Source organism: Scyliorhinus torazame, chromosome 5 (assembly GCF_047496885.1).
Source record: "Scyliorhinus torazame isolate Kashiwa2021f chromosome 5, sScyTor2.1, whole genome shotgun sequence".
Lineage (NCBI taxonomy): Eukaryota > Metazoa > Chordata > Chondrichthyes > Carcharhiniformes > Scyliorhinidae > Scyliorhinus > Scyliorhinus torazame.
Window position 1 is genome coordinate 119,381,734 of NC_092711.1, and position 144,179 is coordinate 119,525,912.

General features: G+C 47.1%; 3 protein-coding genes, 1 long non-coding RNA gene and 1 other non-coding gene across 22 annotated transcripts in view; 3 read left to right on the forward strand and 2 right to left on the reverse strand.

The window, feature by feature from the left end:
• Positions 1–15,325: 15,325 nt before the first annotated feature.
• Positions 15,326–96,967, reverse strand: LOC140419627 (uncharacterized). Of its 14 annotated transcripts, none has more exons than XR_011945913.1 (4): positions 96,523–96,967; positions 93,154–93,259; positions 23,558–23,645; positions 15,326–16,425 (listed from the first exon to the last, which is right to left on the reverse strand). XR_011945913.1 is itself a non-coding variant. In XM_072503552.1 (4 exons), exons 1-4 carry the CDS (start codon positions 33,205–33,207, stop codon positions 16,318–16,320), a joined length of 270 nt encoding a protein of 89 aa, XP_072359653.1. In that variant the 5' UTR covers positions 33,208–33,548; the 3' UTR covers positions 15,326–16,317. The 14 variants fall into 14 exon arrangements, 4 of the variants coding, with proteins under 4 accessions (XP_072359653.1, XP_072359654.1, XP_072359651.1 ...); XR_011945917.1 differs by lacking the exon at positions 96,523–96,967 and adding an exon at positions 94,034–94,142; XR_011945920.1 differs by lacking the exon at positions 96,523–96,967 and adding an exon at positions 93,912–94,033.
• Positions 33,664–49,775, forward strand: LOC140419626 (uncharacterized). Of its 2 annotated transcripts, none has more exons than XM_072503548.1 (2): positions 33,664–33,820; positions 43,395–49,775. In XM_072503548.1, the coding sequence occupies exon 2, from the start codon at positions 43,848–43,850 to the stop codon at positions 45,216–45,218; it is 1,371 nt and encodes a 456-aa protein (XP_072359649.1). In that variant the 5' UTR covers positions 33,664–33,820; positions 43,395–43,847; the 3' UTR covers positions 45,219–49,775. The 2 variants fall into 2 exon arrangements, with proteins under 2 accessions (XP_072359649.1, XP_072359648.1); XM_072503547.1 differs by having other exon boundaries at positions 33,754–33,863.
• trnak-cuu (transfer RNA lysine (anticodon CUU)) lies at positions 95,359–95,429 on the forward strand. Its single transcript has one exon. It is a non-coding gene; the product is annotated as a tRNA-Lys (tRNA).
• Positions 96,968–116,541: 19,574 nt separating the features above from the next.
• Positions 116,542–127,947, reverse strand: LOC140419629 (uncharacterized). The gene is made up of 3 exons (XR_011945927.1): positions 127,792–127,947; positions 124,439–124,544; positions 116,542–120,491 (listed from the first exon to the last, which is right to left on the reverse strand). It is a non-coding gene; the product is annotated as an uncharacterized lncRNA (long non-coding RNA).
• Positions 127,948–139,673: 11,726 nt separating this feature from the next.
• The window catches only part of LOC140419633 (uncharacterized), a 20,761-nt gene continuing 16,255 nt past the window's right edge, over positions 139,674–144,179 (forward strand). For 3 of the 4 annotated variants that reach the window (XR_011945932.1, XR_011945931.1, XM_072503556.1), the window contains exon 1: positions 139,674–139,739. The gene's annotated coding sequence lies outside the window, so the exon portion shown is untranslated. Of the gene's footprint in view, positions 139,740–141,032; positions 141,154–144,179 lie in introns of those variants that run through there. The other variant, XM_072503557.1, reaches the window with a different exon arrangement.

Sequence of the window (144,179 nt, forward strand, 5' to 3'; positions counted from 1 at the left end):
AGGTCTCCGTGATTGCCAACGCCTAGGTGACCCCCCCCGTGCATGCGCGGGGATGACGTCAGCAGCCGTTGTCGCTCCCGCGCATGCGCGGACTCCCGCAAGCCGGCGGAGTCCCTTCAGCCCCGGCTGGCATGGCGCCAAAGGCGTTCCACGCCATCCGTCGGGACGGCAACTATTCCGGTGCAGGCCTAGCCCCTAAAGGTGAGGGCTTGGCCCCTAAAGGTGCGGAGAAATCCGCACCTTTGGAGCGGCCCAACGCCGGAGTGGTTCTCGCCACTCCATCCCGTCGGGACCCCCCGCCTCGCCAGGTAGGGGAGAATCCCGCCCCTGTTATGAAAATTTGCCTCAGAACTTTGAGGTTAACTCAAGACAGGTCAGTGCAGAATTTCTCTGGAACCTTCCGATCACAACGGTCAGGTGTAAACAAGTGAAGCTAATCCTTTGTGATGTCAGCAAACGTCAAAACTCCTTGGAAAATTAAAATATTTAAATTAGGATATGTAAATTCAGGAATTTTAAAATTGGGTCATCAAATTTAGAATAGTGGACATTAGTTTTTATCTGTTTTTAATTTGTCAAATCTGTTTGAAACCTAAATGTGAATGACAATTAAAAATAGTAAAAAACATTTAATGAATATATTTCCCAAAAAGTAACCTTCGTTAAATCACACACCCCATTGCCATCAAGCTCTCCAACCGTGTCCCCAGACCCAAAATATAATATATATATATATGCATATATACCCACATACTGTTACAACGATACAAATATGCATATATACATATGCACACATACAAGCAGTACACAGAGATAAAAAAAACTTTTGAAATTAAAAAATAATTAAAAACAAAATGAATGGGTTAATCTAGTTTATTATGATGTTTTGTATTCTATGTTGGAAAATCCTAAACAGGGGGACCGTCTGGTAACGGACCCCGGTGAAAATGGCAAGTGCGTTTTTTTTATTCAGAGTCTTAATACCAAAAGTGTATTTCGGGAAAAATGTGTTTAAAAGGGTCGGGTGTCGGACGATCCTGGTGAGTGAAAATATTAAATATAAAACCGTCTGTTCGAAACTGTGTGTTTAAAATGGCGGATCACGAACAGCAGTTGAGGTTGCCGAAAGAACCGGTGTTATGGAGTGAATTCTGTGTGTTCCAAGAAGACAAAACGAAAGAAACCCAAGTCTAGAAAATATGCCAGAGATTTAGGGTTATAGAACCACTAGTTGGGGGATCTTTAACCAGGAGCTGGTATACCGTATGGTCACAAAATGGAGGATTGCGTATTGTGAAGCAGTGATTTAAAAAGTCATGAGTTGGGATGCATCGTAACTGAGAGTCTGTGAATTTGTGTGTTGGATCACTAATTAGGAGACAGTGAAATATGGGATTGTCTTTGATATGAATTTGAATATGAAGTAAAAAGGTTGAATACTGTGTGGGGTAAATGACAATATTTTTATGATTTAAATATGTAAAAGAGAAGGGGGGGTTTTGTTAAAAAGGGGTGTCCGAGAGTAGGAGGAGGGTTTTGTTTTTATTAAAGGGTTGAAAATTCTATCAATATTCTGTTTTAAGATCTTTTCCTATATGGGAGTGAGTTTGAAAGTGTTCGGAATGCCCACTACTGTCCTGGCAAATTTAAATCTTTCTTTTTTGTAGGGTTCTATGCGTCACAATTTAAATGTTTTATCCAATTGTTAAGGATTGCACTGGATTTGGATTGGTTTATTGTCACGTGTCCCGAGGTACAGTGAAAAGTATTTTTCTGCGAGCAGCTCAACAGATCGTTAAGTACATGAGAAGAAAAGAAAGTAAAAATAAAATACATAATAGGGCAACACAAGGTACACAATGGAAATACATAGACACAGGCATCGGGTGAAGCATACAGGGGTGTAGTATTAATCAGGTCAGTCCATAAGAGGGTCATTTAGGAGTCTGGTAACAGTGGGAAAGAAGCTGTTTTTGAGTCTGTTCGTGCGTGTTCCCAGACTTTTGTATCTCCTGGGGGATGGAAGAGGTTGAAAGAGTGAGTAAGCCAGGTGGGAGGGGTCTTTGATTATGCTGCCCGCTTTCCCCAGGCAGCAGGAGGTGTAGATGGAGTCAGTGGATGGGAGGCAGGATTGTGTGATGGACTGGGCTGTGTTCACGACTCTCTGAAGTTTCTTGCGGTCCTGGGCCGAGCAGTTGCCATACCAGGCTGTGATGCAGCCAGATAGGATGTTTTCTATGGTGCATCTGTAAAAGTTGGTAAGAGTTAGTGTGGACATGCCGATTTTCCGTAGTTTCCTGAGGAAATATAGGCGCTGTTGTGCTTTCTTGGTGGTAGCGTCAATGTTGGTGGACCAGGACAGATTTTTGGTGATGTGCACTCCTACGAATTTGAAGCTGTTAACCATCTCCACTCGGCTTTGTTGATGCAGACAGAGGTGTGTACAGTACTTTGCTTCCTAAAGTCAGTGACTAGCTCTTTAGTTTTGCTGGCATTGAGGGAGAGATTGTTGTCGCTACACCACTCCACTAGGTTCTCTATCTCCCAACTGTATTCTGACTCGTCGTTAATAGAGATCCGGCCCACTATGGTCGTGTCATCAGCAAATTTGTCGATGGAGTTGGAACCAAATTTTGCCACGCAGTTGTGTGTGTACAGAGAGTATAGTAGGGGGCAAAGTACCCAGCCTTGTAGGGCCCCGGTATTGAGGACTATTGTGGAGGAGGTGTTGTTGTTTGGCGATATGTAGGTTCCGGTAATTCTGTGCAATATTCGGTATTGTTCAATTGTCAGTAAGTCTCAAAACGATATCGTTGTCGATCTATTAGAAGAATATTGTTGTTTTTATCCACTGATTTTATTATGATATTCAAATTTGATTTGAATTGTCTGATTGCCTGTTATTCCACTCGTGTGTGATTTTGTTTGTCTCGTATTTGTTTAATCTTACCAGTGTCTAAATCGATTGTTGGATAAAGTTCAGTATTTTTCGATCTATTCTCTTTTCGGGTGGAAGCTAATTCGATTGGGGTGTGAACGGTTCCTTGTTCGGTGTCTTATACTCAAAGAAACTCCAGTTTGATTATTCTGTAAAATTTATCGAGCTCCATTTGGATCTGTGTATTTTCTTGCTTTTGCACTGGGATAAATATCAAGCCCCTGTTTAAAACCCTTTCCTGAATGGGAGTGAGTTTAAAGGTAGTAGAGATGTTGACTATTGTCTCAGCTAATTTTAATGGCTCCTTTACTAGGGTTTCCATGTCTCTCCGTTTAAATAGTTCATGCAATTGTTCATAATAGATGTAGCCGTGTCATTTATCCAGTGTATGTTATCATGTTCCACTGGGAAAAATAGGCCTGGTATTGCCGGAATAAAAGTCTGTTGTTTGATGTATTGGTTTAAGTCAGAATTGTTTCCTTCTGGTCTTGTAAAAGACTTTCTTCATAATTTAGTTCAGCGACCCAGAGTTGGGCCTTTGGGAATTTATATTTGGCTGTTTTTAATATTTGAAGTTGTTTAATTGCAGTAAAAGGTTTTTGCGTACGATTATTTATTCCGATTGAGAATATTGCCATCTCCACATTCTGATGATGTTGCAATTTATTTAAGATGGCAGTGATGTGAATCTATTTTGCTCCAGGAAAACAGTCAAATTGAATTTTTGCATTGGGGGCAATTCTTAGTTTTTGAAAGGTTGGAATCTCCTATTCTGAGTGTACATTTTGTCTGGAAAAGTGACCGGTTTTTATTTTTCTGACTTGTATTGGGGTGTTGTGTCACCGTATTGTTTTTTTTATTCTGTATAGTGGGTCTTGTAATAAAAAATGGTAAAATGTGCCACGGGTGTTGTCCTGGGAGGACTTTGGTTCCCCAAACAAAAACCCATATTGGGCGAAGGGAGCGGATGACCAACTTGAGCTGGTGTCTTTAGAGGAATGGGATGTCACCAGGCAGTGCCTTGAAGCTCATCTGCCTGCTACTCAATTAAAAATCATGTCAAATGTTTGACCATGTTGTGGGGGAGAAAAAAAGATAGTTGGCCACTATTTTTAATCTGCGGGTGTGTGTGGAATCGACCCCAGTGGGAGTTTTTGTTGTTTATGAAAAAAAAAAATGTTTTCTATTGGAAAGGGGCGTGTGCTGGGACTCACGGGAGCCGTTGCTGTTTAAAGAGAGGTGGCAGTTGGCAGCGCATGCGGGAGGCACGCGCTGGTGCTCGCGGCAGCCGTAATTTTTAAAATTAACGGCAGTTAAGAGCAGTTGGGGCGGTTGACAGCAGTCAGTTGAACAAAGGCAGCCGGAGAGGAAGGCAGCCGACGACCGGAGCAGAAGAAAAAGGCCAATGGCATGCGGAAGCTGGGCGAACGGCTCCGCAAAGCGAATAAAGTGCCAAAGGTTATAAAGAACAAGGTCATAAAGAAATAAATAAAGAGCATGAGGAAGAAAGAAAAACCAAGCAACCCAGAAAATATATCGGAAGACCCAAGACTAAAAAATAATGATTGACACGGAAGACTGAAGGTCCAAAACATCGAAAGATAAAGATTGTTATATCCTTTAAAAAAAAAATAGTTTTAATCTTTTTATTTTGAAAATAAACTTTATTTAAGTAAATAACTTGAAAGAATTGGTATTAATTCCAATTGTATAGTTTTCTTATTCTACTTAAAAAAACCTGACCCGTGTGTAGAGATATTAAGTGATAGGTAAATGAAATCTTCTAGGCAGATATGGGTTATCCCGGTGATCAACTTGAAAAAATAGTTTGATCCGAATAGCACCCACTTAGGTCTGTCTCAGAGTCAGGGACACACGTGAGTCCCTGTGCACCACATAGAATTCCTCGACCCTTCGTGGTTTAGGGGGAGATTTATTTTTGGTGATATCTCAAATCTTTGTGGTTTGGGGGAGATTTCTTCGGGATTTCTCGATCCTTTGTGGTTTAAGGGGAGAATTCTTGGTGTAATTAACTTCATGGCGCCCAAGGTAAAGGCCTAGGATACTAGACATTCCTAGGTAAGTGGAGTGGAGGTTAGAAGGGAAGCTTCTAACCGGCATATATACTAAGATATTGGAAATTTTTGGTCTATGTGTGGGACGAACTTTACCAGCCACGTTTAGTTCAGAAAGTCATGGGTGATTGACTTTGGGAAGGATATTCTGTGGATCAGGGGGGACATAAAACTCAGTTGGGTGTGAGTGTTAGTAAATGGAAAATACTAACCCCGAGTAAAAGTCTGCAGGACATCTTCCTCCCAAGTGTTGAGTGTCCTGCATCCATTACTGGTAGAAGTTGGCCAAAGTATCATCCTTAAAGTAAGGCAGATTGTGAGGGAGAATCTGGGGAAATAGGGACGCCTATAAACCTTTGGAGACCAATCAATTGACCCTTAACTAAAACAGGAAGATCGTGCCTTAGGTACCTTTGTGATAACTGCCCACGACGGGTACTTATTCCTTAATTTCAGATTGCGACTGAAAGGGACCGCCAGGAACAGAAGATCAAAATCAAAAAACTGGCAATTAGGGTAGTCCTCTTGCCTTGGAATATGGGTAAGAGAGACAAAGCAGTAGGAGAATGGAAGAAATTAAGAGAGGAAGAAAAACTCCTGGATAAGAGAAACTTATCAAAATGGAGGGGGTCTCAATTTTTGTTAGAATACCTAAAGCCAGGGGCAGCACGGTGGCGCAGTGGGTTAGCACTGCGGCTTCACGGCGCCGAGGTCCCAGGTTCAATCCCGGCTCTGGGTCACTGTCCGTGTGGAGTTTGCACATTCTCCCCGTGTTTGCGTGGGTTTTGCCCCCACAACCCAAAGATGTGCAGGGTAGGTGGATTGGCCATGCTAAATTGCCCCTTAATTGCAAAAAAAAATGAATTGGATACACTAAATTTATTTTAAAAAAGAATACCTAAAGCCCTGTAACAAAGAGATCCACTTGAGATTCTTAAAGCACTGTGTGAATTTGCATTCAAAAATGAAGCTGAAGCATTAATCGTGTCTGGACACAGACAGAAGCGGCTGCTCAAATGGGCAAAGTCTGCTCTGGAATGGTAAAAATCTTAGATTGTGTAAATATGAAAGAGATAACACAGATTCCTGGTGAATACAAAAAGTCAAAAATAGCAAAAGATTATTGAAAACAGTTGCAAAACAATGAAACGTTAAAAATATAGGAGGACGAGGAATCAGTTTTAGAATCCAAAGACAACATAAAAACATCAGGACAAAGGCAGCAGTCTGAATGACAATTAGGACAAGTACAAGCATCCCTGTCAGAGACCGAAGAAATACATCCCAGTGCGCAGACAACAAAGAATATCAGAGTCCCTTTAAAACCTTTTCAGAAGGATACCAGCATCAATGCGCAGATTTAGCACAGTCTAGAGAGGATAATTGGCCTAGACAACCTAACACATGTGGAGAAGGAGTTTTCTTGGATTACTTTGATCCACTTGAAAGTGAGGAGGAACAAAGCAGAGATGGGATTGTTACGCTCTCTTTGATGGAACAGGATGAATCATCATCTTCCTCAGAGGATGAAGAAAAAAATAAAACCCAGAAAAGGAACCGGGAATAGAAGAAATTCTAAACAGTAGACATAGGGGATTATAGCGATTTCTGGAATCTTCAGCAGCCTCCCACATATGAACCAGTAAATAATGAATTACCGTATTATACATATAATCCGGCAGCAAAAAAGCAGCAGAGATCAGGAAGGATGGAGTAGAGAAGTTATATCGAGGGGACTTAATAGGAGAAATATTAGGAGAAAGTCAACAGATTGATTCTAAGCAATTACCAGGGTTACCATGCGTTACTCCCAAGGCACAATTATAGCAAATGAGCAAAGGATATGACACATTCGGAAAAGCCATGACTAGAGTGAGAAACAGGACAGAAACACAAGGCCAGATAATGGCAGCATTAAGACCACAAGAAAGGAGACAGAACCTCCCAACACCCAGAACAGCTGCCCCTACTCCCGTTAAGGGGAATAGCCAAGTACCAATTGCAAGTTCCAATAGATATAGGGAACCGGTAGAAGATTTTGTACAACACCATACCCCATATTTTGAAGAAGAACCAATACAACGACAAATTCGTTTTTCAGGAAGCCCGATAGAAGAGAGCCCCTTTAAGAACATCATTCTCTATGAGTGAGAAAGTAGTCCGGTTGTTTACACCAGGTCCAGAGGCAGGACAAGGAGGTATGGTACCATTTAAAATAGCAGCAGCAGTGATGAAGACAGCAGGCCCGAAGAGAGAAGGGGAGGCTAAAATTGAGTATTCACAGAGGGTTAAGCAATTAGCACGGAAAATGGGGGCATCCGAAGAATCCACCAAACTAATTGAGCTACATACAGTGGGAGACATTGTTACAGGAGAAGTATCGGATTTAATAGATGAGTTGGATTTGGGAAATGAAAGAGCCAAATTAATGCCAGAAATGACGGAAGCAGCATCTGCAGGGAACACCTCACCTCATATATTCATCAGATATATGAGGTTAATAAGGCAGAGGGGGCCGAAGTAGTCAGATTCCTGAGGGAATTGGGACCGAAACTTCCCAGAGGAAGTAATTTCTCTACGGTAATGCTAACAGCCTCGAAGAGAGTTTGGGAAATAATTGGTCAAATTTGATTTGGCAGGATAGGCAATAAAGGATAAACAAGTTAAAGGAGAACACAGACAAACAGCATCTGCCCAAACTGACGTTTCGACACGAGGCGTTCAAACCCAATTTCCTAATAGACAAGTATCGAATAGAGAGGAACACAACTTAGCCCAATCATCAATGCAACAACCTAGGTATAATCTGCGGTCACAAGGACCACCCCTGCCACAAAACCCAAATTACCTACCAAAGGAACAATTCCGAGCCCTCAGTCGGGAGGAAAGATTTAGATTTATGGAAGATAGGAGAAGAAGAGAAGCTAATCAGAGGAGGATTGAGCAAGGTAAATACCAACCACCAGAACGGTACTCGAGACCCTCGAGCGGGGGATTCTGAGGAAGAGGCAGAGGAGGTCCAAGTGCAAATTGAACAGATGCGGCTTCTCCCCTAAAACTGGCAATCCAAAACCAAACAAGAGAAACTGAAAAAGGGGAATTAGCGTATGGTGGAGAAAGATTTGTGGTGGACACAGGGGCTTGAGGTGTCAATGATCAGTGAAGAAGCTGGAAATCCAACAGGGAAAGATTACATAATTGAGGGAGTCTTAGGAAATAGAAATATTGGACCAGAAGTTAGATTGAAATGAAATGAAAATCGCTTATTGTCACAAGCAGGCTTCAATGAAGTTACTGTGAAAAGCCCCTAGTCGCCACATTCCGGCGCCTGTTTGGGGAGGCTGTTACGGGAATTGAACCGTGCCGCTGGCCTGCCTTGGTCTGCTTTCAAAGCCAGCGATTTAGCCCTGTGCTAAACAGCCCCTGTATGAAAATCGCTTATTGTCACAAGTAGGCTTCAAATGAAGTTACTGCGAAAAGCCCCCAGTCGCCACATTCAGACGCCTGTTCGGGGAGGCTGGTACGGGAAGTTTGGCTGAGTTGCTTGCAGTATCAGGAAAAGAGAATCTGATGGCAGGGAAACATTTAATAAAAATGGATACTAAAAAAATTAGGATATTAAAACCGATTGATAACATGGAAGAAATCAGGAAAGAGAAAGTATTCTGAGTGATGAGGCATGGAGGAAGATGGAAAAAGTATTAATGGGAGCAAACCTAGCGACAGGAAAAAAATGATACAGGGTTAATTGGCACAGAATTCCAACACACGATTGGAGGACAGCATAAACCGCAAAAACAATATCCTTTGACCCGAGGGGCAAAATACGAGCTGGAGATAACGATCAAGGAATTAGAATAGCATATTGGAAAAAACACTTAGCGACAGGAGAATTTGTGAACGATGTATGGCCTGTGGAGGCCAGAAAAAGAATAAAACTTATGGAAGTATAAAAACTGAAAGACCAATAGAGGAGTGGACGTTGGATTATGCAAGGCCGCTTTACCCTAGAAGCAGCAGGGGTAATCTATTTTTTTTAGTCAAAGCTGACAGCTGTAGGAGAAAATGGACCTTAGAGCTACCAGAAAAGCAAATGGAGCCACTACCAAAAGAGTATTAGCAGAAATGATGACCTCGGGAGGTAGGCCAAAGTCACTTTGAATGGACAATGCGTCGCACTTTAAAAATAATACCGTTATTAACTTTTGCGCAGACAGGGGAATAATGATCAATTGGGCAGTAAAATATGTGCCTGAGAGTAATGGAATGGCTGAGAGATCTGTAAGAAAAGTAAAAGATTGGATAATCAAAAATCAGAATGATAAAAGTTGGGATAAAGACATTGAAAGAATAGTATTTGATCTGAATAGTAATCTTGGAACCTCTATCTCTAAGGGACCAGAGGAACTGAGTGTATCAGGCCATTACCAAGTAGGAGAGGAAGTGTGGGTGAAGCTACCAACTAAAACCACAGGAAAAGTAATTTGTGAAACCGTAAAAGAGAAAGACATGATCATTCAGGATTTGGGGGGTTATACAGTTCAGTTAGAAAAGAATGGAATTTGGAGTAAAAGGAACTGTATTGGAACTAAGACATCTAACCCAGTCAAACAATAAAATAATTGTGATACTCCATAGAAAACTATGGACAGCGAGGGAAAGAAGAGGAGTTTGAGATTCTTCGAATCTAACTCAGGGGTACAATAATAGAAAGAAAAGGCTTAAACGACCTTAAATTATATTATGTACATACATGAGAAAAAAATCCAAGCCAGTAAAGAAAGAAAGAAAAATGAAGAGATGATGGCGAAGGAAATCTGGAAGTCCTGGAGAGGGCACCTCTGGAATATCCAGACAAGAATAGAAAACATAAATTAAGAATTGGGGCCCTCTCCAATCTTGACCTGTTTGCTTGATTTTCAGATGGAGAGAATGATACAAACCTATTTGTTTGAAGGGAGAGAACGGACTCCAATCAAGAGGGAAATTAGGATCAGGGTTGAAGAAGGAATGGAAGTAATTAGGACAGAGCGTAGACTAGATTGTTTAAAATGGAGGGCAACAATTTTAATGGGGATTACAGGAATTAGTTTGGGAATATCAGTATGGTTAATCACATTAGGCAAATCAGGTGAAGTAATGAGATATGGAAAGATAGACACCAGGTTGAATCATATAGAACATAATAACAATAAGAATAAACAAATTTTAAAATCATTAATTTTCAGGAGACAGAACTTAATTCTAAAGGATTAAGAGAGAGAGCGCCAGTTAACAACATGCTCAGTAAAATGTAGGGAGGACTTACAAACAGCCTGAGATACATACGGAATCTATCAGATAGATTGAAGATTGTAAACAGTATGCGGGGAAAACTGATGATACTCGATCGAACCCCGGGAAAGGGCAAGTTAAAATAGGAAATGCATTGCAAAGTAAAACCAATAGTAGGAAAATGAAAAATTTGGCTAAATATTTGAAGAGAAGTCAATAACAAAGCCAGAAAAAAAACTTCTCAATTTGGGAATAAACCTAAGCAGCAAATTACTTCTAAAGAATGAAACCTCCGATCACCCATCTTTGACATGTGTCCTAAATACCAACTGATGGATGATCTGTGGTCTCCATGGGACGTGTACAAAGTGATACATTAATTAAGGGTCTCGACAGACAGCAATCTCCGACGAGGAACCCCCACAGCTAAAAAGAAGAGTATTGAAGACATTTTTGTTGCTGGTTGTTGTTTAAACTTAATGTTGCGGCGTGAAATTTAAAAACAATGTATTAAACAAAGAAGCCTTGAGGCCGTATCAGTTCTTTTAAAAAAAAGTTATGTATCTTTTAAGAATTGTTATGTATGTACGGGAACGAACTTAACATGGCTTGATATAAGAGATGCCAATTGATTGATGCTGTTCATACTGTGTGTGATTTGTACATGTGGATTAATGATTATAAGTGCTGGCTCATAAAGCACTTTAGTAAGACCATGAAATAATGTGTAAATATTGTACTTATTTGTTGTTGAAGTTGTAAGGATTGATCGAAATGCGGAAAGCTGTAACACACAAGCTGTTTGTATAATTAACTACCAAGCAATGTATTAAGGAAAGATTTTTTTTTTCTTTTGACTTTGTATTTGTAATGGTTTAATGTGAAGACAATGAGTTCCATTGGGATAAACACCAAACAACTGGATGTGTTAAATATTTCAGGGATAGTGGTAGGAACGAATGCGAGTTGTAAATACATGACATAGTTATCTTTGAGACCAATAAATAAACCACTTTTATGGTCACTGTTGAGTTGAGTGGCTTACTGATCCTAAGGGATACGAGGAGGCTTCTCCGGTGCTGCTATCCTGAGGAATTAATATGCCTTGGAGATAGTGGAACAAGCGGCAAATGGCTGTTGTGTTACCTTTCTGGACAGCTGCCACTATGATTCAAGGTGATTGCAAATAAGGCATAAGAATCAAAATAAGATGTCATGTTTCAAATGCCAAGAGGGGTGGAATGGAAAATTGAGAAATGTGGCATTTGATCATGTAGCCTCAATATATTCAGTCACTTGCCCACTTATTTAACACGTGGTGTTGTTTTGGTTATTTTTATTAACCATAAGCAGTATTTTTCTTCATTTAAATCCTGGAGTTTTTAACCTTGTGGGAGAGAAAAAAGATGTTTGACCAATATTTTGTCTGTGGGTGTGTATGGGATCAACCCCAATAGCAGTTTTTTATGTTTATAAGATGAAAGTTTTGTGCTTGGAAAGGGACATGCGCTGGGACTCGCGGGGAGCCATTGTTCTTTAAAGAAAAACGTCAGCACCTGCAGGGGCAGTTATTTAAAAAAATAACGGCTGTTAAGGGCAGTTGAAGCTGCTGAGGAGATTCAATTGGAAGAAGGCAGCCGGAGGGGAAGGTAGCCAGCGACTGAAGGAGAGAAAAGCCAAAGGCAGGCGGAGGCTGAGTGAACGGCTCCACTGATTGAACGAGGTGCCACAGGCTAAGAAGAACAAAGTCGTGAAGAAACAAATAAAGTGCAGGAGGAAGAAAGGAGAAAAAACTGTGAGGCTGGCTTTAAAAAACAAGCAGCCCAGAAGATAAATCTTCTCCACACACCAGCTACAAGAGAAGTGAACAATTGGCATTTGATCTACAATGCTGCCAGCTCCTGTGCTGTGAAAAGTGAAATGCTACAGTTACTGAGTGAAAGTAAACCTTTCAGTGTGAATCACAATTTACTGGTGCTATTGGAAAAGGCACTAAAATGTTTGATTACCTGAAGATATATTTCAGCGTTTAAGTTATGTTTTGGAGTTATTTGTTTACAATTGGGAAAAACTAGGAAAAATACCAAAATCAATGGAAAAACAGATCAAAATGGTGTCTTGTTCATCTTTAATCTGGAAATAAAGGTATGTAAAGTGACACAATTGTGCCCATTTGTGAATGTTTGCGCCACCCTTTTACAATCAAGCAGCGTGGTGAGAATTTAATCTAAAGATTCTGGTTTTTAAAGATTTGGCTTCATCCCATTTGTTATAGTCCAAGACAAATTGCCTGAAAATGGGAGATGTGAGAGTTACCCCCAAACCGATCTGTACCTCTGTCTCTGATCTAAAAATACCGGACGATGTGAGTGTTTAATTGGACAGTAAAGATTCCGCAGACTCTTGTGGGAAACCCCGTTTTCAAAGAAAATAAATCACACCAGCGATTGGGAATTGGAATCATTCACTCTAGTTCAATGGAACAGACAAACTGGATATCCACGTACATGCTATAGGAAGTCAGAAAAGTGTAGAGGAGACAATAATTGATAGTTTTCTCTTGATAGAACATACAGTGCAGAAGGAGGCCATTCGGCCCATCGAATCTACACCAACCCAAATTAAGCCCTCACTTCCACCCTATCCCCGTAACCCAATAGCCCCATCTAACCTTTTTTGGACACGAAGGGCAATTTGGCATAGCCAATCCACCTAACCTCTATGTCTTTGGACTGTGACAGGAAACCGGAGCACCCGGAGGAAACCCATGCAGACACTGGGAGAACGTGCAGACTCCGCACAGACAGTGACCCAGCGGGGAATCGAACCTGGGACTCTGGCGCTGTGAAACAGTGCTAGCCACTTGTGCTACCGTGCTGCCCCTGATGTCTGTGACCTTCCTTCTGCACTTAAAAATAACGGAGTCTGACAGTCTGGTCACTACCTGACGGCATTGGAACCATAGAGAGACAGGCAAACATCTTCATGGAGACGCTACTGTCATCTTTTTAATAACGTGAAAATCCATGAGTGGGTTGTAACAGATGGTAGATGAAACATCTTTTAAAAAAAAAAAAAAAATTTAGAGTATCCAATTCATTTTTTCCAAGGGGCAATTTAGCGTGGCCAATCCACCTAACCTGCACATATTTGGGTTGTGGGGGCGAAACCCACACAAACACGGGGAGAATGTGCAAACTCCACACGGACAGTGACCCAGAGCTGGGATCAAACCTGGGACCTCTGCGCCGGTGAGGCAGCAGTGCTAACCATTGTGCCAACATGCTGCCCTGATGGAACATCCTTTTGGGATACAGATGTGAGTGTGCAGATGTGATATGTTACATGTCGTGTCAGTAATTTGTGGAAACACAAGGTGACCCTGCACTGGAGAACATGTCCCAGACATGAGAGAGCAAAAGAGGCATCGTGGCACAGTGGTTAGCAGCGCTGTCTCAATAAGCAGCACGATGGCATCGTGGTCAGCACAGCTGCCTCAATGAGCAGCATGGCGGCATAGTGGTTAGCCCTGCTGCCTCATGGCGCCAAGGACCCGGGTTCAATCCCGGCCCCGGGTTACTGTCCATATGGAGTTTGCACATTCTCCCCCTTTTCTGCGTGGGTCTCACCCCCACAACCCAAAGATGTGCAGGGAAAGTGGATTGGCCACGCTAAATTGCCCCTTAATTGGGAAAAAAGAATTGGGTACTCTAAATTTATTTTTAAAAATAATGTGAGAACATTTAAAGTTATCAAGAATTTGACGTATCTTGCACAGAGAATCTGCCTTTAAAACAATCAGGACAGAATTTAACTCACTGGAATCTATCAGAGGGAGTGAAATTGAAGTGAAGAGAGATCTCGAACCTGGATTTAGAAAATATCCACAGGGTGAATGAAGATGAAGATCTTTGAAGTTTGTGCCTGAACCTTTGTTTGAGCCAGATGTTTTTACGATGCCAATAATTTAGAATTGTGAGAGATGGAGTGCAGGTGGGGAGGATGAATCTAGTCAATAATGTTCACATTTTGCTGGAGAAGATTTTACATTTATTCTCAGTGGCAGCTCAAGGGTTTGTGTTGCTAATTCTGATCATTCCAGGAGCTTCAGAATATTATCTATGGAATGTAACAAGAATTTCAGAAAAGAAGCTTGTAGTTTAGAAATAGCTGGGTTAATCAGAAATCAGATTGTGAGACGTCAATAAGGATAATCTCTATTCAAGATGGGGAGATCTGTAAGAAATTACTAATAACCGAATAAAATCTTCAGAAATGTATTGATTATCGGAATAGCTGTGTGTGTGTCTCTCTCTTGCTTAGAAATAAAGATTCCTGGCTTGACAAACACAGGGAACTGTATCCCAGTATTAGCTCATAGGGATGGAGTTAGGGAATGGAATTTGCAGTAAGGACTGAAGACAATGGTTTTGGTCAAGTTTTAATGGGAGGAAGTTCTGGATGTGAAATAAGCAGTTTGATAATTTAGTAACAGTGGAGGAATGGAGAGGGATGGGAGTGAGGTAGAGCTGGGTGTTGTCAGTGTCCATGTGAAAACTTACACGGTGCTTTTGGATGATGTCACCTAGTGGCAGCTTGTAGATGAGAAATAGGAGGGGCCGAGGATAGACCCTTTTTTAAGATGGGTGATGACGGTGGATTTAATGGTGAGAGGGACAGTACCAGAAGAGAGAGACCCGTTGACATAATCAGCTAACACGGGGAAGTTGGGTGATCAGTAGTTCAGTCAGTGAGAATAGGGTCAAAGCAGCAGAAGGTGGGTCTCATGGGCAAGATGAGCACTGAGAGGGCACGAGAGAAGATGGCAGAGAAACTGGAGAAAGGTGTGAGCTCAGGGCTCAGAAACAAAGGTCTGGCCCTGATGGGTGAGTGGAGCGTAGTGAAGCAGAAGCGGCAACAGATCGGATTGGCTCAATCTCAGTGAGCTCCTCACACTTGTTGGGGTTGAGGATGTCGGAGCCGGGAACACTTCAAAAGGAACTCATTCAGGTTCGAGATCAGAAACAGACTCAACACATTGTTTAACACAAAGGTGATTTATTTGGCTTTATGCAAGATATAAACCCTATAACTGGACCCCAAAATACATGGTTCAGTCCTGGATGTAATTAACAGCAAAATCCCATCACTGTAGTTACTTGTGACCTCGCTGGTGTCTCAGTAGATTGGATGACTGAGTAAATCCCTTCCCACACTCGGAGCAGGTGAACGGCCTCTCCCCAGTGTGAGTGCGCTGGTGCAGAACAAGCTCAAATAATCGCCTGAATCCCACCCCACAGTGAGAGCATCTGAAGGGTCTCTCGTCAGTGTGACCACGTTGATGGTGCATCAGAACCCCAGAACTTTTATAGCACTTCCCACAGTCTGGGCATTTAAATGGTCTCTCCACAGTGTGAACTCGCTGGTGTGTCACCAGGCTGGGTGAATCTGTGAATCCCTTCCCACACTCAGAGCAGACAAATTGTCTTTCATTGGCATGATGCCGCTGGTGTGTTCGCAGTGAAGAAGACTGATTAAATCCTTTCCCACACTCGGAGCAGGTGAACGGCCTCTCCCCAGTGTGAGTGCGCTGGTGTATTGTGAGTGCAGTTGATCGCTTGAACCCAGTCCCACAGTGAGGGCACCTGAATGGTCTCTCGTCAGTGTGAACACGCTGATGGTATACCAGTTCCTGGAAATTTACATAGCCATTTCCACAATCTGGGCATTTAAAATGTCTCTCATCAGTGTGAACTCGCTGATGGTGTGTCAGGAGGTTGGATGATTGAGTGAATCCCTTTCCACACACAGAGCAGATGAACGGCCTCTCCCCACTGTGAACTCGCTGGTGTCTCAGCAGATCAGATGACTGAGTGAATCCCTTCCCACATGTGGAGCAGGTGAATGGCCTCTCCCCAGTGTGAGTCCGTCGATGAGTTTCCAGTGTAGACGGGTAAATGAATCCCTTCCCACAGTCTTCACAGCTCCATGGTTTCTCCTCACTGTGAACTGTGCTTTTTATTTCCATCTTCAATATACGATGATATTCAGGTTGTGAAAAATTGGACAAACTCTGTCAGATCCTGATGTGATATTTGGTTTCAATTTCCTGATTGAAAATCCTCCCCTTCTAATGCCCTGTGAAATAGATTTAAAACAGAAAAAAGGGAGTGAAAGAGAAGCCACAAAAAGACAAAGGCAGGTTGTGAAATTGAGCTGCATAAATCTGGTCACTGGCACGAGGAAAAAGTGACCATGAAAACTGCTGGATTGTTGTAAAATACCAACTGGTTCACTGATGCTCTTCAGGGAAGAGATCCTGCCAACCGGTCTGGGCCGATACGAGACACTAGCCTCTATCGGGAAAGAGAGAGAGGTGGGAGCAGAATGGGTGAGTGGATCGTACATATCTAAAACTCAGCCAGAACTTTGACAGAATCTCCCAAACTGAGGTTGGAGGTTGAATCCACCACCTCGAAAGACCAGGGTGGCAGGCGTATGTGAACAGCATCATATTCAAGTAAGTTACAATCCAAGTCACACCATCCTGACTTGTCTGACATCCAGTACTGGGTTAACAGAAATTTCCTCCATTTAAATATGGAAAGATCTGTCTTTCACTGTCTTCAGTCCCCACGACAAACTCCACTCCCGACCCACTGACTCCATCAACTCTCCATGAAAACAGTGCAAGGCTGAACCAGGCAGTTCACAATCATGGGAAAATACTTCACTAAAATAAAAGCAAAATAGAGTCATAGAATTTACAGAGCAGAAGGCGGCCCATCGAGTCTGCACCGACCCTTGGAAAGAGCACCCTACCTCAGGCAACACATCCACCCTATCCCCATAACCCAGTAACCCCACTTAAATTTTTTGGACACTAAAGGCAATTTTGCATTGGCAACCCACATAACCTGCACATCTTTGGACTGTGGAAGGAAACCCACGCAGACACGGCGAGAAAGTGCAACCTTCAGACAGACAGTGACCCAAGCCGGGAATCGAACCTGGGACCCTGGAGCTGTGAAGCAACTGTGCTACCCATTGTGCTACCAGATTCTCGAAATCTGAAATAAGAATAGAAAATGCTGAATAAACTCAATAGATTGGGCAGTATCTGTGGAGAAAGAAACAGAGTTAACGTTTTTGAGTCCATTTGACTTCTTCAGAGCCGCCAGCTAAGTTTCGGACCACATATCTCTGCCAGCTCCTCGAATGAGTTTCCATCTCATTCCGATCGCCGGACTTGGTCCTGTCTCAGATTTGTGAAACTCTGATCGATTCGGTTATTACCTCGAGACTTCACTATTCCTGCACACTGATGACCAGCCTCCGACATTCAACCAGTGATGAGCTTGAGTTGATCCCAATCTCTGCTGCCTTTGTCCTCTGCACTAATTTCCATTCACTCACTCATCACCCTGTCCTCAGTGATCAACACAGGCTCCTGGTTAAACAGCAACTCATTTCAAATCTGGGGCTGGTTTAGCACAGGGCTAAATAGCTGGCTTTTAAACAGACCAAGGCAGGCCAGCAGCATGGTTCAATTCCAGTACCAGCCTTCCCGAACAGGCACCGGAATGTGGCGACTAGGGGCTTTTCACAGTAACTTCATTTGAATCCTACTTGTGACAAAAAGCGATTTTCATTTCACTTCATAAGACCATAAGACAGAGGAGCGGAAGTAAGGCCATTCGGCCCATCGAGTCCACTCCACCATTCAATCATGGCTGATTTCAACTCCATTTACCCGCTCTCTCTCTCCATAGCCCTTAATTCCTCGAGAAATCAAGAATTTATCAACTTCTGTCTTAAAGACACGCAACGTCCCGGCCTCCACCGCCCTCTGTGGCTATGAATTCCACAGACCCACCACTCTCTGGCTGAAGAAATTTCTCCTCATCTCTGTTCTAAAGTGACTCCCTTTTATTCTAAGGCTGTGCCCCCGGGTCCTAGTCTCCCCTGCTAATGGAAACAACTTCCCTACGTCCATCCAATCTAAGCCATTCTTTATCTTGTAAGTTTCTATTAAATCTCCCCTCAACCTCCTAAACTCCAATGAATATAATCCCAGGATCCTCAGACGTTCATCGTATGTTAGACCTACCATTCCTGGGATCATCAGTGTGAATCTCCGCTGGACCCGCTCCAGTGCCAGTATGTCCTTCCTGAGGTGTGGGGCCCAAAATTGCTCACAGTATTCTAAATGGGGCCTAACTAATGCTTGATAAAGCTTCAGAAGTACATCCCTGCTTTTATATTCCAAGCCTCTTGAGATGAATGACAACATTGCATTTGCTTTCTTAATTACGGACTCAACCTGCAAGTTTACCTTTAGAGAATCCTGGACTAGGACTCCCAAGTCCCTTTGCACTTCAGCATTATGAATTTTGTCACCGTTTAGAAAATAGTCCATGCCTCTATTCTTTTTTCCCCAAAGTGCAAGACCTCGCACTTGCCCACGTTGAATTTCATCAGCCATTTCTTGGACCACTCTCCTAAACTGTCTAAATCTTTCTGCAGCCTCCCCACCTCCTCCATATTACCTGCCCGTCCACCTATCTTTGTATCATCGGCAAACTTAGCCAGAATGCCCCCAGTCCCGTTATCTAGATCGTTAATATATAAAGAGAACAGCTGTGGCCCCAAGTCTGAACCCTGCGGGACACCACTCGTCACCGGTTGCCATTCCGAAAAAGAACCTTTTATCCCAACTCTCTGCCTTCTGCCTGACAGTCAATCGTCAATCCATGTTAGTACCTTGCCTCGAATACCACGGGCCCTTATTTTACTCAGCAGTCTCCCGTGAGGCACCTTATCAAAGGCCTTTTGGAAGTCAAGATAGATAACATTCATTGGCTCTCCTTGGTCTAACCTATTTGTTATCTCTTCAAAGAACTCTAACAGGTTTGTCAGGCGCGACCTCCCCTTACTAAATCCATGCTGACTTGTTCTAATCCGACCCTGCACTTCCAAGAATTTAGAAATCTCATCCTTAACGATGGATTCTAGAATCTTGCCAACAACCGAGGTTAGGCTAATTGGCCTATAATTTTCCAACTTTTTTCTTGTTCCCTTGAACAGGGGTGTTACAACAGCGATTTTCCAATCCTCTGGGACTTTCCCTGACTCCAGTGACTTTTGAAAGATCATAACTAACGCCTCCACTATTTCTTCAGCTATCTCCTTTGGAACTCTAGGATGTAGCCCATCTGGGCCTGGAGATTTTATCAATTTTTAGACCTCTTAGTTTCTCTAGCACTTTCTCCTTTGTGATGGCTACCATATTCAACTCTGCCCCCTGACTCTCCTGAATTGTTGGGATATTACTCATATCTTCTACTGTGAAGATTGACGCAAAGTACTTATTTAGTTCCTCAGCTATTTCCTTGTCTCCCATCACAAGATTACCAGCGTCATTTTGGAGCGGCCCAATGTCTACTTTTGCTTCCCGTTTGTTTTTAATGTATTTAAAGAAACTTTTACTATCATTCTTAATGTTACTGGCTAGCCTACCTTCATATTTGATCCTCTCTTTGTTATCCTGTTTGCTTTTGTAGCCTTCCCAATCTTCTGACTTCCCACTATTCTTTGCCACATTATAGGCTTTCTCTTTTGCTTTGATGCATTCCCTAACTTCCTTTGTCAGCCATGGCTGCCTAATCCCCCCTCTGATAACTTTTCTTTTCTTTGGGATGAACCTCTGTACTGTGTCCTCAATTACTCCCAGAAACTCCTGCCATTGCTGTTCTACTGTCTTTCCCACTAGGCTCTGCTCCCAGTCGATTTTCGTCAGTTCCTCCCTCATGCCCCTGTAGTTACCTTTATTTAACTGTAACACCTTTACATCTGATTCTACTTTCTTTCTTTCAAATTGCAGATTGAATTCTACCATATTATGATCACTGCCTCCTAATTGTTCCCTTACTTTAAGATCTTTAATCAAGTCTGGCTCATTACATAACACTAAGTCCAGAATGGCCTGTTCCCTCGTGGGCTCCATCACAAGCTGTTCCAAAAAGCCCTCCTGTAAACATTCAATGAATTCCCTTTCCTTGGGTCCACTGGCAGCATTATTTATCCAGTCCACCTGCATATTGAAGTCCCCCATGATCACTGTGACCTTGCCTTTCTGACATGCCCTTTCTATTTTGTGGTGCATTTTGTGCCCCTGGTCCTGACCACTGTTAGGAGGCCTATACATAACTCCCAATTATGTTTTTTTTGCCTTTGTGGTTCCTCAACTCTACCCACACAGACTCCACATCATCTGACCCAATGTCGTTTAGTGCTATTGATTTAATTTCATTCCAAACCTGTGAGTGTTGGTCAGGACTGAGGAGGGAGAAGCACCAGCTGAGCTCCCAGCTCTCTCTTCCCCCATGAAACTGAGGGGCATTGGAAAGGGTGCAGAGGAGATTTACCAGAATGTTGCCTGGTATGGAGGGAAGATCTTATGAGGAAAGGCTGAGGGACTTGAGGCTGTTTTCATTAGAGAGAAGAAGGTTAAGAGGTGGCTTAATTGAGGCATACAAAATGATCAGAGGGTTGGATAGGGTGGACAGTGAGAACCTTTTTCCTCGGATGGTGATGTCTAGCATGAGGGGACATACCTTTAAATTGAGGGGAGATAGATATAGGACAGATGTCAGAGGTAGGTTCTTTACTCAGAGGGTAGTAAGGGCGTGGAATGCCCTGCCTACAACAGTAGTGGACTCGCCAACACTAAGGACATTCAAATGGTCATTGGATTGACATATGGACGATAAGGGAATAGTGTAGATGGGCTTTAGAGTGGTTTCACAGGTCGGCGCAACATCGCGGGCCGAAGGGCCTGCACTGTGCTGTAATGTTCTATGAATCTATGAATCTAATTAACAAGGCAACCCCGTCCCCTCTGCCCACCTCTCTGTTTTTCGATAAGTTGTGAATCCCTGGATGTTTAAATGCCAGTCCTGAACCCCCTGCAACCACGGCTCTGTGATGCCTACCACATCATACCTGCCAGTCACAATCTGGGCCACAAGCTCATCTACCTTGTTCCGTACACTGCACGCATTTAAATATAGCACCTTTAATTCTCTATTGACCGTCCATTTTTGTTTTCTTAGTGTGGTGGACCTTGGTTTGCTGAGCCTTTCCATACACTGGGTCATATTTTGTGAGATGGGGACTATCGTAACCTCTCCCGAGTTCTGTCTTTTCGTGCTTTTTGTATTCCTAAGCAGCTACGCTTCCCACTGATTACTTCACCTCTTGGTTCCCTGACTTTCCCTTCCCCCCCAATCTCTAGTTTAAAGTCCTATTGACCACCCTATTTACTCTTTTCGCCAGGACACTGGTCCCAGCTCGGTTCAGGTGGAGACCATCCCAATGGTATAGGTCCCCCTGTCCCAAAACTGATGCCAGTGTCCCATGAAAAGGAACCCCTCTTTCCCACACCACTCTTTTAGTCACGTGTTAACTTCCCTTATTCTTGCCTCCCTATGCCAATTTGCACGTGGCTCGGGCAGTAATCTGGAGATTATGACCCTTGAGGACCTGTTTTTTTAAATTTGAATCCTAGCTCTTTATAATCTCTAAACAGGTCCTCGTTCCTAGACTTGCCTATGTTGTTGGTACCGACATGGACCACAACAACTGGATCCTCCTCCTCCCTCTCCAGTATCCTTTCAAGCCGGTCAGAGATGTCCTGCACCCTAGCACCGGGCAGGCAACATACCATGCGGGACTCTTTATCCTGCTCACAAAGGATACTATCTATCCCCCTGATAATAGAATCCCCTACAACTACAACTTGCCTATTTACTCCCTCCCCTTGAATGGCCTGCTGAACCATGGTGCCTTGGTCAACTGACTCATCCTTCCTGCAGCCCTGTTCGCCATCCACACAGGGAGCAAGTGCCTCGTACCTGTTGGACAGGGTCAAGGGCTGAGGCTCCTGAGTTCCTGACTGCTGGTTCCCTTTACCTGCCTGACTTGCAGTCACACCCTGCTGTCCCTGGCCACTGGCAGGATTTAAAATACTTACTCTGACAGGTGTGACTGCCTTCTGACACAGTGTCCAGGTAAGTCTCCCCCTCCCGGATGTGTCTCAGTGTTTGAAGCTCAGATTCCAGCTCATCAACTCTGAGCCGGATCTCTTCGAGCAGCCAACACTTACTGCAGATGTGGTCGCTGCAGCTCGCAATGGGATCTGCCAGCTCCCACATCAAGCAGCTCAAGAACATCACCTGACCAGCCATCTCTAATTAATTAATTCGTTTAATTCAAGTTTACGAGTTTAGCTGTGTTTTTTTTTAAATTTGGGGCAGATTTGCTATCAACCAATCAGATCACAGCTTCCCTCTGACATCACTTTTGAAAAAAAAAGTGGAAAAAGGGAAGTTCCCGTTAGGTTTTTATACTCACACAGAGACTGCTCCTCCTCCACCGAACGGCCCCCGAAACTAGGCCGCGAAGAAAGAGAGAACAAAACAGTCGGGAAAAAGCACCTTCTCCAACTCTGCACCGAATTACCTCACTGCACCAAATTATCAAGTTTCAAATTCTCACTCTGTCTGTGTCTCACTCACTCAGGATATGTCTCTTTGACATGCGTAACGCTTACTGAATGCGCTGTCTGTCTTTTCTACAGACTTCAGGATGACTCACACTAAAACTTCAAAGAGAAGAATACAATGTGTACCTTTGTGCCCCTAAACAGGCCTCAGGTGACTGCCAGATAACTGCCTCTCAGCAATTAGGGTGGGGGCAGCTTCAGCCAACCTGACACTAATCTACACTGCACTTTTAACTGAAAAGCAGCACAATTAGATTAACCACTCAGGCGCTGGAATGTGGCGACTAGGGGCTTTTCACAGTAACTTCATTGAAGCCTACTTGTGACAATAAGCGATTTTCATTTCATTTTTTTTTAGGGGCTGTTTAACACAGGGCTAAATCGCTGGCTTTGAAAGCAGACTAACGCAGGCCAGCAGCACAGTTCAATTCCCGTAACAGCCTCCCCGAACAGGCGCCGGAATGTGGCGACTAGGGGCTTTTCACAGTAACTTCATTTAAAGTCTACTTGTGACAATAAGCGATTTTCATTTCATTCCTGGTTACCTCACTGCACCAAATTACCAAGTTTCAAATTCCCACTGTCTGTGTCTCACTCACTCAGGATATGTCTCTTTGACCTGCGCAACGCTTCATGTCTCTATGATATTGCTCATCCCCATTTCCAGTCACACAGATGTTTGAATATTTTTTTCCACAGACTTACATTTTGTTTCCGATTAATCGAGTGACTCACATTTTGATCTGATGTTTGGTTTGTGTTTTCTGTCTTCAAATTCTGCTCTTCCAACGTCCTGTGAACAGAAGTCATCACACTGTCAGTCCAAGATTAAACATTGAGAAGAGACAAACATTTCTCTTGGTTTGAGTTTGCTGTGTGTAAATCCTCCCCTTCCAACGCCCTGTAAAAGGAGTTTGCAGAATCCATCCCTGTCAGTCCAGGAGAGAAATTCACAACATTCTCTCCTCCTGCTGACAGATCAGGGATAACGCGCATGCGCACTGCTTCACATGATTAAAGCTGGTGGAAATGGTTTCGGGCCTTTTGGCAGCTGCTGCCGCGGCCCCCGTTTGGGGGGAATGCGGGACCAATCGGTTCTTATTTGGGTTTTTAGTCCTGCACTGAGTGTTTATGAAGCCTCAGCACCCACTCGGCCACCTCCATTACCCGGCCACAAGCGGCTGTTTCTGTCTAATCGCGGAAACCAAATGATCTCCTCCCTGCGGCGGCAGCCGCACCCACACTGCGCATGCGGCTACCGGAGTCCACACTGCGCATGTCCAATAGCGGCGGACATTGATTCACATTCGGCTCTGCGGCCGCACTCAGGATTTGTAAACCCCGCCCCCGACCTCACCCGACACCTCACAATGCCCGGGTAATGATTGACGGCAGCTCCGGACCAATAGGAAGGGGACGGGGCAGGGCGACATCGGAGTTGGGAGCAGGAGGCGGCCACTCAGCCCCTCGAGCCTGTTGCACCATTCAATACCATCATGGCTGATCTGATTGGAATCTCATTCCACATTGCCGCCCACCACCGATAAAAAAATCTACCTCTGGCTGAAAAATATTCAGTGACTGCATCCGCCACCCAAGATTTCCAAAGACTCACGACCCTCAGAGTGAAAAATAATTTTCATCTCAATTCTAACCGGTGATCCCTTATTGTTAAACAGTGACCCCGAGTTCTAGATTCTCTGACAAGAGGAAACATCCTCCACACATCCAGTTTTGTCAAGACCCTTCAGAGTCTTATATGATTCAATAGAGTCATCCCTCACTCTTCTAAACTGGAGAGGATACAAGCCTGGCCTATCCAGCCTTTCCTCATAAGCCAACCCATCCATTCCAGGTATTAATCTCGTAAACCTTCTCTGAATGGCCTCCAACACACTTACAGCCTTTCTTAAATAAGGAGATCTGTCTGAAGTGAAGTTTGCACATTCTCCCCGTGTCTGCGTGGGTCTCGTCTCGCCCCCACAACCTAAAGATGTGAAGAGCAGGTAAGATTGGCCACACTAAATTGCCCCTCAATTGGATTTTTAAAAAAATAAGACCAACACTGTACCCTGTGCTCCATGTGCAGTCTCACTAATGCCCTGTATAACGGAGGCATAACTTCCCCAGTTTGTATTCAATTCCCCTCACAATAAATATTCTATTAAAATTCAAATAACATTCTATTAGCTTTCCTAACTACTTGCTGTACCTGCATGCTAGCCTTTTGTGATTAATGCACAATAACACCTTTGTCCCTCTGTGTCTCAGAACTCTAAAAGTCTCTCACCATTTGGACAATATGCCTATTTTATTCACCCTAACAAAATGGGCATTTTCACATTTTCCCACATTATACTCCATTTGCCAGACCTTTGCCCACTCACTTAACCTATCTGTGTCCCTCTGTGACTGCCGTGCATCCCCTCACAATTTACTGTCCCACTTATCTTTGTGTTATCAGCAAATTTAACAACAGAAGCTTCAGTATCTTCATCCAAGTCATTTATATAAATTATAACAAGTTGACCCTCCAGTGCTGACCCCTGTGGCACACCACTCATCACATCCCACCAATCACAAAAATACCCATTTATGTCCACTCTTTGTTTCCCACTGGTTAGCCAATCTTCAGTCCAAGCCAGTATGTTATCCCTTATATCCTGAGTTTTTATTTTCTACAATAACCTTTGATATGACAACTTATCAAACGCCTTCTGGAAATCTAAGGACAGTACATTCACCCGTTCCCCTTTATCCACAGTCACGTGGTCCATCAAGTAACTCTGATAAATTGGTTAAACGTGATTTTGTTAAATGTGATTTTCCTTTCACAAAACCAGGTTGACACTGCCTGATTGCCTTGAATTTTTCTGAGATCTGACATAGCATCTTTATTTTTTTTTAAAATAATTTATTCTCCTTTTTCACATTTTCTCCCACACTTACACCCATCAACAATAAACAATAATCAGCAAGATATGTCAATCCCCATAATAACAACGATCCCATCCGTCCACCAACCCCCAAACCTCAACCCGCATGTTCACATAAACAAATGACATAAAGGAATCAGGGATTACCCAGTCACCCTTAATCTACACGGCCCCCCTCCCCCCCAACCAACGCCATCCAGCCTCTGAAAGAGTACCGTACATGATACCCCAGAGTTGTACCCCCCCCCCCCCCCCCCCAAGCTCCAGCTCCTCCCGTCCACTGCCTCTTGTAAAACTCCTCCTCCCAACCTCGGTTCCTTCCCCCCAACTTTCCACCCCGGCTAGACCACTCGGACCCTGTTCTGTCAGGCTCCGATGGCCGCAGCCCCTCCCCCCACCTTGAACCGGCCAGCGTGGAGGCCCCCGCCCGGGTCCCTTTCCCCCTTGCCCGGCCCTAGGAAAGCCCAAAGATCCCCTTTTAGCACACAAACCCCGCATATCCACCTACACCCCAAAGAGCCCTAATTTTGAGTGAAAGTCCCGTCCCTTCCCTTGTCCAAATATATACAACATTGGCTCCGTTAGCCCCTACACCCACGCGCAGTGATAGAAAAAAGAAAATACAGTCATGAGGTTACATCGGCACATGCCCATTCCTCAATTTGTCAGTTCTGCCACAGTCCTTCTGCCTTCGCAAACTCCTCCGCTGCTTCCGCCGTTCCAAAATAAAAGTCCCTGAGCTTATAAGTCACCCTCAGCTTCGCTGGATATACAATGCCGCACTGCACCTTGCTAATGTACAGTACCCTCTTCACCTGGTTGAAGACAGCCCGCCTCCTCGCCAGCTCCACCGTAAAGTCCTGGTATACACGTATACCAGCTCCAGCCCACTGCACCACCTGCTTCTGCTTGGCCCAGCTCAGGACCTTCTCCTTCACACTGTACCTACGGAAGCAGAGTCACTGCCCTTGGCGGCTCACGCGCCTTTGGTACAGGCCTCCACGACCGATGAGCCCGATCCAGTTCATATCTGGAGGGATCCTCCCCCTCCCCCAATAGTTTTGCCAGCATCGCGGCAAAATACTCAGTCGGCTTCGGTCCTTCAACTCCTTCGGGCAGCCCCACAATCCTCAAATTCTGTCGCCTGGATCTGTTTTCCAGGTCTTCCATTTTTCCTCACAGATCCTTGTTAGTGTCCATCACCTTCCGCATCTCCTTCCCCATCGAGGCAAGTTGATCACCGTGCTGCAATAACGTCTCCTTCACTTCCTTCAGCGCCTCCCCTTGCTCTCGCACCTCCGCCACTGCACTCGCCACCGCCGTCATCACCAGGGAAACCGCCTCCTCCACCAGCGCACTCAAAACCTCCCTCATCTCCTTCCTCACCGTCTCCATGCATTTCGCAATCTGCGCCAACTGCTTTTCGAATTCCGCAGCCATCACCTTAGTTATTCCTTCAGCCGTAAGCACTGCGGCCTCCCCTGGTGCTCCAGCCTCCATTTTCTTTACTGACCCCACGGTGACCTTTTCACTCCCCAACGGACTTTCAGCCACTTTTTTCACAGCCGTTTTTTTGCTGTTCTTCGACATTCTTCTCCTCTGTGCTGTCTCCCGACTTTTACTGCCTTTGCTGGCCCTAGGACCGGGCGTTAATCCCCGACAGTGCCATTCCCAAACGGGAGCCCTCCAACGCGCGGCTGCCTCCCGCCCGCCGTCACCGGAAGTCCCTGACATAGCATCTTTAATGATAGCTTCTAACATGTTCCTTATGACTAATATTAGGCTAACTGGCCTGTAGTTTCCAGTCATCTGCCCCCTCCCTTTGTGAATAAAGGAGTTACATTATTTTCCAATTTAATGGAATCTTCCTTGTATCTAGTGAATTTTGGACAATAAAACGAGTGCATCAACTCCCTCTTTAGCTGCTTCTTTCAAGACATTATGGTGAAGTCCACCTGCAGACTCAAACCATTGCTCATTACCACTTCCCTGGTGGTTGTAATTTTCTTTCCATTCCGTCCTGATTTACAGATATTTCTGGGATGTCATTTGATTCCTCCATACCTGATCAATTCATTTGCCAAAACCTTACTTTTTATTGTTAATTTCCCAGACGAGCTTTCTGGAGAATCAACACTCACGTGAATCATTTACTTACTTACACAAATATCTACAGAAACTCTGTCTTTATATTTCTAGCCAGCTTTCTCTGGTAATCTAATAATAATAATCGCTTATTGTCACAAGTCGGCTTCAATGAAGTTACTGTGAAAAGCCCCAGTCGCCACATTCCGGCGCCTGTTCGGGGAGGCCGGTACGGGAATTGCTCCCGCGCTGCTGGTCTTGTTCTGAATTACAAGCCAGCTGTTTAGCCCAATTATTCTCTCCTTATTAATATTTTTGTGTTTATATTCTATGCTTTATATTCTGCCCAATGTTCTGACCTGAAATCTGCCTTTGCGCTGGTACATGCTTTTTAAAAAACATTGATATGTCTTTAACTTTTTTGGTTACAGATGCTGGGTCCTCCCCTTGGAATTTTCCATTCTCATGAGAATGTATCTATTCTGTGTGTACTGAAATATCCCTTTCAATGTCTGCTACTGAATCCCTATTGACCTGACACACAAGCTCATTTGAAAGTTCATTGTAAGCTAGCTCTGCTTTGATGCCCTCATAATTGCTCTTATTTATGCTTAACTTACTCGTTTTGGACTCAATCTTCTTCCCCTCAAACTGCATGTCAAATTCAATCATATTATGATCGCTGTTACCTGGAGATGTCTTCACCATGAGGTTATCAATTAATCCTATCTTGTTGCCGAATAGCCAGTCTAGTATAACCTGCCCTCTGGTTAGCTCCAAAATGTGCTGATTGTAGAAACTATCGCAAAAACATTCAGTGAACTCCTCACCTATGCTACCTTTGACCATCTGATTTTTACAGTCTAAGTAGACTAAAATCCCCCTTGATTATTGCTGTACATTTTCTGACGAACTCCCATTATCTCTTCCTTTACACTCTGCCCTACTGTGAGTTACAATTAGGAGGCCTGCACATCACTCCCAGAAGTAAATTCTGGCCTTTACCATTTTTCATCTCAAACCAAACCACTCCTACATCCTGATTTCCTGAACTTCGCTCACCCGTCTAATGTGCTAACACCATCAACAATTAACAGAGCCGCTCTTCCACATTTTCCGAGATTTCTATCCTTCCTTAATTTCACATACACTACAATATTCAGCTCACCGCCACCTTTTGAAGGGAAATGAGGGATGGGCAATAAATGTTGGACTAGCCAGTGACACCGATATGCCATGAATGAATATAAAAAATGTTCAGGTCCCAATCTATGTTTCTGCAATGGCCATCAGATCGTACTTACTAACTTCTATAGGTGCTGCCAATTCATCAGTTTTGTTTCAAATGCTACTTGTGATTTGATACAGAGCCTTTAGTTTTTTCCTTTTATTATTTTTGTAGCGATTATCTGATATAATCTTAAATGTGTTCTCTCTGTCTCTTCCTTCCAGAGTCTGTTTTTCATTTCCCATTTTCTTATCTTTCTCTCTGGTCTTACGCCTTGCTTTACCACATCATACAAAACAAATCAAAAAAGATACAACAATGGAACAGTCGGTAACAGGACATTGACAGTCCCCTCCTATATATTCTGTAATATACAGAATATTAAACACCGGCCGAGTCACAGGGAGGATTAACATCAACTGAAACAAACTCCAACTCTCAGAATGAACACGGTTCAGTCGTGGATGTGATTCACAGCAGCAATAACAGAATTCCCTGTAATCGCTTGTGAACTCGCTGGTGTTTCTGCAGGGTGAATGAACGAGTGAATCCCTTCCCATACACAGGGCAGATAAATAATGTCTCTCTGGTGTGAATGCGCTGGTGTTTGAGCCGGAGGGACTGCTGAGTGAATCCCTTCCCACACACGGAGCAAGTGAACGGCCTCGCCCCAGTGTGAACTCACTGGTGTGTCAGAAGATTAAATTTGTTTTTAAAGCTCTTCTCACAATCGGACCATTTGAAAGGTCTCATGTCAGAGTGAACAAGTTGGTGTGCAGTCAGATGTGTGAGTCGAGTGAATCCCTTTCCACACTCGGAACAGGTGAATGGTCTCTCCCCGGTGTGACTGCGGTAATGAGTTTCCAGCTCAGAAGGGTAACTGAATCCCTTCACACAATCCCCACATTTCCAGTTTCTCAATGGTGCTGGCGTCCTTGTGTCTCTCCATTATGGATGATCAGTTGAAGCTTCCTCCACACACAGGACACATAGAACATAGAATACAGCGCAGTACAGGCCCTTCGGCCCACGATGTTGCACCGAAACAAAAGCCATCTAACCTACACTATGCCATTATCATCCATATGTTTATCCAATAAACTTTTAAATGCCCTCAATGTTGGCGAGTTCACTACTGTAGCAGGTAGAGCATTCCACGGCCTCACTACTCTTTGCGTAAAGAACCTACCTCTGACCTCTGTCCTATATCTATTACCCCTCAGTTTAAAGTTATGTCCCCTCGTGCCAGCCATTTCCATCCGCGGGAGAAGGCTCTCACTGTCCACCCTATCCAACCCCCTGATCATTTTGTATGCCTCTATTAAGTCTCCTCTTAACCTTCTTCTCTCCAATGAAAACAACCTCAAGTCCATCAGCCTTTCCTCATAAGATTTTCCCTCCATACCAGGCAACATCCTGGTAAATCTCCTCTGCACCCGCTCCAAAGCCTCCACGTCCTTCCTATAATGCGGTGACCAGAACTGTACGCAATACTCCAAATGCGGCCGTACCAGAGTTCTGTACAGCTGCAACATGACCTCCCGACTCCGGAACTCAATCCCTCTACCAATAAAGGCCACCACTCCATAGGCCTTCTTCACAACCCTATCAACCTGGGTGGCAACTTTCAGGGATCTATGTACATGGACACCTAGATCCCTCTGCTCATCCACACTTTCAAGAACTTTACCATTAGCCAAATATTCTGCATTCCTGTTATTCCTTCCAAAGTGAATCACCTCATACTTCTCTACATTAAACTCCATTTGCCACCTCTCAGCCCAGCTCTGCAGCTTATCTATATCCCTCTGTAACCTGCTACATCCTTCCACACTATCGACAACACCACCGACTTTAGTATCGTCTGCAAATTTACTCACCCACCCTTCTGCGCCTTCCTCTCGGTCATTGATAAAAATGACAAACAGCAACGGCCCCAGAACAGATCCTTGTGGTACTCCACTTGTGACTGTACTCCATTCTGAACATTTCCCATCAACCACCACCCTCTGTCTTCTTTCAGCTAGCCAATTTCTGATCCACATCTCTAAATCACCCTCAATCCCCAGCCTCCGTATTTTCTGCAATAGCCTACCGTGGGGAACCTTATCAAACGCTTTGCAGAAATCCATATACACATCAACTGCTCTACCCTCATCTACCTGTTCAGTCACCTTCTCAAATAACTCAATAAGGTTTGTGAGGCATGACCTACCCTTCACAAAGCCATGCTGACTATCCCTGATCATATTATTCCTATCTAGATGATTATAAATCTTGTCTCTTATAATCCCCTCCAAGACTTTACCCACTACAGACATGAGGCTCACCGGTCTATAGTTGCCGGGATTGTCTCTGCTCCCCTTTTTGAACAAAGGGACCACATTTGCTGTCCTCCAGTCCTCTGGCACTATTCCTGTAGCCAATGATGACATAAAAATCAAAGCCAAAGGTCCAGCAATCTCTTCCCTGGCCTCCCAGAGAACCCTAGGATAAATCCCATCAGGTCCCGGGGACTTATCTATTTCAAGCCTGTCCAGAATTGCCAACACCTCTTCCCTACGTACCTCAATGCCATCTATTCTATTAGCCTGGGGCTCAGCATTCTCCTCCACAACATTATCTTTTTCCTGAGTGAATACTGACGAAAAATATTCATTTAGTATCTCGCCTATCTCTTCAGACTCCACACACAATTTCCCATCCCTGTCCTTGACTGGTCCTACTCTTTCCCTAGTCATTCGCTTATTCCTGACATACCTATAGAAAGCTTTTGGGTTTTCCTTGATCCTTCCTGCCAAATACTTCTCATGTCCCCTCCTTGCTCGTCTTAGCTCTCTCTTTAGATCCTTCCTCGCTACCTTGTAACTATCCATCGCCCCAACTGAAACTTCACACCTCATCTTCACATAGGCCTCCTTCTTCCTCTTAACAAGAGATTCCACTTCCTTGGTAAACCACAGTTCCCTCGCTCGACGCCTTCCTCCCTGCCTGACCGGTACATACTTATCAAGAACACGCAGTAGCTGATCCTTGAACAAGCCCCACTTATCCAGTGTGCCCAACACTTGCAGCCTACTTCTCCACCTTATCCCCCCCAAGTCACGTCTAATGGCATCATAATTGCCCTTCCCCCAGCTATAACGCTTGCCCTGCGGTGTATACTTATCCCTTTCCATCATTAACGTAAACGTCACCAAATTGTGGTCACTGTCCCCAAAGTGCTCTCCTACCTCCAAATCCAACACCTGGCCTGGTTCATTACCCAAAACCAAATCCAACGTGGCCTCGCCTCTTGTTGGCCTGTCAACAAACTGTATCAGGAAACCCTCCTGCACACACTGTACAAAAAACGACCCATCTATTGTACTCGAACTATATCTTTTCCAGTCAATATTTGGAAAGTTAAAGTCTCCCATCATAACTACCCTGTTACTTTCGCTCTTATCCAGGATCATCTTCGCCATCCTTTCCTCTACATCCCTAGAACTATTAGGAGGCCTATAAAAAACTCCCAACAGGGTGACCTCTCCTTTCCTGTTTCTAACCTCAGCCCATACTACCTCGGAAGATGAGTCCCCATCTAGCATCCTCTCCGCCACCGTAATACTGCTCTTGACTAGCAGCGCCACACCTCCCCCTCTTTTGCCTCCTTCTCTGAGGATAAACATGTACAGTTTATCCTCACTGTCAGGGTGTGGTGTTTTTCAGGCGGTGCAACTGGTTAAAGCTCTTTCCACAGTAAGTTCACTGGAACACTCTCACTCGGGTGTGCGTCTTGGTGCTTTTCCAGTCACACTGATGTTTGAAATCTTTTCCCACAGACAGAACAGACAAGCATTTCTCCTTCCACATTCAAAAGCCAATGATATTCAGATCCTGATGAATTGAGTGACTGTCAGACCTTGATGCGATGATTGATTTGAGTTTCCTGTCTGTCAATCCATTCCTTGCAACCCTGTAAAATCAGTTTACACAGGTCAGAAATTCAGAACAGATAATTCTCGTTCCTGGGGAGCAATTGTTTCTCTCATTTCCCAAAGCTGCAAATCCCAGTCCCACACTTTCCCCTTCCGATAAACTCACCACAATGGTTTCAAGGTCATTAATGCTGAGGACAGCTTTGAATTCCACTTTATCCCTTGAATCTAAATTCTACCATCTGCATTAACAAATCCATCAGTGTGGGTGCAGGATGGAAATCCTCCCCACTCTCTCCTCCTGCTCCGGGATCAATAAAGTGAGTTAAAGATAATTTCTCCTGAACAAATCCATTGCTGCATTTCCTTCCTGAAGCCACATTTGTCCACTGGGGCCTGGCACCGGGAGAACGCAGCAGCTGCCGTTGTGTTGGGTGTTGAGGCGGTGCCGCTAATTTGTTATTGAGGGTGTTGAGGGCTCCACTGGGTGTTTGTGAAGCCTCCCCTCCCACCCACTGCCCCGAACGCTGCCTCCGCTTATCCGCCTCCTTGCCGCCTGAAGATGAGACAAAAGATGAGTCTGTCCCTGGACATGGGCTGCACTGCGCATGCCCCAGATCACAATGCCCGGGAAGTGATTGACGGCAGCTGCGGGCCAATAGGAAGACTGGAGGACCGAGCGGGACTGGATGGTCCTCCAACCAATCAGAGTGAACGAGAGTGGGTGGGACTTCGACTGAAGCATGCGCAGTGCAGATAATGGCGACGGAGAGAAGCTTTTATCTCGGATCCACAAAGGGTAAGAGGAATATTGTGGAACGCGGGAGCGATGGATCTGGCTGGTGGGTGAAAAAGTTTTCTAAACATGTTGTGCAAGCCCATACCCGGAAAAAATACTTCCTAGTTCGCTTGTTTCACGGAGCGGGACCGAGAGGGTCCAGTGATCGGTTCGGGAGAACGACCGCCATCTTTACTCGGCACAATGAGCAGTAGAGCGCATGTGCAGCCGTCATGTTTGTAGGGGGCAACATTTTCAATGACAGGGAGAAGCTTATTCCACATTGCTCAGAATGGAGACAACTTGGCCAGCAAACTGCATTACCCTTTGTCCTGGGTACTTGACCACCCATTACCCCGGTTTGCACAGACCCAGATATCTAATTGCTGATCAGTAGCAACACAGAAATAAAGAAACAAGCAAATTCTGCTCTCTGGATCCCACTAACTCAATGGATATCTGACCCCATGTGCTGTTCTGTTCAGTCGCACAGAGACCCATGTCAGAAATACAATCCGAGGGGTGGCACGGTGGCGTAGTGTTTAGCACTGTTGCCTTTGGCGCTGAGGATCTGGTATCGATGCCGGCCCTGGGTCACTGTCTGTGTGGAGTTTGCACATTCTTCCCGTATCTGTGTGGGTCTCACCTCCACAATCCAAAAATGTTCAGGGTAGGTGGATTAGGCACGCTAAATTGCCCCCACTAAATTGCCCCTTGGAAAAAATAATTGGGTCCTCTAAATTTATTTTTTTTTCAAAAGAAAATCTTTTCCTACACACAGAACAGACAAACATTTCTTCTTCCACATTCACAGGCCAATGATATTCAGGTCCTGATGAATGGAGTGACTGTTAAATCTTGATGTGAAGTTTGATTTGTGTTTCCATCTCAAAATCCTCCTCTTGTAACATTCTGTAAAAGAAGTTTACAAAAGTCATCACTAGGGGCAGGAACGGTGGCTCAGTGGTTAGCCGAGGATCCGGGTTTGATCCCTGTCCTGTGTTTGATCCCGGGTCACTGTCCGTATGGAGTTTGCACATTCTCCCCATGTCTGTGTGGGACACATCCCCGCAACCCAAAAAGATGTGCAGGGTAGGTGAATTGGCCTCGCAAAAATTACGCCTCAATTGGGAGAAAGAAAATTGGGTAATTTCAAATTTTTAAAATTAAAAATAAACAAATGCCATCACTGTCAATCCAGGATAGAAATTCTGAACAGACAATTCTAGTTTCTCTGGAACATTTTCCCCTTCCCACACACTCTCCCTCCTCGGGCTTAAATCCAAACCCATCTCACCATCTGCACCATCTCTTTCCTCCACTCCCAGTTTTCTCCCTCCCTCCCCTCTGCCTGGATTCAGTTCTCCAGCTCACGTCTGCAGACTGACAATAAAATCAATGGGTCTTATTGGGGGGGTTTCGGGCCTCCAGCGGGTGTTGGTGAATCCTCCCCGTCCATGTCCCAGGGTTTCCTTCCTCCCCTGAGATCAGAGACCTCATTGATGATTTGAGCCCAAACTGGAACCACATTAATTGGGAAAAAAATATTTTGATGTAGGTTCGCGTCTCCACAAAGTGTTTCCACTCCTCCCACCCATCATAGAATTTACAGTGCAGAAGGAGGCCATTCGGCCCATCGAGTCTGCACCGGCTCTTGGAAAGAGCACCCTACCCAAAGTCAACACCTCCACTCTGTCCCCATAACCCAGTAACCCCCCCCCAACACTAAGGGCAATTTTGGACACTAAGGGCAATTTATCATGGCCAAACCACCTAACCTGCACATCTTTGGACTGTGGGAGGAAACCGGAGCAGCCGGAGGAAACCCACGCACACACGGGGAGGATGTGCAGACTCCACACAGACAGTGACCCAAGCCGGAATCGAACCTGGGACCCTGGAGCTGTGAAGCAATTGTGCTATCCACAATGCTACCGTGCTGCCCATCTCCTTAACAGGTTGATGCATTTATTTGTCTGACGAAAAGAATGGTCTCTGATTGCACCATGGTTAGCACTGCTGCCTCATGGCGCCAAGGACCCGTGTTCTATCCCGGCCCTGGATCACTGTCCGTGTGGAGTTTGCACACACATTCTCCCCGTGTCTGCATGCGTCTCACATCCACAACCCAAAGATGTGCAGGGTAGGTGGATTGGCCACGTTAAATTGAACATTAATTGGAAAAAATAATTGGTCACTCGAAATTTATTTTAAAAAAGGATCGTCTCTTTCTAATGTTCACAATTAAAGGGGTGGGTTCCCCAGGAGATGGCTGACATTTCAGGGGACAGTAAATTAATAATGGACAGAGATATGGCTCGTGGTGTTACATGGTACAGATTGGATATATTATTTACCGTTCTGTAATAAAGTAAACATATTATTATTTCTCACCTTGTAATATACGACTGTAGCTACGTTATAGATTTCCAGTCATCTCTTCCCTCAGAGCGTTGTTTTTTTTTTAATAAATATTTTATTGAAAATTTTTGGTCAACCAACACAGTACATTGTGCATCCTTTACACAATATTATAACAACACAAATAACAATGACCTATTTTATAAACAAAAAATGAATAAATAATAAATAACAAAAATGAAAACTAACCCTAATTGGCAACTGCCTTATAGAACATAGAACAATACAGCGCAGTACAGGCCCTTCGGCCCACAATGTTGCACCGAAACAAAAAGCCATCTAACCTACACTATACCATTATCATCCATATGTTTATCCAATCAACTTTTAAATGCCCTCAATGTTGGCGAGTTCACTACTGTAGCAGGTAGGGCATTCCACGGCCTCACTACTCTTTGCGTAAAGAACCTACCTCTGACCTCTGTCCTATATCTATTACCCCTCAGTTTAAAGTTATGTCCCCTCGTGCCAGCCATTTCCATCCGCGGGAGAAGGCTCTCACTGTCCACCCTATCCAACCCCCTGATCATTTTGTATGCTTCTATTAAGTCTCCTCTTAACCTTCTTCTCTCCAACGAAAACAACCTCAAGTCCATCAGCCTTTCCTCATAAGATTTTCCCTCCATACCAGGCAACATCCTGGTAAATCTCCTGTGCACCCGCTCCAAAGCCTCCACGTCCTTCCTATAATGCGGTGACCAGAACTGTACGCAATACTCCAAATGCGGCCATACCAGAGTTCTGTACAGCTGCAACATGACCTCCTGACTCCGGAACTCAATCCCTCTACCAATAAAGGCCAACACTCCATAGGCCTTCTTCACCACCCTATCAACCTGGGTGGCAAGTTTCAGGGATCTATGTACATGGACACCTAGATCCCTCTGCTCATCCACACTTTCAAGAACTTTACCATAAGCCAAATATTCCGCATTCCTGTTATTCCTTCCAAAGTGAATCACCTCACACTTCTCTACATTAAACTCCATTTGCCACCTCTCAGCCCAGCTCTGCAGCTGATCTATATCCCTCTGTAACCTGCTACATCCTTCCACACTATCGACAACACCACCGACTTTAGTATATTAACAACCCTGAGAGTCCTTCTGGTTCTTCCTCCTCCCGCCCCCCCCCCCCCCCCCCCCCCCCGATCCTGGGCTGCTGCTGCTGCCTTCTTTTTTCCATTCCATCTATCTTTCTGCGAGGTATTCGACGAACGGTTGCCACCGCCTGGTGAACCCTTGAGCCGACCCCCTTAGAACGAACTTAATCCGCTCTAGCTTTATAAACCCTGCCATGTCATTTATCCAGGTCTCCACCCCCGGGGGCTTGGCTTCTTTCCACATTAACAGTATCCTGCGCCGGGCTACTAGGGACGCAAAGGCCAAAACATCGGCCTCTCTCGCCTCCTGCACTCCCGGCTCTTGTGCAACCCCAAATATAGCCAACCCCCAGCTTGGTTCGACCCGGACCCCCACTACTTTTGAAAGCACCTTTGTCACCCCCATCCAAAACCCCTGTAGTGCCGGGCATGACCAAAACATATGGGTATGATTCGCTGGGCTTCTCGAGCACCTCGCACACCTATCCTCCACCCCAAAAAATTTACTGAGCCGTGCTCCAGTCATATGCGCCCTGTGTAATACCTTAAACTGAATCAGGCTTAGCCTGGCACACGAGGACGACGAGTTTACCCTGCTTAGGGCATCTGCCCACAGCACCTCCTCGATCTCCTCCCCCAGCTCTTCTTCCCATTTCCCTTTTAGTTCATCTACCATAGTCTCCCCTTCGTCCCTCATTTCCCTATATATATCTGACACCTTACCATCCCCCACCCATGTCTTTGAGATCACTCTGTCCTGCACCTCTTGTGTCGGGAGCTGCGGGAATTCCCTCACCTGTTGCCTCGCAAAAGCCCTCAGTTGCATATACCTGAATGCATTCCCTTGGGGCAACCCATATTTCTCGGTCAGCGCTCCCAGACTCGCGAACTTCCCATCCACAAACAGATCTTTCACTTGCGTTATTCCTGCTCTTTGCCACATTCCATATCCCCCATCCATTCCCCCCGGGGCAAACCTATGGTTGTTTCTTATCGGGGACCCCCCCAAGGTTCCAGTCTTTCCCCTATGCCGTCTCCACTGTCCCCAAATCTTCAGTGTAGCCACCACCACCGGGCTTGTGGTGTAGTTCCTCGGTGAGAACGGCAATGGGGCTGTCACCATAGCCTGTAGGCTAGTCCCCCTACAGGACGCCCTCTCTAATCTCTTCCACGCCGCTCCCTCCTCCTCTCCCATCCACTTACTCACCATTGAAATATTAGCGGCCCAATAATACTCACTTAGGCTCGGTAGTGCCAGCCCCCCCCTATCCCTGCTACGCTGTAAGAATCCCTTCCTCACTCTCGGGGTCTTCCCGGCCCACACAAAACCCATGATGCTCTTTTCAATCCTTTTAAAAAAAGCCTTCGTGATCACCACCGGGAGGCACTGAAACACAAAGAGGAATCTCGGGAGGACCACCATCTTAACCGCCTGCACCCTCCCTGCCAGTGACAGGGATACCATATCCCATCTCTTGAAATCCTCCTCCATTTGTTCCACCAACCGCGTTAAATTTAACCTATGCAATGTGCCCCAATTCTTGGCTATCTGGATCCCCAGGTAACGAAAGTCCCTTGTTACCTTCCTCGACGGTAGGTCCTCTATTTCTCTACTCTGCTCCCCTGGATGCACCACAAACAACTCACTTTTCCCCATGTTCAATTTATACCCTGAAAAATCCCCAAACTCCCCAAGTATCCGCATTATTTCTGGCATCCCCTCCGCCGGGTCTGCCACGTATAGTAGCAAATCGTCCGCATACAAAGATACCCGGTGCTCTTCTCCTCCTCTAAGTACTCCCCTCCACTTCTTGGAACCCCTCAACGCTATCGCCAGGGGCTCAATCGCCAGTGCAAACAATAATGGGGACAGAGGGCATCCCTGCCTTGTCCCTCTATGGAGCCGAAAATATGCAGATCCCGTCCATTCGTGACCACGCTCGCCATCGGGGCCCTATACAACAGCTGCACCCATCTAACATACCCCTCTCCAAAACCAAATCTCCTCAACACCTCCCACAAATAATCCCACTCCACTCTATCAAATGCTTTCTCGGCATCCATCGCCACTACTATCTCCGTTTCCCCCTCTGGTGGGGCCATCATCATTACCCCTAGCAGCCTCCGTATATTCGTGTTCAGCTGTCTCCCCTTCACAAACCCAGTTTGGTCCTCGTGGACCACCCCCGGGACACATTCCTCTATTCTCATTGCCATTACCTTGGCCAGGATCTTGGCATCTACATTTAGGAGGGAAATAGGTCTATAGGACCCGCATTGTAGCGGGTCCTTTTCCTTCTTTAAGAGAAGCGATATCGTTGCTTCAGACATAGTCGGGGGCAGTTGTCCCCTTTCCTTTGCCTCATTAAAGGTCCTCGTCAATACCGGGGCGAGCAAGTCCACATATTTTCTATAGAATTCGACTGGGAATCCATCCGGTCCCGGGGCCTTTCCCGCCTGCATGCTCCTAATTCCTTTCACCACTTCTTCCACCTCGATCTGTGCTCCCAGTCTCACCCTTTCCTGCTCTTCCACCTGAAATTCCAGCCGATCCAAGAAGCCCATCATTCTCTCCCTCCCATCCGGGGGTTGAGCTTCATATAATTTTTTATATAATGTCTTGAACACTCCATTCACTCTCTCCGCTCCCCGCTCCATCTCTCCTTCCTCATCCCTCACTCCCCCTATTTCCCTCGCTGCTCCCCTTTTCCTCAATTGGTGTGCCAGCAACCTGCTCGCCTTCTCCCCATATTCGTACTGTACACCCTGTGCCTTCCTCCATTGTGCCTCTGCAGTGCCCGTAGTCAGCAAGTCAAATTCTACATGTAGCCTTTGCCTTTCCCTGTACAGTCCCTCCTCAGGTGCTTCCGCATATTGTCTGTCCACCCTCAAAAGTTCTTGCAGCAACCGCTCCCGTTCCCTACTCTCCTGCTTTCCTTTATGTGCCCTTATTGATATCAGCTCCCCTCTAACCACCGCCTTCAACGCCTCCCAGACCACTCCCACCTGGACCTCCCCATTATCATTGAGTTCCAAGTACTTTTCAATGCACCCCCTCACCCTTAGACACACACCCTCATCTGCCATTAGTCCCATGTCCATTCTCCAGGGTGGGCGCCCTCCTGTTTCCTCCCCTATCTCCAAGTCCACCCAGTGTGGAGCGTGATCCGAAATGGCTATAGCCGTATACTCCGTTCCCCTCACCTTCGGGATCAACGCCCTTCCCAGCACAAAAAAGTCTATTCGCGAGTAGACTTTATGGACATAGGAGAAAAACGAGAACTCCTTACTCCTAGGTCTGCTAAATCTCCACAGGTCTACACCTCCCATCTGCTCCATAAAATCTTTAAGTACCTTGGCTGCTGCCGGCCTCCTTCCAGTCCTGGACTTCGACCTATCCAGCCCTGGTTCCAACACCGTATTAAAATCTCCCCCCATTATCAGCTTTCCCATCTCTAGGTCCGGAATGCGTCCTAGCATCAGCATCCGCCTCATAAAATTGGCATCATCCCAGTTCGGGGCATATACGTTTACCAAAATCACCGTCTCCCCCTGTAGTTTGCCACTCACCATCACGTATCTGCCCCCGTTATCCGCCACTATAGTCTTTGCCTCGAACATTACCCGCTTCCCCACTAATATAGCCACCCCCCTGTTTTTCGCATCTAGCCCCGAATGGAACACCTGCCCCACCCATCCTTTGCGTAGCCTAACCTGGTCTATCAGTTTCAGGTGCGTTTCCTGTAACATAACCACATCTGCCTTAAGTTTCTTAAGGTGTGCGAGTACCCGTGCCCTCTTTATCGGCCCGTTCAGCCCTCTCACGTTCCACGTGATCAGCCGGGTTGGGGGGCTTCCGACCACCCCCCCCCCCCTTGTCGATTAGCTATCCCCTTTTTCCAGCTCCTCACCCGGTTCCCACGCAGCTGTATCTCCCCCAGGAGGTGCCCCCCCGCCCATCCCCTCCCATACCAGCTCTCCCCAGCAGCAGCAATCCAGTAATTCCCCCGCTAGATCCCCCGCTCGCGTAATTACTCCCCCCATGTTACTCCCAGAAGTCAGCAAACTCTGGCCGACCTCGGCTTCCCCCCGTGACCTCGGCTCGCACCGTGCGATGCCCCCTCCTTCCTGCTTCTCTATTCCCGCCATGATTATCATAGTGCGGGAACCAAGCCCGCGCTTCTCCCTTGGCCCCGCCCCCAATGGCCAACGCCCCATCTCCTCCACCTCCCGTCCTCCCCCCATCACCACCTGTGGAAGAGAGAAAAGTTACCACATCGCAGGATTAGTACATAAAACTCCTCTTTCCCCCCTTTTTAACCCCCCTCTTCGCCCCCCACATTCGCCCCACCACTTTGTTCAAACGTTCTTTTTAATAACCCGCTCATTCCAGTTTTTCTTCCACAATAAAAGTCCACGCTTCATCCGCCGTCTCAAAGTAGTGGTGCCTCTCTCGATATGTGACCCACAGTCTTGCCGGTTGCAGCATTCCAAATTTTATCTTCTTTTTATGAAGCACCGCCTTGGCCCGATTAAAGCTCGCCCTCCTTCTCGCCACCTCCGCACTCCAGTATTGATAAACGTGGATCACCGCGTTCTCCCATTTACTGCTCCGAGTTTTCTTTGCCCATCTAAGGACCATTTCTCTATCTTTAAAACGGAGGAATCTCACCACTATGGCTCTGGGAATTTCTCCTGCTCTCGGTCCTCGCGCCATCACTCGGTATGCTCCCTTCACCTCCAACGGACCCACCGGGGCCTCCGCTCCCATTAACGAGTGCAGCATCGTGCTCACATATGCCCCGACGTCCGCTCCCTCCGCACCTTCAGGAAGACCAAGAATCCTCAGGTTGTTCCTCCTTGCGTTGTTCTCCAGTGCCTCCAACCTTTCCACACATCGTTTCTGATGTGCCTCATGCGTCTCCGTCTTCACCACCAGGCCCTGTATGTCGTCCTCATTCTCGGCTGCCTTTGCCTTCACGACCCGAAGCTCCCGCTCCTGGGTCTTTTGTTCCTCCTTTAGCCCTTCGATCGCCTGTAGTATCGGGGCCAACAGCTCTTTCTTCATTTCCTTTTGAGCTCTTCCACACAGCATTTCAAGAACTCTTGTTGTTCAGGGCCCCATGTTAAACTGCCACCTTCCGACGCCATCTTGGTTTTTGCTTGCCTTCCTTGCCGCTGTTCTAAAGGATCCACTGCAATCCGGCCACTTTCTCCTCTTTTCATCCGTATCCAGGGGGGATTCCCTTCTGGTTTACCGCACAGTGTTTTTAGCCGTCAAAATTGCCGTTGGGGCTCCTATCAAGAGCCCAAAAGTCCGTTTCACCGGGAGCTGCCGAAACGTGCGACTCAGCTGGTCATCGCCGCACCCGGAAGTCCCCTCAGAGCGTTGTTAATCTTTGGATTTCTCTTTCACAGGGACCAGTTGTATCTGGGGGTCATTGAATATATTGAAGCACAAGTCTGACATGTTTTATTGTCAATGGAGTTCAGGGTTATGGGGAACAGGTAGGAAAATAGAGTGAAAGCTGAGATGAGGAGGGATCTCGTCATTCGAGGATGTGGTGAACTTTTGGAATTCTCTATCCCAGAGGAATGTGCAGCCTCAGTCAATAAGTATGTTCAAGACAAATATTGATAGGTTTCTAGATATTGAAGATATTGAGGGATCATGTGGGAAAATCGCCTTGATGCTCTTAGCTGAGTGTCCTGGTGGTCCAAAGCTCCAAACGTTACTTGGATAACTGTGGTAATTCTAGAGGTAGATCGGCTAAGGATCTCATTGAACGGTTGAGCAGACTCAGTGAGCCGAATGGCCTAATCCTATTATAATCTGTGTCCTGGTCAGGAAGCAGTGAGATGAGCTTGGATCTGTCAATCAGCACGAATCAGCACGTTCAGGAGAATTGGGAGGGTGAATGTTAGATCAGCAGTGAGAATGGAGGCAGAGTGTGTGGGATGGAGATTTACAGCTTTTGGAGAATGAGGGGGGAAATAATGTTTCCCAGGAACTAGAATTGTTCTGAATTTCGTTCCTGTACTAACCATGACTTTTGTAAATTGTTTTTAAAGGATATTGGAAGAGGAGGAATTATAGACAGAAATCTCAAACATCACGTCTTGATGTGACAAACTCACTCGATTCCTTCTGACCTGAATATCATCGAGCTCTGAATATCATCGGCGAGAAGGAGAAATGTTTATCCGATGTGTCGGATTCAAAAGATTTTAAACGTGAATGTGACTGGAAAAGCACCGAGACCCACACAACACACACCCGAGTGAGAGAGTTCCAGTGAACTGACTGTGGAAACATCAGTGTGACTCGAAAAGCACCGAGACCCACACAACACACACCCGAGTGAGAGAGTTCCAGTGAACTGATGTGGAAAGAGCTTTAACTAGTTACACAGCCTGAAAAACCATCACACCATTCACAGTGAGGAGAGACAGTGCACATGTTCTGTGTGTACACAAGGAATCCGCTGATTGTCCAATCTGGAGCGACTCGAGGAGACCCAAAACATGGACAAACCGTGGAAATGTGGTGATTGTGGGAGGGAATACAAAGTCCCATCTAAGCTGGAGATTCATCGACGCAGTCACACTGGAGAGAGGCCATTCACCTGCTCTCAGTGTAGGAAGGGATTCACTCAGTTATCTCATCTGCAGGCACACCAGCGAGTTCACACTGGAGAGAAGCCATTCACCTGCTCTCAGTGTGGGAAGGGGTTCACTCAGTTATCTTACCTGCAGTCACACCAGCGAGTTCATACTGGGGAGAAGCCATTTACCTGCCCTCAGTGTGGGAAGGGATTCCGTGCTCTATTCGTCCTGCGGAGGCATCAGCGGGTTCACACTGGGGAGAGGCCATTTACCTGCTCTCAGTGTGGGAAGGGATTTATTGATTCATCCAGCCTACGGAAACATCAGCGAATTCACACGGGGGAGAGGCCATTCTCCTGCTCTCAGTGTGGGAAGGGATTTATTGATTCATCCACCTTGCAGTCACACCAGCGAGTTCACACTGGGGAGAAACCATTCACCTGCTCTCAGTGTGGGCAGAGATTCCGTGCTTCATTCACCCTGCGGAAACATCAGCGAGTTCACACTCGGGAGAGGCCATTCACCTGTTCTCAATGTGGGAAGGGATTCATCGATTCATCTGCCCTGCGGAGACATCAGCGCGTTCACAGTGGGGAAAGGCCATTCATCTGCTCTCAGTGTGGGAAGGGATTTATTGATTCATCCGTCCTGCGGAAACATCAACGAATTCACACTGGGGAGAGGCCATTCATTTGCTCTCAGTGTGGGAAGGGATTCATTGATTCATCCACCCTGCAGAGACATCAGCGAGTTCACACAGGGGAGAGGCCATTCACCTGCTCTCAGTGTGGGAAGGGATTCAGTGATTCATCCACCCTGCAGAGACATCAGCGAGTTCACACTGGGGAGAGGCCATTCATCTGCTCTCAGTGTGGGAAGGGACTCATTGATGCATCCACCCTGCGGAAACATCAGCGAATTCACACAGGGGAGAAGCCATTCACCTGCTCTCAGTGTGGGAAGGGGTTTATCGATTCATCCACCCTGCGGAAACATCAGCGAGTTCACACTGGGGTGAGGCCGTTCACCTGCTCTCAATGTGGGAAGGGATTCACTCGGTTATCCACCCTGCAGACACACCAGCGAATTCACACTGGGACGAAGCCATTCACCTGCTCTCAGTGTGGGAAGGGATTTATTGATTCAAACATCCTGCAAAGACATCAGCGAGTTCACACTGGGGAGAAGCCGTTCACCTGCTCCCTCTGTGGGAATGGATTCACACAGTTAACCAGTCTGCAGACACACCAGCGAGTTCACACTGGGGAGAGGCCGTTCACCTGCTCTTAGTCTGGGAAGGGATTACATAGAAACATAGAAAATAGGAGCAGGAAGAGGCCATTTGGCCCTTTGCGCCTGCTCTGCCATTCGTTACATATTGCCTTATCATCCAACTTAATAGCCTAATCCCTAAGAGGTGCAATCCACAGTTTACAAAGGAAATTAGAAATAGTATCCGATCCAAGGAAGAAGCATACAGATTGGCCAAGCAAAATAATAGGTCTGAGGATTGGAAACAGTTTAGAATTCAGCAAAGAAGGACAAAGGGATTGATTATGAAGGAGAAAGTACAGTATGAAAGTAAGCTTGCAGGGAACAGAAAGACTGACACTGAGAGTTTCATACGTGAAGAGAAAGAGATTGGTAAAGAGAAATGTAGGCCACCTACAGACAGAAACAGGGGAATGCATAATAACGGACAAAGGAATGGCTGAGCAATTGAATACATACTTTGGTTCTGGAGAGAGGTAGAGAGAAAGCAGGGAATTATAGACCAGTAAGCCGAGTGTGGAAAATTCTTGAATCCATTATTAAGGGCTTTTCAGCGGAACATTTAGAAAGCAGTGGCAGGATCAGTGTTGGAATCTGTAATTGATGGATCTTAACTTGCCGAACTATGCCAAGTTGGGGGAAGCTTAGTTGATGAATCAAAGTCCTGGCGCACTACGACAAGTTATAAGATTTGTAATATTTCTAGACTATGCCAAGTTGTTGGATTCCTAGTATTATTCGACTGTGTAAAGTTGAAGGAATTTATATCATTTCCACTATTCGGTTACCAGTAGCACTTTGCGAATACTGGGACTCAGCAGAAATTTAAGTTAAAACTTCTCAGGTGCCAAAAAGAATTGTTTTATTTGTAGTTGCTTGATTACAATTTGAAAGTCATTTAAAAGGCAATTCGTAGACAATTCGAAGCTTTCAGAGAATTACAGACATTATCTTTTTGCTTAGGCAGACTGCTCGAAAGTAACTTTTAAAAGGTCAAAGTCTGGCAATGAAACATGAAGAGAGAGATAATCTTCAGCTAAACTCAAAGTCAAAAGCAGACTAACAGAATCAAAAACAGAAAGACAGAAACCCCAAAAGACAACTCTAAAATGGCGGGCGGAAACTTTTCAGTTATACACTTTCATATCTGTCTTAAGTCATCTAATCACACCCCAATATAATCCTAATTGGTTTGGGTTAGACTCAAACACATTTGATTTGATGGCAAGCCGTCCATCTTCAATGTGCAATATCAGCTTTTAATTGTTTCATGTCTACATGTTATGGAATGTGATATTCTGCTAATCTTTACCAGCAATAGACTGGTTAAGCTAGCTTGGCTAATGTAACAATGGAGACTTCATATCGAGAAAGATTGAGTAAAATATATATATGATTCAATGCTCTTACAAACTGCATTGGGCTCCTGCCACCTCGTTGCCATGGAACTCAGTCCTTGTCCTTGACAATTAGCACAAGCAGTGTCAAATTGTCTTGCAACTGTGCTGTTATAATTTATGATGGAATTTCATGTACCTATTGAAGTCCTGAATTTATGTGTGCTGAAATTCTCATTTTTAAATGAGTATTTAAAACTAGGGCTTAATATTTATGCTTAAACAGCTATCTTTTACCTATACTAGTTGTATTCGAAATACCTGGCTTCGACAATCAGTCAGAGTCAGCATGGATTTATGAAGGGGAAATCATGCTTGACAAATCTTTTGGAATTCTTTGAAGATGTAACCAGTACAGTTGACAAGGGGAGCCAGTCGATGTGGTATATTTGAACTTTCAGAAGGCGTTTGACAAAGTCCTGCCTCAGAGATTATTGTGCAAAATTGAAGTGCATGGGATTGGGGGAAGTGTATTGAGGTGGATAGAAAACTGGTTGGCAGAGAGGAAACAAAGGGTAGGAATTAATTGGTCCTTTTCAAATTGGCAGGCAGTAACTAGTGGGGTGCCACAGGGATCGGTGCTGGGACCCCAGCTATTCACAATATATATTAATATTTGGATGAGGGAACAAAATGTAACATCTCAAAGTTTGCAGAGGATACCAAATTGGGTCAGAGGGTGAACTGTAACGAGGATGCAGGGATCCTACAGCATGATCTGGACAGGTTGGGCGAGTGGGCAAATCAATGGCAGATGCAGTATAATTTGGATAAGTGTGAGGTTATTCAGTTTGGGAGCAAAAACAAGAAGGCAGATTACTACCTGAATGGTTGTAAATTGGGAGAGGGAAGTGTGCAGCGGGACCTGGGTGTCCTTGTGCACCAGTCGCTGAAGGTAAGCATGCAGGTGCAGCAGGTGGTTAACAAGGCTAATGGTATGTTTTTAAAAAATATAAATAGAGTACTCAATTATTTTTTTCTCGAATTAAGGGGCAATTTAGCATGGTCAATCGACCTAGCCTGCACATCTTTGGGTTGTCGGGGTGAAACCCAAGTAGACATGGGGAGAATGTGCAAACTCCACACGGACAGTGACACGGGGCCGGGATTCGAACCTGGGTCCTGAGTGCCGCAGTCCCAGTGCTAACCACTGCGCCACATGCTGCCCTGGCTAATAGTATGTTGGCCTTCATTCCGAGAGGTTTCGAGTACAGAAGCAGGGATGTGTTGCTGCAATTGTACAGGGCCTTGATGAGGCCACACCTAGAATATTGTGTGCAGTTTTGGTCTCCTCTGAGGAAGGATGTTCTTGCTTTCGAGGGAGTGCAGCGAATGTTTACCAAACTGATTCCAGGGATGGCAGGACTGTCATATGAGGAGAGATTGACGAGATTGGGATTGTTCTCGCTGGAGTTCAGAAGAATGAGGGGGGATCTCATAGAGACTTTTAAAATTCTAACAGGACTAGACAGGGAAGATGGTACCAATGATGGGTGTGTCCAGAGCCAGATGTCACAGTCTGAGGTTTCAGGGTAAACCATTTCGGACAGAGATGAGGAGACATTTCTTCACCAAAAGAGTGGTGAGCTTGTGGAATTCATTACCACAGGAAGTAGTTGATGCTAAAACACTGAATATATTCAAGAGGCGGCTAGATATAGCACTTGGGGAGAATGGGATCGAAGGCTTTGGGGAAAATAGGATTAGGCCATTGAGTTGGATGATCAGCCAGGATCGTGATAAATGGCGGAGCAGGCTCGAAGGGCCAAAAGACCTCCTCCTGCTCCTGCCTTCTATGTATTGTAGGTTTCTATGAGATCCCCCCTCATTCTTCTGAACGCCAGAGAATACAATCCTAACTGATTCAATCTCTCAAACGTCAGTCCCACCATCCCAGGAATCAGCCTGGTAAACCTTTGCTGCACTCCCTCTAGAGCAAGAACATCCTTCCTCCGATAAGGAGACCAAAACTACACACAATATTCCAGGTATGGCCTCGCCAAGGCCCTGTATAATTGCAGCAAGATATCCCTGCTCCTGTACTCGAATCCGCTCGCAATGAAAGCTAACGTATCATTTGCCTTCTTTACCGCCTGCTGTAGCATGCTGACCTTCTGTGACTGGTGTACGAGGATACCCAGGTCTCGTTGCACATTCCCCTCTCGTAATTTATGGCCATTCAGCTCTCCTTATGTGGCCTGGCCTACACGTGACTCCAGATCCATAGCGATGTTGTGGTTGATTTGTAAGTGTCCCCTGAAATAGCCTCACAAGACACGCAGTTCAGGGGTAATTGGAATGAGCAGTAAATTCTGGTCCAGCCAGTGAAGCCCACCTCCCATGAATGAATAATTTTTGAGAAGGCTCAATGTTCAATCTTAAGATTAGTAAGAAACTGTCTCTGATTGGCTTTGATTTATTGTCACGTGTGCCGAGGTACAGTGAAAAGTATTGTTCTACGTACAGTCCAGACAGATCGTTCCATACATGAAACAATCTAGGACATACGATAAATACACAATGTAAATACATAGACACCAGGTAAAGCATACGGAGTGTAGTACTTTTTTTCATAGATTATTTCATAGAATTTACAGTGCAGAAGGAGGCCATTCGACCCATCGAGTCTGCACCGGCTCTTGGAAAGAGCACCCTACCCAAGGTCCACATCGCCACCTTATCCCCATAACCCAGTAATCCCACCCAACACTAAGGGCAATTTTGGACACTAAGAGCAATTTGTCATGGCCAATCCACCTAACCTGCACATCTTTGGACTGTGGGAGGAAACCGGAGCACCCGGAGGAAACCCACGCACACACGGGGAGGATGTGCAGACTCCGCACAGACCACTCAGTAGATAATCAGTGTATGTATAAACCAAATGTATTAATTAAATATTACTGTATTAATTAGCTACCAGTCTGCAACATGATTAAATAAGCAGTGATCCTTAATTGAGTTTCAATTAATGAAACAATAATGAATCAGTAGTTCTAGTAAAAGTCTGAGTTTTATTTGTTGTAAAAATGTAAAAGCTTCATTGCTGTGTATATAAAGAATGTGCAATGAGGATAAATGTACCGGCAAGGGAGACCTACCAACTCTGATTAGCCTCAACATTTGAAACTGTATGAATAAGGAATTGTACAGAATCAGATAAAGGGATAGTATGAAACAGTTCAATTGTATTACTGTCAAAGGTAATGAGAGACGGTGGTGTCAGTAATTAAAGATCCAATTAAATTAAACTAGTGCCCAATTGACCAATGGTCATGTTACCACAGGTCTAACTCTGACATGAGATAATGGTCAATTTGGGGGTAAAAGTAGAGGTTTCGAAGGTCTTCTTTGCTGGCCAAGTACTGAAGACTCCCGAGGCCGAGTTCCAAGGAAATTACTCTCAAAGAAGGAGCCAGAGAGGGTTACGCTTCTACAGACTGATCACCTGCATGAAGTTGTCAACGTCTTCAAGTTGTTCAGTAAAGCTTTTCTTTAAAAAAACTTGTTTTTAAATTTACTGTCCAGAATTCTGCCTTTGCTTTAATTGGTTAAAGTCTTGTCTGAACCAAAGCAAATCTATTAATTGGGGATGTCTGAAATCAATTAAGGATCAGAAAGCATCAATCTTCAATTTAAAACTTGCACTTCTGTAGCGCCTTTCACAACCACAGCATGTCCCAAAGACCTTCTGAAGTGTGGTCACTGTTTTACGGAAATGCAGCAGCCAATTTCCACAAAGCAAGATGCCACAAACAGCAATGTGACAATGAGCAGATGATCGGAGTTTGGTGATGTTGATTTAAAAAAAAAACATTTTATTAAGGTTTTTGTAATTTTATAATAACAAGTGACAACAACAGTAAACAATGTAAATCCAACCATAAAACATCGTGGAGAAATCATCTCCATCCCTAAAAGGTCCCCTCTACCCTCAATAGAAAATAGCCTAACTAACCCCCTCCCCTTTAAGTTTTTTGCCTCTGTTGACAGTTAATTTTCTCTAAAGAAGTCGACAAACGGCTGCCACCTCCGGGCGAACCCGAGCGTTGACCCTCTTCGGGCAAACGGAATTTTTTTTCAAGACTGAGAAACCCAGCCATATCGCTAACCCAGATCTCTGATTTCTGGGGCTTCGAGTCCCTTCACGCTAGCAATATCCGTCTCTGATGCCTTGCTAGCCGCACGTTTCGGCGGCTCCAGCTCCGACGGACCTTTGGGCTCTTTTAAGAGCCCCAACGGGGAATTTTTTGACCACGCAACCCGGTGTGGGGTGAGTGAGAAGGGAGTCTCCCCCCCCCCCCAACGAAGGAGGAAAAAACCGGCGCCGGCGGCTGCAGCACGAGGAATCGTCGACCAAAGGGTCAGAAAGAGAGAAGTACAAGATGGCGGCGGAGAAAGCGCAGGCGACATGGGGGCCTGAGCAGGATGAAATTGTGAGACGGTGCGTGGAGCTGCTGAAGAGGGAGGTGCTGACCCCGATGCTACAGGCAATTGAGGGGCTCAAGGAGACATTAAAGACCCAGGAGATAGAGCTCCCCGTGGTGGAGCAGAAGGTGACAGATATTGAGGACGAGATCCTGGGCCTGGCGGTTAAGACACAGACGCACGAGGCACTTCATAAAAAGTGTACTGAAAGGATCGAGGCCCTAGAAAACGGAGCGCGAAGGAAGAACCTTCGGATACTGGGTCTCCCTGAGGGTGTGGAAGGAGTGGACTGTGGAGCGTATGCAAGTACGATGCTGACCTCACTGATGGGTGCTGAGGCCCCTACGGGCCCCTTGGAGGTGGAGTGGGCAAATCGGATTCCGGCGAGAAGACCGAAAGCAGGAGAACAACCCAGGGCGATAATCGTGCGATTTTACCGCCTTAAGGATAGAGAAGAGGTCCTGAGATGGGCTAAAAAGGTGCGGAGTAGCAGATGGGAGAATGCAGTGGTACGGGTGTACCAGGATTGGAGTGCGGAGGTGGCGAGAAGGAGGGCGGGCTTTAACCGAGCCAAAGAGGTGTTGCATAAAAGGAAGGTGAAGTTCGGGATGCTGCAGCCGGCAAGACTATGGGTCACGTATCAGGAGAGACACCATTATTTCGAGACGGCGGAGGAAGCATGGACCTTTATCAAAGAGGAGAAATTGGATCGGAACTGAGGGACTGATGCTGCAGGAAATGTTATTGTTAATGTTATGGTTGAAGTTAATTGAGAAGTAAATTGGGAAGGGGGGAGACATTGGGGAAATGTGGGCGCCGGTGAGGGGGGAAAGACGGGACATAGTTGGAGAATGGGGGAGGGGAGGGGGAGGGGAAAGGGAGCTGCGCCATAAGAGGCGGGACAGGTAAAGGGATGTTCCCACGCCAGAAAGAATAAGGCGGGAAGACAGGCGCAAGGCGGATGGGAGTTCCCCACACGGGGGGGGGGGGGGGGTCGAGGAGTGAGCAGGAGAAGCCGGGGTCAGTTGAAGTCAGCTGACTTACGGAAGTAATATGGGGGGAACAATCACGCTAGAAAGAGATATAGCGGGGGGGGGGGGGAGAACTGGGTTGCTGCTGCGGAAATCCAAAAGGAAATGGCTAAAGAGTGGGTGGGCGGGGATGGTGTGCGACGCTGGGGGAGCGAGCGGGAGCGCGGACGCGGGATATGGGACTGGCCTAGAGAAGGTAATGGCTAGTCGACACGGGAGGGGGGCAGGTAGCCCCCTAGTGAGGCTGATCACGTGAGAGGCCTGAACGGACCGATAAAAAGGGCCCGAGTGCTCGCGCATTTGAAAGGACTAAGGGCAGACGTGGTTATGCTCCAAGAGACGCACCTAAAGGTGGCGGCCAATTTAGGTTAAGGAAAGGATGGGTGGGACAGGTGTTCCACTCAGGACTGGACGCAAAGAATAGAGGGGTGGCCATTTTGGTGGGGAAACAGGTAGCATTTGAAGCAAAGAACATCGTAGCAGATAGCGGAGGTAGATATGTAATGGTGAGTGGCAGGCTGGAGGGAATGGAGGTCGTGTTGGTTAATGTGTATGCCCCAAACTGGGACGATGCGGGATTTATGAGACGGATGCTGGGGCGTATACCGGACCTGGAGGTAGGAAACTTGATTTTAGGAGGGGACTTTAATACGGTGCTGGACCCGGGGCTAGATAGATCCAGCTCAAGGACCGGAAGAAGGCCGGCAGCGGCCAAGGTACTTAAGGGGTTTATGGACCAAATGGGGGGAGTGGATCAATGGCGATTTCTTAGACCTAGGGCTAGGGAGTTCTCCTTCTCCCATGTCCATAAAGTGTACTCCCGGATAGATTTTTTTGTTTTAGGAAGGTCGTTGATCTCTAGGGTGGAAGAAGCTGAGTACTCAGCCATAGCGGTTTCGGATCATGCCCCACATTGGGTGGACCTGGAATTAGGAGAGGAAAGGGAGCAGAGAACACTCTGGCGATTAGATGTGGGACTGATGGCGGATGAGGGAGTGTGTGCAAGAGTGCGGGGGTGTATTGAGAGATACCTGGAGGTCAATGACGACGGCGAGGTCCCTGTGGGAGTGGTATGGGAAGCACTAAAAGCGGTGGTCAGAGGAGAGCTGATCTCCATTGGGGCCCACAAAAGGAAAACAGAGGCCAAGGAAAGGGAAAGAGTACTGGGGGAGATTTTAAGGGTGGATAGGGAATTTGCAGAGACCCCGGAGGAGGAATTGTACAGGGAGAGGAGACGACTCCAGACGGAGTTTGACCTTCTGACCACCAGAAAGGCGGAGGTACTGTGGAGGAAGGCACAGGGGAGGAGGTATGAATATGGGGAAAAGGCGAGTCGCCTGTTGGCTCATCAATTGCGAAAGAGGGCAGCAGCGAGGGAGATAGGAGGAATTAGAGACGAAAGGGGAGACACGGTGCGAAGGGCAGGAAAGATAAATGAGGTGTTCAAGACCTTCTATGAGGGACTGTATAGGTCTCAACCCCCAGGGGGAGAGGAGGGGATGCGGCAGTTCCTGGACCAATTGAGGTTCCCGAAAGTGGAGGAGCAGGAGGTGGTAGGCCTAGGGGCACCGATTGGGGTGGACGAGGTTATTAAGGGACTGGGAAGCAGGGAAGGCCCCGGGACCAGACGGGTTCCCGGTGGAATATTACAGAAAATATGTGGACTTGTTGGCCCCGTTGATGGTGAGGACGTTCAATGAGGCCAGGGAAGAGGCGATGTCGGAGGCGACGATATCGTTAATTTTGAAGAGGGATAAAGATCCGTTGCAGTGCGGGTCCTATAGACCTATTTCATTATTGAACGTGGACGCCAAATTGTTGGCAAAGGTACTGGCATCGAGGATAGAGGACTGTGTCCCGGGGGTAGTGCACGAAGACCAGACAGGGTTCGTAAAAGGGAGACAACTGAATGTTAACGTGCGACGACTACTAGGGGTGATAATGAGAGGCAGAGATAGTGGCGGCAATGGATGCAGAGAAGGCATTTGATAGGGTGGAGTGGGAGTATCTTTGGGAAGTGTTAAGGAGGTTTGGGTTCGGGAACGGGTTTATTAGCTGGGTTAGACTTCTTTATGGGGCTCCAACGGCAAGTGTAGTTACAGGTCGACATAGATCGGAGTATTTCCGACTATATAGGGGAACAAGGCAGGGATGCCCGCTGTCTCCATTGTTGTTTGCGTTGGCAATTGAACCTCTGGCCATGGTGTTGAGAGACTCCAGGAAATGGAGAGAGGTGGTTAGAGGGGGAGAAGAACACCGAGTCTCGTTATACGCAGATGACCTATTGTTATACGTGTCGGACCCAGCGGGGGGGGGATGATAGAGGTTATGCGAATGTTGAGGGAGTTCGGGGATTTCTCGGGGTATAGGCTAAACATGGGGAAGAGTGAATTATTTGTGATACATCCAGGGGACCAGAGTAGAGAGATAGAAGGCCTGCCTCTAAGGAAAGTGGAAATAAACTTCCGATACCTGGGGATTCAGATCGCTAGGAGCTGGGGAACCTTGCACAGACTTAATCTGACACGGCTGGTAGAACAAATGGAGGACGTTAAGAGGTGGGACATGCAGCCTCTGTCGCTGGCAGGCAGAGTGCAGGCAATTAAGATGATGGTCCTCCCGAGGTTCTTATTTGTATTTCAATGTCTCCCTATACTAATCACCAAGACCTTTTTTAATAAAATAGACAGGAGCATCACGAGTTTCGTGTGGGCAGGGAAAGTTCCGAGAGTAAGGAGGGGGTTCCTTCAGCGTAGTAGGGACAGAGGAGGATTGGCACTACCGAATTTGGGCGATTACTATTGGGCCGCCAATGTGGCAATGATACGTAAATGGATGATGGAGGGTGAGGGAGCGGCGTGGAAAAGACTGGAGAGAAAGTCCTGTAAAGGAACGAGTTTAGAGGCGCTGGTGACGGCGCCACTACCGTTCTCACCTAAAAGGTTTACCACAAACCCGGTGGTGGCGGCAACTTTGAATATCTGGGGTCAGTGGAGGCGACAGAGAAGGGTGCGGGGAGCCCTGGTGGGGTCACCAATCAGGAACAACCATAGGTTCGCCCCAGGAAGAATGGATGGAGGATTTCAGAGCTGGTACCAGTTGGGAATTAGGAGGGTGGGAGATTTATTTATAGATGGGACTTTTGTGAGCTTGGGAGCATTGGAGGAAAAGTATAAGTTGTCCCGGGGAAATTTCTTGAGATATATGCAGGTGAGGGCGTTTACTAGACAACAGGTGAGGGAATTTCCGTTGCTCCCGACGCAGGGGATACAGGACAGAGTGCTTTCAGGGGTGTGGGTCGGAGAGGGCAAGGTGTCAGAGATTTACCGAGAGATGAGGGAAGAGGGGGAGGAATCGGTGGGCGAACTAAAAGGAAAGTGGGAAGAAGAACTAGGGGAGGAGATAGAGGAGGGTATGTGGGCTGATGCCCAAAGCAGGGTAAATTCCTCTTATGCGCCAGGCTTAGCCTGATCCAATTTAAGGTGCTACATAGAGCACACATAACGGGAGCAAGATTGAGCAGGTTCTTTGGAGTGGAGGACAAATGTGGGAGGTGTGGCGGGAGCCCGGCAAACCACGCACATATGTTTTGGGCGTGCCCGGCACTGGAAGGGTACTGGAAGGGAGTGACGGGAGTGATTTCGAAGGTGGTGAAGGCCCGGGTCAAACCAGGCTGGGGGTTAGCTCTATTTGGAGTTGCGGATGAGCCAGGAGTGCAGGAGGCGAAAGAGGCCGACGTTGTGGCCTTTGCGTCCCTAGTAGCCCGGCGCAGGATCCTACTCATGTGGAAGGAGGCGAAACCCCCCGGACTGGAGGCCTGGGTAAATGATATGGCGGGGTTCATTAAATTGGAGCAGATAAAGTTTGCCCTGAGAGGATCGGCTCAAGGGTTCACCAGGCGGTGGCAGCCATTTCTCGACTACCTAGGGGAGCGTTAGAGGGAAGACAGATGACCAGCAGCAGCAACCCAGGGGGGAGGGGGGGGGGGTGGTTAGTTTAGTTAAGGTCAAAAGATAATGGGGTTTTGTTATTTGTGTATTGTTAAAAATTTCTATATTGTTAAGTTCGTTTTGTAAGAGGGGAAAAATTGTTGTTTGGGAAAAAAATTTCAATAAAATATATTTTTTTAAAAAAATATCCGTCTCCGGGCCACCAGGGAGTCAAAGGCCAAGAGATCAGCCTCTCTCGCCCACTGGACTCCCGACACTCCAAAATTCACCACCTCTGGACTCGGCCCCATCCGTGTTTTTAGTCCCGTGGACATGACATCTGCAAAACCCTGCCAGAATCCCCCAAGCTTCGGGCATGCCCAGAACATATGGACATGATTTGCTGCGCCCCCCCCCCGCACACCTGTCCTCTACCCAAAAAAACCTGCTCTCCGGGCCACCGGCATGTGTGCCCGGTGAACGGGGCAGCATGGTGGCACAGTGGTTATCATTGCTGCCTCACGGCACCGAGGTCCCAGGTTCAATCCCGGCTCGGGGTCACTGTCCATGTAGAGTTTGCACATTCTCCCCATGTTTGCGTGGGTTTCGGCCCCACAACCCAAAGATGTGCAGACTAGGTGGATTGGCCACGCTAAACTGCCCCTTAATTGGAAAAAATAAATTGGGTACTCTAAATTTTTTTTTTTTTAAATATCTGCCCGGTGAATGACCTTAAATTGTATCAGGCTGAGCCTGGCACATGATGAGGACGTATTGACTCTGCTCAAGGCATCCACCCACAGACCTTCCTCTATCTCTCCCCATTGCTCCTCTTCCCATTTGCCCTTTAGCTCCTCTATCTGAGTTACCTCCGACGCCATGAGTTCTTTGTAGCTATCCGATACCTATCCCTCTCCCAGCCCCATTCTAGAAACTGCCCTGTCCTGTATCCCCCGTGGTGGTAGGAGTGGAAAGGTTGAAACCTGCCTTTGCAAAAAGTCCTGTACCTACAGATACCTGAATCCGTTTCCTGCTGGCAATTCAAATTTCTCCTCTAAATCCTTCAGACAGGGGAAGCTCCCATCTATGAATAAATCTCCCATCCTCTCGATCCTTGCTCTCTGCCACCTCCGGAACCCCCCATCCAGCCTTCCCGGTACAAACCGATGGTTGTTACAAATCGGGGCCCAGCCCGATACTCCCTCCACTCTCATGTGCTTCCTCCACTGCCCCCAGACTCTCAGGGTCTCCACCACCACCCGGCTTGTGGAGTACCGGGCCGCCGAGAACGGCAGAGGTGCCATTATCAATGCTCCCAGACTTCTGTCCTTACATGATGCCACCTCTACTCGCTCCCACACCAACTCTTCCCCCCCCCACCACCACCACTTCCTAACCATGGCTATATTAGCCGCCCAGTAATAATTGCTAACGTTCGGCAGCACCAGCCGACCTGACCCTCGACTACGCTCCAGCAACACTTGCTTCACTCGCGGCGTTTTACCCGCCCACACAAAACCCAAAATCACCTTGTTTTCCGGTTTAAAAAAAGGCCCTTGGGATAAAGAAGGGAAGGCACTGGAAAACAAACAGAAATCTCGGGAGAATCGTCATTTTCACGGTGTGCACCCTCCCCGCCAGCGACAGCATGTCCCACCTTCTAAAGTCCTCCTTCATTTGCTCTACTAGCCGGGTCTGATTTAACTTATGTAATGTCTCCCGTGCCACCTGGATTCCCAGATAGTGAAAGCTCCCTCCCACCATTCTAAACGGCAGCTCTTCCAGTGTCTTCTCCTGCCCACTCGTCTGGATCGCAAACATCTCACTTTTCCCCATATTTCATTTATACCCCGTAAACCGGCCAAATTCCCCGAGGATCTGCATAATCTCCCCCATACCCCTTAACGGGTCGGAAATATACAGGAGCAGATAGTCAGCGTAAAGCAAGACCCTGTGTTCCACTCCCCCCGGACCAACCCTTTCCAGTTCCTAGATGCTCTCTAACGCCATCGCCAATGGCTCTATGGCCAGAGCAAACAACAGCGGGGAGAGGGGACACCATTGCCACCTCCCTCGGTGCAACTTAAAATAACCCAACAGCAGCCGATTCGTTCGTATGCTTGCTACTGGTGCCTGGTACAGCAGCCGAACCCAATCAATGAAGTCCTGCCCAAACCCGAACCTTCCTAACCTCCCACAAATAATTCCACTCCACCCGGTCAAAGGCCTTCTCCGCGTCCATCGCAACCACCACCTCCCCCACCCCCCCTCTGAGGGCATCATAATAACGTTTAAGAGCCTTCTGACATTGGCCGTGAGTTGCCTGCCCTTCACAAACCCCGTCTGGTCTTCCCCGATCACCTTAGGGACACAGTCCTCTATCCTTGAGGCCAATATTCTGGCCAACAGTTTGACATCCAGATTCGATAGGGAGATTGGCCTATATGACCCGCATAGCTCAGGATCCTTCTCCCGCTTCAGGATCGAGGCCTGCGACATTGTTGGGGGAAGGGCACCCCGCTCCCTTGCCTCATTAAATGCCCTCACCAGCAGTAAGCCCGGCATCTCCGAGAACGTCTTATAAAATTCCACTGGGTAGCCGTCCGGTCCCGGGGCCTTACCCGATGTTTGGCCTCCAGCCCTTCTACTATTTCTTCAATTCCAATCGGGGCTCCCAACCTCTCCACCAGTCCTTCCTCCACCTTCAAGAACTTCAACTCACCCAGGAACTGCCTCATCCCCTCTACCCCTGCTATAAAACTCCTTAAACACCCCGTTCACCCCTGCTGGGTCCAAGACCGGGTTTCCACTTCTGTCCTTCACTCTTCCCATCTCCGTGCGCTAGCATCGTACTGGCCTTCTCACCATACTCATATACCGCCTTCCTCAGTTGCTCCACCGCCTTCCCTGCAGGTAACAGCCCAAACTCCATCTGTAGCTTCTGCCGCTCCTTCAATAACTCCGCCTCCGGGGCCTCCGAATATCTCCTGTCCACCTGGAGTATTTCCCCGACCCAACCTATCCATCTCTGCTCGCTCCACCTTTTCCCCATGGGCCCGGATCGAGATTAACTCCCCCCTAACCACTGCCTTCAGCGCTTCCCAAACCGTTGCTGCCGGACTTCCCCTGTGTCATTTATTTCCAAATAGTTCTGGATGGACTCCCTCACCCGCCCGCACAGCCCCATATCCGCTAACAGTCCCACATCCAACCTCCATTGCGGGCGCTGCCCTCTCTCCTTACTCACCCATAAATCCACCCAATGTGGGGCATGGTCCAACACAGCAATCGTCGAATTTCGGTGTCAACCACCCCCGCCAGTAGAACCATGCTCAGAATAAAAAAGTCGATCCGGGATATGCTTTGTGCACATGGGAGAAAAAAGAAAACTCCTTCACACTTGGCCGTCTGAACCTCCATGGGTCTACCTCCCCCCCGCATCTGCTCCATGAACCCCTTTAGTTCCTTTGCTACTGCTGGCACCCTCCCTGTCCTTGACCTCGGGATCTTACTCAACGCCCTCATGAATGCCACATCGTCCCAGTTTGGTGCATATATATTCACAAGTACCACCAGCATCCCCTCAAGCTTCCCACTCACCAGGGTGTACCTGCCCCCCCACGTCCGCCACTATTCTCCCTGCCTCAAATGCCACCCGTTTGTTGATCAGTATAGCGACCCCACTAGCTTAAGAGTCCAGCCCTGAATGAAATACATGGCCGCCCCATCCCTTTCTCAATCTGGTCTGATCTATTACTCTCAGGTGTGTCTCCTGTAACATTGCCACGTCCGCCTTCAATCCCCTCAAATGCGTGAACACACGAGCCCTCTTACCGGCCCATTCAGCTCTCTAATGTTCCATGTGGTCAGCCCAGTCGGGAGGCTTCCCGCCCCCACCCCACCCCCGATCACCCTTCTTAGGCCAGCCTCCAGCTCACGTCCCTCGCCTCTGTGGGCCCACCTTCGGGCATCCACTGTCCTCGACCTCCCTTTTGTCTCCCAGCAACAGTTTCTCCCCTGTCAGCAGAGCAGCTCCCCCCCCCACCCCTCCCCACTATTAGCAGCACCACATTCCCAACCCCCCTTAACAAACCTACCACCTGCTCACCCCCCACTGCACTTCAGTGAGCTAGCCCACCTAGCTAGCCTGGTAACCCCCGCCCATGGCGCCAGACATCCTATCCCCTATTGTTCTCGCCCCCCCCCCCCCCGGCCGAACATACACATTCAAAACATCACAGTCCCCAATCAAAACACAGTAGAAAAAATCCCTCCCCCTGAAACAAAGTTAACTTACAAATCTGAGCAACGTCCCAAAAAACTGTTACAGAGAGCACTGCATATACAGATCAAAACTAAGAAAACTTTAACAGAATCGATACCGCAATACCCTCCCCCAAGGTTCAACGTCCTCAAACCCCTGCCAGCCTTTTGTCTTTGTTAAAGTCCATCGCTTCGTCCGCCAATTCAAAGTAAAGTTCCTGGCCCTCATACGTGACCCACAGACGCGCCGGGTATAACATCCCAAACTTCATCCCCTTCTTGAAGAGGGCCGATTTTACCCTATTGAATCCAGCTCGTCTTTTGGCCAGTTCCGCGCCCAGGTCCTGGTAAATGCGCACCTCACAGTTCTCCCACTTGCAGCTCCGTGTCTGCTTGGCCCACCGCAAAATCTGTTCCTTGTCCAGGAACCGGTGCAGTTGCACCCGGATCGGCCTCGGCGGTTCATATCGCTCGCGGCTTCCTCGCAAACGCTCGATGCGCTCTGTCCACTTCCAAGGGTCGAGAAAACGACCCATCTCCCATCAGCTTTTCCAGCAAACTTGTCACATATGCCCTTGCGTCCGACCCCTCACTGCCCTCCGGGAGGCCGACGATCCACAGGTTCTGTCTCCAGGACCTGTTCTCCAGGTCCTCCTGCAACCTTTTCTGCTGGTCCCTCATCAGCCCCACTTCCGCCTCCAACGCGGTTAAATGGTCCTCGTGCTCGGCCTCCTTCTGGATCGCCAGTCCGTGGGCTTCCAGCCCCTGTTCCACCCGATCAATCGTTGCCTTAATCAGGTCTAACCCTGCCTTCATGTGCTTGGCGAAGCTCTCCTGAATGAACTCCACCCGCTGTACCATTGACCACTGTGCCACCAAACCGGAATCCTGCTCCTCCGCCAAGCTTTCCCGTGCTGCAGGTTCTACAGTCACCTTCGCTGCTCAACTAATTCTTCTTATACGACCACTTCAAGTCCACGGCTCCATATACTGGTGGGGGATTTCTCCTCACTGTCTCACTCTCCACTGATGTTTCTAGTAGAATTCTGAAAAAAATCGGGAGAAAGGGTTCAAAAGCTCCGTCACAAGCGGGAGTTACCAAATACAGAACCTCCTACTCCATGGCCGCCACCAGAAATCAACAGGATGAAATTTAGAGACAGTTTGGTCCGGTGGGCTCGTGGAAGGGAGGGAAGCAGCAGAGGCAGCTGATCAGATTTACTCAATCTCAGTCACAAAGAAGCTCCACAAGCTCCTCACACTTCTTGTTGGAAGCGAGGATGGAAGAGACAGGGGAGAGCGAGAGTACGTCAAAAGGAACTAACTTGTGTCAGAGATATTAAAAAGTTTCAACACACTGAGTATTTCACACAAATCTAATTTATTTGCCTTCAGCCAAAATATTAGCCCCTGTAAATGGGCTAGAGTTTGTTATCAGCAGAAAGAGACCCAAATGAACATGGTTCAGTCCTGAATGTGAGGAACAGTAAAATCGAATCACTTTAGTTACTTGTGGCCTCGTTGGTGTCTCAGCACGTGGGATGATGTGGTGAATCCCTTCCCACACTCGGAGCAGGTGAATGGCCTCTCCCCAGTGTGAGTTCGCTGGTGTTTCTCCAGGTCGGATGGCTGAGTGAATCCTTTCCCACACTCGGAGCAGGCGAACGGTCTCTCCCCAGTGTGAATTCGCTGGTGTCTCAGCAGGTGAAATGAATGAGTGTATCCCTTCCCACACTTGGCGCAGATGAACGGTCTCTCCTCAGTGTGAATTCGCTGGTGTGTCTGCAGGTTGGATGACTGAGTGAATCCCTTCCCACACTTGGCTCCTCCCCAGTGTGAATTCGCTGGTGTGTCAGCAGGTAGGATGAGGTTGTAAATCCTTTCCCACACACAGAGCAGGTGAATGGCCTCTCCCCAGTGTGAATTCGCTGGTGTGTCAGCAGGTAGGATGAGGTTGTAAATCCTTTCCCACACACAGAGCAGGTGAATGGCCTCTCCCCAGTGTGAATTCGCTGATGTATAGTGAGGTGAGATGATCGTCTGAACCCAGTCCCACAGTGAGAGCATGTAAACGGTCTCTCGTCAGTGTGAACACGTTTATGGCGAATCAGATGCCCAGAACTTTTATAGCACTTCCCGCAGTCTGGACATTGGAACGGTCTCTCATCAGTGTGAACTCGCTGGTGTATCTTCAGGGACCATGATTCAGTGAATTTCTTCCCACACTTGGAGCAAGTGAACGGCCTCTCTCCAGTGTGAACTGGCTGGTGTTTCTGCAGGGTCGCTAACTGAATAAATCCCATCCCACACTTGGAGCAGATGAATGGTCTCTCCCCAGTGTGAATTCGTTGGTGTGTGGACATAGTGGATAACCGAGTGAATCCCTTCCCACACGTGGAGCAGGTGAATGGTCTCTCCCCAGTGTGACTGTGTCGATGAGTTTCCAGCTTGGATGGGGAAGTGAATCCTTTCCCACAGTCCGCACATTTCCACGGTTTCTCCTCAGTGTGACTGCATTTGTGTCTCGTGAGGCCTGATGATCGATTGAATCCTCGTCCACACACACAACACGTGTACGGTTTCTCCCCACTGTGAACGGTGCTTTTTCCTTCCATGTTCAAAGTACGATGATATTCATGATATGATAAATTGAGGACTCTCAGATCCTGATGTGATGCTTGGTTTGAGTTTCCAGACTTTGAAGCCTCCTCTTCGAACACCCTGTGAAACTGATTTAAAACAGAAAATAGGGAGTGAGAGAGAACCCACAAAAACACAAAGGCAGGTTGTGAAATTGAGCTGAATGAATCTGGTCATTTGTGGGGCCGGCACTGGGAAAAAATGACCAAGAAAACTGCTGGATTGTCATAAAAACCAAACTGACCTCTGGGAGGAGAGAGAAAGAGGTGAAGAGGGTTTTTGTATCTCTACAAGACATATTAAGAGAGTAGTTGGCAAATCAATTTCGATCTTGAGCTTCATAAACAGTAATATTGACACCAAAACTATGCTTCTGGTGGCAGTGATTGGCACTGCTGCCGAACAGTGCCAGGGACCCGGGTTCAATTCCGGCCTTGGTGACTGTGTGGAGTTTGCACTTTCTCCCCGTTTCTGCGTGGGTTTCCTCCAGGTGCTCAGTTTTCCTCCCACAGTCCAAAGAAGGGAATGTTAGGTGGATTGGCCTTATTAAATTGCCCGTTAGTGTCCAGGGATGTGCAGGTTTGGTGGGGCTATGGGGTTACAGGGACAGGATAGGAGAGTGGGCCGAGGCAGGGTGCCCTTTCAGAGAATCAGTGCAGACTCGATGGGCTGAATGGCCTCCTTCTGCACTGTAGAAATTCTATGGTTCTAATTCTATTCTATGAATCTTTAATGAAGCTCTTGTCACCACCCTTCAGGAAGAATGTGAAGGTTCTTGAGAAGGTGAAGAGGAGATTTACCAGAATGGTTCTGGCAAAGGAGGTTGAGGGGAAATTAACGATATTGAGTTCTTTCTACCCTCAGTCTGGTCTCAGTCAAACCCCGAGTCGGATTCGTAGGTATTAATTTATTTTATTTCAAATAGCTTGCAAGCTACACTCACTCTGATAACCCAGGACACCAACATAGTCCCCGAGATTCTCAGAGCAAGTGAACAAAGGGAGCACAGCATCTGGTTTCATATACATTCATGTAGCATCAAGTTTCACATGTACGACCAAATAAGGCAACGGCTGCAAATGTAAAGCTCACATAGGCTTTCCCCACATTCCTTAACCAGACCTGAGGCCCCTTTTCCCAGTATCCCCTGCAACAAAGAAATGGTCCCAGTGGCTGCCCATCCCCCTCTTCATGCTTTGCGAAATCCCAGTTACAGGCAATTACAGACTGCTACCCATTTTATCAAGCCTAAGCTAGAGATGTTTAAAAGTCCGCTAACCTAACTCCTTATTCTACTGTAGTAAGGATTTTACTCCTAATTTGGCCTAACTACCCATTGAAGGGCAGCACGGTATCATTGTGGTTAGCACAATTGCTTCACAGCTCCAGGGTCCCAGATTCGATTCCGGCTTGGGTCACTGTCTGTGCGGAGTCTGCACATCCTCCCAGTGTGTGCGTGGGTTTCCTCTGGGTGCTCCGGTTTCCTTCCACAGTCCAAAGATGTGCAGGTTAGGTGGATTGGCCATGATAAATTGCCCTTAATGTCCAAAATTGGCCTTAGTGTTGGTTGGGGTTACTGGGTTATGGGGATAGGGTGGAGGTGTGGACCTTGGGTAGGGTGCTCTTTCCAAGAGCCGGTGCAGACTCAATGGGCCAAATGGCCTCCTTCTGCACTGTAAATTCTATGATCTATGATTTGTTGGTATAAACCTTTTTTGAGCACTGTGAAAAATCACTTGGAAGGTTCTCCACTGTTTCACCATAAAGTCTTTGCACCCAGTCTACCTTAGCTAGTTCTTCTCTCATCCCACTGTAATCTCCTTTGTTTAAGCACAAAACACTAGTGTTTGATTTTACCTTCTCATCCTCCAACTGTATTTTACGAAATTATATCGTTCAATCCAGGCTTTACACAAAACTTTAAATCTGTGTCCTGACTGCTTGTACGAACAGTGAATGGAAACAGAGTTTCTTTGCCCACCCGTTGGAAATCTGGCATAATCTTGTGGACCTAAATCAAAGTTTGAGGAAATGAACAGAAAGACATGATCATAGAATTTACAGTGCAGAAGGAGGCCATTTGGCCCATCGAGTCTGCACCGGCTCTTGGAAAGAGCACCCTACCCAAGGTGAACAGCTCCACCCTATCCCCATAACCCAGTAATCCCACCCAACACGAAGGGCAAAAAGGAAGGACGTTAGAAAGAGGGAAAATCGACCGTGGATATCTAAGAAAATAAGGGAGAATATCAAATTGAAGGAAAAAGCATACAAAGTGGCAAAGATTAGTGGGAGACTAGAGGACTGGGAAATCTTTAGGGGGCAACAGAAAGCTACTAAAAAAGCTACAAAGAAGAGTAAGATAGATTATGAGAGTAAACTTGCTCAGAATATTCAAAGATAGTAAAGGTTTCTACAAATATATAAAACAAAAAAGAGTGGCTAAGGTAAATATTGGTCCTTTAGAGGATGAGAAGGGAGATGTAATAATGGGAGATGAGGAAATGGCTGAGGAATTGAACAGGTTTTTTGGGTCGTTCTTCACAATTAATATGCCAGTGACTGATAGAAATGAGGCTATGACAGGTGAGGACCTTGAGAGGATTGTTATGACTGAGGAGGTAGTGATGGGCAAGCTAATGGGGCTAAAGGTAGACAAGTCTCCTGGCCCTGATGGAATGCATCCCAGAGTGCTAAAAGAGATGGCATGGGAAATTGCAAATGCACTTGAGATAATTTACCATAATTCACTAGACTCTGGGGTGGTCCCGGCGGATTGGAAATTAGCAAACGTGACACCACTGTTTGAAAAAGGAAGTAGGCAGAAAGTGGGTAATTAGAGGCCAGTGAGCTTAACTTCGGTAGTAGGGAAGATGCTGGAATCTATCATCAAGGAAGAAATAGCGAGGCATCTGGATGGAAATTGTCCCATTGGGCAGGCACAGCATGGGTTCATAAAGGGCAGGTCATGCCTAACTAATTTAGTGGAATTTTTTGAGGACATTCCCAGAGCGGTAGATATCAGGGAGCCAATGGATGTGGTATATCTGGATTTCCAGAAAGCCTTTGACAAGGTGCCACACAAAAGTTTGCTGCATAAGATAAAGATGCATGGCATTAAGGGTAAAGTAGTAGCATGGATAGAGGATTGGTTAATTAATAGAAAGCAAAGAGTGGGGATTACTCTGGTTGGCAATCAGTAGCTAGTGGTGTCCCTCAGGGATCAGTGTTGGGCCCCCAATTGTTCACAATTTACACAGATGATTTGGAGTTGGGGACCAAGGACAATGTGTCCAAGTTTGCAGACGACACCAAGATGAGTGGTAAAGCAAAAAGTGCAGAGGATACCGGACGTCTGCAGAGGGATTTGGATAGGTAAAGTGAATGGGCTAGGGTCTGGTAGATGGAATACAATGTTGACAAATGTGAGGTTATCCATTTTGGCAAGAATAACAGCAAAAGGGATTATTATTTAAATGATAAAATATTAAAACATGCTGCTGTGCAGAGAGATCTGGATGTGCTGGTGCATGAGTCGCAAAAAGTTGGTTTACAGGTGGAACAGGTGACTAAGAAGGCAAATGGAATTTTGTCCTTCACTGCTAGAGGAATGGAGTTTAAGACTAGGGAGGTTATGCTGCAATTGTATAAGGTGTTAGTGAGGCCACACCTGGAGTATTGTGTTCAGTTTTGGTCTCCTTACCTGAGAAAGGACATACTGGCACTGGAGGGTGTGCAGAGGAGATTCACAAGGTTAATCCCAGAGCTGAAGGGGTTGGATTACGAGGAGAGGTTGAGTAGACTGGGACTGTACTCGTTGGAATTTAGAAGGATGAGGGGGTGATCTTATAAAAACATATAAAATTATGAAGGGAATACATAGGATAGATGCGGGCAGGTTGTTTCCACTGGCGGGTGAAAGCAGAACTATGGGGCACAGCCTCAAAATAAGGGGAAGTAGATTTAGGACTGAGTTTAGGAGGAACTTCTTCACCCAAAGGGTTGTGAATCTATGGAATTCCTTGCCCAGTGAAGCAGTTGAGGCTCCTTCATTAAATGTTTTTAAGATAAAGATAGATAGGTTTTTGAAGAATAAAGGGATTAAGGGTTATGGTGTTCGGGCCGGAAAGTGGAGGTGAGTCCACAAATGATCAGCCATGAATGGCGGAGCAGGCTCTAGGGGCTAGATGGCCTACGCCTGCTCCTAGTTCTTATGTTCTGTAGGGTCTTTCCAGGGTGGATGTGGAGAGGATTTTTCCTCTTGTGGGAACAAGGGGGTCACTGTTGCAAAATAAGGGATCACCCATTTCAGATGGGGAGAAGGATTTTTTTTCTCGAGGGTTGTAAAAGAGGGGGCTGCACAGTGGTTAGCACTGCTGCACCATAGCACCAGGTTCACGTCCGACCCTGGGTGACTGTGTGGAGTTTGCACATTCTCCCCGTGTCTGTGTGCGTTTCCTCCGGGTGCTCCGCGGAGTTTCCTCACACAGTTCAAAGATTTGCTGGTTAGGTGCTAAATTGCCTCTTCATCTTCAAGGATGTGCACGTTGGGTGGGATATGTGGATGGTGTAAGGTGGTATTGCGGGGGGGGGGGGGTTGGAGGATTGGTGCTGACTTGGGCTCCTTCTGCACTGCAGGGATTCTATGACTTAGAACTTCCATCCTTAAAATGTAGTGGAAGTCGAGTCCTTGAATATTTTGAAGGCAGAGATGGATAGATTCTCTTTTTTAAAAAAAAGGTTTATTAAGAATTTTTCAACAAAATTTTCAACCATACAAACCTCCCCCCCCACCCCACCCCGTAACAAAAAAGGGAAAAAAAGTTGCATAGCCAGGCATAAACATATCAAATCAACATAATACAGAACTTTGTACATTGGATTCCTCTCGCACATATCGACTTTCCCAAACGTTTATGTATTTTCTTGCTCAAGTGCCCCGAGGAAAAAACCCCTTCCCCGTCCACCCTTCTTCACCCCCCCCGAAAGAGATGCCCCCCCCCCCTCCCCTCCCTGGGTTGCTGCTGCTGACTGAACTTCATCTAACGCTCCGCGAGATAGTCTAGGAACGGTTGCCACTGCCTGGAGAACCCCTGCACAGACCCTCTCAAGGCAAACTTTATTCTCTCCAACTTGATAAACCCTGCCATATCATTTATCCAGGCTTCCACACTGGGGGGCTTCGCATTTTTCCAGACTAACAAGATCCTCCGCTGGGCTACCAGGGACGCAAAGGCCAGAATGCCGGCCACTTTCGCCTCCTGCATTCCCGGCTCGTCCACCACTCCAAATAGTGCTAGCCCCCAACTTGGCTTGACCTGGACTTTCACCACCTTAGACATAGTCCTCGCAACACCCCTCCAGAACCCATCCAGTGCCGGGCACGAACAGAACATATGGGCATGGTTCGCCGGGCTTCCTGAGCACCTCCCACATCTGTCCTCCACCCCAAAGAACCTACTCAGCCTCGCCCCCGTCATATGCGCTCTGTGAATAACCTTAAACTGTATCAGGCTAAGCCTGGCACATGAGGAAGAAGAGTTAACCCTACTCAGGGCATCAGCCCTCAGACCCTCTCAAATCTCCTCCCCCAACTCCTCCTCCCATTTACCCTTCACCTCCTCTACCAAAGCCTCCCCCTCTTCTTTCATCTCCTGGTATATCGCCGACACCTTGCCCTCCCCGACCCATACGCCCGAAATCACCCTGTCTTGAATCCCCTGTGCCGGGAGCAACGGAAACTCCCTCACCTGTTGCCTCACAAACGCCCTCACTTGCATGTACCTGAACGCGTTTCCCGGGGGTAGCCCAAACTTCTCCTTCAGCGCCCCTAGGCTCGAAAACGTCCCATCAATGAACAGGTCCCCCATTCTTCTAATCCCTGCCCGATGCCAGCTCTCAAAGCCCCCGTCCATCCTTCCTGGGACAAATCGATGGTTACCCCTGATCGGGGACCACACCGAGGCTCCCATCGCACCCCTGTGTCGTCTCCACTGGCCCCAGATCTTTAGCGTTGCCGCCACCACCGGACTCGTGGAGTAGCTTGTCGACGAAAGCGGCAGCGGTGCCGTCACCAGCGCCCCCAGGCTCGTTCCTTTGCAGGACGCCATCTCCAACCTCTTCCATGCCGCCCCCTCTCCCTCCATCACCCACTTACGGATCATCGCCACATTGGCTGCCCAGTAGTAGCCACCTAGATTCGGCAACGCCAGCCTTCCTCTATCTCTACTACGCTCCAGAAACCCCCTCCTTACCCTCGGGGTCTTATTCGCCCACACAAAACCCATAATGCTCCTGCCTACCCTCTTTAAAAAGGCCTTGGTGATCACAATTGGAAGGCACTGGAACACAAAAAGAAACCTCGGGAGGACCACCATTTTAATCGACTGTACTCTGCCCGCTAGCGAGAGTGGCAACATGTCCCATCGTTTGAAGTCGTCCTCCATCTGCTCCATCAACCGCGTTAAATTAAGTTTATGCAGGGCCCCCCAACTCCTAGCTATTTGGATCCCCAAGTACCGAAAGCTCCTTTCCGCCCTCAACGGTAGATTGTCTATCCCTCTTCCCTGGTCCCCTGGATGCACCACGAAGAGCTCACTTTTCCCTACATTGAGCTTATAGCCCGAAAAGTCCCCAAACTCCCTTAGAATCTGCATGACCTCCACCATCCCCTCCACTGGATCCGCCACATACAGCAACAGGTCGTCTGCATACAGCGACACTCGATGCTCCTCTCCCCCTCGGACCACCCCCCTCCATTTCCTGGACTCCCTTAATGCCATGGTCAAAGGTTCAATTGCTAATGCAAACAACAGGGGGGACAGGGGGCACCCCTGCCTCGTCCCTCGATACAGCCGAAAATACTCCGACCTCCGCCGATTCGTAACCACACTCGCCACCGGGGCTCTATATAGGAGCTTAACCCAGCTAATAAACCCAAACCCAAACCTCCGCAACACTTCCCAGAGATACTCCCACTCTACTCGGTCAAAGGCCTTCTCCGCGTCCATAGCTGCCACTATCTCCGCCTCTCCCTCCACCGATGGCATCATTATCACGTTTAGGAGCCTCCGCACATTGGTGTTTAGCTGCCTGCCCTTTACAAATCCCGTATGGTCCTCGTGAATCACCCCCGGGACACACTCCTCGATCCTCGTAGCCAGCACTTTTGCCAGCAACATAGCATCCACGTTGAGGAGCGAGATCGGCCTGTACGACCCACATTGCAGTGGGTCCTTATCCCGCTTCAGGATCAAAGAGATCATCGCCTCCGACATTGTCGGGGGCAGGGTCCCCCCCTCCCTTGCCTCATTGAAAGTCCTCACCAGCAACGGGGCTAACAGGTCTATGTACTTCCTATAGAACTCAACCGGGAACCCATCCGGTCCCGGGGCCTTCCCTGCCTGCATGCTCCCCAGTCCTTTAACCAGTTCCTCCACCCCAATTGGCGCCCCCAAACCAGCCACCTCCTGCTCCTCCACCCTCGGGAACCTCAGTTGGTCCAAGAATCGTTGCATCCCCTCTTCCCCCGCTGGGGGCTGGGATCTGTACAGCTCCTCATGGAAGGCCTTGAATGCCCCATTTACTGTCACCGCACTCCGCACCGTAGTTCCCCTTCCATCCATCTCCCTCGCTGCCATCCTCTTGCAAAGCTGGTGTGCCAGCATCCGGCTCGCCTTCTCCCCATACTCATACGTCCCCCCCTGTGCTTTCCTCCACTGTGCCTCTGCCTTCCCTGTGGTCAACAGGTCGAACTCCGTCTGGAGACTTCGCCTCTCCCTGAGTAGTCCCTCTTCAGGGGCCTCTGCATATCTCCTGTCCACTCTTAAAATCTCCCCAACTAACCTCTCCCTTTCCCTGCCCTCTCTCTTCGCCCTATGAGCCCTGATGGAGATTAACTCTCCCCTGACCACCGCCTTCAGCGCCTCCCATACTACCCCCATCTGCACCTCCCCGTTGTCGTTGGCCTCCAAATATCTTTCAATGCACCCCCGCACCCCTCCTCATCTGCCAGCAGTCCCACATCCAACCGCCACAACGGGCAACGGGAGTTGGTCCCTTTCCTCTCCCAACTCCAGTTCCACCCAGTGCGGGACGTGGTCTGAAATGGCAATGGCCGAATACTCCGTTCCCTCCACTTTCGGGATCAGCGCCCTACCCAGAACAAAAAAATCTATCCGGGAGTAGGCTTTGTGGACGTGGGAGAAAAAATAAAATTCTCTGGCCAGAGGCCTGGCAAATCTCCACGGATCCACTCCCCCCATCTTGTCCATAAACCCCCTAAGCACCTTGGCCGCAGCCGACCTCTTTCCAGTCCTAGATCTGGAGCGATCCAGTGCTGGGTCCAACATCGTGTTAAAATCCCCACCCATTATCAAGCTTCCTACCTCCAGGTCCGGAATGTGCCCCAATATACGCTTCATGAATCCAGCATCGTCCCAGTTCGGGGCGTATACATTTACCAATACCACCCACGTCCACTGCAACCTACCGCTCACCAACACGTGTCGACCTCCATTGTCCACGACTATGTTCTTGGCCTTAAATGACACCCGCTTCCCCACCAGTATTGCCACCCCTCTGTTCTTCACATCCAGCCCCGAATGGAATACCTGTCCTACCCATCCCTTTCTTAACCTGACCTGGTCTGCCACCTTCAGATGTGTCTCCTGAAGCATGACCACGTCTGCCTTCAGTCCCTTTAGGTGCGCGAACACTCGGGCCCTCTTAACCGGCCCATTTAGGCCCCTCACATTCCACGTTTTCAGCCGGATTGGGGGGCTTCCCAACCACCTCTTCCGTTTTCAGTTCCCCCTCGGCCAATGCAGCAGCAACCCTATTTTCCCCCCTACCCCCGCTAGATCCGGATCTAGCTCTTTTGCTCCCCCCATAATACTTCCGTATGTCAGCTGACTCCTGCTGACCCCGGCTTCCCCTGCCTTCTCGTTGACCCCCCCCCCACCCCCCGTGTGGAAATCCCTCCTCCACTTGCGCTCCCCCCCCCCTCCAAGCCTCTTCTGGCCTTTCAAAATAGTGGTGTTGATCCTGAAATGTGACCCACAGTCGCGCTGGCTGCAGCATTCCGAATCTCACCCTCTTTCCATGCAGCACCTCCTTGGCCCGATTGAAACCAGCTCTCCTCTTTGCCACCTCCGTGCTCCAGTCCTGGTAGACTCGGATCACCGCATTCTCCCATCTACTGCTCCGCTCTTTCTTGGCCCATCTCAGGACACTCTCTCTATCCGCGAAACGATGGAACCTCACCACTATCGCCCTTGGCGGCTCGCCGGCCTTGGGTCTCCTCACCAGGACCCGGTGAGTCCCTTCTAGCTCCAGGGGGCTCAGAGAGGCCTCCGCACCCATCAGCGAATGGAGCATCGTGCTCACATACGCCCCGGCATCGGCCCCCTCCAGAGAGACCCAGAATCCGGAGATTCTTCCTCCTTGACCTGTTCTCCAGGTCCTCGAATCTTTCGGCCCACCTCTTGTGCAGCGCCTCGTGCGCCTCCATCTTCACCGCCAGGCCCAAGATCTCGTCCTCGTTCTCGTTGGTTTTTTCCCTCACCTCCCGGAGCTCTATCTCCTGGGCCTTCTGGGTCTCCTTCAGCCCCTCGATCGCCGTCAGCAGTGGCGCCAGCACCTCCTTTTTAAGCTCCTCCACGCAGCGCCTGAGAAACTCCTGCTGATCCGACCCCCATGCTGCTCGATCTCCGCCCTCCGCCATCTTGTTTTTCCCCCCTCATTTGTGCCGCTGCTCCAAAGCCACTTTTCCCCCCGCTCCACTTCTGGTCCCCTCCATACACGATGGAAGGGGGACCTTGCTCTCACCTTCCCACACGGGAATCGGTCGAAAAATTTCCGTTGGGGCTCCTCTGGAGAGCCCAAAAGTCCGTTCTAGCGGGAGCCACCGGAATGTGCGGCTTAGCTCTGCATCGCCGCAACGGAAGTTCTCAGATGGATAGATTCTCGATAAGCAAGGGGGTGAAAGGTATTGAGGTCGGCAGGAATGTGGAGTTGAGGTTAAAATTATTGAATGATGGAGCAGGTTCGAGGGGCCGACTCCTAGTTTGTGTGTATGGAGCAGGCTCGAGGGGCTGACTCCTAGTTTGTATGTAAGGAGCAGGGTTGAGGGGCCGAGTGGCCTGCTCCTAGTTTGTATGGATGCATGCAAATACAGCAGGCGGTAAAGAAGGCAAATGGTTTGTTGGCCTTCATAGTAAGAGGATTCGAGTCGAGGAGCAGGGATGTCTTGCTGCAAGATTGGTGGAGTAGTGGATGAGGTGGAGGGCTGTTGTAGGCTGCAAAGAGACATTGATAGGATGCAGAGCTGGGCCACAAAATGGCAGATGGAGTTTAACCCTGATAAGTGTGAGGTGATTCATTTTGGTAGGATAAATTTGAATGCGGATTACAGGGCAACGGCAGGGTTTGGAGGAATGTGGAGGTACAGAGAGATCTTGGGGTTCATGTCCACAGATCTCTGAAGGTTGCCACTCAAGTGGATAGAGCCGTGAAGAAGGCCTATAGTGTGTTAGCGTTTATTAACAGGGGGCTTGAGTTTAAGAGCTGTGGGGGTATGCTGCGACTGTACAGGACCCTGGTGAGACCACATTTAGAGTATTGTGTGCAGTTCTGGTCACCTCACTATAGGAAGGATGTGGAAGCATTGGAAAGGGAGCAAAGGAGATTTACCAGGATGCTGCCTGGTTTGGAGGGTAGGTCTTATGAGGAAAGGTTGAGGGAGCTAGGGCTTTTCTCTTTGGAGCGGAGGAGGATGAGAGGTGACTTAATAGAGGTTTATAAGATGATGAGGGGGATAGATAGAGTGGACGTTCAGAGACTATTTCCTCGGGTGGATGTAGCCGTTACAAGGGGGCTTAACTATAAGGTTCGGGGTGGGAGTTATAGAAGGGATTTTTGAGGTAGGTTCTTTGCTCAGAGAGTGGTTAGAGTGTGGAATGGACTGCCTTCTGTGATAGTGGAGTCGGACACTTCAGGAACTTTCAAGCGGTTATTGGCACATCGAGCACACCAGAATGACAGGGTGTGAGATAGCTTGATTTTGGTTTTGGACAAGGTGCGGCACAACATCGAAGGACCTGTTCTGTGCTGTACTGTTCTATGTTCTATTGTGTGTAGTATTGGTGTCCTTATCCGAGGAAAGATGATCTTGCTAAAGAGGAAGTGCTGCAAAGTTTTGCCAGACTGATTCCTGGAATGGGAGGGACTGGCGTATGAGAGATTGAATTAGTTAGGATTGTATTCGCTGCAGTTCAGAAGAATGAGGGGGAACCTCATAGAAACCAATAGAATGTGGGCTGCACGATGGTGCAGCGGTTAGCACTGTTGCCTCACGTCACCAAGGACATAAGTTCAATCCCAGGTCAAGGTCCATGTAAAGTTTGCGCATTCTCCCGGTGTCTGTGTGCATCTCACCCCCACAACCCAAAGATGTGCAGAGTAGGTAGATTGGCCATGCTAAAATTACCCCTTAATTGGGGAAAAAAGAATCGGACACTCTAAATTTATATTAAAAAAAAGAAACCGATAAAATTCTAACAGGGCAAGACAGAGTAGATTCGGCAAGGATGTTCCCGATGGTGGGTGTGTCCAGAACCCGGGGTCACAGTCTGAGTATGCGCGATAGCAAGGACAGCACGGTAGCACAAGTGGCTAGCACCGTGGCTTCACAGTGCCAAGGTCCCAGGTTCGATTCCCCGCTGAGTCACTGTCTGTGTGGAGTCTGCACGTTCTCGCCCTGTCTGCGTGGGTTTCCTCCGGGTGCTCCGGTTTCCTCCCACAGTCCAAAGATGTGCAGGTTAGGTGGATTTCCCTTAGTGTCCAAAAAGATTAGGAGGGGTTATTGGGATAGGGTGGAAGTGAGGACTTAAGTGAGTCGGTACAGACTTGTTGGGCCGAATGGCCTCCTTCTGCACTGTATGTTCTATGATAGACCATTTAGGACAGAGGTGAGGAGGAATCTCTTCACCCAGAGAATGGTGAGCCGATGGAATTCGTTGCCACAGGAAGTGATTGAGACCAAAATATTTCATGTTTTCAAGAAGCAGTTAGATACAGCACTTAGGATGAAGATGATCAAAGGATATGGAGGGAAAGCGGGGTTAGGCGATTGAGCCTAATCTGCTTATATCGTAATGAATGGTGGAGCAGGTTCGAAGGGCCAAATAGCCTCCTGCTCCTATTTTCTATGTTGCTCGGTATCTATGCAAGTAAATGGTACAGGAGGTATGAGGAAGAATGTTTTTACACAGCCAGTGGCAATTACCTAAACCTTGCTGCCTATGACGGAGTTTGGAAATAGACACCAATGAATGATTTTTTTTTAAATTGGATAGAAACCCGAGAGCAATAAAGCTGTTAGGATACAGAGATAGAGGAGAATGAGACCGACTGGATTGCTCCAGATAATAATAGTAATCTTTATTAGTATCACAAGTAGGCTTACATTAACACTGCAACGAAGTTCCTGTGAAAAGCCCCGAGTTGCCACATTCCTGCGCCAGTTTGGATACACGGACTGAGAATTCAGAATGACCAATTCACCTAGCAAGCACATCTTCCAGGACTTGTGGGAAAAAAACCGCAGCACCCGGAGGAAACCCACGCAGACACGGGGAGAACGTGCAGACTCCACACAGACAGTGACCCAAGCCAGGAAACAAACCCGGGTCCCTGGCGCTGTGAAGCAACCGTGTTAACCACTGTGCTACCATGCCAATTAGAGAGCTGGCATGGACTCAATGGACCTAATGCTTTTCTCTGTTCCATAATGACCGATTTTTTTGTGTAATCTAGTTTTGTAATTTAACCCCGAGGGGGGTTCAGATATCACTCAGGTAAACACTGATATCACTCAGGTGCTACACTCCCTCCGAGGCCATTCTATCCTTCCTCAGGTTTGTTGCCCAGAACTGAACACAGTTCTCCAGATTTGGTCTAACCAGGGTTTTCCAGTCACACTGGGAGGTGGGGGTCACTGGCTGGGCCAGCATTTATTGTTCATTCCAATTGCCCTTGAACTGTGTGTCTTGTGAGGCTATTTCAGGTGGCACGTTCAAGTCAACCACAACATTGCTGTGGATCTGGAGTCACGTGTAGGTCAGGCCATGGAAGGAGAGCAGATTTCCAAAAGGACATGAATGAACTAGATGGGTTTTTACAGCAATCCACAATGTCATCATTAGACTTTTAATTTGAGATTTTATTCAATTTCAATATCTGCCGTAGCCAGGTTTGATCCCAGATCCCGAGAGCATTAACCTGGGTCTCTGGATTATGAGCCCAGTAACAATACCATTACACCACTGCCGAGCCCTCAGAGACTTGGCAGAATGTGATGTCTAATAACTTCTCAAAATTATAAAGTAATTTATTTTTTCAAACAAATTCTGATAGCTCTTCAGTTTCTGGAAACATTTTGGTTGAAAGTGTTATATTTTAAAATAAAGATCTAGTCTTTACAACATAATTACCTAATACACTAATGATGATCAATGTTCACTACAGAATAATCATAAATGTAATTATTGTTTTTTGCTATGAAATCAATACATAATTAATATAGAAAAGGTACAGAAAGTGAAATGGCTGCAGGAAGCCAAGTGTTAGAGGTATAAAAGTGTTTTTTGCTATGAAATCACTACATAGTTAATATAGAAAAGGTACAGAAGGTGAAACGGCTGCAGGAGGTATATGTTAGAGGTATAAAAGGGCTTCCTTGATTTTGTTACTAATGACAGTGAATACACTATGAAGATAACAATTTTAAAACTAAATGTGATTACACATGCGTACTTACAGCATCTTACATTACAACAGTGAACATGTTTCAAAAGTACTCCATTGGTTTTAAAAGACTTCAGAAGGTCCAGTGGCAAGTTTTATAGAAATGTACATTTGTTCTAATAGTCTGCAAACTAGAATATACCCCTGTCTCTGGATCTGTAAAGACTTAATTACCTGCAAATGCTCGCATTCAAAGCCTTGTCTTGCTTTTTGACTTTGTCTGTATATATGTTTCTAGAACATACCACTTCATTCACCTGAGGAAGGAGCAGTGCTCCGAAAGCTAATGATTTGAAACAAACCTGTTGGACTTTAACCTGGTGTTGCAAGACGTCCATCAAATGGTCATTGGATAGACATATTGATGATAAGGGAATAGTGTAGATGGGCTTTAGATTGGTTTCACATGTCTGCCCAACATCGAGGACCGAAGGGCCTGTACTGCCCTGTAATGTTCTATAGTCGGATGATTCTGAAGGGTTTGCTCTAGCTCAGGGGGCGGGGCTGGAGGACTGACCGAGAGCGGCTGGTCCTCCAACCAATCAGAGTGAATGGGAGGCGGAGCAAAGCCGGGGCTCTCACTCACTCCGCATGCACCCCGCAGCACACTTCACTCACCCGGGCCTGTATCGGGGAAAAGCCCGAGCAGCTTTCGTCGCTTCAACTGCCGTACCCGAGCTTCGTATTCGGGGCTTGGGGCTACACAGAGTGTTTATCAAGCCTCCCGACCCATCAACCGTCTCTATCCATGCCTCATAACTCACCGAGCGGGATCTGACCAGGGGACGATTTCCATCCAACTGCCTGAATCCTGAACTGTCATCGGCACTGCGCATGCTCCAGCTCACGTGGGAGACCGGGCTCAGCCCCGCCCCTCATTCACTCCGATTGGTTGGAGGATCAGCCTTGGTCCCCAGTTACGCCCCTCTCTTCCTATTGGACCAGAGCTGCCGTCAATCACTCCCTGGCATTGTGAGCTGGAGCATGCGCAGTGCTGATGCTGAACTCGGCCCGGTGGAGGATCCAAACCCCAATAAGAAGTTTCCGGGCCCGGGTTTGCATCGAGCGGCGGGGCAGCTGCGGCCTGCTCCCGGTGACAGGCCTGAGTTAACGGCCGCCGTCTTTATAGAGGCTGCAAACCCGCAGGGGGCAAAACATCAGAGAGAGAGTTTGTTGTGAAACCAATGGGATTTTGTAAAACAGGAGGTCAGGGTTACAGTCAACAACAACAACTTCTATTTATATAACACCTTTAACATCATAAATCATCCCGGTCAACGTCACAGCAACATTATAAAACAAAGTGAGACACCCAGACACAAAAGGAGATATCAGGGCAGGTGACCAAAAACTTGGTCAAAGAGGTGAGTTTTAAAGAGTCTGAAAGGAGGTGAGTGAGGTGGAGACGGGGAGGTTTAGAGAGAGAATTCAGTGCTTGGGGCCGAGGGAACTTAAAACCATGGCGGAGTAATTGGAATCGGGAATGTACAAGAGTCCAGGATCAGCACAGGGCTAAATCGCTGGCTTTGAAAGCAGACCAAGGCAGGCCAGCAGCACGGTTCAATTCCCGTAACAGCCTCCCCGAACAGGCGCCGGAATGTGGCGACTAGGGGCTTTTCATAGTAACTTCATTTGAAGCCTACTTGTGACAATGAGCGATTTTCATTTCATATCTGCAGATATCCCAGGGGGTTGTGGGGCTGGAGGAGATTCCAGAGATAGGGAGAGACGAGGCCATGGAGGGATTTGAAAACAAGGATGAGAAATGACTGGGAGTGAATGCAAGTCTCGGAGCACAGGGATCATAGGGGAAAGGAACTTGCTGTGAATTAAGATATGGGTACCAGACTTTTGTATCGCTTGAAGTTTCCGGAGGTAGAATATGGGAGAGCAGCCAGGTGTGTGATGGAATTGTTAAATCGGGAGGTGACGATGGCATAACCGAGGTTTCAGCCCCAGGCGCACAGACACAGGAGAGAGGCCAGATAATGTAATGTAAGTGCAAACAGCTGGTCTTAGTGAGAGTACAGACATGAGTCCAAAGATGTGCTGGTTAGGTAGATTGGCTATGCTAAATTGCCTTAGTGTGCAAAAAAGGTTAGGTGGGGTTACGGGGTTAGGATGGGGGTGTGGGCTTAGGTAGGGTGCTGTTTCCAAGGGCCGGTGCAGACTCAATGGGCCGAATGGCCTCCTTCTGCACTGTAAATTCTATGAGTCAGAAGCTCATATTGGTATCGAATGTGAAACCAAGTTTTCAAAGAGACTGGCGAAGTCTCAGACTGTTGCCAGGGAGAGGGATAGAGTCGGTATGTCAGGAATGGAGATTGGAGCAGGGACCGAACAGTGGATTCTGTCTTCTCCATATTTGATTGAAGTTATTTAGTCAGCAGGAAGAGAACCAGAATGGACCCGGAGTCTGATATCCGGTATAACTTAGTTTGAGAGTGAGGAAGAACAAAGGAAACCCTGGAAGATTTGGAGACACAACCTTCGCGATTGCTCATTAAATCTCCACACAGTCAGTTCTGGACACAAGGTTAACATCTGTTATTCAGTCTGCTCAGTCAGGGTGATTCAGATTAACGTCTGTCACAAGTCATGAATGAAGTGACTTATAAAGCATATTCTTACCTCTAATTATATAACTTAGGTAAAAATGTACAGAAATAGTGATCTAATACTTTATTTGGATTTCAGCCCCAGGGAGGAGGGAGAGTGTGTGGGACGGGGATTTACAACTTTGGGGAAAGAAGAGAAAATAAATGTTCCCCAGAAACTGGAATTGTCTGTTCTGAATTTCTATCCTGTACTGATAGTGTGACCTTTGACAGGAAACACCAAATATCACATTAAGATCCGACAATGTCACTTAATTGATCAGGACCTGAATATCCTTCGACTATGAATGTGGAATGAAAAATATTTGTGAGAAAATATTTCAAACATCAGTGTGACTGGAAAAGCACCGAAACACACATGCACCTGAGTGAGTGTGTTCCAGTGAACTGATTGTGGAAAGTGCTTTAACCAGTTACAGCCTGAAGAAACACCACACCATTCACTAAGGGGAGAAACTATACAAGTGTTCTGTGTGAGGACGAAGCTTCACTTGACTGTCTAAAGAGGAAACGCACAAAGACACTGACTCCATGGAGACACCATGGAAACATGGAAGTTGGATGTTCAACAGTTTAATGAGAATTGAGCCAAAGGAGCAAAGGGTAAGTATCAGAGACACGATGAGCTCTGAAAGCGCATGATGGGAGATAGCAGGAAAAGAGGGGAAAGATGTGAGTTCAGAATTTGGACAAGACTTGCGAGGCAGTTTTACTGAGTGGTTTCGTGGAAGAGGAGCTGTAGAATCAGCTGTTCGGATTGTTTCAATGGGATGGGTTTTCCAGTCCTTCCTGCTGGCTGGATCTTCCAGTCCCACAGATCTCTCAGTCTGCTGTTCCGGTTCACTGGTTGTCTCATTGGGTTCGCTGTATGCCTCCTGGAAGAGAGGAAGAACTCCCGGAACCTCATTCGCCTGATGAATTCTCTGGAGCGGAAAAACTATGACATCATCTTTGCAGCCTCCAACATGTCATCGATGACGACGAACATCTTGCCAAGGCCATCCCCACACCCCCACTACTTGCTTTCAAACAACCGCGTAACCTCAAACAGACCATTGTTTTCAGAAAACTACCCAGTCTTCAGAACAGTGACCACGACACCACACAACCCTGCCATGGCAACCTCTGCAAGATGTGCCAGATCATCGACATGGGTACCACCATTACACGCGGGACCACCACCCACCAGGTACACCGTACATACTAGTGCGACTCGGCCAACATTGTCTACCTCATATGCTGCAGGAAAGTATGTCCTGAGGCGTGGTACATTGGCGAGACCATGCAGACGCTGTATGAAGTTACTGTGAAAAGCCCCTAGTCGCCACATTCTGGCGCCTCTTTGGGTAAGCTGGCACAGGAATTGAACCCAAGCTGCTGCCTTGTTCTGCATCACAAACTAGCTGTCTAGCCCACTGAGCAAAACCATCGCGCAACATTCGCCAAGCAGGAATGTTCCCTTCCAGTCGGGGAACACTTCAGCAGCCAAGATCTTCGGGTAAGGATTCCTCAAGGCAGCCTTCAGGACGCACGGCAATGCAGAATCGCTGAGCAGAAACTGATAGTCAAGTTCAGCACACATGACTACGGCCTCAACCGGGACCTTGGATTAATGTCGCATTCCATTCAGCCGCCACCATCTGGCCTGGGCTTACAAAATTCTACCAACTGTCCTGGCTTGAGACAATTCACACCTCTTTAACCTGTGATTATCCCTCTCTCCAGTCGCACCGCCTGGACCTGTAAAGACTTAAATTACCTGCAAAGACTCTCATTCAAAGTACCATCTCGCATCATTGAATTTTTCTATATATGTGGTTGTGGAACCCACATCTTCATTCACCTGTGGAAGGAGCAGCGCTCTGAAAGCTAGTGATTCGAAACAATTCTGATGGACTTTAACCTGGTGTTGTAAGACTTCTTATCGTGCCCACCCCAGTCCAACACCGGCATCGCCAAATCATAAATGGGAAGCAATTAGGGCGGCACGTGGCACAGTGGTTAGCGAGTTCGAATCCCAGCCCTGGGTCACTGTCCGTGTGGAGTTTGCACATTCTCCCCGTGTCTGCGTGGGTTTCACCCCCACAACCCAAAGATGTGCAAGTTAGATGGATTGGCTATGCTAAATTGCCCCGCCCAAAAAAAAATTTAAATTAAAAAAATTAAATGAGAAGCATTTAATGCTTCTGCCAGTTTCGAACCAGGCAACTTTCGCACGTTAGGTGAATGTGATGACTGCTACACTACAGAAACAGCTGGTAGTACAGTACCCAATGGCCCTGTGCAATGTTCAACTGCACAGTCTTGCTGCAACTTTCAATGGTTCAGCTGGGAGGCCAGGTCACTTATTACGTGAAGACAGCTGTTCCTTTAAAACAGATGTCTCAACTTGTAAGACCATAAGATACAGAACATATATTGAATTTTAGCATTTGTTCAGCAAACATCTAACGGAACAATGTTTTCTGTTCAATCATTAATGCATCATTCTTATCTTCCAACAGAAAATTTCCACCAATTTTACTCAATATGATTTGTTATTCCATGTTGAACCTCAGTATATTTATTTGTTATAGATGACTTCATTTTGAATTGAATAACTCTCGAGTCTTCACTCTGAAATATACACCATTGAATTGCAAACACGACTGACCAAGAAAAGAAAGCGTGTCACTGGGTAATGCTAATCCCATGAATCTTTGTTGAGTTTGACCACACTCAGCCTTTGAACAAAGTCAAATATAGTTAAATGGAAGTGAATTGAGAATTATGTGTTGCTGATATTTGACCCCTCTGTGTTTTGCTGTGAAACATTCTGCAGCCTAAATCCCATTCATGTATAAGAAAGGAGGGGTGACAGCAAATCCGCACTGAGGCTGGATTTCCTCATCTCCCTGAGTGGCTTTTCCTGTTTCTCCATCATTAAGGCCGAATCTTTCAAAAAGGTGATTCAGTTAAATCTCTGCTATTTCCTCTAATTCAATATGTTTCTGATGGTGATTAAAATCTTAATCTATGTCTACAAAGCCATTAACTTCTGTTGTGAACTGACCAAACTGCCAAGATCCGCACTTTGTTTTTTCATGTATGGAACGATCTGTCTGGACTGTACACAGAACAATACTTTTCACTGTACCTCGGGACACGTGACAATAAATCAATTCCAATCAAAGAAACAGTTTCGTACTAGTCTTCAGATTGAACAATGAGCCGCCTTAAAAATCATTCATTCACGGGAGGTGGGGTCACTGGCTGGACCAGCATTTACTGCTCATTCCAATTGCCCTTGAACTGCGTGTCTTGTGAGGCTATTTCAGAGGGCACTTACAAATCAACCACAACATTGCTGTGGATCTGGAGTCACGTGTAGGCCAGTAGCCAGATTCAATCCCAGATCCCCAGAGCATTAACCTGGGTCTCTGGATTACTAGCCCAGTAACAATACCATTACGCCACTGCCGAGCCCACATAGTCTTGGCAGAATATTATGTCTAGCAACTTGTCAAAATTATAAAGCAATTTATTTTTTCAAACAAATTGTGATAACTCTGCAGTTTCTGGAAACATTTTGGTTGATAATGTTACTTTTTTTAAATAAAGATCTAGTCTTTACAATATAATTGCCGAATACACCAATTCACTAATGATAATCAATGTTCACTACTGAATAATCATGAATTTAATTATTGTTTTTTGCTATGAAATCAATATATAGTTAATATAGAAAAGGTACAGAAGGCGAAATGGCTGCAAGAAGCCACATGTTCGAGGTATAAAAGGGCTTCCTTGACCTTGTTACTAATGACAGTGAATACACTGTGAAAATAACAATTTAAAACTAAATGTGATTACACATGCATACTTACAGCTTCCTACATTACAACAGTGAACATGATTGAAAAGTACTCTATTGGCTTTAAAACACTTCAGTAGGTTCAGTGGGAGTGAGGTTTTTTAGAAATGTACATTTGTTCCAACTGTTCGTAAATTAGGATATCTTACACTCGGTGTCCTCACCAGAATCATTGATAAAGATTGAGTCTTAATTTTGTGTAATAACCACGTCATTGACACCATTTTGAATATTCAGTGAAACTCCAGACACACCATATCCACAATTATTTGTTGTAAAACACAGCGAGTTGCGATTTGGAATACACGGTCTATAAATGGTGCTGGAATCTCATTGGACTGTAACTTCCAAAAAGAGATTTGATGCATTGTGAAAAATAAAACAAGATAGTTGAACTCTGGGATTAAATGGGTCGCTGTACAAAGAGCTGGCATGGGAAAAATGGGCCAAATAGTCTCCTCTGTGCTCCAGGAGCCTTGTGTACATGTAAAGGGAGTGGTAACGACCTGCAACCTACTGCCTATGAGGTAGGAGATGCAGAGATGACGGAAGGATTTCAATTGGAAATTGGACGGGCACTGAGAGAAATAAACCCACAGGGATTCGGGGAAAGAACGGGGCAATGGACAGACTGGCTTCCTCCACAGGGAGCCGACACGGTCCCAAAGGGCTGAATGGCCCCATTCCCCACCCTCCAGATGCTGTGATCTCAGGAGGGAAATTCAGCTGCTCCAGTCACTCCAACTAACTGGAGTCCCTCATCTCTGGTGCCATTCTTGTAAATGTCCTCTACACCCTCCCTAACAACTTCACATCTTTCCCAAAGTGTGGAGCCCATATATAGGGTTCCATTCCAGAGGGATAGAATTGAAAAGCACGGAGGAAATGTTCAACTCGATTAGAACCAGGGTTAGACTACACTGGGAGCACGGACAACATTGGTGATCTCCATTTAGAAAAAGGAAATAGAGGCACTGGAGAAGGTGCAACAAAGATGCATAATATATAGAACTGAGAGCATTTAACACTCAGGAAAGGCTGGGGCTGCTTTTTTCTGGAAAAGCGAAGACTGGTGGGTGACCTGGTGGAAGTCTTTGAGATTATGAAGGGATTCAATAATCCAACAGGAATTTCAGTAGAAACCTCTTTACGCAGCGAGTGATGAGAATGTGGAACTCAGGGGAAGGACGGGAGCCTCGGTGCGGTCCCCGATAAGAAATAACCATAGGTTTGTCCCGGGGAGAATGGATGGGGGATTTGGAGCATGGCAAAGAGCTGGGGTTGTGCAACTGAGAGATCTGTTCGTAGACGGGACGTTTGCGAGTCTGGGAGCGCTGACGGAAAAATATGGGTTGCCCCAAGGGAATGTATTTCGGTACATGCAACTGAGGGCTTTTGCGAGGCAACAGGTGAGGGAATTCCCGCAGCTCCCGACGCAGGAGGTTCAGGATAGAGTGATCTCAGGGACATGGGTGGGGGATGGTAGGGTGTCGGATATATACAGGGAAATGAGGGATGAGGGGGAGATCATGGTGGATGAGCTGAAGGGGAAATGGGAAGAAGAGCTGGGGGAAGAAATTGAGGAGGGGCTGTGGGCTGATGCCCTGCGTAGGGTAAACTCGTCGTCCTCGTGCGCCAGGCCTGTACGCCTGATACAATTCAAGGTTTTACACAGGGCGCATATGACCGGAGCACGGCTCAGTAAATTTTTCGGGGTAGAGGATAGGTGTGGGAGATGCTCGAGAAGCCCAGCAAACCACACCCACATGTTTTGGTCATGTCCGGCACTACATGGGTTCTGGGTGGGGGTGGCAAAGGTGCTTTCGAAGGTGGTGGGGGTCCGGGTCGAGCCAGGCTGGGGGTTGGCTATATTCGGGGTTGCAGAAGAGCCGGGAGTGCAGGAGGCGAAAGAGGCTGATGTCTTGGCCTTTGCGTCCCTAGTAGCCCGGCGAAGGATATTGCTTATGTGGAAGGAAGTCAAACCCCCGGGCGTGGAGACCTGGATAAATGACATGGCAGGGTTTATAAAACTAGAACGGATAAAGTTCGCACTAAGGGGTTCGGCCCAAGGGTTCACCAGGCGGTGGCAACCGTTCATTGACTACCTCGCAGAACGATAAAGGAAATGGGAAGGTAACAGCAGCAACCCAGGGGGGAGGGCCCGGGCGGGTCCTCAGGGGCGTTTTTGTATAAATATTTGTATTAGGCTATGTATATTGGATTGTTTGATTTTATTTTTGGAGAGTTATTATTTTTGATAGGGCAGTTGCCATTTAGTTTATATATTATTTATTTATTTGTTAAAAATGGCCACTGTTATTTATACTGTTTTATTGTTGTACGAAGGAAAACCTTTGTATTGTTTTGTTTGGCCAAAAATTTTTTGAATAAAATATATTTAAAAAAAAAAAAAAGAGAATGTGGAACTCACGACCACAGCGAGTGGTTGAGGTGAACAGCATGAATACATTGTACGTAAAGCTAGATACATACATGAGGGAGAAAGAATAGGAGATGCTGATGGGGGGAGATATAGAGGGGTGGGTGGAGGATGTGGAGCATAAATACTGACACAGATCATGGCTAACCTCAGTCGGTATGGGAATTTAACCTGTGGTGTTGGTGTCACTCAGCACAAATCAGCCATCCAGCCAACTGAGCGAACCATCCCCGTGTAAATCTGTAATAATTCCTTAAATATTAGTGACTGCCTGTCTCCCACCATACTATTTAATGTAGTTTCCCAGTGTACCTCAGACAGCTTGCCCCTAATACCCTGATAGTTTTATTCTGTGAGAAGCATTAAGATAAATTAGACAAAACAACCGTGTAACCACCTTAGACCATCTTCATGACAATGTGGCATGATTTTTGGGGTTTCCGAACAGAAAAGAGAATGAAACATCTTATACCCTCCAACAGAATTAACAAAATGCAGTCCTGGGATGTAATTGAGAACAGAAACAGTAACAGCAGAATCCAATCCCTGTAATCAGTTGTAAACTTGTTGGTGTCTCAGAAAGTGTGATGAGTTACGAAATCCCGTCGCACATTGAGAGCAGGTGAATGGCCTCTCCGCAGTATGAACTCCCTGGTGTGACTGCAGACGGCATAACCGAGTGAATCGCGCAAATAGACGTAAACGGGTGTGAGATAATTGGGATTATGGAGACATGGCTGCAGGGGTGGAAACTGAATATATTCAGTATTTAGGAAGGACAGACAAAAAGGAAAAGGCAGTGGAGTGGCAGTGCTGGTTAATAATAATAATCTTTATTCTTGTCACAAGTAGGCTTACATTAACACTGCAATGAAGTTACTGTGAAAATCCCCTAGTCGCCACACTCCGGCACCTGTTCAGGTATATTGAGGGAGAATTCGGAATGTCCAATTCACCTGTGAGCACATCTTTCGGGACTTGTTGGGAGAAAAGCGGAGCACCCGGAAGAAAACCAGTAGACACGGTGAGAACGTGCAGACTCTGCACAGACAGTGACCCAAGCCGAGAATCGAACCTGGGACCCTGGCGATGTGAAGCAACAGTTCTAACCACTGTGCTACCCATGTCGCCCATGGTTAGAGGAAAATAATACAATAGTGAGGAAGGATATTAGCTCTGACAATGTGGAATCTGTATGGGTAGAGCTGAGAAACACCAAGGGGCAAAATAATTAGTGGGCGTCGTATACAGACCCCAAACTGCAGTGGTGATGTTGGGAATGGCATAAAACAGGAAATTAGGCTGATTGGAAAAGTTTCTATAGGAATGTGAAGAGAAAATGATAGGTGAAGATAAATGTAGGTTCCTTACAGTCAGAAACAGGAGAATGTATAATAGGGAACAAAGAAATGGCTGAGCAAATAAATACATACTTAGGTTCTGTCACATACTTAGGTTCTGTCTTCACAAATGTGGGCACAAATCAGACACCAGAAACGTTGGGGAACACAGGATTTAGTGAGAGGGAGGAACTGAAGGAGATCAATATTAGTTAAGAAATAGTGTTGGGGAAATTGTTGAAGGCTGATAAATCCCCAGGGACTGATAATTTGCATCCCAAAGTACTTAAGGAAGTGGCTCTAAAAATAGTGGATGTATTGGTGGTCATCTTCCAGGATTCTATAGACTCTGGAATAGTTCCTGCAGATTGGAGGGTGGTTTATGTAATTCCACTATTTAAAAAGCGAGATAGAGAGAAAACAGGGAATTATAGACCAGTAAGCCTGACATTGGCAGTGGGGAAAATTCTAGAATCCATTATCAAAGATTTTATGGCAAAGCACTTAGAAACCAGTGGCAGGATCGGACAGAGTCAGCATGGATTTATGAAGGGGAAATCATGCTTGACAAATCTATTGGAATTCTTCGATGATGTAACTGGTAGAGTTGATGAGGGGGAGCCAGTGGATGTGGTATATTTGGACTTTCAGATGGCTTTCGAGAAAGACCCGCAGAAGAGATTAATGTGTAAAATTAAAGAACATGGGATTAGGGGTAGTGTATTGGGATGGATAAAAACTTGGTTGGCAGACAGGAAACAAAGAGTAGGAATTAATGGGTCTTTTTCAAGTAGGCAGACAGTGACTAGTGGGGTACCGCAGGGATCGGTGCTCAGACCCCAGATATTCACAAGATATAATAAGGATTTTAAAAAAATTTTGAAGTACCCAATTCCTTTTTGCCAATTAACGGGCAATTTAGCGTGGCCAATTCACCTACCCTGCACATCTTTGGGTTCTGGGGGTGAGACCCATGAAGACACTGAGAGAACCTGTCTCCACACGGATAATGACCCGGGGCTAGAATTGAACCCTGGTCCTCAATGCTGTGTGGCAGCAGTGCTAACCATTGCGCCACACTCTATATTAACAATTTAGATCAGAGAACAAAATGCAATATCTCCAAATTTTCAGATGACACCAGGTTGCGTGCGAGGGTGAGCTGTGATGAGGGTGCAGAGATCCTTCAGTGTGATTTGGACAAGTTGAGTGAGTGGGCAAATGAATGGCAGATACAGTATAATTTGGAGAAATGAGAGGTTATCCACCTTGGTAGCAAAAACAAGGCAGACTATTAGCTGAATGGCCATAAATTAGATGGGAAATGTGCAACGAGACCTGGGTATCCTCGTACACGAGTCACTGAAGGTAAACAAGCAGCTACAGCAGGCGGTAAAGGCGGCAAATTGTATGCTAGCCTTCATTCTGAGCGGATTTGAATATAGGAGCAGGGATATCTTGCTGCAATTATACAGGGCCTGGGCGAGGCCACACCTGGAATATTGTGTGCAGTTTTGGTCTCCTTATCTGAGGAAGGACGTTCTTGCTCTAGAGGAAGTGAAGAGCAGGTTTACCAGACTGATTCCTGGGATGGTGGGACTGATGTATGAGAGACTGAATCAGTTAGGATTGTATTCGCTGGAGTTCAGAAGAATGGGGGATCTCATAGAAACCGATAATATTCTAACAGGACTTGACAGGGTAGGTGCAGGAAAGATTTTCCCGATGGCGGGAGTGTACAGAAACAGAGGTCGCAGTCTGAGGATACGGGGTAGACCATTTAGGGCAGAGATGAGGAGAAATTTCTTCAACCAGAGAGTGGTGAGCCTGTGGAATTTGTTACCATGGGAAATAGTTGAGGCCAATACATTGTATGTTTTCAAGAAGCAGTTAGATATAGCACTTAGGGCGAAGGGAATCAAAGGGTACGGAGGGGAAAGCGGAATTAGGCTATTGAGTTGGACGATAAGCCATGATCATAATGAATGGCAGAGCAGTCGCAAAGGGCCAAATGGCCTCTTCCTGCTCCTATTTTCTATGTTTCTATGTAATCCCTTCCCACACTAAGAGCAGGTGAATGGCCTCTCCCCAGTGTGAACTCGCTGATGTCTCTGCAGGTTGGATAACTGAGTGAATCCCTTCCCACACTGAGAGCAGGTGAATGGCTTCTCCCCAGTGTGAACTCGCTGATGTTTCCGCAGGGTGGATGAATCAATAAATCCCTTCCCACACTGAGAGCAGGTGAATGGCCTCTCCCCAGTGTGAACTCGCTGATGTGTCTGCAGGGTGGATGAATCAATAAATCCCTTGCCACATCGCGAGCAGGTAAACGGCCTTTCCCCAGTGTGAACCCACTGGTGTAACTGCAGGGTGGATAACCGAGTGAATCCCTTCCCACACTGAGAGCAGGTGAACGGCCTCTTCCCAGTGTGAATTCGCTGGTGTGCCTGCAGGGTGGATAACTGAGCGAATCCCTTCTCACACTGAGAGCAGGTGAACGGCCTCTCCCCAGTGTGACTGCGTCGATGAATCTCCAGCTTAGATGGGACTCTGTATCCCTTCCCACAGTCCCCACATTTCCATGGTTTCTCCATGTTTTAGCTCTCCTCGTGTCTCTCCAGGTTGGACAGTCAGTGGAAACCTCGTCTACACACAGAACATGTGCACTGTCTCTCCTCGCTGTGAATGGTGTGATGTTTTTTTTCAGGCTGTGAACAAGTTGAAGCTCTTTCCAGTCAGTTCACTGGAACACTCTCACTCGGGTGTGTGTTGTGTGGAACTCTGTGCTTTTCGATTCACACTCACGGTTAAAATTTTTTGAAGCTGACAGATCGGACAAACATTTCTCCTTCTCGCCGATGATATTCAGATCGGAAGGAATCGAATGAGTTTGTCACATCGGGATGTGATGTTTGAGATTTCTGTCTATAATTCCTCCTCTTCCAATATCCTTTGAAAACAATTTACAAAAGTCATCATTGTTAGTACAGGATAGAAATTCAGAACAGACAATTCTCGTTCCTATTGAACATTATTTCCTCTCTCGTTCTCCAAAAGCTGTAAATCTCCATCCCACACAATCTCCCTCCATTCTCACTCTGCTGTATCTAATATTCACCCTCCCAATTCTCCTGACGGTGCTGATTCAGGCTGATTGACAGATTCAAGCTCAGCTCACTGTTTCCTGACCAGGACACAGAGATTATAACAGGTGCAAGAGTAGGCCATTCGGCCCACCGAGTCTGCTCAACCATTTAATGAGATCCTTGGCCGATCTACCTCAGCACCATTTTCCCCACACGATCCCCATATCCCTCGATCTCTTCAATATCTAGAAACCTATTAACATTTGTCTTGAACATACCTGATGACTGAGGCTGCGCATTCCTCTGGGGTAGAGAATTCCAAAGCTTCACCACATCCTCAAGTGAAGAGATTCCTCCTCATCTCAGCTTTCTCTCTATTTTCCTACCTGTTCCCCATAACCCTTAACTCCATTGTCAATAAAATATCTGTCAAACTTGTGCTTCAATATATTCAATGACCCCCAGATACAACTGGTCCCTGTGGAAGAGAAATCCAAAGACTAACAACCCTCTGAGGGAAGAGATGACTGGAAATCTATAACGTAGCTGCAGTCTTATATTACATGACGAGAAATAATATTCTGTTTACTTTATTACAGAACCGTAATAATATATCTAATCTGTACCATGTAACAATATGAGACATATCTCTGTCCATTATTAATTTACTGTCCACTGAAATGTCAGCCATCTCCTTGGGAACCCAGCCCTTTAATTGTGAACATTAGTAAAGAGACCATCCCTTTCAGACAGACAAATAAATATGTCAAGCTGAGGGAGAGACCGAGACCACAAGGGAGAACAACAAATCAGAGGTCTCTCCGATGGCAAGGAAGGAAACCCTGGCAGGTGGGCGGGGAGGATTCACAAAAACCCGCTGGAGGACACAAACCCCCAATAAGACCCATTGATTTTATTGTCAGTCTGCAGACAGGAGCTGGAGAACTGAACCCAGGCAGAGGAGAGGGAGGGAGAAAACTGGGAGCGGAGGAAAGAAATGGTGCAGAAGGGCAGCACAGTGACGCAGTAGTTAGCACTACTGTCTCACAGCGCCGAGTTCCCAGGTTTGATCCCAGCTCTGGTTCACTGTCCGTGTGCAGTTTGCACATTCTCCCCGCGTTTGCGTGTGTTTCTCCCCACAACCCAAAGATGTGCAGGGTAGGTGGATTGGCCACGCTAAACTGCCCCTTAATTGGAAAAAATGAATTGGGTACTCCAAATTTTAAAAAAAAGAAGAAATAGTGCAGATGGGTTTGGATTTCAGCCCAGGGAGGAGGGAGAGTGTGTGGGACGGGGATTTATAGCTTTGGGGGAACAAGAGAGGAAAAAATGTTCCAGAGAAACTAGAATTGTCTGTTCAGAATTTCTATCCTGGACTGACAGTGCTGACTTTTGTAAACTTCTTTTACAGGGGGTTAGAAGGGGAGGATTTACAGATGGAAACTCGAATCAAACTTCACAACAAGATTTAACAGAGTCACTCCATTCATCAGGACCCGAATATCATTGGCCTGTGAATGCGGAAGAAGAAATGTTTGTCTGGTCTGTCTGCGGGAAAAGATTTTCCAAGATCAGTGTGACTGCAAAAAAAACCGATACACACACGACTCGAGTGAGAATGTTCCAGTGAACTGACTGTGGAAAGAGCTTTAACCAGTGACACAGTCTGAAAAAACATCACACCATTCAGAGCGGGGAGAAACCCTACTCATGCTTCTGTGGAGACAAGGGCGCCACAATAGCACAGTGGGTAGCATTGTCGATTCACAGCGCCAGGGACCCGGGTTCGATTCCCGGCTGGGTCACTGTCTGTGCAGAGTCTGCACGTTCCACCCGTGTCTGTGTGGGTTTCCTCCGGGTGCTCCTGTTTCCTCCCACAAGTCCCAAAAAATATGCTTCTTTGGTGATTTGGACATTCTGAATTCTCCCCGAGTACCCGAACAGGCACCGGAGTGTGGAGACTAAGGGATTTTCTCAGTAACCATTGCAGTGTTAATGTAAGCCTATTTGTGACACTAATTAAGTTTATTATTCAGTTGATCATCAAACATGGAGAGGGACAATTGAGTCTAGTAATGGACTTCATTCTGAAGTATGTTTTATCCTCAAAGTGGGCAATATTATTGTTTTTATTGTCTTGTTGTCCTGAGAGGAGCTGCCCCGCCAGCAGTCAGCTGGTGAATGGGAGTGAGATGAGGGGGTGGGGGTGGTTTTGGATTCAGGTTGTGTGTCTAGGTGGGGTGTTGATGAAAAATGGGGGAGGGGGGTTAGTTTGCTGATGATGACTCTAAATTTGTTTTTGTTTTACTCTGAGGGTGTGCACGTGGCGGTCATCTTGGGTGGATCCTTGGCCTGTACTTTTTGAAGATTTGCTGGATAGTCCCTCACGGTGGAAATGGCTGATTCCGTGATGGGGACTGGTGCAGAGACCCTTGGTCCAGCTGGTCAACTGGAACGCAAGGGGATTGGGTGGACCAGTGAAGGTCAAGGGTTTTCGCTCACCTAAAGAATCGAAATGCCGGTGTGGTGTTCTTGCAGGAGACTCACTTGCGGGTTAGAGATCAGACCAGACTGCGGAGGGGTGAGCCAAGTGTTTCAGTCGGGCTTTGACAGAAGGGCTCGAGCTGCTGCAATTCTAATCAATAAACCGATCCCACTTTCGGTCACTAGGATCATTGCGGACACTAATGGGAGATACGTGGTGGTCAGTGGGTCATTGGCGGGTACATTGGTGGTGCTGGTGAATGGCTAAGCCCCTAACTGGGACGATGTGGCATTTGTAAAAAAAATTGTTGGGATCCATCCCAGACCTGGATACACATCAATCAATGCTTGGCGGAGACTTCACTTGTGTACTGGATCTGGAAATGGACTGGTCCAAGTCCATTCAACCGCGATAAATACACAATAACGGAGTGGAATCTGGACGGACCATCTGACATGACCCAGGCATCGGAAACGACAACAGCAAACCCGGAAAAAAGATAAATCAATCTGTTCCCATCAGTAGATTGTAAATAATTATGGGACACAGATTTAAGATTGTGAGCAAGATCTACAGGGGAGATATGAGGAAGAAATTTTAAACAGTGAGTGGTAATGATATGGAACTCAGTGCTTACACACAAATGTCGATAAACTCCAGGTTCTGATAACGCGAATGGTGCTGTCAGAATTGATGTGAGAATTGGTTGTGAATTTCCTGTCTGCGAATCCCTTTCTAAGTCCCTGTGAAGGAAGTTTACAGAGGCATCACTGTCAGTCCAGAAATAAAGTTCGGGAAAGATAAATATTTCTCCCGGTTTATATTTGCTGTGTGTAAATCCTCCTCTACTAATCCCCTGTAAAAGGAGTTTCCAAAATTAATCACTATCAGTCCAGGATAGAAATTCACCACATTCTCTCCTGCTGCTCCAGGATGACCGATCATACCGGCCGCTCCCCCTCTCTCCTCACCGATGCACACTGACCCTCTTGTCATCAGCAGTCCCCTGATTTGAGGGTGATGTTGACTCAGGGTTGTGAGTTTCTACCCTGGGTCTTCATGTGACTGAACAGAGCCGCAGAGCTTTGGACACATGGGACAGGACGTCCAATAAGACAGTGAAATCCGGAGAGCAGGATTGGCTTCCTTTTCTTTCCATCTCTGCCACCGCTTTGCATCATCAATAAAACATTGGGACTCAAAGGGTGAGGCAGTTTGGTGGGCAAGTTGTCTCCATTCTGAATAATGGGGAACAAGCTCCTCCCACTCACTGAAACATCGCCCGACAAAGATGACAAAAGCGCATGCGCACTGATGCACATCCAACAAAGATGGCGGCCATTAACCCGAGCCGAACATGAGGAGCCACAGCTCCGCTCAGTAGAAACTGGGTACCGTAAACTCTTTTCCTTTATGAAAAAAAACTTTTTGTTGGCATTTCTCATATTTATAAACAATCGTAAACTCTCTTCCGAAGTTTGCGGTTTACAACAGCTTTACACGACGTTTCAGCCCACCCCCACGATCTCTCGCTCCCTCCATATTGTTAATCGCCTCGCACCGATTTCGGATCCGGAGACACAGCCCTTCTGCAACGCCATTGCCCACACTGCGCATGCTTCAATCACAGCCCCTCATTCACTCCAATTGGTTGGAGGACCAGCCGCTCCCAGTCAATCCTCCAGTCCTGCCCCTCCGCCTCCTACTGGTCCGATGCTGCCGTCAATCACCCGGGCATTGTGACGGTTACAGATGGTGAGAGCGGCCACAGGCTCAGACTGACTCGCTGATTGCCCAATAATAACAGTGAGAGTCTCAGTGGGACAATCAGACAATAATAGTGGAGATGGGGCCCAGAGGACAAACAGCAAAGGATTCACTCACTTTGAGAGTAATAAACACAGTGTCTGTTCCCATAATAAGAGTCAGGCTGCAGTGTGTGAGTGAACACATCATTGGGTCCAAAGTAGAATCATAGAATCCCCTCAGTGCAGAAGGAGGCCATTCGGCCCATCGAGTCTGTAGCAACCCACTGAAAGAGCACCCTACCGTGGCGAAACTCCCCATCCTATCCCCATAACACCTCCCAAGGATAATTTGGCACAGCCAATCCATCTAACCTGCACATCTTTGGACTGTGGGAGGAAACCAGAGCACCAGGAAAGGAAATCTACGCAGACGCAGGAAAATTCCACAGAGCCAGTGACTCAAGGTCGGAATTAATCATAGAATCTACAGTGCAGAAGGAGACCATTCAGCCCATCGAGTCTGCACCGGCTTTACCTGATCTGGCCAACTCACTGAAATGTGGTCAATTCTGAATTGCCTAGCAAGCCACACAGTTTAAGGGCAATTAGGTATGGGCAAACCCAGCTGGTTTGCCCGTGACACTCACATCCCATAAAGAATAGAGAAAATCAAAGGGCTGTTTCCAGTGCCGGTTGCAAAGGAATCAGTACTGGGCCCTTCACTCCTGGTTTACATCACTGATTTGAAAGTAAATGTAGGAACACAAGGAAGAAGTGGTTACATCATTGATTTGAGAGTAAATGTAGGAACACGAGGAAGAAGTTTACCTGTGACAAAAAAATGATTGAACACTTGAGGAATGAGGAAGAACGCTAGAGGGAAAACAAGGCAAAGGATTACATGATAAATGGCAGGACAGAACTAGTTAGGCCAGAGCTAGATTCCTGTGCACAGGAAGATTGCACAGAGTGGATTTAAGAACATTGACCAGAAATTGACAATGTTTGCTCAGAGGAAAGTTTGGACAAACTGGGGCTGCTTTCTTTGGAACAGAAAAGACTGAGGGGAGACCAAAAGGAAATTTTGAAAAGCAGCCTGGCTAGCTCAGTCGGTAGAGCATGGGAGTCTTAATCCCAGGGCCGTGGGTTAGACCCACGTTGGGCACTTCATCTTCTTTAATCTGAGAACATTGAGCTGAACTGTTTTATGGGCGACACGGTAGCACAGTGGTTAGCACTGTTGCTTCACAGCACCAGGGTCCCGGGGTTCAATTCCCACTTGGGACACTGTCTGCGCAGAGTCTACATGTTCTCCCAGTGTCTGTATGGGTTTCCTCCAACAAGTCCCGAAAGACGTGCTTGTTAGGTGAATTGGACATTCTGATTTCTCCCTCTGTGTACCTGAATAGGTGCTGGAGTGTGGTCACCAGGGGATTTTCACAGTAACTTCACTGCAGTGTTAATGTAAGCCTACTTGTGACAATAGTAATGATTATTCTAAATGTATAAAATTCTGGAGTTTCATGGTGGCACAGTGGTTGTGTGCCTGCGTGCTGGGGACCCGGTTTCGATCCTGGCCCTGGGTCACAGTCTGTGTGGGACATTCTCCCATTGTCTGTGTGGGTTTCACCCCCACAACCCAAATATGTGCAGGGCAGGTGGCTTGGCCAAATTAAGTTGCCCCTTAATTGGAAAAAAATATAAATTTATACATTTAAAAAATTCTGTGGGATGTAAATAGATTGGATAGGAAGGTCCTATTCCCTTTGGTTGAGGGATACTTATAAAAGGGGGCAGAGATTTAGGGAAGGACTAGGAGGTTTAGAGGGTGGTGAGGATCTGTGACATGCTGCCGGATATTATGGCAGAAACCCTCATAACATTTTTAAAGTATTTAGATCGACATTTGAATTGATGTAACTTAAAAAGCTAAAGACCACAATCTGGAAATTGAGATGAGGCTGAATACCTACTTTGTAGCCACGATGAGCTGAATGAAATGCAACAAGAATATTTAAAACCCTGGATCGTAACTCTCACTACTAACAAGGTCAGCAGTTTGCCCAGTTTAGCTGCCAAGTTTGCTAATGTGGTAATGTTACAATTTACCTGCATACATAAGAGTACAACAGCAAATTATTTAATTTCCCCAATGAGATCGGTGTAATTAGCCTCAAATTTAACCCGGAATGGTCATTTAAATATCACTCTGATATCTGAAATCGTTGTCCTCAGACAGAACAGACAAATAATTTTACCTCCCAATGATATTCAGGTCCTGATGAATCGAGTAATTCAGTCAAGGTCGATGTGATGTTTGGTTTGAAGTTCCCGTTGCCAAATCCTCCTCTTTCCAAAGGAATTTCACTCAGTCCAGGAGACATTCAAAGATTCTCTCTTCCGGCTTCCGGGTCCAGGACGGCGGCGCATGCGCCGTGCTGCACATTTCCGCTGAGGAAGATGGCGGCCACGCATGCGCCCTGCGGCTTATCGCCCCCTAAACAGATGACAGCCGTTAACATAGGCCGATCAGAGAGAAAAACACCAATGCGGCGCCCCATTCGGTACAAACACCGAACTGTATCAAACGTGCCGGAATTAATTTATCACCCTGAGAAACGTAACGGAATAATGGCGGATAAGGCTACCCGGAATGCCAGGCGCCCTATCTTCGTCACATGGGTCAGAACGCGTAGGCGTCAGAATGTCCCGCCCCCGGAAGTAGCCTCTCTGTGTGGAGCATGCGCGGTGTTGCTCCGGGCTGAGCGCAGCCGCAGTGAGAGTGAGTGCGGCTCCCAGAGACTGAATGAGAGCCGCCGCGAGCGGGAACAATGGTGAGAACCCAAACCCCCCAATAAGACCCATTGGTTTTATTGTCAGTCTGCAGACAGGAGCTGGAGAACTGAACCCAGGCAGAGGAGAGGGAGGGAGAAAACTGGCAGTGGAGGAAAGAAATGGTGCAGCTGGTGAGATGGGTTTGGATTTCAGCCCAGGGAGGAGGGAGAGTGTGTGGGACAGGGATTTACAGCTTTGGGGGAGCAAGAGAGGGAAAAATGTTCCAGAGAAACTAGAATTGTCTGTTCTGAATTTCTATCTTAAACTGACAGTGATGGCTTTTGTAAACTCCTTTTGTATATTGGAAGTGAAGGATCTCAAACCAAACATCGAGATCTGACAGAATCGCTCAATTCATTGAGAGCTCAATCTCTTCAGTCTTTGAATTTGGAAGGAGAAGTGTTTGTTCTGTTTCAGCAGTGTGACTGCAAAAGCACCAAGAGCCCCCCTCCCACCCAGTGAGAGTGTTCCAGTGAACTGACTGTGGGGAGAGTTTTAACCAGTTACACAGCCTCAAAAAAGTATCACGTCATTCACGGCAGGGAGAAATTAAATGGCTGTTTGTGTGTGGACAAAGCTTCAACCGGGAGGGACATAAAGACCCCTCACCATGGAGAAACTGTGGAAATGTGCAGACTGTGGTAAGAGATTCAGTTACCCATCACAACTGGAAGTTAATCGGCGCAGTCACACTGGGGAGAGACCGTTCACCTGCTCCATTTGTGGGAACGGATTCACCCATTCATAGAATCTTCTGACACACCAGCGAGTTCACACTGAGGAGAGGCCATTCACCTGCCCTGTGTGTGGGAAGGGATTCACTCGGTCATCCCACATTGTGACTCATCAACTTGTTCACACCGATAAGAGACCGTTTATATGTCCTGACTGTGAGAAGAGTTTTAAATGTAAAAAGGATCTGCTGACACATCAACGTATTCACACTGGGGAGAGACCGTTCTCCTGCTCCCTGTGTGGGAAAGGATTCATTCAGTCATCCCACCTGCAGACACATCAACTTGTTCACTCTGATAACAAACTTTTTAACTGTCCTGACTGTGAGAAGAGCTTTAAAAACAAAAAGGATCTACTAACATACCAATATGCTCACACTGGGGGGAGACCGTTCACCTGCTCTGTGTGTGGGAAAGGATTCAGCCGTCCAAGTGCCTGACTGAACTACCAGAGAGTTCACACTGGGGAGAGGCCATTCACCTGCTCTGACTGTGGGAAGGGATTCACACATTTATACAACCTCCTGACACATCAGCAGGTTCACAGTGAGCAGAGACTGTTCACTTGCTCAGTGTGTGGGAAGGAATTTACTCGTTCATCCAATCTATTGAATCATGAGCGAGTTCACACTGGAGAGAGGCTGTTTACCTGCTCCAGATGTGGGAAGGAATTTTCTCAATTATCTTATCTTCTGAAACACCATCGAGTTCACACTGGGGAGAGGCCATTCACCTGTAATGTCTGTGGAAAGGGATTTACTCACTCATCCCACCTGCTAACACATCAGCGAGTTCACAGGCGATGACAAATTTTGGATTCTACCTTTATTGATGCTGTTAATCATGTTGAAATGAGGCCCCGCTTTTGACGAGAACCTTTAATGAGGCCAGGGAAAAGGGGCAGCTGCCCCCGACTATGTCGGAGGCAACGATATCGCTCCTTTTGAAGAAGGAAAAAAATCCGCTGCAGTGTGGGTCCTACAGGCCCATTTCCCTTTAAAATGTAGATGCTAAGCTCCTGGCTAAGGTGATGGCGACGAGGATAGCGGACTGTGTCCCGGGGGTGGTCCACGAGGATCAAACTGGGTTCGTTAAGGGGAGACAGCTGAACACGAACATACGGAGGTTGCTAGGGGTAATGATGATGCCCCCACCAGAGGGGGAGGTGGAGATAGTGGTGGCGATGGATGCCGAGAAAGCATTCGACAGTGGAGTGGGATTATCTGTGGGAGGTGCTGAGGAGATTTGGTTTTGGAGAAGGGTATATCGGATGGGTACAGCTGCTGTATAGGGCCCCGGTGGCAAGCGTGGTCACGAACAGACAGAGGTCTGACTACTTCCGTCTTCATAGAGGGACGAGGCAGGGGTGTCCCCTGTCTCCGTTACTGTTTGCATTGGCGATTGAGCCCCTGGCCATAGCACTGAGGGGCTCCAGGAAGTGGAGGGGAGTACTCAGGGGAGGAGAAGAACACCGGGTATCTTTGTATGCAGATGACTTATTGCTGTATGTTGCGGACCCAGTGGAGGGGATGCCTGAGATAATGCAGACACTTAGGGAGTTTGGGGAATTTTCGGGGTATAAATTGAATATGGGGAAGAGTGAGTTATTTGTGGTGCATCCGGGGGAGCAGAGCAGGGGAATAGATGACTTACCGCTGAGGAAGGTGACAAGAGATTTCCGGTACTTATGGATTCAGATAGCCAGGAGTTGGGGAACCTTACATAGGCTTAATTTAACAAGATTGGTGGAACAGATGGAGGAGGATTTTAAGAGATGGGACATGGTGCCTCTGTCACTGGTGGGTAGGGTGCAGGCGGTCAAAATGGTAGTCCTCCCGAGATTCCTTTTTGTGTTTCAGTGCCTTCCGGTGATGGTCACGAAGGCTTTTTTCAAGAGAATTGAGAAAAGTGTCATGAGTTTTGTGTGGGCCGGGAAGACCCCGAGAGTGAGGAGGGGGTTCTTGCAGCGTAGCAGGGATAGCTGGCCTACTACCGAGCCTAAGTGAATACTACTGGGCCGCCAATATCTCAATGGTGTGTAAGTGGACGGGAGAAGGGGAGGGAGCGGCGTGGAAGAGATTGGAGATGGCGTCCTGCAAAGGAACCAGCCTACAAGCAATGGTGACGGCGCCGTTGCCGTTCTCTCCGAAGAAATACACCACAAGTCCAGTGGTGGTGGCAACACTAAAAATTTGGGGGCAGTGGAGACAACATAGGGGAAGGACGGGAGCCTCGGTGCGGTCCCCGATAAAAAATAACCATAGGTTTGTCCCGGGAAGAATGGTTGGGGGATTTGGAGCATGGCAGAGAGCTGGTGTTGTGCAACTGAGAGATCTGTTTGTAGACGGGACGTTTGCGAGTCTGGGAGCGCTGACGGAAAAATATGGGTTGCCCCAAGGGAATGAATTTCGATACATGCAACTGAGGGCTTTTGCGAGGCAGCAGGTGAGGGAATTCCCGCAGCTCCCGATGCAGGAGATTCAAGATAGAGCGATCTCAGGGACATGGGTGGGGGATGGTAGGGTGTCGGATATATACAGGGAAATGAGGGACGAGGGGGAGATCATGGTGGATGAGCTGAAGGGGAAATGGGAAGAAGAGCGGGGGGAAGAGATTGAGGAGGGGCTGTGAGCTGTTGCCCTACGTAGGGTAAACTCGTCGTCCTCGTGCGCCAGGCTAAGCCTGTTACAATTCAAGGTTTTACACAGGGCACATATGACCGGAGCAAGGCTCAGTAAATTTTTTGGGGTAGAGGATAGGTGTGGGAGATGCTCGAGAAGCCCAGCCAACCACACCCACATGTTTTAGTCATGTCCGGCACTGCAGGGGTTCTGGGTGGGGGTGGCAAAGGTGCTTTCGAAGGTGGTGGGGGTCCGGGTCGAGCCAGGCTGGGGGTTGGCTATATTCGGGGTTGCAGAAGAGCCGGGCGTGCAGGAGGCGAAAGAGGCTGATGTCTTGGCCTTTGCGTCCCTAGTAGCCCGGCGAAGGATATTGCTTATGTGGAAAGAAGCCAAACCCCCGGGCGTGGAGACCTGGATAAATGACATGGCAGGGTTTATAAAACTAGAACGGATAAAGTTCGCACTAAGGGGTTCGGCTCAAGGGTTCACCAGGCGGTGGCAACCGTTCATTGACTACCTCGCAGAACGATAAAGGAAATGGGAAGGTAACAGCAGCAACCCAGGGGGGAGGGCCCGGGCGGGTCCTCAGGGGCGTTTTTGTATAGATATCTGTATTAAGCTATGTATATTGGATGGTTTGATTTTATTTTTGGAGAGTTATTATTTTTGATATGGCAGTTGCCATTTAGTTTATATATATATTATTTATTTATTTGTTAAAAATGGCCACTGTTATTTATACTGTTTTATTGTTGTAAAAAGGAAAACCTTTGTATTGTTTTGTTTGGCCAAAAAATTTGAATAAAATATATATTTTTTTAAAAATCATGTTGAAATGAAAATTGCTTATTGTCACAAGTAGGCTTCAAATGAAGTTACTGTGAAAAGCCCCTAGTCGCCACATTCCAGCGCCTGTTCTGGGAGGCTGGTATGGGAATTGAACCGTGCTGCTGGCCTGCCTTGGTCTGCTTTCCAAAGCCAGCGATTTAGCCCAGTGTGCTAAACAAGCCCCATGCTCAGGAGTGAATCAGTTTCACTCTGACAATCTTGATCTGTTGATGAGGTTTAATATTCTGAATAAATGTGAAATAAATAAGCTTGGTTTGAAACGTTGCAGGTTTTTGTCTTTTCCACCTGTGTTTAGTATCACCTGTCTGGAGCTCAGAAAGGAGAATCTGGGGGAGGATCATATGGCAGGAACAGAACTTCAGCCTGGACACAGTCCTTCAGGGTCACACTGAGAGGGACAAACACTACTTTGGTCTTTCTCATCTCTCTTCCCTGACAGCAAAGTCCCCGTGTGGGTTAACCCTGAGGCATGTAAGAAATGTGTCCCAGCCGCTCTCTTCCATGGTTCAGAGCTCCTAGGCACAGAACAAAAGCTAATTTACAACTGTGTTTAGAGTCAGGAAGAACAATGATGAATGCTGGAAATGTGCTGTCAAATCAGAGATCGGTGTAAAACTGTGATGTTCCTGATTGAATGTAAAGCAGCTGGTTTAAGTTTCTAGACTGCAAATGTGGTTATGTGACAGTCACAATGAATTAATTGAATAGAAACCTACTTAAAATAGATTGTGGAAGTCTGTGTTAAAATAACAGCTGGAGGAGCTCACAGGGGCCTGGTAACTGACCAGGACAATTAGACAACAGTTTGATTCCCAGATAAAGAAGGATTGTCCAGCTAAAGAATTCCACAGATTCACTACCCTCTGAGAGAAGAAATGTCTCCTCATCTCTGTCCTAAATTTGAGATCCCTTACTCTGAGATTATGCCCTCTTGTCCTGGACTCTCCCACAAGAGGAAACAAGATGATTTTTCAGGCTGTGTAACTGGTTAAAGCCCTTTCCACAGTCAGCTCACTGGAACACTCTCACTCAGGTGTGTGTGTGTCTCGGGGCTTTTCCAGTCACACTGATGTTTGAAATCTCTTCCCACAGTCAGAACAGACAAGCACATTGACAGTTTGTGATATTTAGATCCTAATGAATTGAGTGACTGTCAGATCTTGATGTTATATTTGGTTCGAGTTGCCCAGCTGCCAATCCTCCCATTCTAATGCCTGAAAAAGAAGTTTACAAAAATGATCACTGTAAGAATAGGGTAGAAATTCACAACAGATCATTCTAGTTTCTATCAAACCTTCTTTACTCTCTTGCTTTCCCCAAGCATGTGGTCCAGTCAAAATAAAAGACCAGAATCAGCTGGAAGTCCCAACAAAAGTGTCGGGAACCTTCCTAACTGAACCAGAATATTGTTCCCAGTGTCTGTGAAACACTCTGTCCGCTGAGGTGTCCACTGGTTGTGGAAGGTGTCAAGCATTCCGGTGGATACCACATGCTCCCTCTGCAGGGCCACTGGGAATAGACAAGACCACAGAACAGAAGTCGGCAGCCAGAGTGACCACCCACCCCCTCCATAATAATAATCTTTATTCTCACAAGTACACATACATTAACACTGCAATGAAGTTACTGTGAAAATCCCCTAGTCACCACATTCCGGCGCCTGTTTTGGTAATCAGAGGGAGAATTCAGAATGTCCAATTCACCTAACAGCACGTCTTTCGGGACATGTGGGAGGAAACCAGGGCACCCGGAGGAAACCCACGGGGAGAACGTGCAAACTCCACACAGGCAGTGACCCAAGCTGGGAATCGAACCTGGGATCCTGAAGCCGTGAAGCAACAGTGCTATCGTGCTACCGTGCCACCCACCCCACCGTTTTAATCAGACCCAAGAGTAGATTCAAGATGTCACGCTCAGCACAAGGATACTGGATATTACAGATTGTAAGATCCACAAACTCTGCTAAGATGGTTGCAAGTTAACATGTTATTATGGACATTAAACTGTGGGCGACATTCAATTCTGTGACCAATATTTAATTAAACATGGACCTGAATGAGGGAACCTTGCAGCCACCTGTGAAGTTTAAAAGTCTTGTTTTGTCAGGATAAACCAGCATTTGAGGAATATGAAATCTCTGGACTGTTGGCCTCCAAGAGCCATATTGAACACAGGAGCAGCATGGTAGCGTAGGGGTTAGCACTGTGGCTTCACAGCGCCAAGGTCCCAGGTTCTATTCCCTGCTGGCTCACTGCCTGTGCAGAGTCTGCACGTTCTCCCCGTCTCTGCATGGGTTTCCTCCGAATGCTCTGTTTTCCTCCCACAGTCCAAAGATGTGCAGGTTAGGGGAATTGGCCATGCTAAATTGCCCTTAGTGTCCAAAAAGGTTAGGAGGAGTTATTGGGTTCGGGGGATAGGATGGAAGTGAGGGGTTAAGTGGGTCGATGCAGACTCGATGGGCGGAATGGCCTCCTTCTGCACTGTATGTTCTATGACTCTATGAGGAGAATAAGCTCGAACTGGGACCGAGATAAGCATGAGCGAGCATCGTAAACTGCTATTGTATCGGGGTGTTCTGGGTCTTCGAGTTTTAATCCTGCAGTTAATTGTCAGGGATGCAGTATAATAAACCCTGAACTAGATGTGAGAAGCATCTGAAGCACCAGGAACCAGCTGGACCAGCAGAGCTGAATGTCTCCCAGTGCAGTCACAGGACTGAACTTATTCCAGCTTCCAAGTCCACCTGAGAACCAACCTCCTGGCTATTCATCTACAAGAAGCTTCAGAGCCTCATGAGAATTATTTGTTTCTAAAAACACTTCACTCCAACTAAAGGATCAGCTCAACAAGACAACAGGCCTGCAGCGATATAAAGATTGCAGTCGACATTCCATTTTCATCATTACAGCTTCAACTTGATCTGTACCTAATTTCTATGTATGTGTCAGTGAGTGTGAAAGAAACGAGAGACTGAGATGTTCAAACATCCAGGGAAATAGTGTGATAATAAATAAACTTTAGTAATTTAAATATCACCAGTAAGCCTGCTCCTGAAATGTATTTTAAATAAAGAAAAATCACTCAAAGGGTAAGAAAATATCACACAAACATCCTGATAATGAACTGGAAAGGACCACGAAATGTAATCAAACGCTGTATAACCCCCTTCAGGTAGCTATACAGAGGCTGCAGCCTCTCACCCTGAATGTCTACGTAATCCAGAGACACCTCCAGGCTCCAAACATCAGCTGCAGCCTGAGAGTGAGCGAAACATTTAAAAAACCTGTTGCCCTGTTATTTTCTAGCGGGCACTAGGACCCGGCTGGGAACAGAAACCTTCAGGTCCCGCCCACGAGCTGTTGCAGCACCAAGATGCCAGCGCATGCGCTCTGCTTCACTAAGATTGCGGCTGTGAACCAGGGCCTGGTCCCGGGAGAGAGCTGACCGGCGGTGATGTGACCTGAGGATCACCGCACCTCAGGCAAGGGGCCAGGTTGGGAAGGCGGTGCCTTCAGGAATAACTGGGAAGGTGATGTTTGGTCAGTTGCTGCAGTCTGTGTAGTGAAGGTGCTGTCACAGTGGTGTGAGGTGAGGAAGTACAGGATTATCACCCAGCAATGATCAATTAAGGGGAATGTAAATCCAGCTCAGGCTGCTTTCAGATTGGAAAGGGAGCTAAGGTGTGTCTTTTTAAAAAAAATATTTTATTGAAAATTTTTGGTCAACCATCACAGTACATTGTGTATCCTTTACACAATAATATAACAGTATAAATAACAATGACCTGTTTTATAAACAAAGAATAAATAATATATAACAAAAACGAAAACTAAAACTAAATGGCAACTGCCTTGCTCAGATAAACACTCTCCAAAAATATGATTTAACAGTCCAATATACAATTATTTATAGCAACGAGCTATACATATTATACATATATATTAATAACCCTGAGACTCCTTCTGGTTCCTCCCCCCCCCCCCCTTCCTGGGCTGCTGCTGCTGCCTTCTTCTTTTCCATTCCCTCTATCTTTCTGTGAGGTATTCGACGAACGGTTGCCACCGCCTGGTGAACCCTTGAGCCGATCCTCTTAGGAGGAACTTAATCCGTTCCAGCTTTATAAACCCTGCCATGTCATTTATCCAGGTCTCCACCCCCGGGGGCTTGGTTTCCTTCCGCATCAACAGTATCCTGCGCCGGGCTACTAGGGACGCAAAGGCCAAAACATCGGCCTCTCTCGCCTCCTGCACTCCCGGCTCTTGTGCAACCCCAAATATAGCCAACCCCCAGCTTGGTTCGACCCGGACCCCCACCACCTTCGAAAGCACGTTTGTCACCCCACCCAGAACCCCTGTAGTGCCGGACATGACCAAAACATATGGGTATGATTCGCTGGGCTTCTCGAGCACCTCGCACACCTATCCTCCACCCCAAAAAATTTACTGAGCCGTGCTCCAGTCATATGCGCCCTGTGTAATACCTTAAACTGAATCAGGCTTAGCCTGGCACACGAGGACGACGAGTTTACCCTGCTTAGGGAATCTGCCCACAGCCCCTCCTCGATCTCCTCCCCCAGCTCTTCTTCCCATTTCCCTTTCAGCTCATCTACCATAATCTCCCCCTCGTCCCTCATTTCCCTATATATATCTGACACCTTACCGTCCCCCACCCATGTCTTTGAGATCACTCTGTCCTGCACCTCATGCGTCGGGAGCTGCGGGAATTCCCTCACCTGCTGCCTCGCAAAAGCCCTCAGTTGCATATACCAGAATGCATTCCCTTGGGGCAACCCATATTTCTCGGTCAGCGCTCCCAGACTTGCGAACTTCCCATCCACAAACAGATCTTTCAGTTGCGTTACTCCTGCTCTTTGCCATATTCCAAATCCCCCATCCATTCTCCCCGGGGCAAACCTATGGTTATTTCTTATCGGGGACCCCACCAAGGCTCCCGTCTTTCCCCTATGCCGTCTCCACTGTCCCCAAATTTTCAAAGTCGCCACCACCACCGGGCTTGTGGTGTATTTCTTCGGTGAGAACGGCAATGGGGCCGTCACCATAGCTTGTAGGCTAGTCCCCCTACAGGACGCCCTTTCCAATCTCTTCCACGCCGCTCCCTCCTCTTCTCCCATCCACTTACTCACCATTGAGATATTGGCGGCCCAGTAGTACTCATTTAGGCTCGGTAGTGCCAGCTCCCCCCCTATCCCTACTACGCTGTAAGAATCCCTTCCTCACTCTCGGGGTCTTCACGGCCCACACAAAACTCACGATACTCTTTTCGATCCTTTTGAAAAAAGCCTTCGTGATCACCACCGGGAGGCACTGAAACACAAAGAGGAATCTCGGGAGGACTACCATTTTAACCGCCTGCACCCTCCCAGTGACAGGGATACCATGTCCCATCTCTTGAAGTCCTCCTCCATTTGTTCCACCAATCGCGTTAAATTTAACCTATGCAATGTACCCCAATTCTTGGCTATCTGGATCCCCAAGTAACGAAAGTCCCTTGTTACCTTCCTCAGCGGAAAGTCCTCTATTTCTCTGCTCTGCTCCCCTGGATGCACCACAAACAACTCACTTTTCCCCATGTTCAGTTTATATCCTGAGAATTCTCCAAACTCCCGAAGTGTCCGCATTATCTCTGGCATCCCCTCCGCCGGGTCCGCTACATATAACAACAAATCATCCGCATACAGAGATACCCGGTGTTCTTCTCCTCCCCTAAGTACTCCCCTCCACTTCTTGGAACCCCTCAACGCTATTGCCAGGGGCTCAATCGCCAGTGCAAACAGTAATGGGGACAGAGGGCATCCCTGCCTTGTCCCTCTATGGAGCCGAAAGTATGCAGATCCCCGTCCATTCGTGACCACACTCGCCACTGGGGCCCTATACAACAGCTGCACCCATCCAACATACTCATCTCCAAAACCAAATCTCCTCAGCACCTCCCACAAATAATCCCACTCCACTCTATCAAATGCTTTCTCGGCATCCATCGCCACCACTATCTCCGCTTCCCCCTCTGGTGGGGGCATCATCATTACCCCTAGCAGCCTCCGTATATTCGTATTCAGCTGTCTCCCCTTCACAAACCCAGTTTGGTCCTCATGGACCACCCTCGGGACACAATCCTCTATCCTCATTGCCATTACCTTGGCCAGAATCTTAGCGTCTACATTTAGGAGGGAAATAGTTCTGTAGGACCCGCATTGCAGCGGGTCCTTTTCCTTCTTTAGGAGAAGCGATATCGTTGCCTCAGACATAGTCGGGGGCAGCTGTCCCCTTTCCTTTGCCTCATTAAAGGTCCTCATCAGTAGCGGGACAAGCAAGTCCACATATTTCCTGTAAAATTCAACTGGGAATCCATTTGGTCCCGGAGCCTTCCCCGCCTGCATGCTCCTAATTCCTTTCACTACTTCCTCTATTTCAATCTGTGCTCCCAGTCCCACCCTTTCCTGCTCCTCCAGCTTGGGAAATTCCAGCCGGTCCATAAAGCCCATCATTCTCTCCCTCCCATCCGGGGGTTGAGCTTCGTATCATTTTTTATAAAATGCCTTGAACACTCCGTTCACTCTCTCCGCTCCCCGCTCCATCTCTCCTTCCTCATCCCTCACTCCCCCTATTTCCCTCGCTGTTCCCCTTTTCGTCAATTGGTGGGCCAGCAACCTGCTCGCCTTCTCCCCATATTCGTACTGTACACCCTGTGCCTTCCTCCACTGTGCCTCTGCAGTACCCGTTGTCAGCAAGTCAAATTCTACATGTAGCCTTTGCCTTTCCCTGTACAGTCCCTCCTCCGGTGCCTCCGCATATTGCCTGTCCACCCTCAGAAGTTCTTGCAGCAACCGCTCCCGTTCCCTACTCTCCTGCTTTCCTTTATGTGCCCTTATTGATATCAGCTCCCCTCTAACCACTGCCTTCAGCGCCTCCCAGACCACTCTCACCTGGACCTCCCCATTATCATTGAGTTCCAAGTACTTTTCAATGCACCCCCTCACCCTTAGACACACCCTCTCATCTGCCATTAGTCCCATGTCCATTCTCCAGGGTGGGCGCCCTTCTGTTTCCTCCCCTATCTCCAAGTCCACCCAATGTGGAGCGTGATCCGAAATGGCTATAGCCGTATACTCCGTTCCCCTCACCTTCGGGATCAACGCCCTTCCCAAAACAAAAAAGTCTATTCGCGAATAGACTTTGTGGACATAGGAGAAAAACGAAAACTCCTTACTCCTAGGTCTGCTAAATCTCCACGGGTCTACTCCTCCCATCTGCTCCATAAAATCTTTAAGCACCTTGGCTGCTGCCAGCCTCCTTCCAGTCCTTGACCTCGACCTGTCCAGCCCTGGTTCCAACACCGTATTGAAATCTCCCCCCATTACCAACTTTCCCACCTCTAGGTCCGCGATGCGTCCTAGCATACGCCTCATAAAATTGGCATCATCCCAGTTCGGGGCATATACGTTTACCAAAACCACCGTCTCCCCCTGTAGTTTGCCACTCACCATCACGTATCTGCCCCCGCTGTCCGCCACTATAGTCTTTGCCTCAAACATTACCCGTTTCCCACTAATATAGCCACCCCCCTGTTTTTCGCATCTAGCCCCGAATGGAACACCTGCCCCACCCAACCTTTGCGTAGTCTCACCTGGTCTATCAGTTTCAAGTGCGTTTCCTGTAATATAACCACGTCTGCCTTAAGTTTCTTAAGGTGTGCGAGTACCCGTGCCCTCTTTATCGGCCCGTTCAGCCCTCTCACGTTCCACGTGATCAGCCGGGTTGGGGGGCTTTTTACCCCCCCCTTGTCGATTAGCCATCCCCTTTTTCCAGCTCCTCACCCGGTTCCCACGCAGCTATGTCCCCCCCAGGCGGTGCCCCCCCACCCATCCCACCCCATACCAGCTCCCCCCTCTCCCCAGCAGCAGCAGCCCAATAATTCCCCCCTCCCCCCCCCCCCCCCCCGCTAGATCCCCCACTATCGTTGTTGCACCCCCCCATGTTGCTCCCAGAAGTCAGCAAACTCTGGCCGACCTCCGCTTCCCCTCTTGACCTCGGCTCGCACCGTGCGACGCCCCCTCCTTCCTGCTTCCCTATTCCCGCCATGATTATCATAGCGCGGGAACCGAGCCCGCGCTTCCCCCTTGACCCCGCCCCCAATGGCCAACGCTATCCATTAATATCTCTTCCACCTCCTTTCCTCCCCCCACCACCTCCTGTGGAAGAGAGAAAAGTTACCACATCGCAGGATTAATAACATAAAACTCCTCTTTCCCCCCTTTTTACCTCCCTCTTCGCCCCCCCATACTCGCCCCACCACTTTGTTTGAAACGTTCTTTTTTAATAACCCGCTCATTCCAATTTTTCTTCCACGATAAAAGTCCACGCCTCATCCGCCGTCTCAAAGTAGTGGTGCCTCCCTTGATATGTGACCCACAGTCTTGCCGGTTGCAGCATTCCGAATTTTATCTTCTTTTTGTGAAGCACCGCCTTGGCCCGATTAAAGCTCGCCCTCCTTCTCGCCACCTCCGCACTCCAGTCTTGGTATACGCGGATCACCGCGTTCTCCCACTTACTGCTCCGAGTTTTCTTTGCCCATCTGAGGACCATCTCTCTATCCTTAAAACGGAGGAATCTCACCACTATGGCTCTAGGAATTTCTCCTGCTCTCGGTCCTCGCGCCATCACTCGGTATGCTCCCTCCACCTCCAGCGGACCCACCGGGGCCTCCGCTCCCATTAACGAGTGCAGCATCGTGCTCACATATGCCCCGACGTCCGCTCCCTCCGCACCTTCAGGAAGACCAAGAATCCTTAGGTTGTTCCTCCTCGCGTTGTTCTCCAGCGCCTCCAGCCTTTCCACACATCGTTTATGGTGTGCCTCGTGCATCTCCGTCTTCACCACCAGGCCCTGTATGTCGTCCTCATTCTCGGCAGCCTTTGCCTTCACGACCCGAAGCTCCCGCTCCTGGGTCTTTTGCTCCTCCTTTAGCCCTTCGATCGCCTGTAATATCGGGGCCAACAGCTCTTTCTTCATTTCCTTTTTGAGCTCTTCCACACAGCATTTCAAAAACTCTTGTTGTTCAGGGCCCCATGTTAAACTGCCACCTTCCGACGCCATCTTGGTTTTTGCTTGCCTTCCTTGCCGCTGCTCTAAAGGATCCACCGCTATCCGGCCACCTTCCTCTCCTTTTTTCATCCGTATCCAGGGGGGATTCCCTTCTGGTTCACCGCACAGTACTTTTAGCTGTTAAAATTGCCGTTGGGGCTCTTATTAAGAGCCCAAAAGTCCGTTCCACCGGGAGCTGCCGAAACGTGCGACTCAGCTGGTCATCGCCGCACCCGGAAGTCCTAAGGTGTGTCTTTAGAGCTGGTGAATGTTGTGGCTTTGGCACTTTCTCTATGAATTCATTCCCTCCCTCCCTCAACCACCTCTATCTTTAGAGTCAGAGAGTTTTACAGCACGGAATGAGGCCCTTTAACCCATTCATAATAATCTTTATTATTGTCACAAGTAGGCTTACATTAACACTGCAATGAAGTTATTGTGAAAATCCCCTAGCCGCCACATTCCGGCGCCTGTTCGGGTACACAGAGGGACAATTCAGAATGTCCAATTCCTCCCACAAACACGTCTTTTGGGACTTGTGGGAGGAAACCGGTGCACCCGGAGGAAACCCAGATCGTCACAGGGAGAATGTGCAGACTCTGCGCAGACAGTGACCCAAACTGGGAATTGAACCTGGGTCCCTGACGCTGTGAAGCAACAGTGCTAGCCACTGCACTACCATGGCACCCAGCATGGCAGCCAGTCCTCGAAGAACCTAACGGGAGCCTTACCCTCCACACCTTCTGACAGGCCGACGACTCGGATGTTCTTTCTCCGACCCTCGGTCCTCAAAGTCCTCCAGGACCTCCGAAGGCCACTCGGTTGCTTTTCAAAGGATTGAATTTCGACGGAGGCATCTTGCTGAATGTTCAGGATTCTCTGCTCAGGTTCATCGAGTCTCTTTTTAACTTTTTAAAAAATAAATTTAGAGTACCCAATTTATTTTTTCCAATTAAGGGGCAATTTAGCGTGCCCAATCCACCTAACCTGCACATCTTTGGGTTGTGGGTGCGAAAGCCACGCAAACACGGGGAGAATATGCAAACTCACCACGGACAGTGACCCAGAGCTGGGATAGAACCTGGGACCTCGGCGCCGTGAGGCAGCAGTGCTATCCACTGCGCCACTGTGCTGCCCAGATCATCGAGCCTCTTCATGGTGTTTTGCAGCTGGTCCTCATGAGCTCACAGATATTGAGTCAGCACACTCCACCTCTGGTCAGTAACACGGATAATGCCGGCAGTCATCATTTTCGCCGCCTCCCAGAGAGCCTCGGAGAGCACGGGGGTCAAGAGACCTACTGAGGGTCAGGCCGCCATGTTGAAGAGGTGGCTCCACCCCCACTGAATCCACCTGCGCTGTTTTGTCAACAGATTTCTTCACTTTATTTGGCACAATCCTACTAAACTGAACCCTGACGTCTTCCAGGGACATGATAACAATATTAATTTAAAGATCAGATTATAGGTGAGTGGCACCAAAACCTGCGGAAAAGCAGCTACTCCCGCACCACATGCCCGACGCCCCGGCACAGACAGATTTCTGATCGATGAGGATGCCGAGGGTTATGGGGAACTGGCAGGTAAATGGAGAGAAAGCTGAGATGAGGAGGGATTTATTTTCTCGAGGATGTGGTGAAGCTTTGAAATTTTGTACCCCAGAGGATTTACAGTGCAGAAGGAGTCCATTTGGCCCGTCGAGTCTGCACCGCCCTTGGAAAGAGCACCCTATTTAAGCCCAAGCCTCTACCCTATCCCAGTAACCCCACCTCACCTTTTTGGACACTAAGGGCAAGTTAGCATGGCCAATCCACCTAACCTGCACACAGAACATAGAACATAGAAAAATACAGCACAGAACAGGCCCTTCGGCGGGAGGAAAGCGGAGCACCCGGAGGAAACCCGCGCAGACACGGGGAGAACGTGCAGACTCCGCACAGACAGTGACCCAAGCCGGGTATCGAACCTGGGAACCTGGTTCTGTGAAGCAATGGTGCTAACCACTGTGAAATGAGGGATAATGTGGGAAAACGGTGTTGTGGTAGATCAGCCAATGATCCCATTGAATGGTTCAGGCTCGATGGGCCGAATGGCATACTGTAGCTCATATTTGTTGTGATCTCCTGTACAGGAAGCTGTGAGCTTGGATCTGTCAATCGGCGTGAATCAGCACCTTCAGGAGAATAGGGAGGGTGAATATTAGATACAGCAGAGGGAGAGTGTGTGGGATGGAGATTTACAGCTTTCAGGGAATAAGAGAGGAAAAAATGTGACAGAGAAACTAGGATTGTCTGTTCTGAGTTTCTATCCTGTACTGATAGTGATGAATTTTGTAAATTGTTTTTACAGGATATTAGATGAGGAGGAATTACGGACAGAAATCTCAAACGTTACATCTCGATCTGACAGTCACTCGATTCTCTGGAGCCTGAATATCATCAGCCTTTGAATCAAGAAGGAGAAATGTTTGCCCGAACTGTCAGCTAAAGATTTCAAACATCAGTGTAACTGGAAAAGCACCGAGACCCTAACAACACACACCCGAGTGAGAGTGTTCCAGTGAACTGACTGTGGAAAGAGCTTTAACCAGTTACACAGCCTGAAAAACATAACAACATTCAGAGTGGGGAGAGACCATACACGTGTTGTGTCTCTGGACGAGGCTTCAATTGATTGTCCCGCCTGGAGAGACACGAAGAGACCCAAAATATGGAGAAACCGTGGAAATGTGGGGACTGTGGGAAGGGATTCAGAGTCCCATCAGAGGTGGAAACTCATCGATGTAGTCACACTGGGGAGAGGCCGTTCACCTGCTCTCAGTGTGGGAAGGAATTTGCACATTTATCCGCCCTGCGGACACACCAGCGAGTTCACACTGGTGAGAAGCCATTAACCTGCTCTAAATGTGGGAAGGGATTTATTGATTCATCCACCCTGCGGAACCATCAGCGAGTTCACACTGGGGAGAGGCCATTCACCTGCTCTCAGTGTGGGAAAGGATTTGCACATTTATCCACCCTGCAGACACACCAGCGAGTGCACACTGGGGAGAGGCCATTCACCTGCTTCCAATGTGGGAAGGGATTTATTGATTCATCCAACCTGCGGAAACATCAGCGACTTCACACTGGGGAGAGGCCGTTCACCTGCCCTCAGTGTGGGAAGGGATTTACTCAGTTATTCAACCTGCAGACACACCAGCGACTTCACAGTGGGGAGGGGCCATTCACCTGCTCTTAGTGTGGGAAAGGATTTACTCCGTTATCTCACCCGCGGAGACCCAGGGAGATCACACTCGGGAGCAGCCTTCTCGAAGGTCAACCCACGGAAAGCCACTGGCCCGGATGGGGTACCCGGACGAGCACTCGGGTCTTGCGCAGATCAGCTGGCGGGAGTATTCGCAGACATCTTCAACCTCTCTTTACAACAATCTGAGGTCCATATCTGCTTCAAGAAGATGACCATCCCTGTACCAAAAAAACGCCAAGCAGCATGCCTAAATGACTATCGTCCAGTGGCTCTGACATCCGTCACCATGAAGTGGTTCGAAAGGTTTGTCATGGCACGAACCAACTCCAGCCTCACGGATTGCCTTGATCCACTAGTTCGCCTACCACTGCAACAGGTCCACATCAGACGCCATCTCCATGGCCCTGCACTCTAAACTGGAACAGCTAGATAACAAAGGCACCTATGTCAGACTCCTGTTTATCGACTACAGCTCAGCCTTCAACACCATCATTCCTACGAAACTCATCTCCAAACTCTGTGGCCTTGGCCTCGGCTCCTCCCTCTGCGACAGGATCCTGAACATTCTAACCCACAGGCCACGATCAGTAAGGATAGGCAACACCTCCTCCACGATCATCCTCAATACTGGTGCCCAACAAGGCTGTGTCCTCATCCCCCTACTATACTCCTTATATATCTATAACTGTGTGGCCAAATTCCCCTCAAACTCGATTTTCAAATTTGCTGTTGACACCACCATAATGGATCGGATCTCAAACAATGACGAGACAGAGTACAGGAATGAGATAGAGAATCTGGTGAACTGGTGCGTTGACAATAATCTCTCCTTCAATGTCAACAAAATGAAGGAGATTGTCATCGACTTCAGGAAGCGTAGTGGAGAACATGCCCCTGTCTACATCAATGGGAACAAAGTAGAAAGGGTCGAGCACTTCAAGTTTTTAGGTGTACAGATCACCAACAACCTGTCCTGGTCCCCCATGCCGACACTATAGTTAAGAAAACCCACCAACGACTCTACTTTCTCAGAAGACAAAGGAAATTTGGCATGTGAGCTATGACTCTCACCAACTTCTACAGATTCACCATAGAAAGCATTCTTTCTGGTTGTATCACCTCTTGGTATGGAGCCTGCTCTGCCCCAGACCGCAGGAAACTACAAAAGGTTGTGAATGTAGCTCAATCCATCACGTAAACCAGCCTCCCATCCATTGACTCTATTTATAATTCCCGCAGTCTCGGAAAGGCAGCCAGCATAATTAAGGACCCCACGCACCCCGGACATACTCTCTTCCACCTTCTTCCGTCAGGAAAGAGACCAAAGTTTGAGGTCACGTACCAAACGACTCAAGAACAGCTTCTTCCCTACTGCCATCAGACTTTTGAATGGACCTACCTTGTATTGAGTTGATCTTTTCTCTACAGTTTGCTATAACTAACGTTATATTCTGCAGACTCTCCTTCCTTCCCTATCTACAGTACGCATTGTTTGTACAGCATGCAAGAAACAATACTTTTCACTGTATACTAATAAATGTGACAATAATAAATCAAAAACTGGGGAGAGGCCATTCACCTGCCCTCTGTGCGGGAAAGGGTTTACTCGAGTATTCAACCTGCAGTCACACCAGCGAGTTCACACTGGGGAGAGGCCGTTCACCTGCTCTCGGTGTGGGAAGGGTTTCACTCGGTTATCTCACCTGCAGTCACACCAGCGAGTTCACACTGGGGAGACGCCGTCCACCTCTCAATGTGAGACTGGATTGCATGTTTCATCGCACCTGCTGTGACGCCAACAATTTCACAATTGATTACAGGGGTTGGATTCTGCTGTTATTGTTTCTGCTCTACACCCAGGACTGCATTTTGTTCATTCTGACAGGTGGTCAGTGGGGATGGTCGGAGGGTTTCTTTCTGCTGGACTGGCCGGTCTCACCACTTTGCCTCCAGTGGGCTGATGCTCTTTGAGCCTTGTTGCTAATACCTGGCTTCAAATTGCACAAGGATCACAGAGTGAAAGGGTGTTTGGAAGCTTGAAGATATTTAGTTTCCGTTTCTGTTTCAAACCCCCCCCCCCCAAAGCCATGTTGCCATGGAGATGGGTCCTGGTGGTTACATGGTTCTTTTGTTTAATTTATCTGGGTGTTCCTCACAGAAAACATCTATCAGGGTATGAGGGGCAAGTTGTCTGAGTGGACTGGGAAACTGATTGGTACAGGGAATACCTAATATTTAAGGAATTATTACATATTTATCAGGACGTCGGTTAGCTCAGTTGGGCTGGACAGCCTGGCCTTCTTTTCACTACTGATTGGCTTTAACTAATTTATAATTTATCAATTTGACCGAAGTGTCTGTCCATCAATTTAAGAGATATAGGTATTTGAATATGTTGGTGGAATTTTCCCATTCCATTGCTTGCCAATTTTCCAAATTATCGGCACCTGCATCTCAACATTAATTAGAAAAAACACAGCCTTCAGGACATTATGACCTTAGACTGTCTATTTCCATGGAAACAGGACTGCCCGTGCTGGAAAAGCAGCAGCATACAATGGGGTCTTTTAGCTAGTTGGCGTCACTGACCTTGCTTGTCTCAAGCAATTTGCAAATGTTAAAATCTAGGTTTAATGAAAGAAAACTAAAGTGTATGTTCTGGATTAACCCTTAATAGGTTTCCATTTATTGTTGCACTCAAATAATGCTTAATATGCTTAATACGTTCTCATTTAACCCTTCTACCTTTATCATCTATCGGTAACTAGAAAAGCCAATTTCTATCAGTCCCCCCTTTTGATTCTTCAGAAGATTAATAAGATGAATCAAAATAATGAATAGAAATTAAGGAAGTAATGTGACAGGATAGAAGTAAGCACGGGGAGGAACTCATTCACATTGTCTTTAATGGTTCACTTGTTTGAGAACAGCCTTCAACACTGGAGCAGGCAAAGCTTTGCAAGCGTTACAAGCATTCTGGAAGTATTTTATTCAAAAAAGTGATTATATAGTACAATAACAATTCAGTAATGGAAGTTGATTATATGAATGCAGTAATAATTGGGTAATAATGCAATAATAACAGTTCAATAGGAGGAGCCTTATTCAATGTCATGGGCTGGTGGTGCAGTTGGACCACTATGAACCACTTTGATTGGTGGGGCATTATGGTGAGCCATACATTGGCCAATGCATCTGATCAGCAAGACCACTATGTAAATGACAAGCCCAAAAATGAAAAATAAGAGAAATCCCTGAATGATGGAAATTCCTGTGCCACCCACCCATCCAGAGAGCCATCCCCTAAGAGTGTTGTCAGAGGGTTGGTAACGTTTCCTAACTTTTCTTTGAATATGTGCTGTCAAACTTTCGATTTCTTCCGAATTATCTGGTATGTAGGTGCAACACTCTGCACCAATCAGGGCACAGGTGCCACCTTTTTCGGCTCGCAAATAGTCAAGTGCCACCCGTTTCTGTAAAGCCACAGTTCGAATGGCTAGCATGTCGGCTGAAATGCTACTTAGAGCTCGGGCAGTGTAATTGGCTATTTTCCCGAAGGCTGCGGCCAATTTAATATATTCTCTGGTCAATACGATGATGGCATAGGTTGGGATGAGAGCAGAAAAGAATTTCTCAGTCCCTGTGATCTCGCATTTAGACCTCGTGATGATAGTTATAGGTTGATATTTCTCAAACTGTGGGATGAGAGGTCCATGTCTCGAGTCTGCGTTTATAGCATCGGCTAGGGAAAGGGAATGACGGTGAAGGGGACAATGAATCCTGAATAGCACGCTCCTCTCCAGCTCACTGGGAGCCAAGGGCATGCAGTATTACCGCAGATGTAATAGGTGCCATTATAGGTAGAATTCTGGGCAACCACTTGTGGGGACCAATGTTCTGTAAAATTTGTCCCATCGGTGTGATTAGGTAGCCCTTTAAAGTCGATGGGATTCCCTTTATGTCCATAGGCCACTACCTTTCTTGTGTCATGAGTGCACTGTGTACTGGCACTCACATCCAATAATATTATCGGGTATCCCACATTCCATGCTCTATGATTATAGCCAATTAAACATATGGTCCCAGTACGATTATGACCAGTTGGGAAGGTTACTTGGGCTGGTTTCTGTTTCCGATCACAGACATGTTGATACCATCGCTTGAAAGTGTTTAATAGGCGGCCTGCAGATCGCCATCTCTAACCTCATTGTTTATCATTTCTTTGGTTCTGGTGTCTCCGCATTGGGGAAGGGTGTAGTCATGATTTTGGAAAATGTACCATTCTGCTATTTGGGATAAAGTAAAAGGAACAGGCTGCAGTGGGATACCTGCTTGGGAATTGGTAGGGATAGAAGAACACATCCAGCACTCAGAGACGTTAAAGTCTCTGGCATAGGTATAGGACATGTAAAGGAACGTGTTAACATTGAACTCCTGGGTAAAGCTGCTAGGCCAAACATATAACTGAAAATCAATATTATGGCAAACATTTTTACAGATTTTGATTTTGGTATGCGCGCTTCACATGTGACGTGTGAATCCATGATTTCTTTCCTTGGGAGTTTCACGGCTGACTGGGTGAAGGATTTCTACCATTCTGTTACCAGCAGCACTTTGCGATTACTGGAACTCAGTAGAAATTTAAGTTAAAACTTCTCAGGTGCCAATAAGAATTGTTTTATTTGTCTTCTATTGATTACAATTTGAAAGTCATTTAAAAGGCAATTCGTAGACAATTTGAAGCTTTTGACAATCACTTTTCTATAGCTTTTGGTCTTTCTCAGATGTATTAGCTGTTCTGCTCGGTTGCTATGCTCTATCTTTCCCATGTACCGAGCTGTGAGAGCTGGCTCTGAGCTGACTCTGCCTCCTCGTTAAATTCTGGTCTTCCTAAGATGTATTAGCTGTTTTAGTTCGGCTGCTTTGCTCTGTCCCTTTCTCATGACCGAGCGATGAGAACTGACTCTTGTTCCTTCTCTGCTCCTTTCTCAGGGTTTATATATCTTTCTAAGAGTTATTAAGTTTTTATGACTTTATTGTAAAGTAACTTTTATTTCACTTGGATTGTAAAAGGTACCCTTAATCTAAATTTTTCTAACACAACTAAGTATTCATTTTCAGCATGACCTCACCTCATAGATCTCTAATTACATTGTTTCCTTTGTGATGTTCAAAAATGCTTTGATTTAAACGTGGTGTGACTTTTGATTCCTGTCATTTCTATAGTTTTATTATCAAATTGTGTTCCCAGCTCATAATTTTGACTTTGATTTGGGTCAAATTTGTGTTCTCGTAGACATGTTGTCTCCAGCTTTCTACATTCACCTAGTGTCAGCAAAATTTCACACCTAGAATTGTCACCTTAATCAACTGAACCTCATCCATTCTTTTCCAGCTGCTTACTGAGCTTCAATGAAGGTGTGAAATATTGCTTTTCGCTTTATACTAAAGATTCAATTGGTGGTGAGTTTAAAAGATTTGCCTCACATTTAAACATTTGTCACCTAATTCAGCTGAACCTCATCCATTCTTTTCCATCTGCTTACCTAACTTCAAAAGGAGGTGTGAAACATTGCTTTTAGCTGTATACTAAAATTCACTGATTGTGTCTTGAAAGACCTGCTTATTTTGTTGCTCAGCCTGCTTGACCAAGGCTATCTGCATTTTACAATCCTCTCCTGGCAGCTGCTGTTAACCCTTCGTGGGATTTTTCCCTACATTCTCTCATGTTTCTTAAATCAGGTATTACCAGACTTCCATGTTTCAAATGACATATCTTTCCATATTTTCAATTACAAGGCGCAAAGGGCCAAATAGCCGCCTCCTGCTCCCATTTTCTATGTTTCTATGTAATCCCATCCCACACTAAGAGCAGGTGAATGGCTTCTCCCCAGTGTGAACTCGCTGGTGTCTCTGCAGACTGGATAACTGTGTGAATCCCTTCCCACACTGAGAGCAGGTGAATGGCCTCTCCCCAGTGTGAACTCGCCGATGTTTCTGCAGGCTGGATAACCGTGTGAATCCCTTCCCACACACAGAGCAGGTGAACGGCTTCTCCCCAGTGTGAACTCGCTGATGTTTCTGCATATTGGATGAGTGTGCGAATCTCTTCCCACAGAGGGAGCAGGTGAATGGCCTCTCCCCAGTGTGAATTCTCTGATGTTCCCGTAGGTTGGATGAATCACTGAATCCCTTCCCACACACAGAACAAGTGAACGGCCGCTCCCCAGTGTGAATTCGCTGGTGTCTCTGCAGGGCGGCTGAATCATTGAATCTCTTCCCACACTGGGAGCAAGGGAACGGCCTCTCTTCAGTGTGAACTCGCTTGTGTGACTTGAGGGTGGATAACCGAGTGAATCCCTTCCCACACACAAAGCAGGTGAACGGCCTCTCCCCAGTGTGATTGCGGCGATGAATCTCCAGGTCAGATGGGAATCTGTATCCCTTCCCACAGTCCCCACATTTCCACGGTTTCTCCATGTTTTGGGTCTCCTCGTGTCTCTCCAGATTGGACAATCAGTGGAAGCCTTGTCTACACACACATGTGCACTGTCTCTCCTCACTGTGAATGGTGTGATGGTTTTTCAGGCTGTGTAGTAGTTGAAGCTCTTTCCACAGTCAGTTCACTGGAACACTCTCACTCGGGTGTGTGTTGTGTGGGTCTCGGTGCTTTTCGTGCTTAAAATCTTTTGAAGCTGACAGATCGGACAAATATTTCTCCTTCTTGCCGATGATATGCAGAGCCCGATGATATTCAGATCAAAAGGAATCGATTGAGTTTGTCACATCATGACGTGACCTTTGAGATTTCTGTCTATAATTCCTCCTCTTCCAATGTCCTTTAAAAACAATTTGCAAAAGTCATCATTGTTAGTACATGATAGAAATTCAGAACAGACAATTCTAGTTTCTATGAAATATTATTTCCTCTATTGTTCTCCAAAAGCTGTAAATCTCCATCCCACACAATCTCCCTCCGTTCCCACTCTGCTGAATCTAATATTCACCCTCCCAATTCTCCTGAAGGTGCTGATTCATGTTGATTGACAGATCCAAGCTCAGCTCCCTGACCACGACACAGAGATTATAATAGGAGTAAGAGTTGGCCATTCAGCCCACTGAGTCATCTCAATCATTCATTGAAATCCTTGGCCGATCTACCTCAGCACCATTTTCCCCACACCGTCCCCATATCCCTCAATATCTTCAATATCTAGAAACCTGTCAATATTTGACTTGAACATACCTGATGACTGAGGCTCCACTTTCTTCTGGGGTAGAGAATTCCAAAGCTTCACCACATCCTCGAGTGAAGAGATTCCTCCTCATCTCATCTTTCTCTCTATTTTCCTACCTGTTCCCCATAACCCTAAACTCCATTGTCAATAAAATATTGGTCGAATTCAATGACCCCCAGATAAAACTGGTCCCTGTGGAAGATAAATCCAAAGACTAACAACCCTCTGGGGGAAGAGATGACTGGAAATCTATAACGGAGCTACAGTCTTATATTACAAGGCGAGAAATAATAATAAACTTTATTACAGAACCGCAAATAATATATCTAATCTGTACCATGTAACAACACTAGACATATCTCTGTCCATTGTTAATTTAATGTCCCCTGAAATGTCAGCCATCTCCTTGGGAACCCAGCCCTTTAATTGTGAACATTAGTAAAGAGACCATCCTTTTCACCAGACAAATAAATATGTCAAGCTGAGGGAGAGACCGAGACCACAAGGGAGAACAACAAATCAGAGGTCTCTCCGATGGCAAGGAAGGAAACCCTGGCAGGTGGGCGGGGAGGATTCACAAAAACCCGCTTGAGGTCCCAAACCCCCAATAAGACCCATTGATTTTATTGTCAGTCTGCAGACAGGAGCTGGAGAACTGAACCCAGGCAGAGGAGAGGGAGGGAGAAAACTGGGAGTGGAGGAAAGAGATGGTGCAGAAGGGCAGCATGGTGGCGCAGTAGTTAGCACTATACCTCATGGTGCCAAGGTCCCAGGTTCGATCCTGGCTCTGGGTCACTGTCCGTGTAGAGTTTGCAGATTCTCCCCGTGTTTGCGTGGGTTTCTCCCCACAACCCAAAGATGTGCAGGGTAGGTGGACTGGCCACGCTAAACTGCCCCTTAATTGGAAAAAATGAATTGGGTACTTTAAATGTAAAAAAAAAAGAAACGGTGCAGATGGTGAGATGGGTTTGGATTTCAGCCCAGTGAGGAGGGAGACTGTGTGGGACGGGGATTTACAGCTTTGGGAGAACAAGAGAGGGAAAAATCTTCCGGAGAAACTTTTGTAAACTCATTTTATAGGGGGTTAGAAGGGGAGGATTTACAGATGGAAGCTCAAATCAAACTTCACAACAAGATTTAACAGAGTCATCCATTCATCAGGACCCGAATATCATTGGCCTGTAAATGTGGAAGAAGAAATGTTTGTCTGGTTGACTGTTGGAAAAGATTTTTCAAGATCAGTGTGACTGTAAAAAACCCCGATACACACACACACTCGACCCGAGTGAGAGTGTTCCAGTGAACTGACTGTGGAAAGAGCTTTAACCAGTTACACAGCCTGAAAAACACCACACCATTCAGAGCGGGGAGAGACCCTACTCATGCTTCTGTGGAGACAAGGGCGCCACGATAGCACAGTGGGTAACATTGTTGATTCTCAGCGCCAGGGACCCGGGTTCGATTCCCGGTTTGCGTCATTGTCTGTGCAGAGTCTGCACGTTCTCCCCGTGTCTGTGTGGCTTTCCTCCGGGTGTTCCTGTTTCCTCCCACAAGTCCCAAAAATCGTGCTTGTTTGGTGATTTGGACATTCTGAATTCTCCCTCTGAGTACCCGAACAGGCGCCGGAGTGTGGTGACTAAGGGATTTTCTCAGTAACCATTGCAGTGTTAATGTAAGTCTTTTTGTGACACTAATAAAGTTTATTATTTATTATTCAACTGATCGTCAAATATAGAGAGGGACAAGGACAGCAGCAGCTTGCTGAAACAGTGGAATAAGGAGCTGGTTTAGCACAGGGCTAAATAGCTGACTTTTAAAGCAGACCATGGCAGGCCAGCAGCACGGTTCGATTCCTGTACCAGCCTCCCCGAAGAGGCGCCGGAATGGGGCGACTAGGGGCTTTCACAGTAACTTCATTTGAAGCCTACTTGTGACAATAAACGATTTTCATTTCATTTTTCATGTGGGGACCGTGGGAAGGGATTCAGATCCTCATGTCAGCTGGGGACTCATCACCGCAGTCACACCGGCGACAGACCATTCACCTGTTCTAAGTGTGGGAAGGGATTCACTCAGTTATCCGAGTGAGGATTTACCAGGATGTGGGAGCCGAGCTGGTGAGGAAGCGAGCGGCCTTTAATAAGGTTCAGGCTGCTCCATGTAAGAAAGGAGTTTGATTCAGGGTGGTTTACCCGGCAAAGCTGCGGGTGACAAATGAGTCCAAAGAATTCCATTTCGCGACACTGGAGGAGGCGAATGCCTTTATTGTGAAGCATGGACTGTGTCCAGTTATCTGTATTGGACAGGATCTACGTTCCCTGTGGGGTGGGGTGGGTGTTGTGATATCCTGTATATAGTTCTTGACATTTTCTGATGGAATCTGTTTTTCTGTGTGCGGATGAAGATAAATTTTCTTTACAAAGCACAACGTAGATCGATGGGGAGACGGCCCACGTTGGAAATTGAGTCTAGTCAGGGACTGCATTCTGAAGTATGTTTTATCCTCAAAGTGGGCAATATTGTTGTTTTTATTTTCTTGTTGGCCTGAGAGGAGCTGCCCCGCCAGCAGTCAGCTGGTGAGTGAGATGGGGGGGGGGGGGGGGGGAAACAGTTTTGGCTGGTTCAACAAGCTCAGCGTCAGGGCCGGAGCCTGGGTGGGGGGGGGGATTCAATTTGTGTGTCTGGGGGGGGCATTGGTGAAAAATGGGGGAGGGGGGTTATTTGCTGATGATGACTATAAAACAGTTTTTGTTTCACTCTGAAGATGTGTGTGTGCGGTGGCCATCTTGGGTGGACCCTTGGCCTGTACTTTTCTGCATAGTCCCACGCAGTGGAAATGGCTGATTCCGTGATGGGGGTTGGTGCAGAGTCCCTTGGTCCAGCTGGTCACCTGGAACGCAAGGGGATTGAGTGGACCAGTGAAGGTCAAGGGTTTTCGCTCACCTAAAGAATCAAAATGCTGGTGTGGTGTTCTTGCAGGAGACTCACTTGCGGGTTAGAGATCAGACCAGACTGCGGAGGGGTGAGCCAAGTGTTTCACTCGGGCTTTGACGAAGGGCTCGAGCTGCTGCAATTCTAATCAATAAAGATTCCTCTTTCGGTCGCTGGGATAATTGCGGACACTAATGAGAGTTACGTGGTGGTCAGTGGGTCATTGGGTGCTAGTGAATGGCTAAGCCCCTAACTGGGCCGATCTGGCATTTGTAAAAAGAAATAGTTGGGATCCATCCCAGACCTGGATACACGTCAATCAATGCTTGGCGGAGACTTCACTTGTGTACTGGAACTGGAAATGGACTGGTCCAAGCCCATTCAACCGTTATAAATACACAATAACCGAGTGGAATCTGGACGGACCATCTGGCATGACCCAGGCACCGGAAGCGATAACAGCAAACCCGGAAAAAAGATAAATAAAACTGTTCCCATCAGTAGGTTGTAAAAGGATTATGGGACACAGATTTAAGATTGTGAGCAAGATCTACAGGGAGGATATGAGCAAGAAATTTTACACAGTGAGTGATAATGATATGGAACTCAATGCTTACACACAAAGGTCGATAATCTCCAGGTCCTGATAACTCGAATGGTGCTGTCAGAATTGATGTGAGGATTGGTTGTGAATTTCCTGTCTGCGAAACCCTAGCTAAGTCCCTGTGAAAGAAGTTTACAAAGGCATCACTGTCAGTCCAGAAATAAAATTCAGGAAAGAAACATTTCTCCTGGTTTGTATTTGCTGAGTGTAAATCCTCCCCTACTAATCCCCTGTAAAAGGAGTTTCCAAAATTAATCACTGTCAGTCCAGGATAGAAATTCACAACATTCTCTCCTCCAGCTCCCTGGTCCAGGATGATCGCTCATGCCCCCCCCCCCCCCCCCCCCCTCCCTCCCCTGCTGCACACTGACCCTCTTGTCATCAGCAGTCCCCTGATTTGAGGGTGATGTTGACTCAAGGTTGTGAATTTCTACCCTGGGTCTTCATGTGACTGAACAGAGCCGCAGAGCTTTGGCCACATGGGGCAGGATGTCTAATAAGACAGTGAAATCCGGAGAGCAGGATTTGCTTCCTTTTCTTTCCATCTCTGCCACCGCTTTGCATCATCAATAAGACATTGGGACTCAAAGGGTGAGGCAGTTTGATGGACAAGTTGCCTCCATTCTGAACAATGGGGAACAAGCTCCTTCCACTCATTGAAACATTGCATCCTCCAAAGATGACAAATGCGCTAAGCGCCCTGATGCACATCCAATAAAGATGGCGGTCATTAACCCGAGCCGAACAGGAAGAGCCACAGCTCCGCTCAGTACAAACTGGGTACCGGAAACACTTTTCCTTTTTTGAAAAAAAACTTTTTATTGGCATTTCTCATATTTATAAACAATCGTGAACTCTCTTCCGAAGTTTGCAGCTTACAACAGCTTTACACGACGTTTCAGCCCACCCCCACAATCTCTCGCTCCCTCCGTATTGTTAATCGCCTCTCACGATTTCAGATCTGAAGACACAGCCCTTCTGCATCTCCATTACCCACACAGTGCACGCTTCAATCACAGCGGGCCCCACCCCTCATTCACTCCGATTGGTTGGAGGACTAGCCGCTCTCAGTTGGTCCTCCAATCCTGCCCCTCCACCTCCTATTGGTCTGGAGCTGCCGTCAATCACCCAGGCATTATGACGGTTACAGATGGAGAGAGCAGCCACAGGCTCAGACTGTGCGCTGATTGTCCAATAATAACAGTGAGAGTCTCAGTGGGACAATCAGACAATAATAGTGGAGATGGGGCCCAGAGGATAAACAGCAAAGGATTTACTCACTTTGAGAGTAACAAATACAGTGTCTGTTCCAATAATGAGAGTCAGGCTGCAGTGTGTGAGTGAACACATCATTGGATCCAATGTAGAATCATAGAATCCCCCCAGTGCAGAAGGAGGCCATTCGGCCCATCGAGTCCATAGCAACCCTCTGAAAGAGCACCCTACCTTGGCAAATTCCCCACCCTATCCCCGTAACACCTCCCAGGTACAATTTAGCACAGCCAATCCACCTAATCTGCACATTCTTGGACTGTGGGAGGAAACCAGAGCACCCGGAAAGGAAATCTACGCAGACGCAGGAAAACTCCACAGAGACAGTGACCCAAGGTCGGAATTAATCATAGAATCTACAGTGCAGGAGGAGATCATTCGGCCCATCGTGTCTGCACCGGCATTACCTGATCCGGCTAACTCACTGAAATGTGGTTAATTCTGAATTGCCTAGCAAGCCACTCAGTTTAAGGGCAATTAGGAATGGGCAACCCAGCTGGTTTGCCCGTGACACTCACACCCCATAAAGAATAGAGAAAATCAAAGGGCTGTTTCCAGTGCCGGTTTCCAAGGAATCAGTACTGGCCCTTCACTCCTGGTTTACATCATTGATTTGAAATTAAATGTAGGAACATGAATAAGAAGTTTATATGTGACACAAAAATGATTAAACATTGGTGATAGTGAGGAAGAAAACTGGAGGGAAAACAAATCAAAGGATTACATGATAAATGGCAGGACAGGACTAGTTAGGCCAGAGCTAGATTCCTGTGCACAGGAAGATTGCACCAGAGAGAGTATAGAGGGGATTTAAGAACATTGACCAGAAATTGAAAATGTTTGCTCAGAGGAAAATTTGGATAAACTGGGGCTGTTTTCTTTGGAACAGAAAAGACTGAGGGGACACCAAAATGAAATTATGAAAAGCAGCCTGGCTAGCTCAGTCGGTAGAGCATGGGGGTCTTAATCCCACGGGACTCCCATGGGAGTCTTAAGACCCACATTGGGCGCTTCAGCTTCTTTAATCTGAGAACATTGAGCTGGACTGTTTTATGGGCGGCATGGCAGCACAGTGGTTAGCACTGTTGCTTCACAGCGCCAGGGTCCCAGGGTTCAATTCCCACTTGGGACACTGTCTGCGTAGAGTCTACAGGTTCTCCCAGTGTCTGTATGGGTTTCCTCCAACAAGTCCCGAAAGACATGCTTGTTAGGGGAATTGGGCAGTCTGAATTCTCCCTCGGTGTGCCTGAATGTGATTACGGGGATTTTCACAGTAACTTCATTGCAGTGTTAATGTAAGCCTACTTGTGACAATAGTAAAGATTATTCTAAATGTATAAAATTCTGGAGTTTCATGGTGGCACAGTGGTTGTGTGCCTGCGTGCTGGGGACCCAGGTTCGATCCTGGCCCTGGGTCACAGTCTGTAAGGAGTTTGCACTTTCTCCCATTTTCTGTGTGGGTTTCACCCCCACAACCCAAATATGTGCAGATTAGATGGCTTGGCAAAATTAAATTGCCCCTTAATTGGAGAAAAATATAAATTTATATATTTTTTTAATTCAGAGGGATCTAAATAGATTGGATAGGAAGGTCCTATTCCCTTTGGTTGCGAGATACATATAAAAGGGGGCAGAGATTTAGGGAAGGACTAGGAGGTTTAGAGGGTGGTGAGGATCTGTGACATGCTGCCTGAAATGATGGCAGAAACCCTCATAACATTTAAAAAGTATTCAGATAGACATTTGAATTGATGTAATTTAAAAAACTACAGACCACAATCTGGAAATTGGGATTATGCTGAATACCTACTTTGTAGCCACGATGAGCTGAATGAAATGCAACAGAAACAACAAACTTTAATAAAATCCCGGATAGTAACTCTCACGACTAACAAGGTCAGCAGTTTGACCAGTTGACCTGCCAAGTATGCTAATGCGGTAATTTTAAAATGTACCTGCATACATAAGAGTACAACAGCAAATTATTTAACTTCCCCAATGAGATCGGTGTAATTAGTCTCAAATTTAACCCGGAATGGTCATTAAAAGTTTCCCAGTCACTCTGATATCTGAAATCTTTGCCCTCAGACAAACCATTTTACCGCCCAATGATTTTCAGGTCCTGATGAATCGAGTAACTCAGTCAGAGGATGATATGATGTTTGGTTTGAAGTTCCCGTCAGTAAATCCTCCTATTTCGAAAGGAGTTTCCAAAGGAATTTCACAAGATTCTCTCTTCCGGCTTCCGGGTCAACGACGGCCGCACATGCGCCCTGCTGCACTTGAGAAAGATGGCGGCCGCGCAGGCGTCCTGCTGCATATCGCCTCCTAAACAGATGACAGCCGTTAACAGGGGCCAAATCAGAGAGAAGAACACCGATGCGGCCGCCCCATTCGGTGCAAACACCGAACTGTATCAAAAGTGCCGGAACCAATGTATCAGCCTGAGGAACGTAATCGGATAATGGCGGATAAGACTATCCGGAATGCCAGGCGCGGATGAATATGCCCTATCTCCATCACAGGAGCTATAACGCGCAGGCGTCCGAATGTCCCGCCCCCGGAAGTCGCCTCACTGTGCGGAGCATGCGCGGTGCTGCTCCTGGCTGAGCGCAGCCGCAGTGAGAGTGAATGCGGCTCCCAGAGGCTGAATGAGAGCCGCCGCGAGCGGGGACAATGGTGAAAACCCAAACCTCCCAATAAGACCCATTGATTTTATTGTCAGTCTGCAGGCAGGAGCTGGAGAACTGACCCCAGGCAGAGCAGAACATAGAACAGCGCAGTACAGGTCCTACGGCCCTCGATGTTGCGCCGACCTGTGAAACCACTCTAAAGCCCATCTACACTAATCGACTATCTTCCATATGTCTATCCAATGACCATTTGAATGCCCTTAGTGTTGGCGAGTCCACTACTGTTGCAGGCAGTGCATTCCACGCCCTTACTACTCTCTGAGTAAAGAACCTACCTCTGACATTTGTCTTATATCTATCTCCCCTCAATTTAAAGGTATGTCCCCACGTGCGAGACATCACCACCCGAGGAAAAAGGCTCTCACTGTCCACCCTATCCAATCCTCTGATCATCTTGTATGCCTCAATTAAGTCACCTCTTAACCTTCTCTCTAACGAAAACAGCCTCAAGTCCCTCAGCCTTTCCTCATAAGATCTTCCCTCCATACCAGGCAACATTCTGGTAAATCTCCTCTGCACCCTTTCCAATGCTTCCACATCCTTCCTATAATGCAGCGACCAGAATTGCACGCAATACTCCAAATGCGGCCGCACCAGAGTTTTGTACAGCTGCAACATGACCTCATGGCTCCGAAGCTCACTCCCTCTACCAATAAACGATAACACACCGTATGCCTTCTTAACAACCCTCTCAACCTGGGTGGCAACTTTCAGGGATCTATGTACATGGACATCGCGATCTCTCTGCTCATCCACACTGCCAAGAATCTTACCATTAGCCCAGTACTCTGTCTTCCTGTTATTCCTTCCAAAATGAATCACCTCACACTTTTCTGCATTAAACTCCATTTGCCACCTCTCAGCCCAGCGCTGCAGCTTATCTATGTCCCTCTGTAACTTGCAACATCCTTCCGCACTGTCCACCACTCCGCCGACTTTAATGTCATCTGCAAATTTACTCACCCATCCTTCTACGCCCTCCTCCAGGTCATTTATAAAAATGACAAACAGCAGTGGCCCCAAAGCAGATCCTTGTGGTACACCACTAGTAACTGGACTCCAGTCTGAACATTTCCCATCAACCACCACTCTTTGTCTTCTTCCAGCTAGCCAATTTCTGATCCAAACTGCTAAATCACCCTGAATCCCATGCCTCCGTATTTTCTGCAGTAGCCTACCGTGGGGAACCTTATCAAATGCTTTACTGAAATCCATATACACCACATCAAATGCTTTACCCTCATCCACCTGTTTGGTCACCTTCTCAAAGAACTCAATAAGGTTTGTGAGGCACGACCTACCCTTCACAAAACCGTGTTGACTATCTCTAATCAAATTATTCCTTTCCAGATGATTATACATCCTATCTCTTGTAAACCTTTCCAAGATTTTGCCCACACCAGAAGTAAGGCTCACTGGTCTATAATTACCAGGGTTGTTGCTCCTCCCCTTCTTGAACAAGGGGACAACATTTGCTATCCTCCAGTCTTCTGGCACTATTCCTGTAGACAAAGATGACTTAAAGATCAAAGCCAAAGGCTCAGCAAACTCCTCCCTAGCTTCCCAGAGAATCCTAGGATAAATCCCATCCGGCCCAGGGTACTTATCTATTGTCACACTTTCCAGAATTGCTAACACCTCCTCCTTATGAGTCCTAGTCTCCTTCTAGTCTAGTCGCCTGAATCTCAGTATTCTCCTTGACAACATTGCCTTTTTCCTGTGAGAATACCGATGAAAAAAATTCAGTTAGCACCTCTCCTATTTCCTCGGACTCCAAGCACAACTTCCCACGACTGTCCTTGACTGGCCCTACTCTTACCCTAGTCATTCGTTTATTCCTGACATATCTATAGAAAGTTTTAGGGTTATCCTTGATCCTACCTGCCAAAGACTTCTCATGTCCCCTCCTGGCTCTTCTTAGCTCTCTCTTTAGGTCCTTTCTAGCTAACTTGTAACTCTCGAGCGCCCTAACTGAACCTTCATGTCTCATCTTTACATACGCCTCCTTCTTCCTCTTGACAAGTGTTTTGACTGCTTTAGTAAACCATGGTTCCCTTGCTCGACCACTTCCTCCCTGCCTGACAGGTATATACTTATCAAGGACACGCAGTAGCTGTTCCTTGAACAAGCTCCACATTTCCATTGTGCCATCCCCTGCAGTTTTCCTCTCCATCCGATGCATCCTAAGTAATGCCTCATCGCATCATAATTGCCTTTCCCCCAGATATAACTCTTGCCCTGCAGTATATACCTATCCCTTTCCATCACTAAAGTAAACGTAATCGAATTGTGGTCACTATCACCAAAGTGCTCACCTACCTCCAAATCTAACACCTGTCCTGGTTCATTACCCAGTACCAAATCCAATACGGCCTCGTCTCTCGTTGGCCTATCTACATACTGTGTCAGGAAACCCTCCTGCACACATTGGAGAAAAACGGACCCATCTAAAGTACTCGAACTATAGCGTTTCCAGTCAATATTTGGAAAGTTAAAGTCCCCCATAACAACTACCCTGTTGCTTTCACTCCTATCCAGAATCATCTTTGCAATCCTTTCCTCTACGTCTCTGGAACTTTCGGAGGCCTATAGAAAACCCCTAACAGGGTGATCTCTCCTTTCCTGTTTCTAACCTCAGCCCATACTACCTCAGTAGACGAGTCCTCATCAAACGTCCTTTCTGCCACCATAATATTGTCCTTGACTAACAATGCCAACACTCCCCCTCTGTTACCACCTTCCCTGAGCTTACTGAAATATCTAAACCCCGGCACCTGCAACAACCATTCCTGTCCCTGCTCTATCCATGTCTCCGAAATGGCCACAACATCGAAGTCCCAGGTACCAACCCATGCCGCAAGTTCACCCACCTTATTCCGGATACTCCTGGCATTGAAGAAGACACACTTTAAACCACCTTCCTGCCTGCCGGTACACTCCTGCAACTTTGAAACCTTACTCATGACCTCACTACTCTCAACCTCCTGTATACTGGAGCTACAATTCAGGTTCCCAAGCCCCTGCTGAACTAGTTTAAACCCTCCCGAAGGGCATTAGCAAATTTCCCCCCCAGGATATTGGTACCCCTCTGGTCCAGGTGTAGACCATCCCATTTGTAGAGGTCCTACCGACCCCAGAATGAGCCCCAATTATCCAGAAATTTGAAACCCTCCCTCCTGCACCATCCCTGTAGCCACGTGTTCAACTCCTCTCTCCCTTTTCCTCGTCTCGCTATCATGTGGCACGGGTAACAACCCAGAGATAATAACTCTGTTTGTCCTAGATCTAAGTTGCCACCCTAGCTCCCTGAATTCCTGCCTTACACCCCTATCCCTTTTCCTACCTATGTCGTTGGTACCTATGTGGACCACGACTTGGGGCTGGTCCCCCTCCCCATTAAGGATCCCGAAAACACGATCCGAGACATCACGCACCCTGGCACCTGGGAGGCAACACACCAACCGTGAGTCTCTCTCGTTCCCACTGAATACCCTACCTATCCCCCTAACTATGGAGTCTCCAATGACTAATGCTCTACTCCTCTCTCCCCTTCCCTTCTGAGCAACAGGGACATACTCTGTGCCAGAAACCTGTACCCCATGGCTTACCCCTGGTAAGTCCCCCCCCCCCCCCCCCCCAACAGTATCCAAAGCGGTATTCTTGTTACTAAGGGGAACTACCACAGGGGATCCCTGTACTGACTGCTTCCTCCCAGCCCCTTTCACCATCACCCATCTATCTTTATTCTTCGGAGTAACTACATCCCTGAAGCTTCTATCTATGACGACTTCTGCCTCCTGAATGATCCGAAGTTCATCCAGCTCGAGCTCCAGTTCTCTAACACGGTCCCTGAGGAGCTGGAGATGGGTGCACTTCCCACAGATGAAATCAGCACGGACTCTGACGGCGTCCCTCACCTCAAACATTCTGCAGGAGGAACATTGCACTACCTTCACTGCCATCCCCTCCAGAAAAAAAAAGAAAAAGAATGAAAGCGCTTACTTCTTATTCACTCCCCTTCTCAGCAAGCACTCACTCAGCAACCTCTGCGCCCCGCACAATAACACCTGAGGGAAAATAAAAGAAAAACTACTTACCAGTCAACAGCCAATCCTTTACCTGCAGGCTGTGACCTCACGGTTCAACTGCTTTCTACTTCTACCTCGACTAGCGGTAGAAGTCTTGATCTTTACAGCGGTTGCTTTTTTTTTGGTTAGAGAAGGGGGTAGGGAGGGAAACACTGAAGAAGTGTTTCAGGTTTAAGTGTCACTTGACAACAACTCCTCCACAGATCACCTTCACGTTAGGGTGAGGGAGGCAGAAAACAGGAGTGGAGGAAAGAAATGGTGCAGATGGAGAGATGGGTTTGGATTTCAGCCCAGGGAGGAGGGAGAGCGTGTGGGACGGGGGTTTACAGCTTTGGGGGAACAAGAGAGGGAAAAATGTTCCAGAGAAACTAGAATTGTCTGTTCAGAATTTCTACCCTGAATTGACAGTATGACTTTTGTAAACTCCTTTTACAGGATATTCGAAGTGGAGGATTGGCCGACAGAAAATTCAAACCAAACATCACATCGAAATCTGCCAGTCACTCAATTCATTAAGAGCTCAATATCTTCAGTCTTTGAATTTGGAAGGAGAAGTGTTTGTTCTGTTTCAGCAGTGTGACTGCAAAAGCACCATGACCCACCCCCAATGAGAGTTTTCCAGTCTGCTGACTGTGGAGAGAGTTTTAACCAGTTACACAGCCTCAAAAAAAGTATCACATCATTCACTGCAGGGAGAAATTAAACACTTGTTTGTGTGTGGACAAAGCTTCAACCGGGAGAGACAGAAAGACCCCTCACCATGGAGAAACTGTGGAAATGTGCGGACTATGGGAAGGGATTCAGTTACCCATCACGACTGGAAGTTCATCGTCGCAGTCACACTGGGGAGAGACCGTTCATCTGCTCCATTTGTGGGAAGGGATTCACCCATTCATACAAATGTCTGACACACCAGCGAGTTAACACTGAGGAAAGGTCATTCACCTGTCCTGTTTGTGGGAAGGGATTCACCAACTTGTTCATACTGATAAGAGACCGTTTATATGTCCTGACTGTGAGAAGAGTTTTAAATGTAAAAAGGATCTGCTGTCACATCAACGTATTAACACTGGGGAGAGACCGTTTTCCTGCTCCCTGTGTGGGAAAGGATTCATTCAGTCATCCCACCTGCAGACACATCAACTTGTTTACTCTGATAACAAATTTTTTAACTGTCCTGACTGTGAGAAGAGCTTTAAAAACAAAAAGAATTTACTAACACACCAATATGCTCACACTGGGGAGAGACCATTCACCTGCTCTGTGTGTGGGAAAGGATTCAGCCGTCCACCTGCCCTACTGAACCACAAGAGAATTCACACTGGGGAGAGGCCATTCACCTGCTCTGAATGTGGGAAGGGATTCGCACGTTCATACAATCTTCTGACACATCAGCAGGTTCACAGTGAGGAGAGGCCGTTCACTTGCTCAGTGTGTGGGAAGGGATTCACTCGTTCATCCAACCTATTGAATCACCAGAGAGTTCACACTGGGGAGGGGCCATTCAACTGCAATGTCTGTGGAAAGGGGGTTTACTCACTCATCCCACCTGCTAACACACCAGCGAGTTCACAAGCGACTACAAGGTTTAGATTATACCCTGATTGATGCTGTTAATCATGTACAGGACCGAATAATGTTCACTCTGACTGTCTTAATCTACTGATGAGGTTTATTATTCTGAATAAATGTGTTTGAAACATTGTTACAGACTTTTGTCTTTCCCACCTGAGTGCTGAACATCACCAGTCTGGAGCTCAGAAAGGACAATCTGGGGAAGGATCATACGTCAGGAACAGAACTTCAGCCTGGACACAGTCCTTCAGGATCACACTGAGAGGAACAAACAACACTTTGGTCTTTCTCATCTCTCTTCACTGTCAGCAAAATACCCGTGTGGGTTAATCCTGAGGCGTGTAAGAAATGTGTCCCAGCCGCTCTCTTCCATATCTCAGGGCTCCTAGGCACAGAACAGAAGCTCCTTTACAACTGTGTTTAGAGTCAGCAAGAACAATGGTGAATGCTGGAAACGTGCTGTCAAATCTGAGATTGGTGTAAAACTGGGATGTTCCTGATGGAATGTAAAGCAGCTGGTTTATGTTTCCAGACTGAAAATGTGTTTGTGTAATAGTCACAATGAATTGAATAGAAACCTACTTAAAATAGATTGGTTGAAGTCTGCATTAAAATAGCAGCTGGAGCAGCTCACAGGAGCCTGGTAACGGCTGGGACAATTAGACAACAGTTTGATTCCCAGATAAAAAAGGAGCTGCGGCTTGTGTCCAAGGATTCCCAGTTTTCATAGAATCATAGAATTTACAGTGCAGAAGGAGGTCATTCAGCCCATCGAGTCTGCATCGACTCTTGGAAAGAACACCCTACTTAAGCCCACACCTCTACCCCATCCCCGTAACCCAGCAACCCCAATGCACCTTTTTGGACACTGAGGGCAATTTAAGGTTAGGCCAATCCACCTAACCTGCACATCTTTGGACTTGTATGCTTCCCACATTCTGCCCTTTTAAATGAGTCTCACTCCTACCAGCCTTTAACAATCATAAACATACCAGAGAAAAGGGCAAAGCTGTTTCTGCCCCTTTAACTGGGAGCCGAACAGTGTCAGAGCCCCGACTGTCCCTTTAAGAATGAATGATGTGTTCAGCTGAAGATTCCTGTTGGCTGTTTTCTGTGTGGTCTCCTTATTCTGATCATTCTCAGTGATGCTCGGGTGTGTGAACCTGCTCTCCTGTCTCTCATTCACTGAACATCTCTGTTCTCTCTCATATTCTCACTTAACCTCTCTCCGCTCTCACACTCACTCATTTCACATACCTCCCACATCTCTCTATCTTTCTCCATGACACTCACTCCTTTAACCTTTCAGGGGCTGGTTTAGCACAGGGTTAAATCGCTGGCTTTGAAAGCAGACCAAGGCAGGCCAGCAGCACGGTTTGATTCCTATACCAGCCTCCCGGAATGTGGCGACTAGGGGCTTTTCACAGTAACTTCATTTGAAGCCTACTTGTGACAATAAGCAATTTTCATTTCATTTCATTTCAGAGAGCACCTAAACTTACTTAATTTCTCTCTCTGAAGAAGCACCGAACACACTGAACCTCTCCTCCAACATCTCATTTATGGAGGCTCAATCCTTTCTCTCTCGATCTCCCACTTTCTCTCTCTCTGATTGGCCCTGACTAACTTTAAATCTCCTATTTTCTAATAACCCTCTTTGAGGAAAATTTAATTTTGTATAATGTCCCCTCATTTCTCCCAGTGATAATCCTCAAGTCCATCTTCCTGTTCAGTGAATATGTTAAAAATCTAAATAACCTCCTATTTTAATGTTTAAAATCAGAATGGAGGTGAATGTAATGCTGAGACCAGCAGCAATGTGTGTGGGTGTTCTTGATACTGTCAGAGTGAGTTCACCCTCAAAGGCAGGAAGACTGTTCACGGTGATAACATGAAACTGACGCCTGCTGTTTCATTCTCAGGAAACACAACTTCCCGTTTCTCTGCTGCCGGTTCCAAACCGCACATCTCGCTTCTGAGCAGAAAATAAATCCAGGGACCACAATCTGGTGAGAACATCTGTCAGCGCGGCTTATATCTGTCCACAGAGTCAGGGCAGAGTCACACAGATCACGTTGTGGTGTCATTTACAAATGAGCCGGTTATTTCTGTTCAGAGTCTCCATTCCCGGACAGAAGAGGCTGTGTCTGTGGATCAGTCACTGAGTTCCCTCTGCTCTCTGTAGCTGGGAACTGATAACCTGCTCCCTTATATTTTATATAATTCTTTCTGTGTTACTTGTTTCCTCTATTTCTCAGCTTTTATCTCTCGCCACCTCATCGTTCTGTTTTTTTAAATCTCAGTTCTTCTCTCAGTCTGTCTCTCTCCTTTCCTCTATATTTCTCTCCTATTCCTTTGTAATTGAGGTGTTCAAAATCATGAAGTGTTTGTGATAGGTTGAAGGAGGAAAAAGAGGGAGAAAAACAGTAAATGTTGGAAAACCTCCGCAGTTCTGGCAGCATCGGTACAGAGAGAAACAGAGTTAACGTTTCAAGTCCTTGTGACTCAGAGCAGGAGAAACAGGAATTGTCCCTCTGATACCAGGGAAAGTGAAGGGGAGATTTAATAGAGGTGTTTAAAATGAGGAAGGATTTGTGATAGTGTCGATGGGGAGAAACTGTTTCCCAAGAGGGTTTGTAACCAGAGGACACAGATTTAAGATATTTGACAACAGAACCCAAGGGGGTGATGAGGAGAATTGTTTTTACACCGTGATGTGATGTGATATGGAATTGACACTGACAGGCTGCTGGAAGCAGATTTACAGTAACCTTCAAAGGGAGTACACTTGTAGAGTGTAAATTGGCAGTGTTATCGTGAATCAGATGAATTCGACAGTTCATTCCTCGAATCTCTACAGTGCAAAAGGAGGCCATTCGGCCCATTGAGTTTGCACTATACCGAGGCCCAATCCCCCATCCTATCCCTGTAACCCCAGCTAACCAACACATTTTTGGACACTAAGGGGAAGTTGATCATGGCCAATCCACCTAAGCTGCAAATCTTTGAATGCTGGTAGGAAACCCATGCAGACACTGGGAGAAAGTGCAAACCCCACACAGACAGTCACCCAAGGCCAGAATTGAACCAGGGTCCATGGTGCTGTGAGGTAGCAATGATGCCCTTTGCGACAGTCTGAATTTTCCTCTCCTGATGTTTTAACATTTGATCTTTTCAATCACAATGTGTCTCAAAGAGCAGATTGAAACTTTGGTTTTAGCTGTCAGATATATTTCCTGTGTGACTGAGTAAATCGAGAACCACTAGAATGATTTCAGTTCCTCGACAGATGCACCTCAGATACCAGACATCTCTGGAGTTCCCCATGTCCTCATTGCTCTCACCTTGGGTAGAACAGCTCTGAATAAGGTGGAGTCAGTCTCATTTGCCTCTGTCATGATGTTTCCATTCCTATTTTATCACACACCTCCCAGTGACACTGACTATAACACAGAAACATCAAATTATCATTGCTATCTTGCATCTTGTGGGCCAGGACCAGTGGCCCTGACTTCAGTCGTAATGAAGTGCTTCGAGAGGTTGATCATGAAGCGCATCACCTCCATACTCCCAGAATGCCTTGATCCACTGCAATTCGCATACCGCTGCAACCGGTCCACATCAGACACCATTTCCCTGGCCCTACACTCATCCCTCGAGCATCTCGAAAACAAGGACTCCTACATTAAACTCCTATTTATTGACTACAGCTCCGCCTTCAACACCATAATCCCAGCCAAGCTCATATCAAAGCTCCAAAACCTAGGACTTGGCTCCCCACTCTGCAACCGGATCCTCGATTTTCTGACCAACAGACCACACTCAGTAAGAATGAACAACAGCACCTCCTCCACAATAGTCCTCAACACAGGGGCCCCGCAAGGCTGCGTACTTAGCCCCCTACTCTACTCCCTGTACACACACGACTGCGTGGCGAAACTTGGTTCCAACTCCATCTACAAGTTTGCTGACGATACGACCATAGTGGGCCGGATCTCGAATAACGATGAGTCCGAATACAGGAGGGAGATAGAGAACCTAGTGGAGTGGTGTAGCGACAACAATCTCCCCCTCAATGCCAGCAAAACTAAAGAGCTGACTTCAGGAAGCAAAGTACTGTACACACCCCTGTCAGCATCAACGGGGCTGAGGTGGAGATGGTTAGCAGTTTCAAATTCCTAGGGGTGCACATCTCCAAAAATCTGTCCTGGTCCACCCACGTCGACGCTACCACCAAGAAAGCACAACAGCGCCTATACTTCCTCAGGAAACTAAGGAAATTCGGCATGTCCACATTGACTCTTACCAACTTTTACAGATGCACCATAGAAAGCATCCTATCGGGCTGCATCACAGCCTGGTATGGCAACTGCTCGGCCCAGGACCGCAAGAAACTTCAGAGAGTCGTGAACACCGCCCAGTCCATCACACAAACCTGCCACCCATCCATTGACTCCATCTACACCTCCCGCTGGCTGGGGAAAGCGGGCAGTATAATCAAAGATCCCTCCCACCCGGCTTACTCACTCTTCCAACTTCTTCCATCGGGCAGGAGATACAGAAGTCTGAGAACATGCACGAACAGACTCAAAAACAGCTTCTTCCCCACTGTTCCCAGACTCCTAAATGACCCTCTTATGGTCTGACTTCATTAGCACTACACCCTGTATGCTTCATCCGATACCAGTGCTTATGCAGTTACATTGTATATGTTGTGTTGCCCTATTATGTATTTTCTTTTATTCCCTTTTCTTCCCATGTACTTAATGATCTGTTGAGCTGCTCGCAGAAAAATACTTTTCACTGTACCTCGGTACACGTGACAATAAACAAATCCAATCCAATCCAATCTTGCCCTCCTATTATTGTCTAATGATAACAGTAACAGAGTAACACACACCAGAATTAGAATGACAGGCAGGTTATTGTCTAATAATAATAGCAACAGAGTAACACACACCAGCATTGGAATAAGGCATTCTCGTACCAGCCTCCCTGAACAGGCGCCGGAATGTGGCGACTAGGGGCTTTTCACAGTAACTTCATTTGAAGCCTGCTTGTGACAATAAGCGATTTTCATTTCAGGCAGGTTATTGTCTAATAATAACAGTGACAGAGTTATTATCTGGGACCCTGGATCTGGGAAGCAACAGTGCTACCCACTGTGCTACCATGCTGCCCTAGATTGGCCCAGATAGGGTGATATTTCACAGGGTCGGTGCAGATTCGTTGGGCCGAACGGCCTCCTTCTGCACTGTACGGAGTCTTATGATTCTACATTGGATCCAATGATATGTTCACACACACTGTAGTCTGACTTATTACTGGAAAGATACTGTGTTTGTCACTCTCAAAGTGAGTGAATCCTTTGCTGTTTCTCCTCTGGGCCCCATCTCCACTGTTATTGTCTGATTGTCCCACTGAGACTCTCACTGTTATTATTGGACAATCAGCGAGTCAGACTGAGCCTGTGGCCACTCTCACCATCTGCAACCGTCACAATGGCCGGGTGATTGACGGCAGCTCCGAACCAATAGGAAGAGGTAGGGCGGAACTGGAGGACGACCGGGAGCGGCTGGTCGTCCACCCAATAGGAGTGAATGAGGGGCGGGGCCCGCTGTCATTGAAGCATGCGCAGTGTGGGTAATGGCGACGGAGAAGAGCTGTGTCTTCAAATCTGAAATTGGTAAGGGGTGTTGAACAAAATGGAGGGCGTGAGAGATCGCGGGAATGGGGGGGAACGTTGTGTAAAGCTGTTATAAACTGCAATCGTCGGAAAAGACCTTCCGAGACCCAGTTTGTACCGAACGGGGTTGCAGCTTCTCATGTTCTGCTCGGGTTAACGGCTGCCATTTTTATTGGATGTGCATCAGGGCGCATGCGCGTTTGTCATCTTTGTCGGCGATGTTTCAATGAGTGAATGAAATGAAAATCGCTTATTGTCACAAGTAGGCTTCAAATGAAGTTACTGTGAAAAGCCCCTAATCGCCACATTCCGGCGCCCGTTCGGGGAGGCTGGTACGGGAATTGAACCGTGCTGCTGGCCTGCCTTGGTCTGCTTTCAAACCAGCGATTTAGCCCTGTGCGAAACAGCCCCTGGGAGGAGCTTGTTCCCCATTGTTCAGAATGGAGACAACTTGTCCATCAAACTGAATCTCACTGTCTTATTGATGATGCAAAGCGGTGGCAGAGATGGAAAGAAAAGGAAGCAAATCCTGTTCTCGGGATTTCACTGCCTTATTAGACATTCTGTCCCATGTGTCCAAAGCTCTGCGGCTCTGTTCAGCCACATGAAGACCCAGGGTAGAAATTCACAACCCCGAGTAGACGTCACCCACACATTGAGGGACTGCTGATGACAATGAGGGTCAGGGTCTGTGTGCAGCGGGGGGGCATGAGCGGTCATCCTGGACCAGGGAGCAGGAGGGGAGAATGTAGTGAATTTCTATCCTGGACTGGCGGTGATTAATTTTGGAAACTCCTTTTACAGGGCATTACATAGAACATAGAATTTACAGTGCAGAAGGAGGCCATTCGGCCCATCGAGTCTGCACCGGCTCTTGGAAAGAGCACCCTACCCAAGGTCCACACCTCCACCCTATCCCCATAACCCAGTAACCCCACCCAACACTAAGGGCAATTTTGGACACTATGGGCAATTTAGCATGGCCAATCCACCTAACCCCCACATCTTTGGACTGTGGGAGGAAACCGGAGCACCCGGAGGAAACCCACGCACACACGGGTTGAACGTGCAGACTCCGCACAGACAGTGACCCAAGCTGGGAATCGAACCTGGGACCCTAGAGCTGTGAAGCAGTTGTGCTATCCACAATGCTACCGTGCTGTCACATGAAGTAGTGGCAGCACGGTAGCATTAGTAGGGGAGGATTTACGCACAGCAAATTCAAACCAGGAGAAATTTTTATCTTTCCTGAATTTCATTTCTGGACTGACAGTGATGCCTTTGTAAGCTTCTTTCACAGGGGCTTAGAAAGGGATTCGCAGACCGGAAACTCACAACCAATCCTCACATCAAATTCTGAGAGCACCATTCGGGTATCAGGATCTGGAGATTATCGACCTTTGTTCCTTTGTTTGTTCCATATCATTATCACTCACTGTATAAAATGTCTACCTCCTATCTCCCCTGTTGATCTTTGTCACAATCTTAAATCTGTGTCACGTAATCCTTTTACAATCTACTGATGGGAACAATTTTAAAAAAATCTTTTGCTGTGTTTGCCATTGTCGTTTCTGGTGCGTAGGTCGATGCTGGGTGTCCGTCTGGTTTCATTCCTTTTTCATGTTTTTGTACTGGTTGAATCAGCTTGGACCAGTCCATTTAGGATCCAGAACACAATTGAAGTCTCCTCCAAGAATCAATTGATCGGTATCCAGGTCTAGGATGGATTCCAACAATTTTTTTTACAAGTGTTTCTCTGAGATCCCCTCATTAAAAAAAAAGATAGAGAAGCAGAATTGGGCCATTCAGCCCATCGAGTTTGCTCTGCCATTCGATCATGGCTGATATGTTTCTCATCCCCATTCATCTTGTATTGTACCTCTCTTGAAATGAATGCGAACATTGCATTTGCCTTTCTAACTACCAACTTTCCTTTATTTGTTCTTAGGGTGTGGGTGTTGCCTTGGCCCAATGTTACTAATCGTAATCAGTTCACAAAGCATAATTTATATCAAAAATATCCATTTCTATCCAGGTTTATTACCCAACATGTGTAGCAGCTGAGAATGTGCTCGATCCACATGACAGAAGCTCCTCGCACAAGCGCAGAGTCCGGCTGTGACTGGAGCATGCGGCGTTCGGGCTGTGACCGGCGCATGCACAGTTCAGGTTGTCGTTGATGGTGTGAGGAGCGGGAAAGAAACAATTGAGCGACTTTCAGGATTGGAGCCGGTGGTGTCCGGGGAGCAGTAGAAGCTGTGGAGTGAGCCGGGAGGCTTCATAAATACCCCGTGGGGGCTTCAACTCCCGAGCAAAATGTTTTTTTTTTTTAAATAATATTTTATTGAAAATTTTTGGTCAACCAACACAGTACATTGTGCATCCTTTACACAACATTATAACAATACAGATAATAATGACCTTTTTTATTTAAACAAGAACAAAAGAAAACAACAACAAATAAATAAATATTAAATAACAAAAAAAAAAAAAAAAACTAGCCCTAATTGGCAACTGCCTTGTCTCAGGCCACCCCCCCCCACCCCCCACCCCCCAAGTTCTGGGCTGCTGCTGCTGCCTTCTTTGTTCTCCCCTATCTATCTTTCCGCAAGATATTCGACGAACGGTTGCCACCGCCTTGTAAACCCTTGAGCCGACCCCCTTAGGACGAACTTAATCCGCTCTAACTTTATGAACCCCGCCATATCATTTATCCAGGTCTCCACCCCCGGGGGTTTGGCTTCTTTCCACATTAGCAATATTCTGCGCCGGGCTACTAGGGACGCAAAGGCCAAAACATCGGCCTCTTTCGCCTCCTGCACTCCCGGCTCTTGTGCAACCCCAAATATAGCCAACCCCCAGCTTGGTTCGACCCGGACTCCTACTACTTTCGAAAGCACCTTTGTCACCCCCATCCAAAACCCCTGTAGTGCCGGACATGACCAAAACATATGGGTATGATTCGCTGGGCTTCTCGAGCACCTCGCACACCTATCCTCCACCCCAAAAAATTTACTGAGCCGTGTTCCAGTCATATGTGCCCTGTGTAATACCTTAAACTGAATCAGGCTTAGCCTGGCGCACGAGGACGACGAGTTTACCCTGTTTAGGGCATCTGCCCACATCCCCTCCTCAATCTCCTCCCCTAGCTCTTCTTCCCATTTCCCTTTTAGTTCGTCCATCATAGTCTCCCCTTCGTCTCTCATTTCCCTATATATATCCGACACCTTACCGTCCCCCACCCATTTCTTTGAGATGACTCTGTCCTGCACCTCTTGTGTCGGGAGCTGCGGGAATTCCCTCACCTGCTGCCTCGCAAAAGCCCTCAATTGCATGTACCTGAATGCATTCCCTTGGGGCAACCCATATTTCTCGGTCAGCGCTCCCAGACTCGCAAACTTCCCATCCACAAATAGATCTTTCAATTGCGTTATACCTGCTCTTTGCCACATTCCATATCCCCCATCCATTCCCCCCGGGGCAAACCTATGGTTATTTCTTATCGGGGACCCCCCCAGTGCTCCGGTCTTTCCCCTATGTCGTCTCCACTGTCCCCAAATCTTCAGTGTAGCTACCACCACCGGACTCGTGGTATAGTTCCTTGGTGAGAACGGCAATGGGGCTGTCACCATAGCCTGCAGGCTGGTCCCCCTACAGGACGCCCTCTCTAATCTCTTCCACGCCGCTCCTTCCTCCTCTCCCATCCACTTACTCACCATTGAAATATTAGCGGCCCAATAATACTCACTTAGGCTCGGTAGTGCCAGCCCCCCCCTATCCCTACTACGCTGTAAGAATCCCTTCCTCACTCTCGGAGTCTTCCCGGCCCAAACAAAACCCATAATACTCTTTTCTATCCTTTTGAAAAAAGCCTTCGTGATCACCACCGGGAGACACTGAAACACAAAAAGGAATCTCGGGAGGACCACCATCTTAACTGCCTGCACCCTCCCTGCCATTGACAATGCTACCATGTCCCATCTCTTGAAATCTTCCTCCATCTGTTCCACCAACCGCGTCAAATTTAGCCTGTGCAATGTGCCCCAATTCTTAGCTATCTGGATCCCCAGGTAACGAAAGTCTCTTGTTACCTTCCTCAACGGTAGGTCTTCTATTTCTCTACTCTGCTCCCCTGGATGCACCACAAACAGCTCACTCTTTCCCATGTTCAATTTATACCCTGAAAAATCCCCAAACTCCCCAAGTATCCGCATTATTTCTGGCATCCCCTCCGCTGGATCCGCCACATATAGTAGCAGATCATCCGCATATAAAGATACCCGGTGTTCTTCTCCTCCCCTAAGTATTCCCCTCCATCCCTTGGAACCTCTCAGCGCTATCGCCAGGGGCTCAATCGCCAGTGCAAACAGTAATGGGGACAGAGGACATCCCTGCCTTGTCCCTCTGTGGAGCCGAAAATATGCCGATCCCCGTCCATTC

What these genes read in the sequence shown, in the direction of transcription:
- LOC140419626 (XM_072503548.1), top strand. Translation starts at nt 43,848, where the DNA reads ATGGACAAACCGTGGAAATGTGGTGATTGTGGGAGGGAATACAAAGTC.
- LOC140419627 (XM_072503549.1), bottom strand. Translation starts at nt 96,648, where the DNA reads ATGTCTCCTGGACTGAGTGAAATTCCTTTGGAAAGAGGAGGATTTGGC. An exon ending in GACCTGAATATCATTGGGAG is followed by an intron (nt 62,978 to 96,522) that starts GTAAAATTATTT and finishes GTTTTAAATCAG; the next exon opens with TTTCACAGGGTGTTCGAAGA.